This window comes from Tachypleus tridentatus, chromosome 13, assembly GCF_004210375.1.
Source record: "Tachypleus tridentatus isolate NWPU-2018 chromosome 13, ASM421037v1, whole genome shotgun sequence".
Lineage (NCBI taxonomy): Eukaryota > Metazoa > Arthropoda > Merostomata > Xiphosura > Limulidae > Tachypleus > Tachypleus tridentatus.
Window position 1 is genome coordinate 31,192,538 of NC_134837.1, and position 144,179 is coordinate 31,336,716.

General features: G+C 33.0%; 1 protein-coding gene and 1 long non-coding RNA gene across 5 annotated transcripts; one reads left to right on the top strand and one right to left on the bottom strand.

Annotated features, from left to right (window-relative positions):
* Positions 1–395: 395 nt before the first annotated feature.
* LOC143238751 (uncharacterized) lies at positions 396–4,858 on the bottom strand. The gene is made up of 3 exons (XR_013020740.1): positions 4,722–4,858; positions 3,610–3,757; positions 396–2,529 (listed from the first exon to the last, which is right to left on the bottom strand). It is a non-coding gene; the product is annotated as an uncharacterized LOC143238751 (long non-coding RNA).
* Positions 4,859–11,825: 6,967 nt separating this feature from the next.
* LOC143236419 (BOS complex subunit ncln) lies at positions 11,826–61,058 on the top strand. Of its 4 annotated transcripts, none has more exons than XR_013019552.1 (15): positions 11,827–12,125; positions 16,412–16,602; positions 17,678–17,822; positions 18,269–18,363; positions 20,013–20,096; positions 23,442–23,545; positions 24,559–24,647; positions 29,749–29,873; positions 40,571–40,761; positions 42,529–42,649; positions 45,614–45,786; positions 49,552–49,605; positions 51,524–51,602; positions 54,765–54,979; positions 60,811–61,058. XR_013019552.1 is itself a non-coding variant. In XM_076474681.1 (15 exons), exons 1-14 carry the CDS (start codon positions 11,951–11,953, stop codon positions 54,825–54,827), a joined length of 1,689 nt encoding a protein of 562 aa, XP_076330796.1. In that variant the 5' UTR covers positions 11,827–11,950; the 3' UTR covers positions 54,828–54,868; positions 60,811–61,058. The 4 variants fall into 4 exon arrangements, 3 of the variants coding, with proteins under 3 accessions (XP_076330797.1, XP_076330798.1, XP_076330796.1); XM_076474681.1 differs by having other exon boundaries at positions 54,765–54,868; XM_076474682.1 differs by lacking the exon at positions 60,811–61,058 and having other exon boundaries at positions 11,826–12,125; positions 54,765–60,415.
* The last annotated feature ends 83,121 nt before the right edge of the window (positions 61,059–144,179 follow it).

The window sequence follows — 144,179 nt, forward strand, 5'->3', positions numbered from 1 at the left end:
TTCTTAAAATGCATCCGCAGCTCCAAAGTATGAAGTACAATTTTTTGTGTGGCAATGGGATACAAAGCATGTAATCTCAGATCTACAGTCAAACACATCAACTATCATTCATATTTGTAAATTTGCAAAAGTGAACTCACTACTTAAGGTTTTGACATCTTGTTTTGCTTGAAAGACTTGTATGTGGTAACTTGACTTAACATACTGAACCACAATTAACAAAGAATTAGGGAGGAGTTGCTATTAGCGTAATTACCTGCTGCATTCTCTTTATTTACAGATACTGAAAATGAAGGCTACTCAGATTGCTCTATTTTTAATTATTTTACTTTATATGCATTTTTGATTTCTCAGATATTTGATATATCTACATAAATAGAAAACTCACAGAAAGGTATCTTGTATTTGATTTTATTTGCTTTTTTTTTCATGAGGACAGGCCCACAAACTACTGAGGACCCTGGCCCCTCTAGCATTTGCCAGGAATGCCAGATGGCCAGTCTTGACTGTGCAAGGTACAACTTCAAAAAATTGAATTTATAATCCAAGATATCCAGAACCAGAATTTTTTACATATCTAATTTATTATAATGCAAAAAAATGTCACTGTCCTTAGAAAACTTATGATATGATATGTTTGTCTACTTTACTGATATGGTCAGCTGTGTCTTCAATAAAACAACAGTTAATGGTATCCACAATAATCCAACTATTTTACTGTATAACATGCCTTCTTTTATGTCAGTTCTCTCATTTTTTTTCAGCACCTTGACAAAAGTAAACATAACACTAATTTAAAATGAGTTTTATAAAGTAATCATTCACTAACAAACAGACTAATTCTTCTTATTTCTCAGTATACATGAGTACTTCATGAATTTACAAACCTTGTTGTTACAAAGAAGTGGCACTCATTATTCTTCCAATCTAAACAACTTTCATTCAACATTGGTGAAGATCTACCTGTTAGTTGGGACATGATTAGTAACAGATCTTAACACTACTTTTTAACCTCATACATACAGGCTGAAAGTACCGTGTGACACAAATGCAGACAGTTTTACCTGAAAAAGCAAAAGTGACACACTGATTCATAGTTGAATACTGTTGTATGCACAAGACTTCTGTCAAATATTAAAAGTAGAACAATATCACTTTTGCTTTGATTAAAAACAGCCAAATAAGAGAATTAAACTAATATTACAATGATATAGCAAAATCTGGTTTTATAAGAGGCTGTACTTTGTATATGAAAATATCATTTAGAAGCAAAGGTAAACCCTTTCTAAGTCAGTTATCTTTTTTTCATTTTAAAAGAAACAAGAAAGGCTCCATTAATTTGAAAAACTTTTAACTTTTGCTAATGCACAGTTTACTTGCCTGACTGATGACCAATTGAAACTGAATCTATCAAAATTGCTGCAACCATTATATTTTGGAACAAAGAACCTACATAAGCAAAAAAAAAACTAAATTTAGAAAGAAGCCATAATTTATGCACAGTGCACGAGTTTTATGAATATTATATATACTACTAACAAAATAAGTCTGAAAAAAGTAAGAGAGTTTCACCATTTCATCAGGTTTGATTAAACATGCCCATAAATATTTTTCCATTATACAAAACTAAATAATGTAGTTGAAGATGATGAATTCATAAAGCTATTTTGTCATTTTACTTCTTTATAGTCATTTGGATTACATTATAAAAGAATGTAAATTTCAAACTGAAAACTTGTATGTTAAAAGCTTTAGACAAAACATGCTTCTAAAAAGCAAATATTCTTGGAACACTTTGGTTTCTTTTGCTTGAGAAGAATCCCATATTGGAACAACAGAGAATTATGTAACTGAAACCATTATCAGTCTTGCACTGTTTTATACTATCATGCTTTGAACATTACATATATACTCTTCAAAAAAAGAAATGCAAAAGGCAAAATATGATACAAACTGTTAACAAGTTTATTCTGGGTAGTTCTGTATGACATGTGTGAAACTTTGCACATTCACTGCTGAACATCCAAAGTCTGCCAAAGCGAAGTCCACGCTCACTAGTTGAAGTTTAACGTCACTCAACGTCAATAATGAGTATGCCCCCCGTGAGCATCAATAACTGCTTGGAATCTCCTGCCCATGGAAGCGATGAGATGACAAATCACATCCTGTGGAATGGCTGTCCACTCAGCCTGCAAAGCTGCTGCAAGCTGAGGTAGAGTCTACGGTTGAGGTTGTCGCCGTCGCAGACGTCGGTCCAACTCATCCCAAAGATGTTTGATGGGGTTTAAATCTGGTGACCCGGAGGGCCAGGGAAGAAGGTTGATGTTGTGGTGTCTCAAGAAGACAGTGGTGAGTCGGGCTGTGTGAGGACGGGCGTTGTCATGTTGAAAAACGTAGTTGACGCTCACCATGATGGGTTGCACATGGGGCCTAAGAATCTCGTCAACGTATCGTTGAGCCGTAAGATTCCCTCAGATGTGCAAAAGGTCTGTTCTGGCATTGTAGGCGATGGCAGCCCACATCATGACGCTGCCATTAATGGAAACAGTTAAGAGTTAGAGAAAGCATTATAATATATTCTACATTAAGTCTGTGAAAAAACTTTCAGGTTACTTATAAAACGATGTATTAATTCAGTAGTAGGAACAAAGCAACAACTCCTTAAGAAGTTTTCTCATAATCTATACATAAGGAAAAAAACATGAAGACTTCAGTAACAGTTTCAATGGAAGTAGATGTTCATAATTAAAACTATTAATTTCTATTACTATGATCTAAAATACCTAATAATATATTTCTTATTAAATAAGAAAAAAATGTCATAATTAACTGCTATATTTCTATAAAATAGTGCATATATTATAATTTTATTCTATACATATTTATGAGAAACATTACAAAACTCTCTTCAACTCTTTACACAAAGGAAAATGGCACAGTACATGCAAAGTTTTAAGAACAGAAACACTAAAAAATATTTTAATCTAATTGCTTGTTAAGCTAATTAAACCTCGTTTTGACTAAGATTTTATTACAGTTCCTTTCAGTTAAAGACCTGAAATGTATGATTTAGAACATGTTTTAATTTATTTGACTCTTTAAGATAGTTTTAAGATCTTATTACAATTGAATCATTTAATTGAACAGTACTGTAATAAAACCTAAGTTAAAAATAATATAGCTCAATTCAAGAGGTAAAATAGGTTTAAAGGTTTTCACTTAAAAATAAAATGGTCAAGCATTTAATGAATGGTTGGACAACATAGGACATTTAATCACTGTCCTCATTCTTCTGTTCTTTAAAAATTAATGACAAAAATACAGTGAATTTTCATTAAAAGAAGGAGGGCTAAAGGTTACACACCATTTCAGAAACAGTGTAAGGTTGAAAGTTCTCAATACTTCATCTTGTATTGAATGAATTAAATTATCTGGATTGATTATGTTATTTTGAAATAAAGCTATCAAGGCTGGCCTTTGTAAAGATATGTTTAAAGATTTACTGTTAGATTAATCTTATTTACCTGTTACTTGCAAGAAGAAAACACCAGTTCATGGAAGTGATAAAAGGAATAGTTTGACTATATAAATATAATGTATTGTACATACCATTTAATTCACTGTGAGAAATTTTTGTAATTTTTTCTTCATGCCCTTTTTCCATATATGCTGTTAGATATGGAAATTCTTCCAAAAGTTTGACACGAAATAAGAAAGCAGTTGAAGAAATATGTTCTTGCTCCATTTGTAACTAATCCTGAATAAGAATAAATTTTTTTAAGAAAATGTTTATTTCTAGATAAAATTGTAAAAGTATTTACAAAATTAACTTTAAAATATCTTACATCTACATAAAACATTTTTTGAGATAATCTTTTGTTTTATCCCAAAATATTCCTCAAATAAAAAGGCATGGGAGATTTATTCAATAATAACTTTATTTGAAATCATATAATATTGAGTTCTATATAGCATTATTGGACAAAAAGGAACCTTTTGGTCTGTTTAAATTGTCCTATCCCCTAAATTAAACTTAAAAAATAACTCAGTTAATCTTTATCATTCAAATACTTATGAAACTTCCCATTAAACACAAATTAACTGCATCTGCCACATACAAGGGCAACCTTTATCAAAAGCCAGCCACCCTGTTAGAAAATAGAACTTTGTACCTCAAGCTAAAATTGATATTTGTGTCCCCTAGTCTTACCATTCTCTTTATCAAAAAAGAAAAAAACAAAAGGTGACCCACCAACACTACCAGTTCTCTTAACAATATTAAACACCTCAACTAGATTTCTTTTGTTTAGCAAGAAAACACAAGTTCAGATGGCTTAATGTCTCCTCCTATGATAACCTTTTCATCCTAGGTATCATCCTCTTAGCTTTCCTCTGAACCCCTTCCCATAATCAATGTCCTTTCTGAGGTGGAAAGTCCATCTAAGATTAAATTCAATACTCCAGATGTGGCCTAACCAATGCTGTTATAACCTCTTTAGGCTTATATTCAATAGTTTAGTAAATTAAACCTAAACTCCTACTTAGTAATAATATATTGTTTGAATGGCTTAACAAATTATCACCCAGAACAACTGGTTCGTTTTTCCCATAACACTTTTAAGATTATTCTCAGCAAAATTATACTCACAATTCAAATTGTTATATTCCACATACATTATTTTGCATTTACTATAATTAAAAGCCATCTAACATTTACTCACCCAACTCAAAAAATGATATAAATCCTTTTGTAAAGCAGTAGCATCCTCCTCACAACTAACAACATGAAATTTTTTAATGTCATCAGAGCATTTAAATATATTTACCATTCTTTTCATCTATATTACTGATATCAATCAACAGCAAAGATCTTAAAGCTAAGCCATGAGGTATCCCACTTATATTCTTGCATCAGTGTGTATGAATTCCACATAATAAAACTGTTAAACATTTGTATCCAATTAAGTTGCCAAGGTTTATTAATTTTACAAATCCAATAAAATCTAGAACTTATAAACTAGGTTTATCCAATAGCGTTTTCTTTCACAATTTCGGTCTTATAACGATTCTTGCACAGACGTAAAAAAAATCACATGGCCTAGTTTATTTACTCCGCCACATTGGACGTCAAACGTCATTTATTTTAAGAGAAAAATGGCAAATCTGTTTTCAAATATTTAATTATCTGATGCTGTAAGTCAACCAGAAAGTGCTTATAATGAAAAACATAGCAAGAAACTGAATAACCATAGCGTTTCGGAACCCCATCTTTTCCTACAAACGATGTTTACAGTGTTACAGACACAGATCGTTACTGATTTCGAGACTGTAATGTTTGGCATTCACTATGAAAGCGTTCTCTGCTGGTACAGCGGTAAGTCTATAGATTTACAACGCCAAAATCAGGGGTTCGATTTCCCTCGATGGACACAGCAAATGACTTAATGTTACTCTGATACAAGAAAAACACACTATGAAGGCGTTGAATGCAACACAAAGTTTTGTGCCGTTACGTGCAAGACCTCTATAGGGTTATTTTCACTATTTGTTTATTTTTGAATTTCACGCAAAGTCATATGAGGGTTATCTGCGCTAGCTGTCCCTAATTTTGCAGTGTAAGGCTAGAGGGAAGACACCTAGTCATCACCCACCCCCCGCCAACTCTTGGGTTACTCTTTTACCAACTAATAGTGGGATTGATCGTCACATTATAAAGCCCTCACGGCTGAAAGGGCGAGCATGTTTGATGTGACAGCGATTCGAACCCGCGACCCTAGGATTACGAGTCAAACGCCTTAACCACCTGGCCATGCAGGGCTTATTTTCATTATTTCCTAGCTCAGTGTAACTTTAAAATTTTTACATAGTTACATACGATCTGGCAAGAGTTAACACTAAATTACTAATAAAATACAGGTATTTACGAACAGAAATTGCACAATACATAAAAACTAAGAAATAAAAACGTGCATAGTTTTATCTATTAGTTTCATCATATCGAAAAATAAATTTAAATTTACACGAAACAGACTGGTTCGTTTTGTCCCTCGGCGGTACAGTGGTAAGTCTATGGATTTACAATGCTAAAATCAGGGTTCAATTCCCCTCAGTGGACTCAGCAGCTAGCCCGATGTGGCTTTGATATAAGAAAACACACACACCTGTTCATTTTATTAGCTCAAAGTTACAACATGGCTATCTGCGATTTGTCCATGTCGAACCTCGAATTTCATTTATGTAAGTCCGTTAACTTACCGCTAATTCACCATGGGACTACATGAAATATAAATTGCTATATATAATATACAAGCGTGACATGTCTGAAATTAAACTTACCTTTATATTGTACTAATTTTAAGTTCAAATAGGTAACGTTTGCATGCACGGCTAGAAATCCATTTTTTTTTTTTAAACAGCCATTAACAAACACTTTATTCAATTAAAAATAGTGGGATTGACCGTCACATTATACACCCCACGGCTGGGAGGGCGAGCATGTTTAGCACGACGGGGCGCGAACCCGATTCCTGTGCTGTTATATACTTTTATTGTCTGTGGATACGTTCAGTTATTTTGAATGAAAATAGAAGCTATATTTTAAAGACAACACATGCTAGAAAAAGTAAACGCGTTCGAAATTGCAAACGTTTTTGTTACGCCAAAAATACAAAATACTGATAGTTTTATAATATAGCCTTGCCACATCACAGAAAAAGACGCTATATGGTTTCTACTCCAGATAGTACTTCTTACGGTTTTCAATCTATTTCAAATAGTTGGATGCCTTTTGCAAACTCATACGAAATCTGATAGTCCAACTTTTAATCAAAGTTTATCATTAAACGTTAAAATTTACTTATTTGTAATTATTTTTATTAATTCTTTAGATTTTTGTAATGAACAAATTTTGATAACAAGTTCAGAAAATTACATTGCATATCTCAAACAACCATATCAAAATAAAAATATGTTATTAAGCACAAAGCTACACAATGGGTTATCTGTTCTCTGCCTGCCACCGGTATCATAACCTCGTTATCAGCAGTTTAAGTAAGGAGATACACCACTATGCTCCTGGGAAACTGACTGCCTGTTGTGGAAATTCAAGTACAGAAGACAACGTTTCAAAATTATTGTGTCAGTTACGTGTTATAATTTATATCGGACGAGCCTCCAATTTATTATGTTATGTATTACAATTTCGTGTAGCCAGAAATTTTAAATTCAGAAGTTAATTAAATGTCAATATGTATCATATTTATGATATTTGACAAGACTGATATACAAAATTTTCTTTCTTAACACAAATACATTTTAATATACAAATAACGGTTATTACCAATAATTATTGTAAATAATGGTTTACATCCAAGAGTTTTACAAACTGTACTGAGTCTTTTATCTGGTCTAGAGCTGAATATTTTATCGACGGTCCAGGTCTACGACGAGCAAATTAATTCTGGATTGATAGTTACACCTCGCTTAAGCTAGTTAGCTATCTTTTCTTTGCTGGCCTCACGCCACTTACAAGCTTACTCTTTACCAAAAAGGATAGATATCTAATGTCCTCGTAGTAATACTAAAGTCTGAAGTTAATCCACTGAAGTTTGTAATGTTTGAAGTCTATAAACGTTCCTGGTCAAATCTTGTACCTTTCCGATTAATAAGCGTTAACCACGTAGAAAATATTAAATATATTAAATAGCTGCGCCAAACTATATAAGCATTTTTTTTTTTTCACATTACAAACCAGGAGATTCAGACCGAATCTTCCTGCATACGTGCATGTATTTAGGTTTTTTGTTTTTTTTATTATATGGTGAAAATAATACAAACTCCAGTTCAAGTGACGAAAGAGTTTATTTCCTTATTAAAATTTGATATAGACTATGCTCACTTTAAAGCAAGATGTAGGCTTAAGTTGAAAAACAAACCTTCCAACGTCGACTTTGAAATTACTATAGACCTGATAATGTCTAACAGACATTTCTTTTATTGATAACAAATGCTAACTCGCTTATTAGCTAAACGAAGCAATAATTCATACTGAACAACTTTACTCGATCAATATTTTCTCTAGCATTCACAGATTGAATACTACATACAGACCAACTCCAAACTTATATTTGTAGCTAATGTACCAATATATAGATATTAGTCAAAATTACCAGTTTCTTGACTTTCTGGATATTCTATTTTTACGAACTTACCTTAAGTTAATTTTAATGTCATGCGCTCTCTAGCGAACATCTAAATTTAAAAACGAATTGAAAATATAGCTTACATCTGTCTGATCTCATATAAATGCAATATGTCTTCGTTAGGAATAGTATGAATGCCCATTGAGATATGACGGTTGAACAAGAGATATGACTAGAACTAAAAGCCTGATCTTAGGTAACCCATTCTTTAATAGCTTACCTTCTAAATAGAGAAAATTCTTGATTATGTAAGGCACTGTTGCTTTTGGAATTTGGGTGTCATTTATCTTTGAATCTTGTTTCGTGGATCCTCACCTCTTAAAATAAGCTGCACTTTGTTTACTATAGCTAGAATGATTGATGCAAATCTCTTCTTGAAAGATCCTTAGGACAAATTTGTATATATAACGTTGTTTCCCAATGCTATTAACTTCAAGAGATGTTGCCATATTGGAACTTCTGAATCTCCGATCTGATCACATCTTTTCCTCTGAATTTTTTAATATTTTGTGTCAGAGGAATCTGTTAGATATATTATATTAAAATAATCCATTTTGGGTGGCATAACAATATTTAGAAATTTCAAAATGATTCTAATACATTCTGTCCCACTATGACTTTAAATGTGGTTGTCACTTGTTTATTTGCATATTCAAAATCGTTTTCATCTAACGTACTCAATCCACTGCATCTCACATCTCATTTTCCTGCAGAAAATGTATATGTCATAAAAATATATTTATTTATTCCAGTTCTAATTCTGAACATTGTAAATCTGGTCAAATATTTATAATAATTAAACTATAGGTTTTTACCTTCTGCAGCAGGACTCGTCAAAGGCTTCATGAGTTAAGAGTTTTATTCTATCCTACATTACCTTGCATATAAAAGACTGCTTTACGACTATCACTTTAAACAAATATGCTTCCAGATTCTAATGATCTAGTTTTGTGATTGGTTTGTTAACAGAAAATGTGAGCTGTGAAAGTAGGTTTAAAGTTTTTAACCAGGTTCGTTTCTATTTAGAAATAATCACAACTTACTATGAACTATTATTTTTGTAATTTCACTGAATTTCTGGCTTATCACGCGCACCGAAACAAATAAGTTAGTTTAACTAACAGGGGGACACGCATATCTAACATATTTTGTGAAATAAAGTCTTTATTTCACTTTTATCAGTTTCAAATGCACCATTAGACGCTCGTCACAGTTTAGTTTTGTTTTTGTATTGTAATCGTGTTTTTTAACAAGTATTTTTTGTTCAATGTCAAACTATCGATTTCGAGTCTTTCTTCTAGAAAATCCTAATTGTAAATAGGAAATATCATTAAAATTCATAGTCCAGTAGTATCTTCTGAATCTCCTGTTAGTGGACCTAGCTAACTGCTCTGTGAGAAACTCATTTTACAGAAAGTATCACTCTTCTGATAGTAATATAATTTAATTCTACTTTTATCACATATTACTGTGCACCTGTAGTTTTTATATAAGATGTAATCAAGAAAATTATTAAGAGTATATTGTTCTAACTACTTTTGTTCCTTGTAATTCTATTCTGTCTCTGGAAGAAAGGGTTTAATGCTGCACCTTGTTCGAAAATGTAGACAGCAGTGACCATTACTAGAAGATAGGTTGTATCTGGAGGCTATGGCATTTTCCATACGTGAATAAGAATGACCAATCATGTGGTAGCGTTACTTACTCTCGATAAATCTTACATTCCTGTGAAGTAAGGAATAATGAAGCTAGATAGTCTGATAGCCTCATAAAATGAAGTGAATAGTCTCAGTCCAGTTGAATATAGATTCATCAAAATACACAAAAGAAAAATAACTCCATAATTACATTAGAATTAAATTTGCAGAGAAAATAAGGAGTATTCTGAAAAAGGAACGAGCATAATATCTTTGGATAAAAGATTTGCCAGATATTTTATTACGACCAAAGTAGGTGGAATGGATGGAATTATAGAACCACTAAATGATATGTTGTATTTAATTTTAAAGTAATCTATAGTAGTATTACATAGTTACATCAGATATGATAAGAACTATGTTGAAGAATTACTAAAATAAATTAATAGAATCTAATCACATTTTCACGATTATTAATGCAGAATCATCGTACCCTAATATTGATGGGTATAGGTTAAAGAACAACAGAATATCGTTAGATAACTAAAAATATTTTATTGTGTCTAGATTCAATCAAATGTATTTCTTTAAAGGCAGGGATTTGATTTATAGGAAAAGTTATTTTTTCAGAAAAATGATATTTATCATGAACTATTAGGGTGGGACATCTGTAGAGACTAAAGTTGCTCCAAGTTACACAATATTAGTAATGGGTCATTGTGAAAATTGATTTTTTAATAGTTTGTTATATAAGTTTAGACTATGTCATTTATTTGTAAGAATAATGAAAGGATTGTTTTGTTTTGGAATTTCGCGCAAAGCTACAAGAGGGCTATCTGCGCTAGCTGTCCCTATTTTAGCAGAGTGAGACTAGAGGGAAGACACCTAGTCATTACCACCTACCGTCAACTCTTGAGTTACTCTTTTACCAACGAATAGTGGGATTGACCGTAACATTATGACGCCCCCACGACTAAAAAGGCGAAAATGTGTTTTCTTATAGCAAAGCCACATCGGGCTGTCTGATGAGCCCACCGAGGGGAATCAAAACCCTGATTTTTAGCGTTGTAAATCCGTAGACTTACCGCTGTACTAATGGGAGAGGTGGGTAGAATAATGAAAAAGACATTTGATTGATTGCTTTCTAATTTGGAATGACACTCTTAAAGAAGAAAAATTTAAGAAAGTTTTAAGTAACATAAAATACGATATACAGTTCACGATTGAGATGAGTGATTAAAATATACTCTTTCTGGATGTTTTATTTAAGGCTGAATAAAATAGAGAATTTAAATGAAATATTTATTATAAACTTACAAATTGTCATTGTTATTTAGAATTTTTAGCAATCACTCTAAGTATTGTAGTTAAATATATCAGCAGCATTTTAGCCTGGAAGATTTATACTTCACTCTCAGTTTGAGAATTAAGACTGAAAAAACATGAAATTTTGTAAATGAGTGTCGTTATCGAGATAGAGTAATTTAAAAAGGTTTGTTTTAATGCTTAAAAATAGAAATAGGAAAGGAAAGAATGCAAAACTATTATTTTTTCTTTACTTATGGTCATCACATTAATTTTGATATTGTTTGCCGGTCGTTCAGTGTTAAGTTTATGGACTTTCAAAATTGCACTCCTAAATTAGGGACGGCTAGCGCAAATAGCTCTCGAGTAGCTTTGTGCGAAATTCAAAAAACAAACAAACAAATAATCCAAAATTAAGATTCAAATTTCGATAACCCACTGCTTACAGAGCGCAGGTACCTAATTAAGTAGCCTTGCGCTAAAAACAATAACTTATAAAATCAACAATACCAAGTTTGCGTCCCAGTGGCACAACGGTATATCTGCGCTAGAAATGTGGTTTAGATACTCATGGTGGGCAGAGTGCAGCCAGCCTACTGTGTAGCTATATGGTTAACTCTAAACAAATTCCATATAATAATCACATCTCTATATTATATAGGTTATGCCTATAATCTAAACATTAGATAGATGGCGCGGTGGTAACTTTTACTGGTGGTAATATTAGGCCATTTATCGTTAAAAAACAGAAAAAAGTGGAGGAAATTTATATTCGTTAGCACCAAGATTCTATAATTCAATTTCAATATGTTTTTTGGAGAAACAGACGGATTCTTCGAAATAATAAAGGGCACCGTTCCCTTCTATACCATTGTATTTATACCATTATTCATTTTAATCTCACCAATGACGCCGGTTCTAGGAGCACATGAGTTTACAGTGTATCGCATGCAGCACTTCGACCTGCATGGTACACCTCATGGTAAGGCATAGCACTAATATTAGTATTTTAACCTCGTTTGTGGTGAGTTCTACAGTGTTTTACGCTGAGAAACATGCGAAGTAGTCTTGCACTGCAGAATTATGTAGACCAAATATATAATAACATCTAATAATCAGTGATGTCGAGAAAACCCACTTGTAGAAAAAATATATATGTAAAATCGGCCCGTTTGGGTTGAGAAAATTTTTTAACATCTGTAGCCTACAGGTTAATGATAATATTAAAGAGATTAAAAGTAGAATTTACTTGGAATATTCAAGGTAGAAAGAAACTTAAAGATTTATTTACTAATAGCAATAATATAGTAATATTATTACTATAATTAGTAAATGGTAACAAAACATTTTTATTATCATACAGATTTGAGTTATATTGTAAACTATTTAAATAAAATTGATAATAATTGCAATTCAATTGCTGAATTTGTTCATATTGTGATATACACCAATAACAATTTTCAATGAAAATTTATGTATATACAGATGGATAAAATCTAGACCACTACTAATAGTAATATGCTTTGTAATACAAATTGTATTCTAACCAGCCTGATGAATTATGGTATTAGGTAAAATTTTTACCAGCACTGGATGGGGCAGGTATAGTATGGTGATGTATTATAACATTCTCCTTTGTGTTCACTTGTTGGTTATGAAATTATGATAGTACAGACAACAAGCAGGGTTATGTTGTGTCACTGTTGTTTTGTTCTCATACTTACTTTTTAGAAAACATATATTTCTGCTTACCTCACTACATTAACTTTACATTGACATAGACATACAAGAATCTTTTCCTTCTAATCATTTTTAGTCATTAGTTCTATATGTATTCAATCTAAGGCTAAGATTTGTTATGTACTATGTAGCCCTTGTGCTTTGATATCATAAAAAGATTCTACATGCAGCGTAGTACTTCAAATAAAATCACTGAGAGGAAAGTCATGAGAGATAAAATATGAAAAAGTATTTCTAACGGTGATGGGTTATGAGTAAATATAAGTCTTTACTTTGGGACTGGCAAACAAAATCTAGAAAACCTAAGAGAGCATTGTTTGCAGGTTATAACCCTTTGAGCAATGTAGAGATCAAAGTTCAAACACTTAAAACGATTTTTCTTTGTATGTAAGCTATACTAATTTAATTTTTTTAAATTTGAGAAATTTTGATATATTTTTGAACAATGTTGAAATAAAGTAAAAATTGCTAATTTTATTTAAATGGTGAAGTTTGATTTGTATGTATGCACTCAACTCTAAAGCTGCTTTATTGTGCATAATATTGGAGATTAAACTTAATAAGAGCATTGGAACAGTAAAATTAATATATTTTTTATATTTTTGCATTCTTGAATTAAATTATCCATATGTAAATGTACCTGTATGACAATTTTTGTCTATGAACTTCAAAATCGAAATATCTATGTGAAATACTTTGTGTTCTGAGTTATTGAGAACTCTGTACATGATAAGTGTAAACATTGGTAGCTTTAATGTGCTCAAATTATTATAATTTTCATTCTGTGTTGTGTTTTTGTAGACTGAGGTGTGACTTGTATAGGAACCAAGATTTAGAATTCTTCATAGATAGTGTTTATAATAAGTTATGGGACACTAAGAGGACTTTTTGTTCATCAGTGATGTTCTGATTCTCAATCTCACTCAGCAGATAAAAGACTAATCACTAAATCCAACCATGATCTCTATATATTTAACAATAAACCTTTTTTTTCTCTTCCTAAATTACCTTTAAGTTGCAGTCTCTATCAGACTAGATAAGAATCTGTCCACAGATTTGTTAGTCTGTTGAAAAAATAAAGCACTTGTCAATGAGAACAAGACAGAAGATCTCAACCTATCAGTTCCAGGAATCATTGTACTTATTCTTCTTTGAACCTTCTCTAACGTCAAGGCCTCTTAATATAGATACCCGTAGTCATTTGTCTGCATGCATGATTGCCAAGCCGCCTAATTACTTACAAGAAGTTCCCAGTTTTAACATAAGTTTCACAAATATATATATTAATGTTTTTATCTTATTTTTAAAAAATTGTTTTACTGTGTGATGTAGATAGCTATATTTAATATCCTAACAATACATCCTTACTGTAGCCATTTGAATCTGTCTCCCCTTCCCATGCATCATGTCGCATGATATATAGTTTTACCCATCATGCATGTGAAAATTTATGTTGAGTTATTTTGGTTGCTCCATATTGGCTTGGTTACTCTTCTGAAACCTCTTTAGATTTCATCACCTATACTCCTACCTCAGTCTACATCACTCCATCATCAACTTTACTTGGACACCTTTCATCCCACCATTCCTATCCTCTGGCTTTATGCATGACTTTTGTCAAGTCCCTTGGAAGATGTCTGGGCTTGGCACTGTGTTTTGTTTCTTTTCCTTCCTGTTTGGTTTGTTCTGCTATGATATCAGTTTACCAATGCCATTGATATACTTTTTATCACTGGTCTATCTGGCAAGGATTCTGTTCTTCCTGTCCTACCATTTCTCACCTTTCCCAGTTTTTGCCTTTCTTTTTGATCAGGATCTTTCATTACTGAAAGTTTCTGGCTGAAGAGTTTCCTTGTCAAACACATTTCATTTTCATAGGTTCTGCTGGTTTTCTTCTGGATCTCCCTTGAACTGTTGGTTTCTTGTTTACTATACTATTTTCCCCAATAAGATCTACTTTCTTTTCCTGCTAGGTTGCATAGAGGTAGATCTGACTTTTTTATCATTCATGCTTCTCATACATTTATCACAACACGTATCTGCTCTATCTGGACTGTTCTTTCTTTCTCATAACCTTTGCTGCTTGAGAGTGAGAATATGGCTTCTCTCCCAACTCCCATCCCTTCTGTTTCTCATCTTCCCACATTATTCTTAATTGGTCCATTGTGGATTCACAATCAGAGGTATTAAAATAATAATTCAAATCTGTTGTTTGTTCCCCACATGAACTACCTAAGAGACCTTTTGTTTTTTCAAAACAAAAACTCCTTAATTTTTGACATTGAAATTCTAATATTTTCTCCATTTAATGAATAATAGATTAATTATTATTTGTGTGATATTCAAAGATGCTTTGGATTGGTAAGATAATACTGAACGTTATAGAGTATTTGAAACAAACTGAGCAGTGAACTAATATTAATCTGTAGACAGAGAAAATAATTTTCTGATTGGCTCTTCAATTCTTTATCTGCTTAAAGAAGTAAATAGTGTGAATATATTGAGTTTGATAAATTAGTTTTCTTGTTTTAATATGAAAAATCACCAAAACAAATGGTATAGTATATCAAAAAATTAAAATAAAATACTATCAAGCCACTAGTCACATCAGTGCCTTGTCTAAATGTATTTTTTTACTTATCCTGAGCTATTGGGGCAGTGTTAATCGAGTTCTGGAGTAATGTGTTCTGTTTTCATTCTTGTTAGTTTATTTATTTTCTGTAAAGGGTATAAGGCAGAACTTGAAAAAAAGATAAGTTACAGTAAGTAGTTTTGAGTTAAATGAGTTTCAGTTATCCACATTTTTTTTCTAAAAGCCACAGATGTATCTAAGAAAGAGTAGTGATTCCACCATAAAACAAGAAAATTAGAGCTTTGGATACTTTTACTCTGATAGTAACTTTTAGAAAAATAGCAAAGTGCAGTACAATTCAGCAGACAATTTTACAATAAGTAGCAAGTTATTTTCAATGTACACCAATGCATTCAATAAATTAACATTTTAAGTCAATATTTATGATAGGCATGGTCATGGTAGGATTATCTTTACTGTTGTTTATAGCTGATTGAGAGCAATATCTTGAAAGCCAGTTTTGATATTTTATGAGTAATTAGATTTCTAACGTTTCACACTGGTTGGAGAGTTCATAGAACTATGTTAGCATCCTTCAGTTTGCTTAATATTATGTAAAATTCATTTACGAGTTTATTCTGAAATTTGTTTACATATAGTTTGAGTATGATACTGATTTAAAAAAATATAACATAAATCAATGTAATCATTGCTTTAGTAAATAAGCAAATGTTTTGCATAAGTAGTATTCTGTTTAATTGTAATAAATTTTACAATTACATATGTTTTTAGGTAATCAGTTTTTACCATCTGCAATAACATTTTAAATCACTCTTGTAACCATGCTCATAAAAATATTTTTTAATTTATTAAATTTTCTGTAGGTTACAATATACCATTGTTTTTGCAGTTGCCCTCTTTATTTATTGGATAAATGTTGGCATGTCTTCTTCTAGGATGTCGTAGTGCTGCTGTGAACATGGAAGCACGGACCTTAGGGTCACAAACATATACTAGAAGATGTGTGATTGCTTGGCTGCGTGATCTAACTCATGCTCACTTTGAAGAAATTGTCCAACAAGGAGCTGGTGGTTTATTAGCTCTTCTACCAACAAATTTTTCCAGTTTAAAACCAGAAGAAAAACAGGTTTGTTATTTGAGGGGCTGTTTGTCAGTACATGTTGGTATATAAGTAGATTAATGTAGTTATATCATCTTCCCAATATAACACCTGCTACTGTGTGGATTTGTTTAGAATCATTAATGATCTAAATAGTAGTGTGAAAGGGTGGAAAATGGGGTCTGTACTTATAATATTTGTTAGGCTTAGTGTAGTTATATCTTAATATATTGGTATTTATGCCCAAACTTCATATTGGGAACTGGAATGCCAGTTTTAACAATAGTTTTGCTGTTTTACCCATTGATGTTTTGTATTCTAATTATTTATTTCTTATTGTAGCTTTTATTTCATTATTTTTTGTGAGCAACCATCTTACATCTGGCTGCAGACAGCAAATGGTGGTAAAGATTTGGAACATTGTGGACTAGAACACTTATATCTGCTCCTTTTTGTCTCTCATGAGCATATGAGGCTGGCAAAGTTGAGGTTAACTGAACAGCTGGTGTACACCCAACACAATTTGGGTATTACTTCCACCAGTACCTCTACAAACCAGGGTACATTACATGATGACTCATAATTTGTCATGGTGTTGGATGTTTATATTGTGGCTGCATTTTTCATATATGCATATTTTCCTCTCTCTTCATTAATTAATTTATCTCTGTATGTGTGTGTGTTAATGCATTAATGTTTTTGAGACAAGTGCATAAGTGAAGTAAATATATTTTGCATTTAAAAATAATTTACTGATAGGTTTTATGGTTCTTGTCAATCAAAGATTCCATTTTCTTTTCTGGAACTAGTTTGCAATGTCAAATAAATATTTAGAGTAAGTGAATATGAGAGGTGTAAAATTGCTATTACCTTTTAAAGTTGATCTGAATACTGATGTTTTACCATCATTACACTGCTGACTTGGATACATGGAGGAGAATGCACATAAAGGTGAAAGAAATGTTGTGTTTAACATACACAGCTTTTGTTCTCATTAAATAAAAACTTTTTTAAAACATTTAGTTTTTTTAAGGTATCATGCCTTTGTTAACATTATATCACCATGTTTTTGTACGTTAATGTATTGTGTGTTTGTTAATAGCATATTATGGAGCTTGAGAGAAGTCTGCTAGAGGAAGAAGTACAGATACCTGTATATTTTAGTTTAGAAACACCAGAATTAACAGAGATATATAGAAATGTACAAAAGTCTTCAAGTGGAAAACAAGCTGGATCAGCTGCAGAAGGTAATTCCATTTTAATGTTTGAAATTTTATGTTCAAAATATGATGAATATAGTTTAATATTAGCCTCTTTTTGTCAGTTGAGGTGAATGATCCCATGATGATGAGAAAGCCCACTTGTAGAGAAAATTATGTATTTAAAAATGGCTGGTATGGGTAGAAAGCACTAGAGGATCGAACAATGTTTCAACCTTCTTTGGTCATTGTGAACCTGACGATGACCGAAGAAGGTCAAAACGTTGTTAGCTCCTCTAGTGCTTTCTCTACCAATACCAGCCAATTTTAAATATATAATGAATGATCCCATATTTAAAATCCTAAGTTTATGGTATTTCTTTTCTTTGTATTTCTTCAGTCTTTTTTTACCATTTTGATTAACAAGTTTATGAAAATACTCTATCATAAATTTTTAAAAGTTTCTCTAATTTGATTTATTTATAACATTACAGAACTGTGGGGAACTTTATCAGCTAGTGGTTTTCAGCTGGTTGTGTCTAATAGCCAAACCAAAGCTCAGAGTGACATTCAGGTCACAAACATTCAGGTATGTATCAAATGTTCTCACTACCAGTGTTGCGTAAAATCACTGGGAATATGTCATTACATCTCTTGATTTTTGTACCAACAAATGTTTGAATATTAATATTTTTTAAGGTCTTTAGGTATGTAAACTTTATAGTATGTATTTTTCTTTCTTTTATTTTACATCATCGTGGTTTACCTTTATTGTGTATATGAAATATGTAGAATTATCAATAAAACTGACTTAAGATTCCACCTTACTTAGGTTTTATACAGTATTGTGTCAGGACAAGAGAATATATTATCATTCTTTCCATTTTATTATAGGGCTAATTTTTTGTGTCATTTTTGACAACTGAATGAGCTAAGAAGAGAATACTTATATTTAGAATTCCAATATATTTGTACAAAGGGCATATAAGAATTCTGATTGAATGAATGTACTGATATAACTGTCATGGTACCCTATGCAGTGTATTAACTGTGTAGAAAGAAGCTAGCAAGCAGCTATTTCCTTTAAGAAGTAGTTTGGCATGGTAGAATTTAGTATAGGATTAATTGTTCAACACACTTCTATCAACCTTTGTTGGCTAAGAATTTTGATATTTTAGTTGCATCAAGGTTTGCACTGATTAGGAATTTGAACCTGGTTGTGTGTGAAGAGTGTAACTTTGTGCTGATTATGTTGGTTAGTGGATGTCAAAGACTCTTATTTATTAATTCTTGAGATTATCAATGTTGAAAGCTTCTGCTAGGCTGTTGTTGCACAAAAAAGTATTCATGTTTATATTTCAGTGTTTAAAAAATTCCTAAACAATGTATTGGTGTAGTGAAATCATCCATTGATTTTTGACATATTTCTAGATGGTGTGGTTGAGGTACTGGTAGGTTCATATAGTAATTATTTTTGTTGTTCTTGTATTCGTTTCTCTTTCCAAATTATAAAATATTTTAAATCATACTAACTGTTTATTTTTGTTTGAAATTTTATGTAAATATCTTCTGGAAACATTTTCAGACTTTTTCATTTGAATTTTTCTATTAATTCCCAGTACACATATTAAAAAACAAAATCCTGACATTTTGTTAATAAAGCTATTATTACATGCATATGACTAAAATGTTCTCGAATGTGTGATCTATACATTTGTATATGTGTAGAAGTTGTTTTTAAAGGCAAAAGTGGCTTTTTTTTAGTAACTGTTTAGATTATCAATATCTGGACCTTCCTCTCAAAGATAACAGTGAACTTTGGTGTGCATGTAGAACAATTCATTACTTTGCTTGATAAAATATGTAATCTTTGTTATCTAGTCACCAATACTAACAGTATAGTGTCAAGTAATAAAATTGTTTCTGTTTATGTGTCTACAGTTTTCATGTATAATTTGAGTAATCTGAGGTAAAGCCAAAGCTGATACTTCATACAGGATATTTTGTATCTTTGTGGAAAAAAAACTTAAATTTCACTTAATACTATGGATACTTTTATTCTTTTTACATATTTCTTTATGCTTGGTTTTAATCAAAATATGGTTAATTTTTTAATATTTATCTAAAGTTAAGTCTTATAAATGTATAGACATTTAATTATTTACTTTTAGGCTTAGCTACAGTACCCAATGCAGTTACAAATTTCTGTGGTTTTGAATTTGTTAATTTGTTTTTTAGGGAAAACTGTCAGGTTTTGGAATAGAAGAGCAGTTGCCTACCATTGTTCTTGTAGCTCATTATGACACTTATGGTATTGCTCCAGTAAGTGTTTGTGGGTATATTCACTTGTATTAATGGGTTAAGACTTTAAACTTGTTTAAAGCTACAATATTTTGAGATGTAAGAACAGTTGTTTAATGTTGTAATTTATTATGATACTTATGGTATAGGCCCAGTAAGTGGTTGCAAGTATATAAACTGACATTAACTCATGGTATATGTTATTACTATAAATTTGTTTAAAACCATGAAGCTTTGGGATAGAAGATTTGTTACCTATCTTTGTTCTTTTAGTTTATTATGACATTTGAGTAGTTAGAAGTATGTTTACTGATAATGATCCATAATGTCTTATGATTTTGATCCTTTATCAACAGATCACAGGTCAAAGGTTGTGTCATTATGTTCATATTCAAAATTTTATTGGAGTACTGTTTTATAAATTTATCTCAATAAGTTTGGAACCAAGTTGTAGATTCTAATTCAACTTTTGAGTTAAGTTCGTAATTTAAAAGTAGATATAAAAAGAACATATCTAAATGTGATTTTAAATGTCATATAATTTTTAATTCTAAACACTGAAGTTTCTGTTTTTCTTTTGTGTTTTGCACCTTTAATAGTATGATATTTTGAGAAACAAATTATACCATTATAATCAATGTGAGAATACTATTTCAGGGATGGTGAATCTTTTTAGAGTTTGTGTGCCCAAATTGAGGATAACCTAAAAAATTATCTCACTTGCCCATGGTAATTGTTAGCAGCAGATTATCATTTATTATTATTCTGAATTATTTTAAATGAAACAGCTTTAGGAGTTGCATGTTACTAATAACTATAGTAATTAAGAAGAAAAAAATTAATGAATTAGTAACAATAATAATGGAGTTTTTTAAGGAAAAAAGGAGTCCTCTTGGTTATTTGCATTTATTCATTGTTTTACTATTAATAGAAAGCATTTTGTGAAATTATTTCCATTGGTTTATATTATGTAACAACAACAACAACAACAAAAAAAAACAAGAAAAGGGAAATAAACATTTTACTGTTAGTGAGATTTTTGCTGCTGCATCAGCGATGACGTATTTTATATCGGGGTTGTACTTGGTTGTTTTGAGAGCTATGCATGCAGCACTAGATTCATCAGCAAATCTATTTTTATGATTACACTTTACAAAATTTATCTCTAAAAATAATGACTTGCATAAATATGTTGATGAAAATACTGTTAATATTGACATTAACATTTTTCAGACAGTCAAAAGTTTAAGGAATAGAATTCTAGAGTTTCAGAACCCCATTTTCTCCATTATTTCAGTTAGTAACTGATCTTTAAATATTTTCTAGTTCAGCTCTTAAGTCAACAAATTTTTACATCCAAATTGAGCTGCTTTGTAAATCAATCAGTTGCATCTCAAAATTATCCAAGTCAATCCACTGCAACATTTCCAAATTCAGTTTGTTTAATGTTACACTGTCTATATACTTTATGAATTTTGCAGTTTCTTTAAATTACCTGAAATTATTAAATCTTAAAGAAAATTGTTCAGAAGTTGAATTAATGATGCTTAAAAATTGTATCTGCAAGTTCTGAATGTATATTTTCTCATGGTTTCAAGATCTGTCATGTGCTTTTTAAGGTTTGGGAAATATTTAAAAGTGCCATTAGTAATATCACATTTAAAAATTTTCAGTTCAATTTGAAAAGCTTTTATGTTATTAAACACAACATCAAGTGTTTTGCCAGGTCCCTGTAATTTTGTGTTCAAGTCATTTAAATGTAAGGAGAAATCTGTAAAAACATCAACTTACAAATCTACATAATATTGGATAATTCTTGACAATTCTTGGGCATGCATATCATAGGTTTGCCATCACTTTATATTTTATTATGATTAACTCATGAATTAATTTTTTTTTCACCCAACAGTAAAATAGAATGAGACAATTATTTTCAGAAACAAGATTATTACACATTAAAACTTCACATCAGTGAATGATGAAAAATCTTGAAATGAACATGACAGATTCTAAGCATTGTTTAATTACTATTAATTGTGACCAGAGATATTGCATTAATTAGAACTTATGATAAAGTTATTTATCTTTAATGGTGTAATGTACAATTACTATTCGTTGAAGTCAAGGCAATTTTTTAGTATAACATAATATTGTATGACAACATGGGATATATTGGCCCACCTCGACTGTTCAACACTTTAAAGCCAGCTCTTATCATTCTTATATTTAGCAAGTTTTCCTTAAACAGTACTGGTGTTTAGTGGGTTTCAGTGTAAGTATTTAAAATATTTTTTTACTTAAAAAGTTTTTATAATTGATATTTCAGCATTTTGTAACATTTATTTAATGTAATTCACAAATCAAAGTATGAAAGATTTTTAAACTTAGTTTTTTTTTATTACAATCCCTAAACATAAACATTTATTTGCTAAGGAACTGTCATTCTCTAAGAATATAATCAACCAAATTTTGTTTTTTTTATGAATTTTCCTTTATCTGAAGTTTGATTATTATAGGCATTTGTTCACATCACATGCCACAAGGTCCTAAAAGGGTGGGAACAACTAATTAATAACAGCTTTGAAAATAGTTAAAGGCAAAGTTTTAATACCACTGAATAGAGCAGATTATGATATACAAGAATGTTTACAATCAAAGTGGTGTGAGAATATTTTATGGTTTCCTGAGATAAAATCAGATGCAACTTCTGCAGGGAAAAAGAGCAGAATTTAGTGTAAAGCTTAGAAAACTTAGGAGCAAACACAGTTCTGAGAATATTTTTGTATTTTCATTTAATGTTTTTTTCATACCTAGAAATGTTTTTGTTTTAAATTATTTAAAATGTCCCTTAGCCTAAATCAAATTGACTTTTTTGAAAGCCATAGTGAGATACTATTTAGTAAATGTTTGCTAAGTTTCATGCTGTTTGTTTAAACAGTTATATTGTAAGAAGGAAAAAATGAAGGGACTACAGTGGCATTGAAGTTATTGATTTTAATTAGATAGAATGTTAAAAAAAAAAATTAGTACCAGAAGTATATGTTTTATGTCTTAAGTAACACTTGTGTCAATCTGGTTTCTGGTCTTTAGGTGGTTTTGTTACCTCTAAGAGTAACTTTATGTTTAAGTTGCTGTTTTATTTCTGAGTGCTTTTCTGTACAATTAAGATTTTATTATATTACTTTTTCTGATTATTGTCTTTCTTGGTTTTGTTATATTGGTATCTTTTAAAGATGTGAATACTTATTTTTTTCTTTTGCTGAACAAGTTAAGTGCACTTTAGTAATTTTGAAAGCATTTCATTTTTATTGAATTATAAGGAAAATGGCTTATTTTAAGGTAACTTACAAATCTGATATCTTCTAGGGTTTGGCATATGGGGCTGATTCTAATGGAAGTGGGGTGGCTGCATTATTGGAACTTGCTCGACTTTTGTCTCGTTTATACACCAGCTCAAGAACACATCCAAGGTTAATATTGTTCACTATTATCAGAAACAAAGTTAATTGTATGTAAAATATATTTAATAACTTGGTTAAGTGAAAACATGGTTGCTGATGGAAATGAGTTAACTATGAAATTATATATTACAAATGTAAGAAATAAGTGATGCTGATGATCAAATATGTACAATAATCTCAAGATATAATTTTCTGATAAGTTACAGGTTTATGGTTTTTCAAATTGATCTTAATATTAAAGAGTTGTATGTGAATATTTCATTCTGTATCTTGCTGTAAAATTTCCTTTTATGTTTTGGGCAGCAAAAATAAATTATTTTATCTAGAACTGTATTTACAAGCACATTCAAACATTATTATGGTATTCATAAAGTAAACTTCAGGGATTTTCAACTGTATTCTGTTGAAATTTAAATCTTTAATAACCTAAAACAAACATGAATCACAGTTTGTCATTTGGTTCACCACTGAATAGTATGATATAATAGGCTTCATATTTATTATCTTAAACAGCTCATTGAATAATTCAGAGGAACGAATTAGTGCCGTGCTACATATTCTACAAATCATATTTAAATATAGGTTTACTGTGGTGAGTAAAACAAAAGTACCATATATCAGAACTTCCTGTTTTGCATTGTAACCTCACATTTGTATTTCATTATTTCTCATCTCCAAGTTATTGTCTCAAGGAGACACTGCATAAACTAATGCACACCAGCATTAAAGAAATGTACAGTTAATTCGTAATTTTCTCAATTATTGGTTCATGTGTTGATAAAAAGTTTTCATAAGTTACACAAGTTAATGTTATGTGTGTGTATATATATTTTTGTTCACATTTGTGTTTTACACAGATAAAATTCTTAGATTGGATGAGTTTATTTGAATAGTAGTAAACAAAAATTTGTTTTTGTTATATTTGTGTAAGATACTAAGACTTTATTTTAAGCTGTGAATTAATCTTTTTTAATGTATTATTTCTATGTTGAGATTAAATTTTAGTTTTTTACATTCTTCAGGTTCAATTTAGTTTTTTTGCTGTCTGGAGCAGGAAAGTTTAATTTTCAAGGAACCAAAAAGTGGATAGAGGACAACATTGATAGTTCAGGTTTGGAGTTTGAAAAACATTTACACGTGAAATATTTAGTTTATCAAATAATTTCATTTTTGGTCAGATACTGAAATCAAGACAGGGTAGAATTTATAATACTATGAAGTGGGGATGCCAACACATCATTAACTGTATGTGTGTATATAATTTTTTTGTTATATTTGTATTAAATCATATTACATTGAGCATTTTTATTAGTAATTGTTTAAATTCATATAAAATGCTTTGTACAAAAATTGTGTTCCATTTCAAGGGATTTTTAAATTCCATAATCAGTTGAAACAGTAACATATGGTATAAATGTAATTACTTCAGTAAAAATATATTAAAACAGAGATTAAAACTCTGGCTGAAAATGGTGTATCATAGAGAAACATAAAGGAACAAGATTAATGAAAGTTGTTAATTTGAAAAGGGAGAATAGGGATTGTTAAAAAAATAGAGGAGGCTGATAGGAAGCTTGAAGTGAAGTTGGAATCACAAAAAAGTAAACAAATGAGATAAAGTGTTGATGTTATTTCACCAAGCCACAAATTCCTATTTTGATGCCTTATATGAAAGCTATAATATCCAGTTAAATTGGCTTCTAATTCAGCAGAGACTTTTGTAGAAATTAGAAGAAAATGATAGAAGCATGCTTTTTGTGTTTTTAAAAGAATAGATATTCATGAACAATTTCCTCCATAGTTGTTTTGATTTTTATTAAAGCTTATAAAAGTTGGCTTTGTCATTTTATACATCATCTAAATTATGTTGCTGCAGTATTTTAAAAGTAGAGGAGGTAGGCTTTGATAAACTATTTTGCACTCAACCATATCAAGTTCTGTTTCACTAGCAAAACCACTGTGTTAGGCTGTATGTTCATTAGGTTTTATTGGCCTACATAGCTGTTTGAAAGGACAAAGAAAATCACCAAAAAGAAGTGTAACAAAAATATCTAAATCAACTTAAAATTGCTTTAACACTTACTACATGTATTAAATAGAATTTTTTAATTAAAAATTTGAAGAAAATGATGTTGGGTTGCATTTTTGGTCTAGTAATAGTTATTTTTATTATATGCCAGTGACCTTAAACACAATGAAACTGTGTTATTTTTTGAATAAAAGCAAAGATAGAATTTATAATTTTATTAAATCAAATTTTTTATAGGAAAGTTTTAATATAATTCAGTAGAGCATAAGATTTAGTTATTTCTTTAAAATCTAAACAGATGTAAGCATTTTTAATTGTATCTTAAACACAGAACAATTAAATGTTTTTGTGAATTTTCAAAGCTTCTAATTCATGCAGTTATTGCATATAAATATATGATATTTGGAGAAGCTACATAATCTGTAAAAGTAGATTTGAACTTTCAAACATTTTCATCAGCTGGTTTGTTTGAGAAGTGCATTAAAATAAATTGTATAACAGATGCACTTATGTGTGAAAGAGTTAGTCAAATGATTTGCACTACAAGAAATGGGCCAAATGGTTTTACTTTTAAGTTTTATTTAACCAGATCATGTGGTAACCTTAACCAACATCTATTGTTGTCTTTTATTTTAAGAAATATTTAAGCCAAAGCAATGATGCTCATTTGTCAGTCTGTCCATTATTTACTTTGCCACCACACAGTAGGGGAAGAAAATATATTAAGAGCTTTAAATAAAATAGTTCATAAGTTCCCAACAATTCATTGCAATAACAACTAGACAGAGGAACATCTAACAATTGATGTTATAAAATATGTATAGTCACAATATTTTTGAAATTTAAATTTCATGATTCCTATGCTAGTTTTGGTAACTCAAATGCTCCAGTTGATCAGCGTACATTTTAAAATTTTAGACCAAGACTTTCAAGGATAAATTAATTTTTCAATGAGAGTATTAATATATTTTCTGTTTGCTGAGATGTTACTCATGTACTGAATTCTGAATCAAATACAGTTGGCCTGTTCACCACTTTCCATTTTTAGAAATGATCCCTTATATACATGTAATTGTGTATATGACGTGAATAACCAACTGAAAACTCTGAATGTCACACTTGTGGCTTTCTCAGACATTTTCATACGATAGGATGTTGTTTCATTCTTTTGAAACGAGATTTTGGGCTGCTTCAAATTCCATACTTCTTGCATTTAAATACAGCTTAGTTACTAAAATTGAGAAATTGCAATTAAATTCTATGATATTGAGATTGTAATTTATGACTTTTTAATTATTCTAATGTATGTATAAAAGTTTTAAATAAGTTCTTTTGTTTCACATTACATGCAAAGTCTCTTGAGGTGTAGCAAGCTACAAGAAGCAGCAACTGAGTGCATAGGTCACATCAAGGACGGATAATTGTATGCTTTACTTCATTTACTACTCTATATTTTAATAACTTATTTGTAAATAGTAATGTATATACATATATAATGTGTTATAACTGAAATGTGACTATTTCACAAAATACTAGTCCACAAAATTACAGTCATGACAGGTTACTTTATAATGACTGAAGGTCAGTATTAATTGGATATAGTAACATACATTGCATCATTGTAACTTCTGTATTGTTAGCCAGGCATGACTGGAAGGTCAGTATAATACTTTGATATTTAAGCTATTTAGACTAAGTTTTTGTGTTTTCATGTTATAATTTGTAGTCATTCTGGAACATAAGAAAACATAATTTATATTTATTTTCTAATTTGTCATGGTGGTTATGACAAATCACATACAGTTACAATAAAGAAAATAACACAATATGAAGTCATACTGAAAACAAATGTATTTAGGAGGTTTTAAAGATTACAAAAATAATTTTGAGATTGTGGGGATGAAGAATAGTTTTTTAATCATTAAATGTAAGTCACTTTGTACCTTGATTAAAAACAAAACAGACATGTTATTACCACAAACAAATCTTTAGTAAAAATACTTCCTTAAAAAATATGACTTTGTATACAAAAGACTTGGAATCATTCTTAAAAGTCTATCAGATTTTGTGAAGGTACACAGAGCATTAAAATTTATGTTAGAAATACTATTATAAATACTAATGTGCAAATGTGTACACAAACTTGTGTATTTTACACTGAGCCCATCACAAAAGGGTTAATAAGAAAACTTTCCAGTGCTAGCAGTAGTATGGAAATCTGTATCTAATATATTATTAACACTGTGTGTGTGTAAAGCATTCTTTTTTATTTTTAATGTTAAAGGTAGTGTACTGAAGGCTGTATGAATTGTGCTTTTGAAGTGTATAATTAGAATATACCTTTTTTCATGTGAATTATTCTTTATAGTAATATTCTATCCATTAAAGTAGGCATATCAGTATTTGTTTCATTATGTAATAGCATTTAAAAATAAGTTGGTGATGGTTTTACCCCTTTCATGATGAGTTTAGTATAATATACACAAGTTCGATACACATTTGCACATGTTAAGTATCTATACTACAACTTGCAATACATGTACTAGTCTGAGTGCAAAGTGATTTTCATGCTACAATTACAAATTATTCTTAATCTTATAAATCTCAAACATTATTTGTGGAATCTTTAAAACCTCCTAAATACATTTCAAATGTTTGTTTTCAGTAAGACTTTATATTGTGTTATTTTCTATATCTTGACTGTGGAGTCTGTCAATGTGACTGACCTTGTAACCCATATAAAAATTAGGTAATAAATGTAAATTGTGCTTATTTTAGTCTTAATAGCTATAAGTCTCATGATTTAAAATATATATATATTTTATTATACTGATCTTTCCAGTTTTGCCTGACTGATACCACTTGTATTGATCTAGTGCATCTGCAGTCATCTTACTGTATCCAATAATATGAAACTGATCTTTAGACTTTACAAAGTGACCCAATCTTGGCTGTGTTTTAGTGGACTAATATTCTTTAAAATAACCACATTTCAGATATAATACCTTGTTACTGTTTAGAAATAAATTATTAAACTTATTTTTCTGAAAGTATAGAACAGTAAATAAAGAAGTAAGTCAAACAACTCTTTCTTCAAGCTACAGCCTTTGTACTTGGTTGCTGCTTGAAATAGGTTGCTAAGCCTTTTAAAATTTTGGATGTGAAAGATATGAAATGAAATATTTTGTTTAAGTTTTATACATGCAGTTCAATAACAATAAAATCTTGAATTCCTATATTTATACCACAGAATTTTACTTTAATTTACCAAGCTAATTTACTAAGCTGTATTTAGGTCTTAAAAAATGAAATCTTGAACAGACTAAACACAACCTACTTCCTCAAAATTTTAGTTTGAAATAATGAAACAGCTTTTAACACATTAAAATAGCTGAGAAAACCATTAAGATGACATTCTAAGCTGCTGATTGGTTATTCACATGTCATATACTGAAGTAAGTGTATAGAAGAGATTGTTTCCAAAAATGGAAAGAGGTAAATGGGGATACCTTTTTTGATTCAGCTGTATCTCGGCAAAATGAAAAGATATCAAGTTCTTAGTTTATATTCTAGCTTGCCAGTATTGGTAATTTGAATTTTAATTTGTATGAAACTATAGACCAGTATTTTGACATTACAAACATCTAATTTGAAGCAGTTCTCCATTCATTGTATCATGTGACTCCCAGAAATCAATATTTAGGTGTGTTCTTTTAATATTTACTTTTAAATTAAATATTAACTAATGTGTAATACTAAAATTTGATTTATAATCCACAATTTTATTCCAAGCTCACTGACATAAATTCATAAAATAGTAATTGATTTAACTTTTGAATACAAGTTAAGGAACACAATGATATGGCCTTTGATCCATGGCCTGTTGCAATAGGGTTTATGTTTATATAAACAAATCTTGTACAAACTCATTACATGAAGTTATGCTCAGGTTTAAAATGTTTATGTTTAGTGGGATTCTATGTAAAAAGAAAATCTGGAAAGTGGATATAGCCCATAATATGTGATGTTATTTAGTTACAATGAATTTTAATCTGTTAAGTATATGACTCTTTAGGTTTATTTTTCAACCTTATGTGATTTGACTGACTGCATGCAGGATATTAAATTAGTTTCTTAAAATTCAAATATGTCTTTAGTTCACTAAATTTTGTATCTGACCTAGAGGGAAGTCTTTTGCCTGATGCTTTATACACACTGTGTTTGGAATCTCTTGGTTCTCAAGATGAACTGAATCTCCATGTTTCTAAACCACCAAAGGAGGATAGTCCTGGAGCTATTTTCTTCCAAGTATGTTTCTAGAGTTAGCTTTATTCTCTAATTTTAGATTACTGTTTCAGGGTTATCCTCTATAATGAACAAAATGTTATTGATGTTTTGACTTTTATTAGAATTAAATGTAATGTTTCTTTATATTCATAATCTTTGTCAGTCCTTTGAAAGACTGGTTATTTAGTGGCAACTGTAAGTGCAGTTATTAATGCCTTTGATCAAAGTAAGCTATCTGGAAATAAGTTATAAATAGAGAAACTAATTATATAAAACTGTGAGAGAGGTGTACATGTGGAAAGTGCAGGATACAAACACACAAAATATATAGTGGTCAGCAGTACATAGTTCAATACACAAGGAAACTGAAACATAATGATAAGAACACATTTAATCATCATTTAGATATCCTCACCAAAAACAACATTTTGGGCATAATATCAATAATACCTTGCAACACTTGCCCTAATTCCTTGTACTAAACCATGATTGCAAAATATTTTTCATAAGCTTAGAAATCATAACAGTGGTTATCAAATGTGTTTTAAAGATGTTAGATAGATGGCCAAATTAAGTTGTTATACTATTTTTTCCATGTATTTCAGATCAATTAGATGTTTCCAAAGAGGTGTATTCTACATGTTTAATGTTTTTGTACACTTTTCATGCTACCAATATTTTGTTTTATAATTTTTGTGAAACAGTTTGGTTTTACAGATAACTTTTCATGTAAAAACAGAGTAACTAAATGTCAGAATTTTATTCTTGGTAGTTAGTTATAAGATGGGAGTAACATTAATACAAGAAGCAATTTCTCAATGAACATTTCATCTGGCAGGGCTTTCAACTTAAAATGAAGAGGATATTTTTGATCCACCACCTCAAATTTCTTTTTCTTCAGTTGATTAGTTGGGTTTGTGATGTGTTGGTAGTCTCCAGTTGCATATGACTCTACTCCTTCCTTGGTGTCAGGAAGGATGGCAAGTGACTACTTCATTTTCCTCTTCTCGATATTACTGTTCATGCTGGTAGATTTGTCACTTTGTTATATGATGGGATAGGTATGCCTTGTCCCACACATTTATCAGAACAGCATGGTTTGGCTTATCATTGCCAGGAGGAGGTATAATTAGATACTCACTGAATGGACCCTCTATTGGATCTGTGGTTGGTCTAGATTTGAACCTGTGATCCCATTAAATAGATCACAGATTTCATGGATTTCCCTTTCTCTCATGACTATCATAAGTTATTTTTCTTTGACCCAACTTTTGCTGAAGCCTATCAACATTCATCTCATCAACTTGAGGACAGGTTGGGGATTTTGCTGACATTTATCTCAGTAAAATTCTCTTCATCATTTCTTTCTTTGGTTTGTTGGGATTTATTGGGTAGAGACACAGTGTTAGAAAATGTTCATTGACTGTCTTCTGCCTTGAGGGAGTTATGGGAGGTTTCTTTCCTCCAGTATTCAGTATTCTAAATATTGGAAGGTATTTAAATCCACAATACTATCAGATCTAATCAAACTGTTTTGTATTCTTTGGCTTTTGACCTTTTCAATTACTGAATTGGAATTTTACAGTTGTTTTACATGTGTTGTTTCATCTTCCCTTTAGTTAAGTCTTAAGGCTCATGTTCTTTGTTTCACCTTTCTCTTAAATTTTATTTTTGTTGTTATTGGTTTGTGAGCTTTGTCAGTTGGAGTTAGTTGCAATCCATGTACATTGGCCTTCGTTCTACATTTGTCCTGCTTTATCTCTAGGTATTTCCTTCACAAGACACCAGCAGCTAGGGAAGGGAAAAAATTCTCACCAATCTGTTTGCCAGCCATTTCTCACCTCTATGACTATTCCAATCACATTTGTTTGTTATGACCTATCAGGGCCCTCAAGTGTTATGTGGCTCATTTCAAATTATTTAAAATTGACTCATCTCTTGTTATCTTAATGAGGTGGCTTTGCAGATTGATTCACATGATGTATGATGGATTATTGTTACAGGAGAAGAATCTTTTACATGTCAAATCTAACCAGCTTCATCATATTTTTGTTTTTAGCTGCCCAGTTGAATGGCTCTCTGGAAGACATTGTGTTGGCTTGTATGTGGAATACTCCTAATATTTTCTTATCTCATTACTTATACGATCTCGCTGTTTCTTCTTCTGAGGGTTTAGTTATTTTGACCCATCTGTTAGATTTTAACCAGAGGTGAATATTTTCTTCAATCATGCATTTTATTTTTCAGGGTCCCTTTTATTTCTCACTGGATCTACTCTGTGGCAAAAGTTGACCAAGCAGGTGTGCTTTCTCTTTTTAATTCCACAATAACAACCACTTTTGCTATAATTACTTCAGGCTGCAATAGGCTGTCTCTAAATGGGGCATTCCATAAAACCATCTAGGTGCTTACTGAATGGTATTACCTTAATGTTATGTACTGCTACTCATGGACTATTACGAGTAAGGCAATAGGGAAAAGGGGATTCTTCTCCTCTTTGCTGCTCCTCAGGTTGAAAAAATGGTGTACAATTTGCTTTTAAAATTGTAGGGAAAATAGTTCACATATTGCACAGTTTCCAGAGCATTGTTTCTCAGGACTCCCCAAAGTGTTTTACCCTTTAGTCTCTACTTATGTAGCTTGGGATTCCTTACCATCCTTAGTTTCCAGTCACTGGGGTGGCAGACAGAAGCTTTTCCTCTAAAGTGTTTGAATGTTGTTCCGGCATGGCTAGGTGGTTAAGGCATTTGACTCGTACTCAGAGGGTTTGAATCTCCATTACTCAAAAACATGCTTGCCCTTTAAACCGTGGGAGCATTATAATGTGATGGTTAATCCAACTATTCATTGGTAAAAGAGTAGCCCAAAAGTTGGCAGTTGGTGGTGATGACTAGTTTTCTTCCCTTTAGCCTTACACTGCTAAATTATGGATGGGTAGTGCAGATAGCCCTGGTGTAGCTTTGCTTGAAATTCAAACCAAACCAACCTCCACTCTTAGAGAAGAGGATGAAGTTGAGGTCCATCCTTCTTGGGTCCCTAGATGTTTTTTCAGATGTCTGTTTGAGTTGCATGAACCTCCCTGGGAGCCTACTTGTAATTTTATTCAGATTTGATGCTAAGCTATCTGGTTGTGGTGTGTATGACTGTTCTCAATGCTCAATGTTGATTTTGTATATTGTTCATGAAGTGGTCCCATCCTGGGTCCTTGATTGAGCACAGGTGTGTTCATGTTTACAGACCAGAGGATTTCTGTTTCTTTGGTCGAGTATGACATACATGATCCTGTCATTTTGAGCCTTTTGGATTTCTTCAGGTAGAGGAGACACTTTACCCACTTAAGTTTTTCTTGCTTTCTCATTCTAATTTTGTTGGTGTGAAATGCATCACTCTATGGCTACAGGTTGGGATTCAACCAAAAATGTGTGTGTCTGTATACATAATATTGCAGTTCACTAGCTGTAGCCACTAACATAGGATATTTCGATACCACAGCCCCTTTGTTTCAACCCCAAGTTGTGGGACCTTGACTAGACTATCTGGTTGGGGCTGACCTATACTAATGATACTCATTCTATTGCACCTTTGATATAGGAACTAAATCATACCTGGAGATCAGTAACTAGCTATATTGTTAGCTGAGTATTATTGGAAATACATATTCAATTTAGGAAAATATTAAGTTTAAAAAAAAACATTTAAAATTTTTTCTAAATCAATAAAAATGCAAGATTTTTAATTGGAAGTAACTTGACTCAGAATAACTTAGTAATTGCTTTTTAGTAAATGGTTGAGTTCATTATTGTAAAAAAAATTTGAATATCAAAATCAGCAAGTCATACAATAAACACAACCCATTTTAAATTTGGGGTAAACCAGTTTGTATCTGAACTATATATTCACATTGTCATTTTCTTGAAAGGGAAACTAAAAGTTGCCTTGAGTGATGATTCTTTTTAATCACTTCCACCACTAGAAAGCAGTGTGTTGGCTATCAGTCAGTCAGTCAGTAGACACCAAAATGACATCACATAAGGGATGCTTATTGTTGCACCTTGCACCATGAATGAAATGCATGCATGCATGCCATGAATCATGGAAAGAATTATGCTTCCTTTAGGCTAAAATATTGCATGACATATGAACTTCAAAAGTAAAAATAAATATATTCGTTACTCTTAATTTTGATTTTTATTTACTCTTGAAACAACACACTGTTGGAGGTACTTCGTAAGTAGCTTGTTGACATAAAAAAACTAATCACTTTTGGGATTGGTACACAATAGCACTCTGCATTGCAAATTATCTTTATATTCAGATTATAAAGGTGAGCACAGGTTAGGAATTTAGAATTTTCAATATGGTAAATTCCTTGTATTTAATGACATTGGATAACAAAGGGACATGGATCAAATTGGAGTACCAGGACCATTCAGAAAGAGACCTTTGACAAGTCATACCCCATATATATATGTAAAATCGGCTCGTTCAGGTTGGGAAAATATCTTGCGTAGAAGAACGAACAACGTTTCGACCTTCTTCGGTAAAAACAAACAAAAGGTTACTTTGCATGGTGCTGCGTATTTTTACCTAACATCTCTGAGATCTTTAAAGCATTTTCTCTGGAAGAATAGAGATGTGAAAACGGTACATAAGCCCTAAGAAGACACGTTACTTCACAGAAGTTCGGAGAGAGAGTTATTTATGCATTTGCACTCAAGGTATTGATTGATCGACTTGGACTGTGTTTGGTCAGCTTTGGAGGATTATGATACAGTTGTCACGTCAGAAATTGTATTCTCTACATTCAATATGGAAACTATTGGATTTTCTACAACTGAGTTTGATCAGATGTGAAGGGTAGTAGCTGGGTTGTTATATCAGGAATTTCCTCTTCCAACATGTGGTCAGCTTCCGGTCAGTTACCCCTTTCTTTCTTTGTGAACCTGATAATGACCGAAGAGGGTCGAAATGTTGTTTGCTCTTCTACGTAAAATATTTTCTCAACCCAAACGAGCTGATTTTACATATATATTTCTCTACAAGTGGGTTTTCTCGACATCACTGATTATTATTTCATCATGGCGATTGTATGAGAAGTGTAAGTCTTTGTGTTTTTCTTAGTGTATTTGTACTTACCTGTTACCATTATGTCTGAACTAGCACACCTTACACCACTATTAACAGTACACGTTCATACGATTGTTAAGAAACTAAGAAATTTAAACCAAAGAATCATTAACAGAAGAAATGATATCTATTTCATTCAACAATGTAGAAAGGAACAACTAACCCTAAAGGTAAAACTTTCAAAAAATTTTAATAAATACACAAAGATTATCCAAAATTTACAGAAAAAACTACTTAAAGCCATGTTGAACACAAAATACAAATAACTACATGACTTACAAAAACAAAAAAATGAACCTAGACCATCAACTGGCATGCTGCATTAAACCAGAGATTTACGGACTTATACAACGAAACATAAACCAAATCAATACTAAGAATGACAGAGACAAAAAGATCTGCCACATCAAAAAACTAGAAAAACTAAGATGCAAGCAACAGAAAAGACATCACGACAACCCGTTGACTAACCTCATAATTAACAGATCCGACTGACAATTAAACACAGACGAGATACATCTACTTAACAAAGGACTCAACTTTGCAATAGCATCTTGGTACATTCCAACCATGGAAATCAAAACATGTTCAGAAGATCCAGCCAGGAGACTTGTGATACTTTCTACAGAAAACAAAAACAAGAAAACAGCCAACAGAAAGAAGACAACTTAGACAATTTTACTGACATTCAACAGCCAAACTTCCCAGGTAAAGTTAAAAATTTATATTTTCCAGAAACACCTAAAAACAAGATCTTAAACGATTTTTTCAAAGAATTTTCTCACAAAACCATCAATATAATTTCACAAAACAGAAAGCTAAAACATAATCTTACAAAAAGAGACATTAATTCCATTAAAAACCTAAAACAAGACAAAAACATAAAAATTCTAAAAGCAGATAAAGGTAACGCTATAGTCATAATGAACACGAATGAATACATCCAAAAAATGAATAACATCTTATCAGACACGAACAAATTTAAACCAATACACACAAATCCAACAAAGGCACATGAGACGCAACTCAATAAATTACTGCTAAAAATGAAAAAAGCCAACACAATTTCACAAACACTTTATTCCTACCTACGTAAAACCGACTCACGCTCACCGCAAATATACGGCATCCCCAAACCTCATAAACCAGATTGTCCATTACGACCAATAATGTCCATATATGAATCGTTTAATTACAATCTTGGTAAATACATAGCATGGGCATTCTCTAAATATGTAACATCAGCCAGCTCATTCATCAAAGACTCTTTTAATTTCAAGTCTAATCTAAATCAACTTAATCATAAAGCCTTAATGGCTAGTTTCGATGTTATATCCCTCTTTACAGAAGTTCCAACCAGTGAAGCCTGCAAGATAGCCTTAGAACTCTATATCCGAGACCCTAACCCATCTATAGACATTCCCAACAACCAATTAGCAACTCTCATAGAATTCACCGCAATGAAGACAAACTTCATGTTCAACAACCACAACTATATACAAACAAATGGCTTAAGCATGGGGAACCCAGTATCACCAGTTCTAGCCAATATTTTCATGACACAAGTTGAAGCACAAGCAATCAACATAGCATTACATCCACCACTATACTGGTACAGATATGTAGATGACGCGGTTGTGGGATTCAGATCTACAGAACACACACTTAATTTTCCAATAACATTAACTCTATACATCCCAACGTTAACTTCACATGTGAACAGGAAGAAAGCAATCAAATATCATTTCTTAACCTCAAAATTACAAGAACCTACACACAATTTAAAACAGAAATCCACCAAAAAATCACCCATACTGGACTATACATTCCTTGGGACTCAGCACATGAAACAAAACAAAAACTCAACATACTAAGAAACCAAATAAACACAGCCATAAAACTGTGTTCACCAGATAAAATTAACAATGAATTAGACAAAATAAAACAATATTTCATCAACATCAATAAGTTTCCTCCACAAACAGTAGAAAACATTATATGCACACACCAAGACAGAAAGCAAAATCAACCAACAAAAGTAAATATATCTCACGAATCAAAAAATCACGAAACCATGTACTGCTGCATACCATATATTCCCGATATCAACAAACAAATAACCAACATTTGGCAAAAATTAGTAACAAAATATGACATTCCAGTTAATACCAAATTTATTCAAAAACCAGGCACAAAACAGGTCTGTACTATGTAAAAACTACACTGACAAACACCAAACCAACATTATTTATAAAATACAATGTGATAACTGCCACGACTTTTATATTGAGAAACAAGTAGAAAATGGAAACCAGATTCAAAGAACATAAAAAGTCACCTTCACACGTTTTCGAACGCTGCAAGTCAAATAAACACAACATAACCGTAGAAAACACTCAAATACTAAAGAAAGAAACAAACATAAACAAATGCAAAATTAAAGAAGCCTTTCTTATACAACAACTTAAACCTAAAATAAACCAATACAAAGGAACACCTTTATATCTATATTGCATATAATAAAATAAATATAAAATTATATATTCAAACATCTAACGCTGCTCTCTACATTCCAACACTAAGTTACACAACCCCTTCCAAACATGTGGTCAGCTTCTGGTCAGTTACCTCTTTCTTTCTTTGTGAACCTGACGATGACCAAAGAAGGTCAAAAAGTTGTTTGCTCCTCTACGTAAAATATATTCTCAACCCAAACGAGCCGATTTTACATATGTATTTCTCTGCAACTGGGTTTTCTCAACATCACTGACTATTAAGTCATGCCCCAGCTGTGGTAAGCAAAGTGCATCATTTTGTAATAGGTGAAGATCCATAAATGAAAAGCTGAGTTATAAAAGCTTTACATTTATCCTAAGCAGTATCATCTAACATAATCAACAAGGATCTCTATCTGGAAATGAGGCTAGAGTGAATTCACTAGAAGACATCTTCTCATACCTCTTGTTCTGTACCTCAAGCAGCTGGAGTATAAAGTGGGTATTCATGCTGTTACATAGGAAGGCATGTCAGTCAAGATGCCTGATACAGCAGCTGTTTTATATCTGCAAAATTGGATTTTTGAAACAAATAGTGTTTGGCATCATACACACTAGATGGCAAGCAGGTACAGAAGAATGATGTTCTTTTGACATGAAACCTTATGATGGCACCTTTTTAACAGTGAAAACTATCATGTAGGGCTATTGTTAGTTGGCATGGTCATGACACAGATCATGACCAGATATGTTGACATGGACTGTAACATGGACTGAAGCTACAAAATCATTTTAATATAGCTTACTCAAAATATTACATTTTTATTTAATAACTTTACATTTTAGGATTTATCAAAGATACCATAGCAGTTCAACACTTTAAACAAAATTTGTTTGGCTTTATATGAAATTTCAAATTTACAAATTTTTAAAATTTTGTTTTTGAAATATAGCCTATTTAAAAACCAGTGTGAATCATATCATTCTTGATTTCTTGAAGTAGACGGAGTCATAAAACCAAAATGCATTTATCTAGATAGAATAGTTGGATTAATGTCTACCTATAAAGATTTTACTGACAGGGGTACTAGAAACCAGAAGTGTAGTGAGTGTTGGTATAATAATTCTTAGGTAATGGTGTCGTGTGAGATCACCTAAGCTAGAGCCAAGTCCATTCAGTGTATTATGGAAGTAAAAATATTGATTCAATTTTAAGTTATATCATCTGTGAATTTAGATATTTTCTGTTATGTCCCCAACATTTTAAATAAAAAATACAACTCTTTTAATCAACAGGGCCTCTAAATTAAGCAGTCAACAAATATTTTTTCCATATTTGTCACCTGTGCATTCCATTTTATACTTTCAGTACATAGACTAACTACAGTATTAGTTTATACTTTTGTTGCTAAACAATAAACATGACATATATGTAAAAAAAACAAACATTGTTGGAATGTAGTGTTATTTAAACACACTGGCTTTCATGTATATTAGAACTTATTGATGTTACTGATTTTTATCAATAATTCTATGAATGAATTTGCTTTATGAATGACTAATTTTGATGAACTTGTTTAACTGTTTTCACTGCATTTTGCTCATTAAGCTTGATTTCACAAAATTTATTTCAGTTATGAAATGCGAGATTGGGGTATGTTGTGTGGTGGGGTGGTAGTACTTGCCCTATTATTTTTGGTGGGTTGTACAGTAATTAAATGATATAGCTTACATCAAATAATGTTTTGATGAAAACAGATCACAATTTGTGTCTTAACATGCAATATATTAAACAAAAATTTATTGTTTGTGTGGGGCTTTAATATATGTGTAGTTATCAAACAAACAGTTGCTATTTCTGCTTCTTATATTTTACAGTATGAACCATAAAGCACTACAAAACCAAATTTTTTTTTTTTTTACAAGGGATTTGTTATTTATTTTGTATTATTTGTAAGAAACAATTTGATTTTTCAGTCGTGATTCTTGAATATCTTTGTGAAATGTATGTTTAAATGCACTAATTTGTTTACTTGGCTGTTTTGGAACTGCATAACTTAAATGCCACATTATCATGTTGGTTTTAAAATCTTTAATATTGAATTGAGACTTTCTGCTTGGTGAACTATTTTCGTTCATTTTCATTTGTAAAAATGTATTTTTTTACATTAGTAATCTTTAATTCTTGTGTACATTAGACTTAACTTACCAATATTAAAATCAGTCAGGTTCAAGGATATCCTTAATATATAAATAGTAAAACATGCATGTTAAATAGTGGCTATTAGAGTATATACATTATTTTGCATTTTAAATGCATATGCCATGCTGTATGAAAAATGCAATATCTCTATCATCCACAGATTTCAGGAAAAGTGCTTTCCCTTTATATTTGCTAGTTGTTTCAGTTTACAGTATCACTGTAAGATGTTTTGACTAGGAAGTATCACAATTTTGGATTCTAAACTTACAATGGAAAGGTTGGGAATAATAGTATTTTCTTTTGTGAAATATTTTGAAAAATATTGTGATATTTTCTGATATCAGTTATATATGATATCAGTTTAAATCCAAAACTGTCAGTGATTGAAGTTACCACACTTGCTTTTTGGCACTTTTATACATCACATGAGCATCTTTTGCTTCTTAGAGCTGTGAAACATAGTTATGAAGTTTGTTGAAGTTATACTTATTGTTTTGAAATCTGTTGGCCATGGCCTAGTTATTAATGCATCAAATTGTGGATCTGAGAATCTTGTTCGGTATATTGTTCGTGTTAAACACACACACACACACACACACACACACACACACACAGGGTATTTGGAAAGTCACTGTGCAGTTTTGTAATCATATTTTATTCAGTCTATTTCAAGCCAGCAACTGATAGCTGTGTTTAGAAACAAAATAAGAAGGATCCAGGCCTGTATTGATGCCAACGGGGGTCACTTTCAACATTGTTTATAATTGTCATTCAAATTTACCTCCTGTATTCTATATTGAAACATGTCTGTTAATAAATATATAAGTGCACAGTGACTTTTCTAACACCCTGTATAATTAATTTCCTTTGGAAATATGTACATACATTTTCAGGAACTACAGCGTGTTGGAAAAATGCTTTACCCAGAACTGAATATTAGTATGGTTCACAAGAAGATCAATTTGGCTGAAGAACTATTATCTTGGGAACATGAAAGATTCAGCATTCGCCGTTTACAAGCATTCACACTCTCTCATTTTAGATCTCCTAAGGTCCTTGGTCGAAGCTCAATCATGGATCGGAGGTGAGTGTTTGTAGCTGTCTCGTAAGATCAGAATTTTCAACAGGTTGTTATAAAACAATCTCTAAAGAGATTTTACATGTTGTTACAAAAATCTTCCAATATTTTAAGGAAACATCAATTCAGGAAAATCTATAATGGACTAAATGAGGAATGTTATGCTTAAAATTTTAACAGGCCTAACACTAATGTCTTATGACAAGTATAATTATAACATTAGAAATGTTTGAAAATCATGCTCTGGCTAACTGGAATGTTGAACTTATGTTCACTAGCCTACCATTCAATAAAACTATGAGATATTTGTGTAGTTTGTTATAGTGCCTAAATATATTTTTTATATCTAGTAGCATTTTCCATCAGTGAATAATATTTGTCATTAAAAATGAAGGAAGATCAAATAGTGCCATTATCATTGCTAACAACTAAATTGGTTTATTGTGTTTGTGATTTCTTTAAATATACAAGTATCTGAGGCACATCTCTAGCATTTAATGATATTTTGTTTGAAATAAAACAAAGCACCTTTGCAATATAAAACTGTTTTCCTTTTAAATTTGAGAAAATAATTCACATTTATCTTGGGAATTAATGACCAATTTTTAGCTTTAACTTACTCTGAATGTAACTGTTGATGAGCAGCAGAGGTTTGTTTAGATGTTGCTATTGGCAAGAGCTTTATATACCTAAAGTAAACTTTAATCTCCTAGGAAGAAATGTACTAAATTTATTTGTGTTTTGGATACATGAAAATATTTGGGAAGTTTAAGTTGTTTGGACCCAAGAAAAAAGGGTACAAGTTTGAAAATATTGTGGAAAACTCTACAGAATTATCATGGCTGAAAATATCATTAACAGTAATGAAACAGTGCATTCAAATCTTTTTAAGTTGAACATAAGAAAAGTATAATTATTTAACTGTAGTGTGATGACCAGGTTGATTTTTTATTAATTTTTTTAGTTTTTTTCTTAGTACATAGCTTACTCTGATTGGAAGTTATTATTGTACATAAAAATATAAACTCCACAGTGGCTTAGTTATGAAAATATAATGACTTAAGATCAATTGTGGTTAACTAGATTTTAGAGTAAATTTTATTGGCATTTCTAATTATGAACCCTGTAAAAATTATTTCAATAAATTAAGAAATGATTAGTTTGTTTTGTTTTGTTTTGAATTTTGCACAAAGCTATATGAGGGCTATCTGTGCTAGCCATCTCTAATTTAGCAGTGTGAGATTAGAGAGAAGGCAGCTAGTCATCACCACCTACCACCAACTTATGGGCTACTCTTTTCAGCAACGAAGAGTGGGATTGATAATCACATTATAATGTCGCCACTGCTGAAAGGATGAGCAGGTTTTGTGTGACAGGCATTCGAACCCATGATCCTCAGATTATGAGTTGAGTGCCTTAACCACCTGGCCGTGCTGGGCTGAAATGATTAGTTACGTATAAAAGAACTTGTGTCTTTGATACTGATCTTTAATTTAGACCGTTGTTTTTAAATAAATTTTTTTGTGAAATATTAACTTTAACTTTTTTTTTAAAGTAAAGTATTTTTCCCACAATTTTACTTGTTCCCCAGGTTTCTTTTGTGGATTGCTTGTGCATATAAATAAATTTACTGGGATATATAAGATGAATATTTACATGTTTGTAGTGATGCCTATTATATGTTGTTTTTTTTTTTTGCTTTTCTAAGTACGTGTTCTTAAAAACAAGACTAATAGTTGTTGTGTCTTTTTGATTATTTCTTCATTATTACAGAGAAAAAGTGGACCTTGAAAAACTTGCTAGAAACGTTAGAGTTATAGGTGAAGCACTCGCTCATTATATTTATAATTTGACGTCAGAAGAACAACAAGCAGAAATCATTACTGAGGGAATGGTAAGTTTACCTCTTTATAAAACATTTACTTTTTTTGAGAAGTTTATTACAAGTATAATGAAAAGTTCATAGCAATTAAATTGAAGTATTATTAAAGAAATTGTTTTGCAGATTAATGCAATAAGCTAAATAAGCTTTGATTAATTATTTTCTAAAAGAAAAAAGGACACAGTTGCTATTTTTTAAAATTTCATCAGAAACAGATGATGTTGGAATATTTTGAAATGCAGGTTATTGGAAGTCAATCTGTTCAACATATTTTTAAAATAATATGCCTTATTAATTGTGGCCTGGCATGGCCAGGTGGTTAAGGCACTCAACTATTAATCTGAGGGTTGCCAGTTCAAATCTCTGTCACATTAAACATGCTCACCCTTTCAGTTGTGGAGGTGTTATAATATGATGGTCATTCCCACTATTCATTGGTAAAAGAGTAGCCCAAGAGTTGATGGTGGATGGTGATGACTAGCTGCCTTTCCTCTAGTCTTACACTGATAAATTTGGGACAGCTGGTGCATATAGCCCTCGTGTAGCTTTGCACGAAATCCAAAAACAAACCAAACCTTATTAATAAGTTAATAAAGATAAACTTTCACACATACAATTTAATGTAGCTATAATTTTATAATATCATTGATTTGTATCTGTTAAGGCTATTTCACTCAAATGTGTACATGTTTATGATGCAACTTTCAGTTAAATATTTGTGTATGATGTTGATAATGGTTATTATATTCTGGATTTGCAGTTGAAACAGGATACTTGTTTACAAAACAAGAATATCTCTGCAGTAGTTTTCATAACTCAGATAAACATGTATTATAAAATATGATGAATAAGTTTAGACAAAACTGGAAGTTTAACACAGTATTAAATATTTTGTTTTGAGTGATTGCATACATTATTGGACTGAACACAAAATATTAGTTTGGTTTGCAGCAAACTTTGATATTGAATTATATGTACAGTGAGGAATTACTATGAATTTTAATATACCAGAGTAGTATACTGATTAATAGTGCAGTATAGTTCTGCACTATGGATCTTATTATCCAAGGTCTGAACTGTAGTGTAAAACAAAACATCCTGTGCACTTTCAGCTGTGGGCAATGTGACCGTGACATCCACTTTTACATATTTTGGTCAAGAGTAGTTGTTTAGATGACTAGTGCTTTTTACTGATGCCCTTTCTTATGCTACCTTCTCTAAATTAATGATAGCTAAATCTGAACCTTGAGGTTTTTGATCTGGCCATTTAATCCATGTATTGAGTAAGGTGTTCAGATCCAAAATTTTAATAGTTTAGAATTCTTTTAAATGCTAAGATTATTATCACAATTTTACTATTTTTAAAGTTTCTTGTTGTAATTTCTGATAGAATTTATCAAACATTTGTAGTGTTAGATATATGATGGATTGATTTTCAATTATTTCATGTTTGCTCATAATAATAGACACAATGAGTTTTTGGCACCTTGTGTTCTTAACTGTTGGTTTATATTAATAATAAGTTTTCTAATTGAAGAATGTGAAATTACATCAAATAAAATATAGCTTCTATAAAAGTCTGTGTGTGTATGTGAGACCACCATAGTTCCAAAATGAAAGAACCTAGAGATCCAAACTTTATATGCATACTGTTTTTTAGATGTGGCTCAAAAATGTTTTTGCAAATTTTTTTGCTCTATACCAATTAAGCCTCATAATTTTACTTCCTGAAGGTGTAGAGAAAAGTATCATTTTATTTTTAATTCTCAATATATGGAAGTTTTATGCCAAATTTTGTTGTAAAAAAACAAAATGGTAAAATAATTTGCTATCTCATTTGCCACCTCAATTCAAGTGGTTTCAGTTCAGAGTTCAACACAGTTTTTCCATGAACATCAACAGAGTGAAGGGGTAATCAGTCAAAGTTGTTGGTCTCAACCTACAAAGCCTAAACTTTTTTTTGTGGCAAACTTTATGTTGGTTTCTCCAGGGTTGGTGATAGCAAAAACCTTTTGACACTAAATGGGAAAACAACCAACACTCTCTTTCCTCAGGCACTGCAAACATGAAAAAAATTGCAAAACACTGTGATAGAAATATGTGGTATAAAATGTAATGTGAAATTTTCAGTGCAATGATAAAGTATTAAGCTGTAAATAAACAATTCATAACTTACAGGAAGGATAAAATTGATGACATCTATAGGTTTCTGGGAAAACAAAATCTTTAAAAGAATTTTGGCTCTATCTCCTATCTAAGATAGGTTCAGAATACACAGACATAATTCACCAGTAAAATATCAGTCTAATAACCTGGGGAAAGCCAGGTACTTTGGTTAGTATTCAATAAACCCATGTTATTTCCTTTTTATATGTTTTTGTGGATAAGTTCATGAATAAATATTTCCACAAAATAAAGCAGTGGTATACATTAAAACAATAAAGTTTGTACTGTTATCAGTGTCAAATTTTATTAGCCAACATGCATTATTAATATGAGTTAGTGCTTACTGGTGTCAAATATGCTTCTAGATATGGTGGAGAGATCTCTTTCTATATCCTCAATAAAAACATTTCATAACAAAAATTTTGAGGCTGTGTATTTGTCACTTGGTTTACTGTTAGTTAAATCTGTAGGATTCCTAATTTAAAATGCTCTATGGGCACAAAAAGATTAATTCTACCAACTTGAAAATAATTTTATGAACATTTCTTTGTTTTAATGTTTTAATTTCTAAAATTATATTTATAACAAGCATTTATACCCATTATTTGTTATTTTTCCTTGTTTCTTTTTACTATATATTGAGATTGTATCTTCTGTTGTAAACCCTAAGACTGTACATCAGTGTTTATCATTTTGATTCCATTCAGGCTAGAAAGTAATGCTGAAAACTTTTACATATTTCAGTCAGTAGATTCTTCAGAATGTTTTTTTTTTCTGTAGAAATTGAGTGTAATTTCTCTATCTTTCTAGTCAGTTCAGAAAGAATTTCTAGCAGCCTGGTTAGATCATCTCACATCTCAACCTCGTAGTGCCCAACTCTTATCAGCCAGCTCGCCTTCTCGTTCTTTGGTTTTGACGCTAGAACAAGCAATGGCCCGCTATCTGAAGGAGGTAAAAGCCACAACCTTCCATCCTGACAAGAGGTATAATGATACTGTTTTTCAAGTCAACTTGGTGCTCTTCCGTTTTATGTTTTGATGTGTAATTTTGTCATGAGATTCTTTAAGTGCAGTAACATTTTTTATTAGGTTGAGGAATAATTCGTGAGTGTTTTTAAATAATTTCATTCAAGCATTACATGCAAGACTATACAATACTTCAATGCATGAACACATTACACCCAAAACATTTATTATGATACTTTATTTCATGTAATACCTAGGTATATAGTATGCATTGTTGTAAACGAAATTGCAAGAAATTAAATGCGAAAAGCAGATGGTGTCGAAAATGCTCGATTTTGTCCACTTGACATTCCATTTAATGAGCTGAAAATGAAAGCAAAAATTAAAGACATATGAAAATCAAACACACCATCTATTAGAGCAAAAAATTATCTACCAAATGACATGAAATATTTTGCGAAACGTTTCATTTATGAATATATTTTTTTAACTTGAAAAAATGCTCACGAATTATTCCTCAACCCAATAGCTACTATGTTTTGTGTCTCAGTTTTAATATTCAGAAATGAATTTATCTGTGAAAAAAAGTTTGAAATTAATACTGTATTAAATTAAATTGTACATACAAATATTTTAATAAAATATTTTAAGAATTTATGGTTTATGAGATTTTCTAACAGGGTATCTTGTTAAGTTTGCTGTAATGCTAGCCCAGCACCAAATAAATATTTACATAAGGTGCTTGATTATATAATAACTTTGTTAACCTAATCAGTTTACTACAGGGCCACAGTCATGGAGAACTGAATTTTGACACACTGTAAGCCTATCTCATAAACCTGAAATTCTTGAAATAAAACAAAAACTCATTTTGTTTTTTATTTATTTTATAAGGCTACATGGTAACAAAATATGTGCTATTTGACTTTATTTAGCATGAGACTTAAAAATTGTTTATAGAAAAAAATTAGTCATTTAATTATATATATCTACAAAGGTTTTGAAGACTTTTAAAATGTCTTGATTGTAATTCTATTCCACACTATCATCGGATTATGCTAAATAAATATGTGTGTGTGGCATTTATGATTTTAAGGACAATAAGAGACATTTAGGCTAACCTAGTACATTTCATTCATGAATTTATCAAGCTTTATCTTAAACATTTTTAAATTAATTGTATCTAGCATATCTGAAAGCGACCCATTCCAAAGACCAACCATCCTGTTAGAAAAGTAATCTAAAGAAGACTTCTACCCTGCTAAAGTTTATATAATTGTGTCCTCTAGTCTTACCATTCTTACAACTAATTATGAAAAAAGATGATGTATCAACACTATCAGTTCTCTTTATTATCTTAAACACTTCAATTAGATCATCTCTAACTCTCTCTTTCTTTTACAAGATAAAACAATTTCATAGATCTTAAGTTATCCTCATATGGCAATGTTTCCATCACAAGCTTCATCCTTGTTGTCCTTTCTCAACTCTTTCCAACAATTCAATGTCCTTTCTTGGGTTCCTTACCAAAGTACTCCAAATGTAATTTAATCAGTGCCCTTATAATGACATCATGACCTCTTTAGATTTGTATTTGTAGATACAACATAAGTTTTATTTGTTCTACCACTAGCCAACAGCTCACTATCTGGATGGTTCAAAAGGATGATCAACCAAAATAGCAAGATATTTTTCATACATAAAATTTTTAATGTTAGTCCTATGAAAATTATGCTCATAATTCAAACTCTGATATCCTACATGCATTCCCTTATATTTATTATAATTAAAAGCTATCTGTCATTTATAAGTCCAACTTGTTAGTTAATCAAAATCCTTTTGTAAATCAGTAGAATACTTCTTACAGCTAATGGCACTCATAACTTTTAATATCATGAACAAGTTTAAATAATTTAGTAAGAGTAAATGTCTTAATGCTTAGCTCTGAGGTACCCATTTATGACATGAATCCAGTCTGATTGAACACCATTTATAACAACCTCTTGCTTTTCTCCATCCACGCAGTTTTCTATCCAGTGAGCCAATCTATTCCACACACATGCAGAGATAAGTTTTTTGACAACCCTATTTTAGCTAACTTATCCCCCCCCCCATACCTATAAATATAATGTTTCTTAAAACCCTTTTATGTAGTACTTTGTCAGATCTTTTTTGAAAATTCAGATACATCAAATTCATACCTGTAACCCTATATACATTAGTAAACTTTTCCAACAATCTCAAATGGTTATAAGGTAAGATTTTCCCATGGATATACATATAATGTAACCCTGATCTGTTACTTTTTTTATATTAAAAATTATTTCTACTGTGAAACTTTGTTCAGGTTTGTTGTTTTTTTTCTGATAGTGACTCTGGGCAAGTTTTCAGATCAAAATGTTTTGGATTAAACTATAATCCACAAGTTCTTCAATCTATCAACTGAAACTGGCTAGTGCAAACATGTTCCCCCTAGAAAACTTAATTTAAGTTATTGTTTATGCTGATTTTCTTCACTATTCATTTTTCAGTTTCATTTTTCTTTCAGTTTTTTATAGCAGGTTCCTACATATTTATAGTTTTTTGTTAGTAATTAAGAAGATAAGGTTAACCCTTCATCAGAATAAATAGTATTGTTTGTTCAATGAAAAATTCTTATAACAATGTAAAAATAACAGTTTTAGGAAAGAGTAGGTGTTGTTTACTGTATTGTTTTATAAATTCAGTTGTCATTTGCTTGAAATTATAAAATCATAGCATATCTAGTTGAACATCTAATAAAGCAAAAAACTGAAATACATGAGATTAGCCTATGTTAATTTTTTTAATGATTTATCAGGACTGTTACAGATGAACTAGTATAATAGCATTTTAAACCATTTTTGTTAACAGCAGAGTAGAGGTGTAATGTACACACATGTGGATGACGACAGCTTGATTACAATGTTATGATGTATTTAACTGAAATGTATCACTGTGATTACAATGTTATGATGTATTTAACTGAAATGTATCGCTGTGATTACAATGTTATGATGTATTTAACTGAAATGTATCGCTGTGATTACAATGTTATGATGTATTTAACTGAAATGTATCGCTGTGATTACAATGTTATGATGTATTTAACTGAAATGTATCGCTGTGATTACAATGTTATGATGTATTTAACTGAAATGTATCGCTGTGATTACAATGTTATGATGTATTTAACTGAAATGTATCTCTGTGATTACAATGTTATGATGTATTTAACTGAAATGTATCGCTGTGATTACAATGTTATGATGTATTTAACTGAAATGTATCGCTGTTTTCAAGTACTTTATTAACTTGTGATTTTTATTGTTCTTACTCTTTAACTTCTTGTGATTATTTGTTGTTCTTGCTGTGGTCAAAATATTTCATTATTGTAAATGTGACAATCAAGCCTAAGGTCAAAAAGGTTATTTTTTTGTTTTGATCCACAAGAATCATTCTTGAATTGAGGGTGAGCATAATTGGACTGATACTGTTTTATATTCACTTAGTGTGAATTCAAAACCAAACTATGGATTTTGTGTACGATGTTTCAGCTTGCTTACTTAAATAAAAGCACTGAAACGAAACAAGTTGAAAAAGTAGATATTTAAGCTTTAAGAACTTTATAGTTCTTGTCCATTTAAGGGGTAAGAAAACTGAAACTTGTTTTATTTCATGTATATCTTTCTCTGTTCACAATCAGAATAAATATAGATAGAAAAATAGAAAATATATTGTTTTAAAACTGTTTTTCTATTACAGAGATCCAGAGTTTGTATTCTATGAACCAATGATGACAGCGATGAATGCATACAGGTAAATACTTATTTTATACACAAGGATGTATAACAGGTTAGAAAATGACCTTTTCATTTACAGACCTATGAAATATTGTATTCACCATTGTATTAAACTGTAGAAACAATTAAAAGATATTAGTGCTGTTGATGTAAATATCTATGTTTTATCATTTATTTAAAGTGTAATTGTTTTAATAATTAAATGTAAACACTTGTAGAATTTTCATGTTGTAAAACACTACTTGAAATTTTATTTTTCCAGTTACTTGTTTTGTTCACAGGTTACTCTCAATTATGAAATATTACTCACGTAAACATCAGTTTTTTTTTCTACATAACATAGTGTAACTTTCACACCTGGTTTTCATAAAATTACAACTGCTTTACACTTAGTGTTTGTTGTAATTAAGAAAAACATGAAATAAAGTGTTTCGAAAAGTTGTAGAAATTAAGAGAAGTCAGAATATGTATTGCAAACACAAATCTACACTGGTGACTGACAAATGAGTTAATATGATACTGACAGATGAGTTATCAATATAATCTGCTATTTTTGCTTTTAATTTTTTATTTTCTTATGGAGATGAATTTATAAGTAATAGCTTGTTACTTTGTACTTTAAAATGTTTGGTTGCAGAACGGAGGCCAAGAAAAATTCATTTAATGGTTTTGTCCACAAAACTAATTCCCTTTTGGTGCAGTGATAAGTCTGTGGATTTACAATGCTAAAATGAGGGGTTTGATTCTTCTCAATAGACTCAGCAGATAGCCCAATGTGGCTTTGCTATAAGAAAACACACAGACTCTAAAACTAATGGTTTTGAGTAAAGAAGTGGATTATGAGCTTGACCATGAATTATATTACATTGTATTTAGTTCTGAAATAGACCATAGACACAAAGTTAGTGGGTATGGGCATTGCAACAAAACTGCACAATTCTGCCCTTTTATATTTTTACTCTGTTATAAAATTTGTATTTTGTGCAGTCTAATAATTTTGTATCTTTGTAATTGGCAAATTGTTTTTTTGTGTTGATTGTAGCATATGACCCACCTTCCTGTCATAGGATGTTCAGCTTTTGGCTGTGAAAATATGTAATTCTTGTCCTTCTTTTGTGATACACAGAGATAAAAGGGGTAAATTTAATTTTTCTTCATTGCACTATGAGTGTAAAACAAACAGACAAACTAAATTATATAAAACATGATAAAATATACTTTGTCTAAAGTACATCTGCTTGAAATACTGCTTAACATTATAACAATTGTAGGTTTTGTATACATATGTGTACTTAGTTTCCACAATACTCTTGAAGAGGAACAAGCACTGCCCACCAAATTAAGCAATGTTACATCAGGCTCTTTGGTATAGTTGTGAATACTAAAATAAAGGGAAAACTGAGTTAAATCGGACATTTAATTCAAGAAATCTCTGGAAGCATCATCATTGAATTATTTTTCAACTTTACATGAATGAGCTTTAGAAAAATATTTAGCTGTATGTATAATTAATTGTGTTTGGAAGGCTTACAGAAATGAATGAGTTAAGTTGACAGTATATGTTTAGATAGGTACTTAAGCTGTACTTGACAATCAGGATTGTAAAGAACTCTAGAAAGACTGGAGTCAAAAGTGGTAGGTACAACTGTTTTAGTGTTGTTTACAGAAAGGCACATTCTTTTTTAATCACCATTGTAACCGTGAACTAAATTATGATAGTTGTTTCATTTGAAAACATATTTTGTACAAACAGGCACAAGTTTAAGTTATTATAAATTAATTTTTATAGAACATCAACAGTGCAGTTAGGGTTGATGTGTCATAAAATGATGGTTTAAATACTCTTAACAAATGTATGGAAAGAAAAAATAATTTTTTTTTTGAGACAGTGTTCATTATTGTGTGCCAATTTTAATGACTTTTGTTTCTTCTAGTGTGAAACCTGCTGTGTTCGATATCTTCTTAGCTATTGTTATTTCTGGGTACTTGTGTATAGTGTACCTTATTGTCACGGTTAGTATGAAATTTTTATATTAGTTTAAGTAACACCTTTATCACGCTCTTCTCTCTCTCCTTTTTTTTTCCAAGTAGTTTTTACTGTAAATATTTTTCATGTTTCTTTTTTGAGTTACTGAATAAATTCTTATAATTTTTGTAGTTGTCATTTCTTTAATTGTTTGTCTGTAAGTGCTAAGTTTGTGGTCATTTAATTTAATAACACAACATATATTCTGTCAGTGAGATTTGTTTAAGCCTTCTCAAATAAGAGTGGTGTCATTGATTTTTCTTTATTTTTTATTTTTTCCTCTCACACTGAAACTAAAACAAATTGCATGAAACTTAAAAATAAATACTAATTAGTCTATAGTTTCAGATTAAAAATGCATATAATTTAATTTATTATTATTATTATTTTTAGGTTGAGAAACTTAAATTTTAAATTAAGATACTATCATTGTCAGGCTAGTCATAATGATTTTTATGCAATATATTTGGTAAAGATCAAAATACCCCCACTGGTATAACAGTAAGTCTGAAGGCTAATAACACTAAAAATTATTTTGATATTTGAGGCAGGTGTATTACTGTTATACCATTGTGTAGGTTAATGATTGGCTGCAAACAAACATTGAGATCAATTATATCTAACAAGTATAGCTTTTAATAAATTATAGACATTCTATTTCTGTGCATTGGTTGAATGTGATAATTTAAACAATAATATTCAATAAATAAAGGTTTAAGTTATTAGAATATTTTTCTGTTAACTACCACTCTTACTAAGCCTAAGTAAAATACCTTATTATCATGGAAGAAAATTTATTTAGCTTCAAACAGGTATAATTTAACAAAAACATTTTTAATTTAAGTTGGCCAACCCTAAATTAATGCTCAAACTACCATATTTAGTTCACATTGATTTAAATAGATCATAATATGCTCTATTTAATTTTATTTTAATGTTGCTTATATCCATTTACAAGACTAAGCTTTATTAGCACTTACTTAAACTACATGATGTGACATCAGAGTGACAATGAAGAGATCTCTTTGATAGTAGTTTGTCAGACTGTGCTGAGACATTGGTGTGGCAGTGAAGGGTTCTTTGATAGTAGTTTGTCAGACTGTGCTGAGACATTGGTGTGGCAGTGAAGGGTTCTTTGATAGTAGTTTGTCAGACTATGTGCTGTGACATCAGTGTGGCAGCACAGGGAGCTTCACCAGTAGCTTGTCAGACTGTGTACTGACATCAATGTGGCAATGAAGAGACCTTCATTAACTAATTCAGACTAAATGTGTGACATCAGTGTGGCAGTGAAACCACTAGCAGAGAAGGAAAATATTGTGAGAAACAAAATTGATAATTATATTCCCAAGAAATAGTTTCTTAGCAAACATAACCCTGTGGGCAGAAAAATATTAATATATATATATATATGTAAGCAAGCAAGACTCCATGGAGATATAGAAATGAGAGCTGGAACTACAGATATTTTTACTTAAGTTTCAAAATGTTATATACAGGTGTGCACTCAACATGCTCTCCAGTCATGTTAGGGTTAATTATAAAAATTGAGTGCACCCAAACATACGTCACCAGAAGCAAAGTTGCCAATTTTGTAATTGTTTGATATTTTGTGCTATTTAGTACAAATCATGTATAGAAGTAATAAATGCTGAAGTACGTTATTGATTGTCACTTGTGTTGTTTTTATGTGTAATTATTTTAGTCAGAATCTTTTGTGTTATTTTTCAGTTTTTAAGTCTTCTTTCTCCTATAAATGTTTTTTGTTTTTATATTCTTTGTATTTCATCATTTGATGGTCATGGCATCTTATTGATGCTAATACATTGTTTCTGACTTGATTACTTCTAATGCGTCAAGTGTCATTTATCAGTTTTCATATGACCATGTAGAAATGTGCACACCATTACCTTTTACTGTGTTACATTCAAAATTAATTTAAACAATTTTATAATCAATATAGTTTAATAAACAAGTCCAAATGTAATTCTTTATTCCAAGTTTTAACTTATTAATTTAAAAGTTAGATATTAAATAAACCTCAATTTTAATTTTTCCATTGTAACATCTGATCTGTACTTCAGAATTTTCTAACTCCTAAAAGTGGTTGCTTCAATTTCCAATCAATTTGAAATATAAACTATACATAATTGCAAGCAGGAATCTAAAGTACAAACCTTCATTTTCTTTCTGATTTTAAGGTTGTTTGATGATAAGATATACATGGCACTAAAAGTCATATTTATAACCAATAGAAAGAGCAGTTTCTCCTCTGCACAACAATTACATTTCTGAATTTAATTTTGCTCTCATAAGCTAATAGTTGAGTAATATTGCTCAGAATAAACATTTGTCATAGTTCATTGTATTCTCTCTTATTTGATTATTCTTTTATGGTAGTAATGTAAAACTGAAATGGATACTAACTTAAGTTATTTGTCTAATCACATATCCATTTAAAAATGACTTTTGAGAGGTGGGACAGTCTGTTCAAGTTTCTTTGCTAAATTTTATCAAAATTGATTCATTTTTCAAAAACTTGTTACCAGATGATAGAATAAAAACTTTTTTTTATGTATATGTGAGCGTTAAAAGTTGTTCTCAAAAAGTGCAATTACATTTAACACTATGAGAAGAGTCTTTCACTGAAAAACAATGTTAAAGCTGTCATAGCCACACCTACTAATCAAAATGTTGAATATAAATGAAAACAAATGATAATTTAAATCTTGTAATACTTGAAATATTTATATATCAGTTTGCATGAGAAGATGACACCCACACAAAAATAATATATAACAGCTGTTTTTGCCAGTTGAACTTTTATATGCTCATATTTATATAGTATACTTGGTTTATGCCATTTCAGTTGCTGAATCTTGTATGTCTTTTTTTTTTTTTTTATCTTGGAGAAAATTATCTTTCATTCTTTATTTTCAAATATATTGATAAATTTTTGTTTAATTCCTAAAGATTAGTCTACAAGAAAAAGATTCACACTCAGAACTTTAGCAGTACATTTCTTTAATTTCAAACTGCTGTAGGTAAATGTATAAATGCATTTGTAATTATGTTACTCGTACTTTTCTTTATTAAAGTTTTATGAGACATGTACTTACTAACCTTTTTAATGATTTTGTTTCTTGTAGAACTTCCATCGAATAGAGGGGACAATGAAACAAATGTCCTGCCAAAAGTTTAAACAAACATAACCAGCTCTCATTTTCCCAGCCTTAGAAATAATGAATGTTGTGTAAGTAGGTTGTTTGTTGAAGAAATGCGAGAACCATCGTAGTTGTAAAACATTTTCCTTCTGTTTATGTGGAAGAAGATGATTTTAAGACATTTTGCTTTTCCCTGCCATGTAAGATAAAGAATTTTTTCTGTTAGCAATGATATTTAGTACAATTGTGTTTGTAGACTGTCAGAATTCTGTAGAAACTGATTAGTTTTAATTCATACTATTCTATTTGTACAGTTATTGTTCAACTATCAGGTTAAGATACTCAACTGGTAAAATTGTCTTTCTCTTGGAAAACCTTATAAATGCAACTTTTGATTCCTACACATGACAGTTTTTGATATTGGCTTTATGATTAACAGTTGTCTTTCATTTCACATCATGGTGACAAAAAAAAAAAAAAAATGTTGATGTTTAATATATATAAATTTTTTTCCAAACTGGTAAAGTAAATTTATTAGTTCATTTCATATGAAATGTCCAACTGTAAAGTTAAAATTTAAAATGATATATTTTTAACAAACATCAATTTTATCGATCAAAATATATTCCATTTGCTTCAATGGTTTTCTCCCTATGGAATACTAATGAAAATATTCTGGTTCTATAAATCTCCATTGTTTTGGAGACAATAAACTCTTCAAAGGTTTTGATAATAGTATCTTGATTCTTAAATGCTTTGTTTCAGAGAAACAGGTCCAAGTGCTGAAAAAGGTTACAATTAGTTGGAGATAGGTCAATTGAGTATGGTACTCCAAAGTGTCATATTTCAATTTTCTCATTTTTGAAATAGTGAGATTTGTTGGGGTATGGGGTATGGCATTATCTTGCAACAGAATCAGGATGGCTGTTTGGTGGTTAATTTTTGATGCATTTTATCATTTTATTGGATGTAAATCATGCTGTACTTGTTTTGGCTGATTGCAGAAAGGAGTAATGGATAAATTCCACCTGTAGAGCACCATACTGTCACCATAACCTTTTTTTGGGTGAAAAGGCAGTTTCAGCACATGTCTTTTGAGATTCACTTGCATCTGACCATTGTCCTTGATCTCTTCCAGTTGTTGTATAGGATCCACTTCTCTTCATAGGTAATGATTCACTTCAAAAATGACTCCCTCTTTTTTCCTAACCAGTTTCTGCTTTTCTGCCAGTTCATGCAGTATCCATTTGTACAATTTTTTAACCTTTCTGATTGCAGCCAGGTGACAAGAAACAGTTGCATTGGAAACTTTTAGGTCTGTTGCAAGGGCCTGAACTGTTATTTGTTGGTAAGTTTCCACAACAGCTCTTAATCTTTCTTCATTCACAATAGATTGAGGCCTTCCTTGTGGGTCATTTTCGAGGTTCATGTCACCAGAACAAAATTTGTGCAACCAATGTAGAATAGTCCATTGAGAAATAATTCCTTGTCCAAATGCCAAATTAATGTTTTTGGTGGCCTTAGCTGCATTTTTTTTCTCAATTTGAACTTGTACAAATAAGTAGTCTCAATGCTTTTGAAGATGTCTTCTGTGGGGTTTCAAAGAAACACAAAAGCAATTATAATACAACTTGGCATGACAGACAAATGAAAAGCACAGCACTCTTGTCAATACTGAATATCATACAGCCAAATTACTGTATCAACTTATCCTAATCACAATCACTCTTGAACTAAGTGAAAGTTGGCCAATTCATATGGAATGACCTAATATGTACACAAGTGCTCCTAATGTTTATTAAAAATTCAATATTTTGGCCTTGGTTTTCATGTCTTAAATTTTATGATTTTTTATAATTTCTACAAATTAATAAAGTATCACATTTGTGGATCCAAAGTGAACATGCTCCTAATTAAATTAATTAATGCATCATTGGGTTATATTTAGATATTTTAAATAATGATGGATGTTGTTATCAGAATAGGTTTTATTTATTGGAATGTTTCTGGCCACTTTGGTGAATGTAAATGAGAAAAGTAATTTTTAAAAATTGTAAAGTAATCAAACTAGAGACTTAGATGATATGAATAATCACCCTAGTTTTAATTGTGCAGTTTAACTTAGTTTGTTACATATGTTTATTTTCAGTAGAATAAGTTTGATAAGGGCTTCTATTATGTTTTAAGTTTTCTCTGTTCAGTTGTCTGTGTATATAATCTGGCATTTCTCCTTTTTTTGAATAACAAAAACTATAAATATAACTTGGGATTATCACAGACATGAAATCAGATTATAGAGTTAAACTCTTGCTTTGTTAATCAGTACATTTTAACAGTTTTGGACTGGACTATGTTTGGACTTGTATAAGAATATCTTAAATCAAATACCAAACAATACTCATATATGAATAAATCACTTCAGTTTAGGACTTGTTAGTCTTGAATTAATCATTGGCATTTAAAGCACTGACATGTTTTGATTTTAACTGAGATAGCTCCAAGATTACATTCCTCAAATCGCATCTATATCCTGTTAAATACCTATTGATATTAGAGTTACATTTGCAGTTTTGAACTCTCTAAGTGATGCATTCTCCAGAAACTAATTTTGTGCTTGTACTTGTTAAAGTCTCTACATATTTGTTTTACTTTGCTCTACTGAACTGTATTTTAATATAGACTTTTTAAATTTCAAGACTCTGAGTAATGTGTTATTGCTTAACATTCTTTTGTCTTTTATTTTGTTAAACTTTTCAAGACATATTTTACACTTAAATCATTATATTTTCTGGTTCCAAACACATCTTATATTGTCCACTTTTGATTTTCCTAAAGGTATGTTAGCATACATACTGTTCTTGAACTCTAATATCATAATCATATTGGAATTGATCATGGGTTATATTAATAAGAGTTTATGTAGGTAAAACCATATGGTAAATTTTATTGTCCTCTGAACTTTCAGAAATGGTAAAGCATAGAACATTATTGCCTAGTTTATGCTGGCGGTAAACAGATACTTGCAAGAAGCAATACTAGAAAAACTGTCCTAATAATTAATAATTGGAAGAGCTTAATGTTACCATGATGTGTCATACAACAGTTACTTATTTAGTGTAATGTACCTTTATTTAGTGTACTCTACCTGTATTAAGCCTACAAGATGTGGAAAAACAACAGGTAATACATGTAATAGAAAAGATAGTGAAACATTGTTTTGGTAGACACTGGGAATGATGCAGCTGTGCAGTTTACAACTTTAAAGCAATAAGTGGTTTTCATTAGGAGAACAATTTGTTTTCACAGTAGATAAGAAGTTTTAACTATGAACTCTCTTGTTGCCAAGTTACCAAATAGATGTATATAGCACACAACTTTTTGATTGTTTCAAGTGTATATGTTGTGAAGAAAGTAATGATGATTTTGTAATTATTATAAGGCATTGAATCGAAATGCACTCATGCTTGTGAAACATTTGGCCTAAGATTGTGTATTGATGCTGTACCCATGTTAGTAAACAAAGGGTTAAAAATATTCCACAAGATTTACATGTGATTTATATTTGTTTTCGTACACTGTGTATAGATGGAGTGTTGGTAGGGAATGATTAGTTTAACAATTGGTAACTTATGGTGTTATTATATACAATATTACAAAAAAAAAGCAAACAGAAAAGGATAAATAGAACCCCTGCAATGATGTTTTTTTCTTTGAACCTTTAATCTAAGTGTTAGAAACGAATTGTTTTCTTCGATGCATAATGTTTTAGAATTAGAATGTTATTTCTTCTCTGTGTTACATTAGGTTATTTTTTTTACCTTTAAATTTAGCTATGTAATAGTTTGTAATGTAAATTAGCTTGATATTATAATTATGGGAAATAGTTTGATTGAATGAAAAAAATTGTATTGAAACAGCAGGTTTACATTTTATTGGAAAGTGGAATGTTTATTTACACTTGTATTTGTTTACTGGTTTTGTATACCAATCTATTAGTTTTTTCTCTTGTAAGCTTCAAATAGTTTGCTTTATTTCTAAACCAAATCTTTCTTTTAATAGAGAGATGTGGTGGTTTAACTTTATATCATCACACCATTCCTCAAAGTGCTACACTAGTTTTTTTTCTAAATTGTAATATAAGAAAATAAAAAACTTGAACTATTTCCAAGTTGTTTTAAAATTAGAATTGTCTTTTTTTTTACATTGAAGTATAGCAATTAAACTAATTCACTCGTAGCAACCAAGTTAATCTGATTTTTAAAAAATGTTTTACTCTAACAGTCTCACTTAGACTTTAGAATTTTACACATGCAAGAAAACTTTTGCAAAAAAAAAGTTGGGTATTGCCAATTTACTTTAGCAAGAATTTCTATTATTACTGTTATTAAATATAATGTCATTATTTGAAAGTAATGAAAACCATAATTTTTTTTTATTACTATGAGTGTCAAATTCATATTTTAAAAGTGTATTGAGTTTTCCCATTCTGTTAAAAAAATGATGCTTTGAGTTTACTTGGCATTTCTTTGATACTGAACAGTTTCTAAACTATTTCTATGCAATTGTTCAATTTTTTAAAATTAAAGTATGCCTTTTTAAAATATGTTAACTTTGTACGGCTGGTTCATATCATATCATTGCCATCATGCATGAATATTGTACCTAATAAAAAAAAAAAGAAAAAAGAATTGATCTAAACCTTATTGGCTGAATATTTGGTTGTTACTTATTTTGTTTGCTATGATTGTGAAACTGTTCTGTTTTGTAAAAACCTGCTCTAACCTATACAAGTGTTTTTGTTTGTAGTATGGTTGTAATTTACTGAATATCAGGAACAGACATTTACAGGTTCTGTAAATGTTTTAGTAGTCATTTGAAATTGACAAAGCAACACACAAAATTTAATTATCTAACATATTTGAACAGACATTCATTGTGTAAAGTTTAATAGAAATCTGTTTGATAACATTCAAGATAGTGCATAGAGATTTATCATTTAAGGAACTAGATAAAACCTTGGTTTTAGCTGTAAAACTTATGTGCAGAGTTAGGCTCATGCTAAAGTGTTTTTTTTTTAAAGTGATGAATTCTCAGTAATGGCATGGATAAAATAGTTATTTGGGATATAAGTAGGTGAATATTACCAAAAGTGGCATTCTTTGTAGTGCAGTTATAAAAACTAAAAATGTTTTGATTGTTCTTATGGTTTAAAAAAACAAATAAATTGTAATTGCTTTAATTCTTCAATTAGATTTGTAGTATACTATAAAATATCTGAAGATTTATTAAATTAGAGATAACGTTTGCTTTAATTAAGTAAACTTTGTATGTTATTCAGTAAGTTGACATTTTGGAATGATTTAATGAAGAAAGAGCAAGTGTTAACTAATTAGTTTTGGAAAATAAGATGATCTACATAGTAAAAAAAAAATCACTGTATATAGCATAAAAATGTTGTCCTCCAGTAGCTTTTGTTATTATGAAATGATCATAACAAAAATTTGCAATTAAGGATATTAGTTGGAATAAAATGTAAAACTTTGTGACTTGTTTTTTATTTGAAAGAGAATGGAAATTACAAAGTGATTACTTTTATTTATGCTTCTTTGGTTAATAAACAAAAAAACAGTCATGAATTTGAATGCTGTCTCCCTCAAACATACACTGCAATAAAATATATCAAAGGACTTATAAAAAGTATCTTAACACATTGTGGACACATCATGAGTTTACTTGTGTTTTGTGTATATTATCTTTGTGTGTCATTTATTAAAACATTGAGTTTGAAAAGAGTCAAACAAATTTTATTTTGTTCATAACTCCAACTATATTTATTATTTATTTGAAACTTACAGGGTACGTACATGAAGACATCTAGTAAATTTTTAAAGTGTGATTGATGTTTTGTAAAACATTTTTCTGTACTGAGTGGAATTGCACAAAACTTGCATATGTATTGTGTTTCATTTCTTTTACCATGGGCAGTACAAACTGTGTAGGCTCTGGTATGAAATATCTCTTTTTCCTGTAGATCCAATGAACACAGGAATATGCTGCTTCATGTCACCAGACAGTCTTCCTGGGGGAACCTTATGTGGGGCTCTCCTTGTACCTTCAGATGATGGACCATGTTCGTTTCTCTCAAGTTTCAGTCAGCCTTCTTTCTCTTTGTCAGTAATCCATTCTCTTGGAACAGAGAGGAGGAACTGTTTGTATTTTATTTTTCTGTTCATTGAGGGATTTGTAGTTTATATAAATTGAAAAGGCCAAAATCTACTAAATAAAACAGTGTTTTTTTTTGTCCGTTTCACTGTTTTACTGAGAATGCTGTAGTATGAGAGGTACTAACTTTTATGATCCACACCTTTCATGTGGGGATTGTATTGGAGAACACATGCACGCACACAGAAGTGTTTTTTTCCCCAGTTATTCCATTTTTCTTTCTTGTTGTCTTTCCATTGTTAGGCCTGGCATGGTCAGGTGGGTTAAGGTGTTCAACTCATAATCTGAGGGTTGCAGGTTCAAATCCCTGTCGTACCAAACATGCTCGCCCTTTCAACCATGGGGGCGTTAAATGTGATGGTCAATCCCACTATTTGTTGGTAAAAGAGTAGCCCAAGATTTGACAGGGGTGTGTGTGTGTGATGACTAGCTGCATTCCCTCTAGTCTTATGCTATTAAATTTGGGACGGCTAGTGCAGATAGCCCTCGTGTAGCTTTGTGCAAAATTCAAAAGAAACAAACTTTCCATGTTAAAACAAGAACATCACCTTTTACACAGAAAGCTATTTCACCTTTTTTCATGCCACCCAGTGGCTCAGAGGTATGTCTGTGGACTTGCAATGCTAAAAACCAGGTTTTGATACCTGTGGTGGGCAGAGCACAGATAGCCCATTGTGTAGCTTTGTGCTTAATTCAAAACAAAAACAACAACCACCTTTTTTCATTGTGTAAACATCAGACTTAACTGCATCCCTGTATTCATCCTGATGTTTTTTCAGACTCTTGTTTTATGCTCTAAGAACAGGTTTGCAAGTGATAATTCTCATGGTATAGTGGTGCCACATTACAAGGGTGGGAACAAGAATTGAAGTAATAGTTTTCTCCAATTTTCCTCCTGACTGGTATAAATCTCGTTGTAAACATAACCTGCGCAACTCTCACACACAATTCTCACCAGCAGGCCATATTTTACAGTTTTTGCAGGGTTGTATGTTTGGAATCATAGACGTCCTTTCCGTGGAACCATGCCTTCATCCAAAGACAACTGTCACTTTGGTTTATATAGTGTCCTGAATTTATTTGAGAAAGTTATCCAGTATTGGTAGAATTTTGAAGAACCTACTTGAAGACTCATCCATTTTCTGATTATCATTGAAATTCCAAACTGTACAAATCTGTTGAGGCTCATTGTTTGTGAAAATTTTGGGTTAATTGAAAGAGGATCTGTTCACAAATAATCTTTCCAGTTATGTTTCCTTGTCTGCCCCATTATTAGAATAAGACTTAGGAATTTTCTCATGTCTGTCGGTGTAACGTCACACCATCGAAGTCCTCTAGATGAAATTTTGTTTATCTGTAATTTTATTATCGTAGGTACACATTTTCTGACAAAACGTTTCAAATAAATTGTCACCAAACATTAGACTTGTCACTGTAGCAATAGTTTCGGGTTCAGATGGAATTATTGTGACTTCGGGATTTCCTTCCAACATTTACAAGTTCGTGGAATAATTTGTTATCACAACGGGAAAAACAACTCACTAGCAGGAACATTTGTAGAATCATCATTTCTGATCCATTATTGGTTGAGATCATAACAACTGTACGTATCTTTGTAGGACTAACAACAACAATGTAGCGAGAGAGACTGCCAGAATGATCCACATCAGAATCTTCTCATTCACTTGGAAGATCTGAAAAATTATCATCAGATAGTCCGATAATTATCTTATCCTCACTCAACACGTTGCATTTTCTGCGAAAAGCCATTTATAAAAATATGGGCATTATTAGCAAAAACCACAAAAATAACCGTCTGAAACAAAACTTGTGACCCGTTCACAATGTGTTAACTGTAAAATATATAGTTAAAGTATGAAACTTTGATTTGATTACTTGTGCTACGTATTAAAACAATAAAAGGTCCACCAGTTCTGCATGGGACCTTAAATCATCTTTTTTTAGTGGCTTGTGTGTGTGGATGGGTGGGGGGTATTTTGTGTAGCTGGGATATGGTTAAAGGTATTTTATCAGAAAGAGAAACGGGTTTTATCGTTGAAGTAGTATGAGGACATGATCACTGAAAATTACGCGTATGATCTACATTCTATATCATCATCCACATTACCATGGTGTTAATGCTGTGTCGCTGTTAACTGGATACGAAATCATGCAACATTTAAATGATGATAAAATTTCAAGATTTTAAATTTAGTTCATCCCATCTACGTATGCTCCAGAGTTGTGCTTACTTTGAAGCATGCTATTACTGAGGACTTCGATAAAATATTTTAATCTAGGTATGTCCCAAAGTTTTATTCCTTTTGAAGCATGCTATTATTTGGAATTTCTATAAAATATTTCCATCCAGGCATGCTATAAAGTTTTATTCACTTTGACGCATGTTAAATATTGGAACTACGTCATTATTGTTTTAGAATATTGAGCAAACTTTAATTTCCAGTTATTTAACAGATCAACTTTAGTACTTATTGCAGTCTGTAAACCATTAGCTTAAAAAACGAAATAGGGGTTTTACATACAGGAATGGGCTGTACCCCAGAATAAACTTATTAAGCAACGAACATACTTCGCATGAATTATAAGCATTTTAGGCATCTAGAAAGTACACCATGTTTAAAGTCCCACACTTAGTTTCAAGAACATGGCAGCATTTTCTCATATGACATTAAACGAAAACCACAGTGTTCAATTTTCTTTTTTTTTTACTTTCAAACAATTCTTCAGAGTAGAGAGCGATAAGTAACACGTACGTAAGCTATTGTCCCTGGAAAATAATTAATTGTTATTTACTTTTTATCATCAGACCTGCACTTGGCGTAGACGTCTGCCTTGAAAGTTTTGAACGATATTTCGACCTGTACGTGTGATTCAGGTTTCCAGTTACAAATGTAGGAAATTCGCAAAGTCGTGGTTCAATTTTTAATGGAATGAAAATCGTGTCTATAAAAAAAATATATTTAACAGCTTAGGGGATAAAAAGTGACCGAAGTAATAAAATATAATGAAAAGGATGTTCGTGACATCTTAACTTTAAAATAATTTCCCATCAATTCAACTTGAAAATGCAGCATATTACAAAGTCTTTCGCTTCTAGCATTTTATGTTTAAACAAAAATTGTGTCTACGTTATTAAATCAATAACAGTCATGACCTTATATAATGAGGAATATTATTGATAAATGAAATTTAAAGTAAGCGATTTCCGGTTATGAATGGTTGAAATGTAATCCAAGCGTTTTTTTTTTTTTAAGTCGATTTACAGGCTTCATATATAACTTACTTTGTGTAAATACAGAACGAGCAAAATTCAGTTTTGTTTTTCTTACCATTTTTGAAATTTGAATTTTGTTGAATATTAATGAAAGCCTGAACTTTAAACAACGTTTTGTAGAAGTTTACGGAATCTTAAGCCTAGAATGAGCTGATGGTTAGAGCATTCCACATGGAAGCTGCCAATGGGGAGTTCGAATCCACATTCACGAAAGATGCTGGCCCTTTCAGCCATGGGAGTGTTATAATATGACGATCAGTCCCACTATTCGTTGGTAAAAGAGTAGCTCAAGAGCTGGCGGTGGGTGGTGATGACTAGCTGCCTTCCTTTTAGTCTTACACTGCTAAATTAGGGACGGCTATCGCAGATAGCTCTCGTGTAGCTTTGCGCGAAATTCCAAACAAACAATTCCACTAATTGTTGGTAAGCCTCAAAGTTGGCGGTGCGTGGTGTTGACTAGCTACATTCCTTCTAATCTATCAATGCTAAATTAGAGATGGCCAGCGTAGCTAGCCCTCGAGTAGCTTTATGCGAAATTCAAAGCAAAACTTATCGAAGCTTATGAACACTTGAATGATTATGAAAAATACCACAATTGCCAACAGCTATACGAGACTTTATATAACTCTTCTAGTTTTATCACTTTAAAAATATGAGACTTTTAATGCTTTTAAAGTTTGACTAACCCTAAAATAGCGCACACAACACCGTTTTGGTTTTAGCCTTTTAAAGTTGTTATTTTGTAAAATTCACAGCATTTTTAAGGGTAGAACCACACCATATGGAAAAAAAATTGAACTAAATTCCAAAAGCAGCATATATTAAAAAAATATTTATTTAGACACTTTCAGTCTTTTATCCTAAATTACCATTTTCTTTTATTGTACTTATACTTTAATATAACTCTACAAAAATAACCATAAAGCTAAAAATAAAAATTAATAATTTCTCACATTTTACTGTTTTTGACAAGCCTAAATGTTGTGGTATCGATTTGATTGTTTTGTAGTTATGCACAAAGCGCTACCTATGCTTTTTCTACCAAGGGTATCGAAATCCGGTTTCTAGCAATATTAAGTCCGCAGATATACCATTATGCCACTGGAATATCGATGCAACGAATTTTCAAAAACTTCAACAGCATGATGGTATATGACGCATTTTCTCGTAGAGTTGTACTCTCAATGGTTATTTACCACTGTTCGTCATGCAAGAGTAGTCAAAGAGCTGGTGGCCAGGTGGTTAAGGCACTCAACTCGTAATGCGAGGTTCGCGAGTTTCAAATCTTCGTCATACCAAACATACTCGTCCTTTCAGCCGTGGGGTTGTATTAATGTCACGGTCAATCCTACTATTCGTTGGTAAAAGAGTAGCTCAAGAGCTGGCGGCGGGTGGTGATGACTAGCTGCTTTTCCTGTAGTCTTACACTTCTAAATTAGGGACGGCTAGCGCAGATAGCCCTCGTGTACTTTTGCCTGAAATGTAAACCAAACCAAAGGTTTGGTGATGGGTAGTGATCCTATTTCAACTAATTGTGAAAAATAGCCCGTGTAGATGGCTAAATGGCATTTCTAAATATATTTTAACATGTATTCAGTATAAAATGTTTATAATTTGATCAATATAAACATGGCCAAAACATATAACAAAACCGACCCCTATCTTCAGACCCAGAATTAGTAGCCTTAGCATTAATTAGTACCCTGGTGGATCAAGCAGTAACTTTACGGACTTACAACGGTAAAATACGGGAGTTCGATTTTCCCTGTGGTGAACCCAACAGATATCCCAGTGTGGCTTTGCTGTAAATAGAAGCAAGGAAGAATTGTCGATGTTGTTTTATCATATAACCTACAAAGGACTTTGAGAGCTTATTCGTAAATTGGATCTATAGTAGGTCAGTAAGTTTACAGACTTACAGTTAAAATTAAGGGTTTTATTCTGTGTGATTATAAAAGAGTGGTTAACCTGTTGCTTAGCTTTGTGTCAAACCTCAATGCAATAAATAACAAAAAAAAATTACCAACTGTTTTGTCATATTTTAAATACGTCTGAAAATGACATAGCAGGCATTATAATTCCAAATATTTTAAAAGATTTTACACGAGTAAGCAGTCATTTTGATTACAATGTATAAATGTGGAAGTGCTTTGATAAGCACGTAAAGTAGCTTTCGATCATCGTCTTGTTAAATCGCTTACATCATTTTGACACAACCTGAATAATGTCGAGATACACCTAAGACCATGCGGAACTCGTTAAAATCGGTCAACATTTCATTTCATCCTTAACTGTGTGCAGTCACAGTATACGTTCTAATCTTTGTGAACACCTTGCGATTTGAAGTAGATACCGTTACGTAAATCCTAACGACCTCGTAACGTTTATGGCCTTCTAATGTAACTGTATGCTAAGTTATAAATCAAACGATTCCAAACTCACAAAATTCATGAAGCAACGCTTATACACAATTAGGCCCAATAAAGTGGGCATTCAAATTTCATGACATCACTCGATTTATTCGCTGTTTCTCGCACACATACAAAAGTTATGCACTTTTCGCTACTTCAAGAGAGAAGCTGGTATTTTATTTAGCAAGTGACTACAAGATAACTAAGTCTGATGCTAAGAAGCGTGTACGAATACATAAATTCAGTAAAAGCTCGATGTGGCGCTGCAGATGTTTTTAATAATGCTTCTAATCAGTAGGACTTAATGAACCACGAATTACATAAATAAAATCACCTTTTAAAGCCAGGCCTTTCTCATGAACGGTTGTTGTGAGTATGTCAAATGGAAGTAGTGGATGGCTAGATTTAATATGTCGGAATTGAAACAACGTGTGAGAAATAACTTTATTTATCAATTGAATTATATCTTTTTTGTGGGCTGAAAAATATCATATTTGTAGAGCAAATAATTTCGCGTCCAATCAACTTGCACTTTTGTGGTTTAATGATAAACGCCCACAGAAAAGCAACATTAATCAATCTCTTAAAATTAGGAGAAAGCAGCTGAGCTTAGTTTAAGTGAAAATAAGTTATTTGAAACTCCTTAAATTCATAGGATATATTACAATAAACGAGGAATATGAAAGATGCCGTTTTAAATACGCTAAATTTTTTTTCAACTGATAATCTACGAACAAGTAGACGACAGTATTTACCTACATGGCTTATGTTATACTTCATTGAAAGCTCGTGGAATACGAACGTAAATTCTAGAAGGAAAATTTCGTTTGTAAGATTTATACGTTAGACAAAAGTATTTTGAATTTACACAAATCACTTTTGTTGGAACACAAATTTGTGTTTCAGTAGACTTTTTGATGAAGATGGGGTGAGTGTTGTGATCACCAAACTAATCTTTCAGTTTATAGTTAGCATAAATAATCATTCCATTGTTCATATTCCGCGATCTTATCTTTCCTGTTAATTTACTTGAAGCTAATTCAAATAACAAATTTCTGGTTTGGCCCAACACAGATAGCATACTATCTAGTGTAAGTGAAAAGGTACGCATCTATATACGTACATACACATTCTATATAATATTTTTTTATATTTTCCAAGTCTTGATTGATTATTTGCAAATAAGCACAAAGTTACACAATGAGATATCTGTGCTTTGCCCACCACGGGTATCGAAATCCGGTTTCTAGCGAAGTGAGTCTGCAGATATACTGCTGTGCCACTTGTGGGCATTTTCAAAGTCAGGTAAGTACTATCTATATGTCTTGTTCTCATTTGTAGTAGACGTTTCAACACTATGTTTGTTTTTTTGAAATTCGCACAAAGCTACTCGAGGGATATCTGTGCTAGCCGTCCCTAATTTAGAAGTATAAGACTAGAGGGAAGGCAGCTAGTCATCACCACCCACCGCCAACTCTTGGGCTACTCTTTTACCAACGAATAGTGGGATTGACCGTCACATTATAACGCCCCCACGGCTGGGAGGGCGAGCATGTTTGGCGCGACTCGGGCGCGAACCCGCGACCCTCAGATTACGAAGCGCACGCCTTAACGCGCTAGGATTCAACACTATGAACTGAATGGAAAAGAGTTTATGGAATATACAGGGTGTTCGGAAAGTCACTGTGCAGTTTTGTAATCATATGTTTATTCAGTCTATTTCAGTCCAGCAATTGATAAAAACAAAATAAGAAGGATCCAGGCCTGTATTGATGCAAATGGGGGGTCACTTTCAACATTGTTTATAATTGTCATTCATATTTACCTCCTGTATTCTATATAGAAACATGACTGTTAATAACTATGTAGGTGCACATTGACTTTCCGAACACCCTGTATTAATATCCTTCTGATTAGGATTACATAAGAGTGTTAGTTTAAAATAATTTTGTGAAAGTAAAACATTTTAAATAGAAATGTCTTGTTATTTTCGTTTTTCTCATTTTAAAATATAGAGCAGGTATTAGAACTTCATTTTCTTTAAACATATCAGCACTCTTTTTACACGTAGTAAAGCATAAAACTACACAAAAACTACTTGGAAGTGACTTACCACCGGTCTCGAAACCCGGTTTCTAGGTTCAAAAGTCCTCAGACATACGGCTATACTACTGGGAGCACATAGTGTCATTTTTTATTTTCGTATTCTTACATCCTTGAAAAAATATTGTGTAGGTGAAGGTTTGGAGTCCATGTAGATGATTTTGTATATCTTTTTATTATATGTCTCACATGTGTCTGGCCTGGCATGGCCAGATGGTTAAGGCACTCGACTCGTAATCTGAGGGTCGCGGGTCCGAATCCCCATCATATCAAACATGCTCGCTCTTTTAGCCGTGGGGGCGTCATAATGTTACGGTCAATCCCACTATTCGTTGGTAAATGAGTAGCCCCTCCCAAGAGTTGGCGATGGGTGGTGATGGATAGCTGCTTTCCATCTGGTCTTACACTGCTAAATTAAGGACGGCTAGCGCAAATAGCCCTCAAGTAGCTTTGCGCGAAATTCAAAACAAACCAAAACCAAACCACATATATTTATGTTGTTTCTATAGAAACAAACAGATATAATATAAGGGGCTTTGAATAGAATCTTTAGTAATTCAGAAGAAAAGTATATTCAAAATACCAACAAATTATACAGAACGAAGTCTAAACTAGACAACTGAAAGCTTGTATCTCCGTTCATGTTGTTTAGTATGAAACTAGAATTCAATATATAGTTAAAACTTTTTTCCATTTGTTTATGTATACGCTATTTTTGCTTTTTATTTTTTATGTAATTATTAATAAAACTTCTGGTGTGTTAGATATCATGTCTGCCTTTAAGAATATTAATTATTAACAATCTACACTTATACACATCTCGTGAAGAAATGGTTAATTAACATAAGACTAACTTGTATGTAACTATTTACACAATGGCACAAATACATTTCAAAAACATTTGAGCGTTTTAAAATGACAAGGAAATATTTTAAATTTCACTCTCTTTATGAAACTTAAACTAGTATGATGCAACTGAAAAACAGAAAATTCGTAAGAAAAACTTATTTTATTTTTTTACAATTTTGGTCGTAAATAAAGTTTTATTAAATTGATATAAAAACTCCCTCAATAAAATATATTTTTTTTTCTGCTCATTGAATATATAGAAAAGTGTTAAAGGTTAAGACTGTTTGTTTTTTGAATTTCGCGCAAAGCTACACGAGGGCTATCTGCGCTAGCCATCCCTAATTAAGCAGTGTAAGGCAACTAATCATCACCACCCACCGCCAACTCTCGGGCACTCTTTTACCAACGAATAGTGGGATTGACCATAACATTATAACGCCTCCACGGCTGGGAGGGCGAGCATGTTTGGCGCGACGCGGGCTCGAACCCGCAATATTCAGATTACGAGTCGAACGCCTTAACCAACCTGGCCATGCCGAGTGTAAAGGTTAAGAACTTTTAAGTATTTGACGTTCCACTGCTAAATGTCCAAGTGACACGTTTTTCGTATATAACTTCTTTAAGTGAATTCCTATCGGTCAGTTTAAGCTGTTGTATTTCGGTTGAGCCCCAAGTAAGTCTAATATGCGTGATGTTTTATGCATTTTTATATGTATGCATCCTTAGCAGCTAATAGTAAAGGTTTTAAAGTGTTGCTTAAACGGAATCTTTACTGTGTAATTCCTTGGCTCGGGATGAAAGACAAATTATATTAAATCGATTATTTAAACCTTACACGATTTAAATATCCACTCCCTCTACTCCCGGATATAAACAACAAATATTTGAACCGATGCCATGGTTAGTAGTCTATATTACCACATGAGACTAATTATTAATTTCTTTTTTAATTATATTAATATTATTTGATTGTTCAATTTTATTTATTTTTTTGTCCTTTTAATAAAGGAATAATTATATAAAAAATGTAGTCAATAGAATATGTTTAGTCATCGCAATCTTACCGTAACTTCTTAAATATCGGAATGCGAAGAAGTAGTAAGTATTTAATAACAAAACAGTGTCTGTGTTTGTGGATATTATAATAAATGAAAGTCGTAGGACTAGCGTAAGTTCTTCTTTATTAAATCCAAAAAGGCTTGATTTAGTACATAAATTAAATAATAGGGTGTACAATCGCTATTTTATTTTTAGATTTATATTTGAAGAAGAATGACGTTTTGAGCTACGTCAGAACTTACTATATACTTCTGGTTTGCTTTGTATATGCATATTGTTGAGTATAAAATTAGTTTACGAGCACGTATTTGTAAGCTTTCGTAGCGGAAGACAAAGCTATTTTAGTTTTCCAGCTGTATTTCCTTGTCATGTTTGGTAGGAGAGGGAACGGAAATTCAAATTCCCTGCGAAGTGCCCTAACAATTTGGCCATACCAGGTCTTCATAATAAAATATAACTATTACTGTGAGTTGAACAATTTTAGGCACTGTAATTTATTCGATCCTGATTTGGGGGGTGGGTGTTGTTTTGAATGCACAATAGAACAAGAAAAACTACACATTGCATTTGTTCGCTATTATCAACGAACACAGACCATTTTTGGCAGGACAATGAGGAATAATATTCTAGACATGTCCACCAAGATTTATTAAATTCGATTATTTTTTACTGAGTTACAGAGCAAAAATAATGTGAAAAATCGATCCCCATGTTAACAAGTATGGATTTTTTTTTGTTTTTCGAGACCATTACCTTTAATCTTTACCATCCAAAGACCTATCACTCTAAGTTCGGCCATAGTCTAAATGTATACCAATTTTTGTTCAAATCCATTCAGCCGTTTCAGAAAAACCTTGCTAAAAACACACACACACATACATAGGGATGAAAACATAACCTGCAGGGATAATGATATAAAACATGCAATTTAGTTTGAACGTTGTCCATAAGTCACTGGTAACGGGGATAGAGGATATAAAACCGCAAAGACGAATAACAATGAACAGTATCAGTTATGAGGAATGAAAGCTCATATTTCACTGTAATGTTCGTTGATGATTGGATAATGTGTTTATTACATATCTGTAGATGCAATAAAAACAAAACATTTCTTGGCGAAACAAACAAAAGGTATGGATAAAATATTATTTATTGGAAACTGAAAAAAAAACCCAACAAACTCTTCATACGTATTAGAATGTTCAATGTAACAGTATAAAGACGAACAGAGTTAATATAATTATCCAAGAAAGTAAGATTGTGTTTATCACTTTTATTACATATTGAATAGTTATAGTTTGTTTTTCTTTTTTGCGCAAAGCTACTCGAGGGCTATCTGCGCTAGCCGTCCCTATTTTAGCAGTGTAAGACTAGAGGGAAGGCAGCTAGTCATCACTACCCACCGCCAACTCTTGGGCTACTCTTTTACCAACGAATAGTGGGATTGGCCGTTACATTATAACCCCCCCTACGGCTGAGAGGGCGAGCATGTTTGGTGCGACCGGGATTCGAACCCGCGAACCTCGGATTACAAGTCGAGCGCCTTAACACGCTTGGCCATGCCGGACCCTGAATAGTTTTATATATATATGTATATAAAACTATTAAGAAAAAGAGGTTTTGGTTTGAATTTCGCGAAAAGCTATATGCGCTAGCCGTCCCTAGTTTTCAATGTAAGACTAGAGGGAAGGCAGCTAGTCATCATCACCCACCGCTAACTCTTGGGCTACTCTTTCACCAACGAATAGTGGGAGTGACCGTCACATTATAACGCCCCTTCGGATGAAAGGGCGAGCATGTTTGGTGCGACGAGGATTTGAACATGCACCCTCAGATTACGAGTCGAGTGCCTTAACCACCTGGCCATGCTGGGTTGAAAAAAAGAAAAAAAAAAGAGATAGAGAAAGAACCAATCCAGACGACGAAACATACTAGTATTAGTTACTCGTGTTATTATTGGTATATGATGCGTTAATTGCTTCCCACACCAGAGATGTCAACAAAAATGTATAATTTGTATGGACACCAACGTTTTGGAACAATTGTGACTAATTAAATGTCTTCACAAAAGCGAAACGAAACTTTATTTTACTAAGTTATCATGTAGCTATCCATATACCTGATGTTACGTTACCTAAGGTGTGAGGCATGCTCTCCAGGGGATCACAAATGATATCTTAGGTGTGGGGCAAGCGATTAGGGTAGAGTTGATAGAGTAATAGTGTTGAACTAAGGGTTTTGATATATTTTTTGTTCGTGAAAATAGTAAGAAATGACTACAACATATAAAGCATTTTAGTGCGTATCCGTGAGTTACATTTCGTAACTTTAACCCATTCTTTCATTCATTTAGAAAAGAAGGGTGTGAGGGAACAAGCAACCATGTTTATTGAAGACTGGCATGAAACAAAACAGTTTGGGAAACCCCAAAAACCCCAATCTGTTCATTGTCGTCCATATAACCACTAGAATTACACCCATTTTCTTTCATGGTTCTAATCTTGATAAAATTATTTTTTGTTTTCTTTGAAATCGAGCTAAGAATAGGAAAAAAAAAACAGCAACCAAGTTTCAGAGTCTACTATATTCAGACGTGTTACATAATAACGAGATAATCATTATTAACTTTCCTAAATTAGAATTCAAGATATTTTAGCATATTGGAGATCAATTAGGAGATGAATAGAATTGTGCTAGTTTATAAGTTTGCCTTGAATTGTTATTATTTTTACCATAACTATTTTGCTTTAACTTCGAAAACAACTGTACAAAAAAATGAAAGTTAGAATGGTCTGAAAAATTTCCCTTGTAAGTTTTTAGAACCCCCACTTCAGGAGAATGAACGAGCTTGAATTAGCGTGCACTGTCTGTGAATTGTTGCTACCGAAACGTGCAATGCACTTTAATTCATGGACGCGTTGTACAGGTGACAGTCAGATACCACTATTCATTTATATAGAGTCTGAAGTGTTATATTAAAAAAAGAGTGTGATAAAAAGAGTAGTTACGGTCCATGTCACCAGTTGTGACAATTGTGTATTTTGACAATAGCTCTGCTTTCCTTAATCCAATTTGTATGAAGACAACGTTTTTACCTTACAACGGTTCAATGGCAGACAAGTCCATAGATGCTGTATCCGACCACTTGACCGGTTTGTCTTCTTATCCATAACGGCTTGAATAACTATTTCATTCTCTAGTTGCATACTATTGGGTGGCCCACATTGACTGGATTTACCTATGGCTTTTATGTTAGTTGATCCTTTTTTTTTTTGCATAACATGGGTGGAGTACGACTTGTTGAAAGTCTTTTTCTGGATGGTTCGGGCCTCTAAGTTGATTCATATTTCTTTTTTTTTTTTCTCTTTCCATTGCAACTAAGTATAAGGGCTAATTCTATTTTCTGAATTTTACGTTTGAACACAACTCCATGGTCTGAGTGTAATAACATTTTGCGTCAGAAAATGTTGTTACAAATCATTCCAAAAAACACTTAAATTTCGGTAATGTTTCATAACCCAAGAAACGTCAGACAATGTCAAAATGTAAATTTTAATACATTTTTTTCCAAAGAAACTTTATACCCACAGCGTTTGTTACGTGACTTTCTGATTTGAATATTTATAACTGGTTTAGTATAATGTACTCAACTCTCTGTGCAAGAGTATGCCAATAACTGGCAGTAGATACCGTTGATTAGCTGCTTTTCATGTAATCTATCAGTTGAACTTGTGAAGTTTTTACAGCTTTACTTGAAAATCTGAAACAAACAATGTTCAGGCGTTTGGTATTAGAATTTGTAAAATAAATGAGCCAGAAATCAATAAGGAAAATACATTTTTTAAGTATAATAATCGGATAACATTTAAAGCAACGTTTAAGAATTATGTATAATGGAAACCTATTATTTTTCTGTGTTTGTTTCAGAATTTTTGCTCAAAGGTACATAAAATTTGGCCTGTTTGTTTCCAATTTTGAGCAAAACTATACGAGGGCTATCGGTGATATCTATCTGTGATTTAGCAGTGAAAGACTAGTAGGTTTGTTTATTTGTTTGTTTTAGAATTAAACACAAAGATAAACAATGGGCTATTGAAACCCGGATTTTAGTGGTGTGAGTCCGCAGACACACTGTGCCACTAGGGGGCAGATTAGGAGGAAGGCAGCTAGTCATCACTGTCCATCGCCAACCCTTGGGATTCTCTTTTACTAACGAATTGAGACTAACTGGCACATTATGACGTTCCCACGGCTGAAAGGGCGAGTACGTTTGGTGAGACAGAGATTCGAGCATGTGATTCTCACATTGCAAGTCAAGCGCCCTAACCGCCTAGCTATGTTAGACCAGAAACACAATGACGTATCTATCTGCACATACCGTACCAAATTTTGAATCGCCAGACTGGAGAAAGGCAGATAGTCAATAGCATTTACCACTAACTGTTACTTTTATCTGATTTATAGAGAGATTGTACCCGCAATATAAAAGTGAAGATTTACACCAGGACACCCTAACAAGTAGGCTGAGCCCCGCCCATTTTAAATATAAAAACGCTGACTGTTTTAAGGTGGGAAATATATATCATAAAAATTGTTTCGTTAAATGTTTCTTTGTTTTGTTGTGAATCAAAGCTAAACATTGAGCTGTCTGCAGTATTCCTACGGTACGGATTGAAAACGTAATTTTAGTGTTGTAAGTCCTGGAGCTTACAGCTGAGGCAGGAGATTTCTTGCTTTGATTAAATAGCATTTACGTGTAACCTCACCAAGCGCATTGTTTATATTTTCTTTTAAAGAAAAATTTTCTCATCCATAACAAGGATTTATGTCGTTTCATACAGTTCTTTGCTTGGATGTTCCGCTACCATAGCAATAAAAACACATTATTTGGAACTTTTATAGCACCCTATTTCTCCAATTGAATTTCCTTTTGGTAAAGGTGGCAATGAAAGAACTTAATTTAAAACAGTCATAAACTAAAAAAACAAAGTTTGAATTTTCTCTTCTACCCTCTTCAGTTTTGGCTCTATTTTCTATTGTCTGGAGAAATAAATGCTCAAGAATTGGTGTTAACCCAACTGATATGGATGTGCGCTTTTATTCTGATGAAGAAAAAATAATATAAAAAGAATAGGAAAGAACAAATAATGACATTTAGATGAAAGAAATATAAATGAAACAAATGGTGGAAAATATGTGTTGTGGTTTATTAGGTGATTGAGTTTTACATCATTTTGTTTCTAATATAATTTAGAAATTTTATTTAATCAACTTGAATGTTAACATTTGAGCTAACGTTGTATAATAAAATATATATATGTGTGTGTGTGTGCAACTGAGACAAACATTTAATTCTAACCTATACAAAAGCCAGTGAGTGTCACGTCACATTTGATTTGTTTTTTTTTCAATTAGGAGTTGTCATTAAAGCCAAATTGCATTTATCTAAATTGAATAGTTCGATTACTCTCTGTTTATTATGATTTTAGTAAAGGGGTGCAAGGGGGCCGTGAGACGTGAAACCTTATAAGGTTTACTGAGTACTGATATAATAAGTCTAAAGTTTAGTTTGTTTTGAATTTTCGCACAAAGCTTCACGAAGGCTATCTGCGCTAGCCGTCTCTAATTTAGTAGTTTAAGAAAGGAAGCTAGTCATCACCACCCACCGCCAAGTGTTGGGCTACTCTTTTACCAACGAATAGCGGGATTGACCGTCACATTATAACAATAGAATCGCTGAAATCATTCGTATTATCGTAGAATTACATAAACTGGCGAAAAGAAAGAACGAAAACAGAGAAATGTCACCATTGCATTTCTTGTAACGGAGAATGATGTTCCCAAATCCAACGATTTCTTCTGTGAGGTTAGATATGTAAATTCCAGTTTCTCATCCACAGTTGTTAAGCTTTCCATATTTGATATACTACAATGTCACTATACTTCTAACTCTCCCATTTTTTCTTGTCTCTTTCTCCCATATATATATATATATATTTTTTTTTGTCTGACCATCCACACGTCACTAAAATTTACTATAGTGTGTATTCTTCATCTTGTTGAAAAGAGGTTAAAGCCCTTGTTCCCCCCCAGTTTCCTCATTTGGACTGGACTAAAAGAAGTGACGACCGCATACAAAGCAGAAACTATGAGTCAATCTAGCACTAATACTGCATTAAAATGCAGTAATAGTGTAAACTAGATAGAAACTCGTATTGAAAACTAATGAGATCCTGCTACAGAAACTAACTCTTAGTGCTAAATTAGCACATGTCCCCTGATTAGGGTTTTGGTGTTCTAAACACGAATCTGAAATGATGTATATGTATTTGTGTGGTGTCTTTAGGCTAACAGATTCCCTGCGAGCAGTAGAGAAGAATCTGTAGAAATAACTAAATAATCAACAGAAAATGTCTTCCAGAGCAAAGTCTGAGTTGTTTTTTAATAGAGTGAGGTGAAGCAAAAAAAAAAAAGATTTTGAAAAGAATGAAAGACAATAAAACATTATTTATCCAAGACTCACGAACATGGCAAGAACTTCAAGGTAAGTGCACTTTGACATCTTTACTGTGTTTAAAACAAAGCAATATATATTTTAATCATCAGCATCATTCTTTACTAGGTCTAATGGTTTAGGAGCTCGACTCGCAACGTGAAGGTCACGGGTTCGAATGCCCGTTACCGAATATGCTAGCCCGTTTAGCAATGAAGGTGTTACAACATTACGGTCAATCCCAATATTCGCGCAATCCTGCAATCGTGGCACCAGATTTACTCCTTCCTACCTATTTTGTGATATATTTAAGTTCTCTGACTTCCCTGTGGGTAGTTAGGTTGAAAGAAACTTAAGTGTCTCCTTTGACCGACTATCTGTATTAAGAACACATATTCAATATACCAAGAAGCCCCCCACCCACTGACACAGCGGTATGTCTGCGGATTTACAACCCTAGAAACCGGGTTTTGATACCCGTGGTAGGCAGAGCACAGATAGCCCATTGTCTAGTTTTGTAGTTAACTTCAAAGAAACAAACAAAATACACAAAGAAATTTTCTGAGGCATAGAAGACGTACCACACTAAAGGAAAGTAAGACGTGGTATTTACATATTGTCAATATCAGCAATTCAAAGATATTTAGCAAACGATAACATTAGGGCTAGTGGCTAGTAATCTTATGTTGAAGCTTACTATAATTCATTAAACACTTTGTAAGTAAGTAGAAAGTAGTAATAAAATCTAGCTGAAGTGTTAAGCTTGAATTGTAATAATTATGTTACTGTGTAAACACCATAAGTTACCATTAAAATACTTATATAAACATTTTAATAATGAAGCTATATTGTAAGTACACAGAAAATACAAAATAATTATTAATAGGACTAACTTCTAAAACGTCTTATTTTTGTGGTATTATTTACACATCACAAAATAAGAATATGTATATATATGTAAACGTTCCACAAGTTACATTAGTTAAAGAACGTAAACTGATATTCCAAAAATGAAATCTTGAAACAGAATGATTGAAGACATGTTTTTTCTTGTAAAAAAAATCTCACGAGAATACATACAGACAATTTAATATACGTATACTCTTATTAATATTAAAAGATATGGACTGAAAATACAATTATTTAATCACTAGGGAGTATATAAGATTAAAATAGTAAAGCGTTTACTTTGTGTAAAAATTTACAGAAAGGGCTGACTATTTTCTGCTCAGCGCCAACATAGAAACCCGAATTTTAGCGTTAAGCCTTCATACTAACCTCAGAGTACAATAAAAACATTTTAAAATATTTTAAAAGAATAATTATATATAGTAATATATTTACTGTTGTATATTTATTATAGTGCCAACGTTTCTTTCTCTATTGTTTTCTTTTTTGCCTGTAACGTATATTCTTGACTGTATTGCGCAAGTCCCTCCTGTTCTCGAAATTTGTAGAACGTTCTTGAGTGTAGAAATCGAAAATAATTATTTTACGAAAACGCTGATGTGCTCGATCATTCTTGAAGTTCCAGAGTTTCGCGTGATTGGAAAATAAAAACCGAAGCACCGAAAGATAATAGAAATTATTACTGGGCAGCTACAGTTAGTGTGCTCTAGGCCTAAAAAGCTATAATTGTGATTAATCTCTATTAATCGGAAGACTATAGAATTGTACCAGGAACGTTTATATATTTCGAACATTACAAACCATTTAACTTCAGTTAAAAGTTTCGATTAGTTTGACTCATGTCTATTTAGACATGAATAGACTCATGTCTATTTGCATTTTGTGGATTTTATCGAGTTAAACCAATTTTGACAGATTTACTAATGTATATTTATTTCATGACGGCTAAAGGAAAACAAACAAATGAAAGTGTGCTCCGAAACACAAAATCCTTTACTAACAACGCACTGTTGTGGGTTGAAGGTAAGAAATGCAAAGCAAGAGGCGAAATCTTAGAACAAAATCAAGAGAGGTAAGACTAAATACCTAAGTTATATACCCTGGAAAAACAAAGTCTAAGTAAGGTATCCCATAAGTCCATAGGTTACATGCTTCAAACCATACTGAGCTATTCCGGACCAACTTGTACAGGCTTGTGTATTTTATGTATGAACAGGCTACCTTTCAAGAGGTTTGTACAGAAATACAAAGTAGTTTCAGAGACAAGAACAAATGTTTCATGGTGGTTAATCTTTACCTGAGAAATATTACTATTATATGTTTACGATCTAGAGATATAAGATCAACTAAAATGATACAACTATACTCAGAAACTTCATAGAAATGAGAAAGATGTTACATGAATATACCTGAAAAATTAATTTGATTCTTTAAAACAAAGTTGAAAAACCAAGAAAAAAAAATCCCTGAGGAACTTCCGAATTTTTACAAATACGGTTGACATAAGTCACTTCATCCAAGCCTGAACCAGGATTTTGATTTTGTTATTACTCAGTCCGCAGAACAATTCAGACTTTTAACTTGATGATAAGGGCATGGAACCTACAATCTGCGGGTCGGGGAATCCTATTCAGTCAGCAGACTTTCTTGCATTATTAACCCTGGGGTCATTACATTATGATTGTCAATCTCAATATTCGCGGTTGATGAAATTGTCTACCTACCTTCTCTTTAGTCAGTCTCTTCAAAAGTAGGAACAACTAACGCAAATAGACCTCAAATAGGTTTGCGCGAAATTCAAGAAACAAACAAATTATAAAAGTATACGTTGGTTTTAGGTTCAGAAGATCCTTCGTCACATTTTTACTATAATTGTTATTAAATGGAAACCCTATTGTTTAGTGTACTAGGCTGCGGATCGGAAAGTTCAAGATTCAATATGTAATATGTTGCTGAACGCGGTCTGCATTTACAGCTGTGATGGTTAATCATACTATTAGGTTAAAGGTGAGAGATGGGCGCTGCTAATTGATTTACCTCCAACTAGTTAGCACCTCCAAACTAGAAACTTTTGTGTATCAGTCTCAGGGATATAATAATGTGTTTCTTTAATACATGCTTTCGACAGTGGTTCTTATGTTGTAAATGCCATATATTAAGTATTAACCAGAATAAACTGAAGTCACGTTGAAACATAATACTACGCACTACTATCTATTGTTGTAAGATGAATTACAAAAGAGATAGTCATATTTAATAACACCTACAACTATCTGATTAATTGTGTCTGCAAGCAGATCGGTCAGTCAGAACAGTTACTTTATTGTACAGACCAGTGCAATATAAAATACATTTATGTTGTTTTAAAATATTTTTTCATCCAGTAGTATGTTTTGTGAGTTTTATTCACTTTGAAATCGTTTTGTTCGAAAAATTTTGCTGTAAAAGCACTTAACACCAGATCTGTGGTCAATTACACGATTACTTTATTGTTTCCCTCGTGTCTTATATTCTAGTCACACAAAATCATCTGTCTCTGCTTTATGATTTGAGTAGCACATCACTGTTTCTGATCAGATTCTCAAGACCGTACACATCTACATTTCACGTATGCAATGTGACATGAGCAAAATTACAGAGAGAGTAAGAATCGAGCGAGGTTTAATGGTTAATGTGTCCAGACTATGAATTCGAGGTTTCATCATTAGTTCTACTGTCACAAAAAAATTGCGCTTTGTACTTTAGGGGAGTGGGTGAGAGACTATCGAATCCCGCTACTCCTTCAGACAGGAGTAGTACAAAAGGGAGTGGGTGAGAGACTATCGAATCCCGCTACTCCTTCAGACAGGAGTAGTACAAAAGGGAGTGGGTGAGAGACTATGGAATCCCGCTACTCCTTCAGACAGGAGTAGTCCAAGAGTTGGCCATGGGTGCTTTAGACTAAATGTCTTACCTCTAGTATTAGTAGATTGCTCTAGTGTTGCTCTGCTTAAATATTATAACTACAACTTCACAGGTAGTAAAAGTCACGTGCTGTGGTTTATTCAATCAAGTAAATGTTTTCTTTTGTCTTCATATTCTATTTGGAACAAGTCAGATAAAACTATTTTATTTAGAAATTTAAAGCAAGCTGTGCTCAACTGATACTCTTGAGATTATATTTAAAATATATTTTGTGTAACTGCTAGATTGTTCTATTTATTAAAATTGTTATTTTTAACTGATAATGTTATGTTACTATGAAAGACGTATTGAACTGGGACTGTTATTTTACTTTAACAGATGCTGTATTGACTTGGTACTGTTGTTTTACTATTTAACACATACTGTGTTGAACTGATTCTGTTGTTTTACTATTTAACACATACTGTGTTGAACTGATTCTGTTGTTTTACTATTTAACACATACTGACGTACATAAATAATAAAGAAACACCATCTATATATTTATCATATTGTCATCTGTGAAAAGCTTATTTTGATTTTATGTATTACGTTTCTTGAGATGTGGATCTGAAATAAAAATGTTTTTTTCAGTTATGATAAATTATATTCTACATATTTAGTCAATATAAACGTGTAAAATTAAGTTTTTTAATCTATCCATTCGTTCTTTGTTCTCCCGATTTTTGAACCGTCAGACAGACGACGGTAAGCTTTGTTGGTCTCTGTTTATTTTTTCCTATTTATAATTTAAGATAAAGTGTATAGAGAAAGTACTGTATTTTCCGCAATGTACATTTAAACACACATTTGTTATGACATCGTATGATTATGACTAGCTTTCGGTTTGGAGAGAACTTAAGAATCTTTCTCATATATATGTCGTGTATAAATTATGGAATACTCGCTTCTATTTACCCACATAACTCCATACTCGAGATGCACTCTCAGAGGTTCATTATTGAAGAATTATAAATTTAATTGAAATTTCTGCCAGTCAAAATACATTCCTTTGCTGCATGGAGTATTTGTTGGCGGATGAATATTTTTATGTGACACGTCAGAATGATGGATGTGTTTGTTATAACACTGAACATTTTCATACTTATTCTAACAATAACTAACATGAACGTCACAAAGAACTCTGCAACTAAAGCCTACAGTGTTTAAAACTGAAGTGAAAACAAACACTTCTGTAATCAGGTGTGGTCAGTAAACTAATAAATCATTTGAGCAATATGGAACAACACGTTTCATTTCAGTAATACAGAGTAGCACGCGCTTTGACACGTACCAACTTACTGTGTTCCTAGAAGCTTACATATTGTTACAACAATTCTTGAAATGTAATTACTTAATTAGTAATTACTTAATTAATAGCTCCTTGGAATCTGATTTATTAAAATGTCATAAAAATCATGATCGTGCTGTTTAATTCGTAAACAGAGTTTTTAGGACATAGATTTCGATAAATATTTGAACATTTAATAAACACATAATTCTAATTATTATGGTAATTAACGTCTTATGCCGGGGAAGCGTGATCTATTGGCTAATGGTATGTGTGACATCGCAAAAAAAAGTTGATAATAATGTACTTGTCTCGGCCTGGCATGGCCAAGTGATTAGTGTGCTCAACTCGTAATGTGAGGGTCGCGGATTCGAATTCCCGTTACACCAAACATGCTCACCTTTTTCAGCTATAGGGGCATTATTATGTGACGGTCATTCCCATTATTCGTTGGTAAAAGAGTAGCCTAAGAGTTGGAGATGGGTGGTGATGACTAGTTGCCTTCCTCTAGCCTTATACTGCTAAGTTAAATATGGCTAGCGCAGATAACCCTCGTGTAGCTTTGCGCGACAAACAATTTACAGGTCAGATGTTTAAAACTAATAAATTACTAATTATATAATTATTGGAATACACCGATACTCAAATCCCAAGTAGAGGTTTCAAATAATTTCGGATTTTAAATAGGTCACAAGATTTTCATTGATTGGCCTCTTCGAATATTTATTATTTTATTTTTCGGTTTCTCAATAGGGAAAACTTTCTTATTCATGCTTTAGTGAAGCTCGACAAAAATAGTAACAAAATATTGTCTTTTAATCTTTTCTCACGGGTGTTTCCTGTTGGGTTTGCAAAGAAGTTTGGGCTAGACTACTAAAAATACAGGAGCCAAGTAAGTGTAGCAGATTTTTTGTACTTTAGTTTACTTAGTAGTTTCTGCAGGTGAAGTTCATATACAAAGGTTGTGCACGTTCTATTGAAACAAATTTGGAGCGACATCCGTCTCATCATGTCGCAAGGCTCTTTCTTGATCTATCTGACGACAGTGCATCTTGATAACTGTTTTGCAGTATACTTTCTCTATCGCAAAGGGTTCCGCCATAAACAAGGCACACAACTCCTACCTGCATAATTTCCATATTCCATCTAGTGTACGAGGATGAAAATTTTCTCGCGATGGTTTCAACATTTTTATCACATATAAATTCGTAAGCACTGCATCCAGTGACTTGATTGGCATGTTTTGTATGGAATATACTTTTTTTTTAATTTCGCGCAAAGCTACACGAAGACTATCTGCGCTAGCCGTCCCTAAGTTAGCAATGTAAGACTAGAGGGAAAGCAGCTAGTCATCACCGCCCACCACCTACTTTTGGGATACTCTTTTACCAACGAATAGTGGGATTGACCGTCACATACAATGTAATAGCGCCCCCACGGGTGAAAGGGCGAACAAGTTTGGTGCGACGGAGATTCGAATCCGCGACCCTCGGATTACGAGTCAAACGCCTTAACCCACTTGGCCATGCCGGGCCTTGTATAGAATAATATGAATACCTGTTTAATTCTACAGCTAAAGAAACACTCTAGTGATATTTATTTCCAGCTAGAGAAGATGCACTTTTTGAAACGTGCTCTCCGTGTCTCCTTTTCATGTACTAGATTCATTGTGCTCAGAATTATTAATTATTTGCAACATAATATACCGTATTTTTCGGTGTAGAAGACGCACCCCTATTTTCAAGGCTATCTTCAGGAGAAGAAAATATTTTTTTCACAATTATCATTTATTTATTTGTTTAACATCAGCATAATATTTTATTATACTTTAGAATACTTCAAAAGTAGAGTCCATAATAAAATAAAATATGATTATTTCATTCACTTACACACAAAAACGTTCATTCATTATGAAAACTTTCAAAATTTTATTTTGAATAACTGAGAACAAGTTCTGAAAGTTCACTCTCGACCGGCAGCCATCTTGGTGTTTATACTCTTCTCATATTTTGAACTCACGTTAGCTGTTCGTAAAGAGTCTCGTGCTCACAATTACTATCAATTTCTAAACTTATATGTTCTTATTGTGTTTTTTATGGATATTATTCTAGTACTGTTCGTACAATGTCTAATTTAAGTTAAAGAAAGGTTTCCCTAACGGAACACTGTTCTACAGTCGTTTCCCATAATAACCCATTTTTTTAGCCTATGAGAAAAAGAAAACCAGCCTAGAAAAGTCTAAAGGTTGATTGCGCTAGTTTCTAGTCCTTGCTGTACAAGGTACGGTATACCTAGGGGGACATACAATGTTTAACTTTCGGTGTATAGCACGGAGGGGGGTTTTGAGATCCTTTTTTTTTTTTGGAAAAAAAGCGAGTCCTATACACCGAAAAATACGGAACTATATTGTAACACAAAATGGTATAACTTGCTCTTTTCAGTGCGATAACAGAATATAACTGGTGGTTTATTGCTTTAGATAGGTTTATTATCAACAGTATATGACTTAACACCTGGGTGGTGACAAGCTGCCTTCCCTCTAGTCTTATACTGTTAAATTAGGGACGGCTAGCGCAGATAGCCCTTGTGTAGCTTTGAGCAAAACAAACAAACTAACCTCACGACCTATCGTTTTCACTAATATCCCACTCATGTTCTGTTCAAATAGAATAAATTGTATTTGTTAACAAAGGGCTAACTTACTATTCAACCATTCGCCGAATTGTTGTTACCTTGTGGACTTTATGAACAATTGCTCTAATATATCGCTTGACTAATCCTAATAAATTTCTTGGAGTCTACCTATAACAATACAAAGTTCAATTATGATTTAAGATTGTTTTTCATTCTCTTTTGCTTATTTGTTTCTTTATTGTTAGTCCCAGAGTAAGAACAATAAAAACGAAAACCTAGGTCTGGTAATATACAGTAAATAATAATTTTTTTTACATTTGGTCCAAAGTACAGCTTACAGATAAGTCTTAATTTTTTTTTGAAGCATTATCAACTCTCAATTGCGAGTGGCTTTGATAAACAGTCAAATATATATAAAAAAATCGAACTTCTTTTAACTAACCAAAGAACAAAAACACAGATGAAACTAACAAAAAAATGTTAAATTTTCTAAAGTAACTTTTTTCTGACAAGTCGTGAAAAACAAATTTAATACACTTTCATGGTGGTTTTTATTTATTCTTGCTAAACGAATATACAAGACAAAGCTTACAGTTTATCTGAACCCGAAGCTGTTTTCCTTTGGCAGTAAATAAAAACAAAAATTTTTATGATAATTTCTCTCACAAATTGCCTGCATCCATTCAATTCCTGAGTTTTCAAAAACTTTCTTTGAAACAGTTTCGTCTAGATTACACACACACGATGAAAAGGATAAGTTAAATTACGAAAAATTGATTTCTTTAGTTTTGCACATCATTAGATTTTTTTAAACGCAGAAATTATAAACAGTTGAGTATATATCATTTTCTCTAATTCTTTAAGCGCGCCCGGCATGGCCAGATGGTTAAGGCATTCGACTCATAATCTGAGGGTCGCGGGTTCGAATCCCCATCACATCAAACATGCTCACCCCTTTCAGCCGTGGGAGCGTTATAATGTGACAGCTAATTCTACTATTTGTTGGTAAAAAAGTAGTCTAAGCGTTGGCGGAGGATGGTGATGACTAGCTGCCTTCCTTCGAGTCTTACACTGCTAAATTAAGGATGGCTAGCGCAGATAGCCCTCGTGTATATTTTAGCGAAATTTAAAAACAAAACAAACTAATTTGAGGGTCCCGGGTTCGAATCTCCGTCACACCAAACATACTCGTTTTTTAAGCCGTGATGGCGTTCTAATGTGATGGTCAATCCCACTATTCGTTAGTAAAAGAGTAGTCCAAGAGTTGGCGGCGGATAGTGATGACTAGTTGCCTTCCCTCTCGTCTTACAATGTTAAACTAGGGACGCAATTCAAAACAAACAAACAATTTTTCTTTCATTTTTAAAACGTATCCCGATGGGTCAGTTGTACTTTAAAGGACTTACAACATTGGAAATTGGCGGACAGAAAGCAGATAGCCCATCATACTTTTGACATAAAACAAACAAACTGTGTTCCAAGTTTAATCAAATAACGCTATTACTGAGAGTACTTTAAAGAGACTAACAAAAGACACTTTTTATAACTCAAAGTTTCCCATCTAGAGATGAAATAACTACTTTTAGATTGTCCATAAAAATACCTAGGTGAAAATCTGTAAATTCATACAGTTTCTGCTTTACGAGCAAGTAAACTCTACAATAAAGTTCTGACGCATCCAGTAGATCTTGAAACGCATAAGACCATTCTTTAGTCATGGGCTCAAGTTCGTGGTTTTTGGCAGTTTTATGCTTTCCATCCCAACATTTTCCGTCAAAAATACCTGCTTTATTTGTTTATACGTCTTTTTTTAGTGTTCAGTCATGCAACGTTCCACAAAAAATAGCCACACACGTAAGTGCACACTGAATGAGATTTCATATCATATTTTTAGCCCTCTAGTGACACACCGCTATATCTGAAGACTTGCAACAGATGACGCATTGTATGACTTTGTGCTTAACTACGAACAAGCGTATTTTTATTTACTAATTACTGTTTTGCATATCGACCTTTGGTAATGCTATTGGTCTTTCTAGCTACGTTCTTAGAGCTTTAGCTTGTAGACCACTCTCCTCTAGGTCAACGATAAGTTTGAGATCTTACAATGCTAAAATCCAAGGTTCAATTCCCCGTGGTGAACACAGCATTGTGGCTTTCCTTAAAACAACAACAACAATCACAATTATTTGTAAAATATAGAATTATTTTTTTCTTCTTTCAATAACGTCAAGTCATGTTGTTGTGGTGCAATAATATCAGTTATTTCAAAACAGATAAAATCTTAAAATGCGATTGTTTTAGGTGATACCAAATCGTAGTTTTATGTTTAAAGCTACAATAATTATCCGTTAACAACAACATTTTGCATTTTTTTAAAATATGTGTTGCAATAAAATCCGTACCTAATTTTTTTATTCCGAAATTGAATATATTGTAAGAGAAAACTATTTTACAATAACCACTGGTGGAAATTACCTGAAGATATTAACACCTGTTTTTTTTTTGAATAGTTATTTTTCCCTTAGTGCTTGTTTGGTTAAGAATGTCACGAAAAGCTACTGCACCATGGCTACGTGTATCCTTAATTTTGAATTTTTTTTTCGAACCCGCGACCCTCAAGTTAGGAGTTGAATGCCTTAACCACCTGGCCATGCCGGGCCCCGTGAGAAATGAAACAGTTGATTTCACGAAAATAGAAATTTATTTTGAGACACGAGTTTCACAATAATATTGGGTATCTACTTAAATTTTATTGTTAAAACGGATTTAGTTAAATAAAAAATGTGATTTATTCGGTCAAAGTTATTACTTACGTTTCATTAATAAAAGTATAAATTTCTTTAAATAACAAAATTGTGAAATAGGAATGGGAACACCAAAAGGTAATAAAACAAAGTAGAAATGCATGGGATAACATTACAATACTTGGTGGTTTTTGACACTATGCAACCTCAAAGTAGATGTGGCCATCGTTCCTAGTTTGTGTTTTATTTTGAAGTTTGATCCACTTAAAACCTTAAATTAAGTTTTTTCAGTAGCTAATCCTTTCTAAATACTCAATAAATTTTAAAATTTCAGAAATTAGATAGGTATAATGTCTCCCATAAGCAAAGTTTGACTATTGAAGCTTCCTATCTCACTTGCGGCATCAACTCTCCCCCTTAAGATGTCATGCATTTCGTTAGAGTCACGTAATTTGGTTACATACCTTAAGATGTCATGCATTTCGTTAGAGTCACGTAATTTGGTTACATACATGTACTTGGTTGCTGAAACAAAGTTTTAGATACAGAAATTTAGCTACACACATTTTGTTTGAATAAATACTAAGTTACAAAAAACAAAACACAGCAAGTAGGAATGTGCTTCGGGTTGCACTTTGTCGAAAATCACCAAGTGTTGTAATATTTTCTCTCTCATTCCTACCTTGTTTTGTTACTTTTCGGTGCTCTCATTTGTACCACCTAATCTTTTTATTTAAAAGTTTTGTACTCTTGTCTGAAGACAGTTTTTGATATTAAATCTTGAGAGTGATTGGGCTCCAGACTCATTCTTTCTGTCGTTCTTCTCAGAACTATCTCTCAAGATTTTCTGGCTTTTTCTCATATTTTTGCTACAGCTTTTCTTTTATCTAGCCAAGGTCACAACCTTTTCTTTGGCTGGATTAATGATTAATACTTGTTTCAGCATTACTGTTTCTAGCCTTATCTCTATTCTTACATTATTCTTTCTTCATTGGGACAAAGACTTTTGAAGGCTATAGGAAAATATTTTCTTATTTTCTCTCATTTTGTTTGCTTGAAAGACATATTTTAAACATTGTATTCTTTCAGATACAATCTTACATGTCAATAGGTTACACATAGCTTGAAAACAATGCATAGGTGAATTATTCAATTTATCCACCCTGTTTTCAATCCAGAACACTCTAGCAAAGCCGTTTCAGCTTTCGGCAGTGGTAGCGTTCGTTCTGGCCTGGCATGGCCAAGCGTGTTAAGGCGTGCGATTCGTGATGTGAGGGTCGCGGGTTCGCATCCCGGTCGCGCCAAACATGCTCGCCCTCCCAGCCGTGGGGGCGTTATAATGTGACGTTCAATCTCACTATTCGTTGGTAAAAGAGTAGCCTAAGAGTTGGCGGTGGGTGGTGATGACTAGCTGCCTTCCTTCTAGTCTTACACTGCTAAATTAGGGACGGCTAGCACAGATAGCCCTCGAGTAGCTTTGTGCGAAATTCCAAAACAAACAAACAAACAAAGCGTTCGTTCTCACGTCTTAAGTACCGACTGCTGTGATAGAATTGCTTTGTTCAATATAAAACACTTGATTCAGATGTATAGAACTAAAAACATTGATTTGAAAGGTCAGATTGTTGTTAGAACCTAGACTTATAAGATCTAGGTATTCTACGTTTTTTATCTAGGCGATATAGTTTTAGACTGATCACGTAGTGCGTGCACTTAAACAATTGCGCATTGTTACGGGTTATGAGGGCTAGTCGTTCTTTGAAAACTCAGAGAGCGTGTTTGTAATAATAGAATATGGCGACTAGTGTATTGTGATCTTGTTATTAGTGTTGCAAAATAGTTATTGTTATAACGTTTTATTACCAAGGTAATTCAGTCTTGTACATTTTGATTTCATAAATTCATAGAATTTTAAAGGCATAAATACGAGTTTTTTATCCCATAAGGGATGTCTCTATAACTATAACCACCCCTTCTTACTCGTGGGTTCATCGAATCTTTTCTTGAACTCAGCTAAATTTTCTACCTCCTCAACACTTAACGGCATCTCAATCTAAAAGCCACCACCTTGTTTGAAACGTAATACTGTCTAAACTACAGACGAATCCTATGCTGCCAAAATTTGAATTAATTGTTTTCAATGTTAAACACAAAAAAGTTTGATGTATCTATATTATCAATACTCTTAATAATCTTAAACACCTTAATTAAATCCTTTCTGAACTTTTTTCTCTTCAGAGAAAACAAGTTTAGATATTTTAGGCTCTCCTCAACTGACACTTTCACCGTCCAATATATCATCCTAGTGCCTCTTTTTTGAACTTTTTCCACAATTCATTGTCCTTCATGAGGAAGGGACCTCAAAACTGTATGCAGTACTCTAAACGAGGTCTAACAAGTGATCTATACAATGAAACAATAATATTCTTTGTATCGTATTCAATATTTCTATAGGTTCCCATTTAAACTGTAATAATAATTATGGATAGCTAAACATCACTTGCCACATATTGGATCAATGCATCAAATGATCTAAATCTCCACATAAATCTTCAACATCTTTGATACAGCGAGCCATCCTCAAAATCTTAGTGTCCTCTGCAAACTTCAAAATTTTGCTTGTCGTTCAAGATCCCATGTAATTAATATAAATCGCAATCATCAGAGGACCCAGTATAGAGCTCTGAAGCACACCGCTTGTAACTGAACTGTGATCCAGTCAAATCTAACTCCATTTATTACTACTCATCCCCGTCTATCCTCCAACGAATATTCCATCAAATTCAGTAACATTTCTCCCACATCCACAGATTTAATTTTTGTAACAAGTATTTTGTGAGGCACCTTATCAAAGACTTTCTGAAAATCAAGGTGAACCAAATCCACGGTATTTCCTTGCAATAACATCCTCAATGAATGCTAGAAGATTAGTTAAACAGAAATTTCACTTAGTGAAGCCATGCTATTTTTTGACACTGTATCAAACTGCTTTAAGTGAATCTGTAATGTATCTTCAAACACAGTCTCAAAAACCTTTCGATAACATCATGAAGGCAGGAGAAAGCTAAGCCTTTCCAACAACGTCAGTCAGTCATATTGACAAATTTGTGATTTTGTATTCACTCCACTGACTTTTCTAAGTACTGTGGTGACTCATTACTCTGAAATTTGTTTGTTTATTACTCAACAATGTTTGTAAAGTATTTTTAAAGTTTTGCTTACATGTTGTTTAAGATTTTAATTTATATTTTACATCTGGCCCATGACTACTGTACTGCTGTATTTATGATATACCAACAGATAAGGACGGTATAGTTTTTTTCTAACCCCAAATTTAATAAGGAATAATGTGAATAAACAAGGATTAAGTTGAACTAACAAATACGAATTAAGAATTTACATCTATAACTTGCAGTCGAAGTTGCGACTTTTATTCTTGTTTGTAGGTGGAATGTGTGTGTGTGTTTCTTATAGCAAAGCCACATCGGGCTATCTGCTCAGCCCACCGAGCGGAATCGAACCGCTGATTTTAGCGTTGTAAATCCGGAGACATACCGCTGTACTAGCGGGGACTTCTACCAGTAAGTAAAATACGGTGCATATAGAATAACTCTACTGAAATAACTTTATTTTTGTAGAAATCACGGTAATATGAACATAGTTCTTGAAATCATTTTCGTGTCAGGTAAGTTAAATTTCAAAAGAAAAATAACATGGAGATTTAAGAAATAAGCCCTTGTTATTCCGAATAGTGAAATATTCTAACTATTGCACAAGAAAAGGAAACAGAAATGATAAAAATTAAACAGAGCTCAATTTTTCAATTCGAGCAGAAAAAGAATAATAATAATTTGGTTTAGTTAACTATTAAAACATTATGGTTTTGGCAGACCTAAATTTCCATCAAGTTAATATTTGGCCTGGTGGGTTAAGGCGTAATCTGAGGGTCGCGGGTTCGCATTCCTGTCGCACTAAACCTGCTCGCCTTTTCAGCCATGGAGACGTCATAATGTCACGGTCAAACCCACTATTCGTGGATAAAAGAGTAGTCCAACAGTTGGCGGTGGGTGGTGATGACTACGTGCCTTCCCTCTAGTCTTACACTGCTAAATTATAGACGACTAGCGCAGATAGCCCTCGAGTAGCTTTGCGCGAAATTCAAAAACAAACAAATTAATATTACTCTTTTTACCTTTACTAGAGGGCGTACAATTCTAGTTATTTCACTAAAACCTTCAAAATTGTCACTTTAAGAAATCATGAACATTATATGCTCGTCACAGCATATATTACGATATATTTTCATGCTATTTCACAACTACTTTTTTATTCTCTCTTTATTTAGGTTATTACCTGAGTTACATAGGTTATATACCTATTCAGTATTCGGATCTTAACACAGTTCCTATTAGTGCTTTATAAATGTTCCTTATAATCTAGAATCTTATCTTTCACACATGGCGACTAAAGTCGTTATATATTTTATTTTCCTCAATGATTTATACACAAATAAAAAAATATATGGCCCTGAGAAACGCCATTCTTTTTCTACTCTAATTTTACTTTAAAAGTGATGTGCCTTTTGTGTTCTTTCAAGTTTCTGAATGAATATGATTTTTTACATTTTTTTGCTTATGCGTTATGTAAGCTGACATATTTTGTTATGTTTTTTTTTTAAATCAGAACTTCTTAATTTATTTCACTTGCTGCTTAAAAGCTTGTTTTGTATTTTTGTTTTTGGGAAATCATGTTTACATCCATTTACTTGAAAACGTTTCTAAAAATGAATCAATTTCTCTCTTCCCTCTGTGCATTATCATCAATGTCAATGGATGATTCCATTAAACATTTCCTTAACATAACAAACCAAAAGACATGGGTTACATATTTCATTATTCTAACATTTCAAATGACTTGAATAATTACCGTTTCTTGAAGCTTTTGAGGCGATCTTAATACGTTAAGTTTAAAAAATTATGCCATTTAGACCATAATGACTCTAAAGAAATTAGCGCTGTTGTCTTCTATATGTTACACTTTTGACTTTATTAATAGCATTTGAACTTTCGCTAGTGTAAGTGCACGAGACTTTTGGCTGACGTGAAATTCACATTAACTAACAAAAACCTATATTTTAGTTTCTGTCCTGCATTTCTTTCGATAATCCATAAAAGCGAAATGAGCGAGTGCAAATCGGCGCTGAAACGTTGTACAGCTAAGAAAATATCTGTTTTGAAACGTTATTTGTAAGTAGATTTTTATACAATAATATTTAGCTAAACATATTTTTTTCAGCAAATATTTCTAGTAAATATTAGAAAGTATCCTTTTTTGTTTTACCGAAAAGACGAACCTTTTCGTGCTGTGAGCAGCTTAACCTCTTGAGGTAACTCAGACCTGAAGGAAATTGGATTTTCAGTTCTGTCGAGACCAAACATGTACAAGTTATCATTACTGATTTATTTGCTTTTCAGCTACTAGACTTCACAGCAGTATCTCGACCCGCTACACGCAATTTCTTTCCTTTTCTATATTTTATGAGACTGTTCACATTAATAATTTACCTCGTGTATCACAACTTAAGGCACGCTCTTCTCTCGTGTTTCGCAAGGTGAATTGGGGCGGTTCTTGTCTTTATAATTCGTTTTATATGCATTAAGAAAAAATAATGTTTTTTAAAAGAGAATGTAAAAACTTCAATGAGACGAATAGGCTTAACGTATTTACACTCGCTGGGTCCGACATTAGCCTAATTGTAGAACTACTTACATTAATGTGATATTAATAACCTAATTTGCCCATTTCATAATTATATAGATGTATATATTAGCAGTTTAAGCACATGCAGATTTCTTAACTACTTGGGGCAACGTTCGAGATAAGGGATAATCAGTCATTATCAACTGTTCTACAGATCGGCTGTCTATCTGATCACCGATTTAGTGTTCTAGTTCATAAGCTTAGTGCACATTCTAATAAATATTTTAATTTTCATGCAATGAGACGATGACTATCACATAGATTATCCGTACTTATACAAAATAGTTCATAAGTAGAAAAATTTACATTTCCCGATTTTATTAATTCTTAATGAGCTACAAACAAGCATTTATTTCACATTTTGCTAGTCAGGCATGGGTTAGTTTTTTAATTTCGCGCAAAGCTACAAGAGGGCTACCTGCTTTAGCCGTAGCTAATTTAGCAGTGTAAGACTAGAGGGAAGGGAGCTAGTCATCACCACCCACCGTCAACTCTTGGGCCACTCTTTTACCAATGAATACTGGGATTGACTGTAACATTATAACACCTCCACGGCTGAAAGGGCAAGCATGTTTCGTGCGACGGAGAGTCGAACCTGGCATCCTCAAATTATGAGTCGAGCGCCCTAACCACTTGGCCGTGTACATGCTTTGGATTGCTGTTGCTACATAATGGAATATCTAGGCTGTACTCACCAGGTGTATCGAGAGAGGATTTTTAGCGTTATAAGCCGTTTAGTCATTTGAGAAGGGACATACTTTGGAAAATTGCGTTACCCAAAACTAACTTAATCTTTTAATCAGACTTGATACATGTCTTACAATATGCTATAACTTTCTGTTGTGTTCGTATTTATATTTTTAAATTAGAAGTAGGAAAACTAAAACTTAAGTCGAGGTTAATATGAAAAATACGTAATTCGGTAGAAGGTACGTTAGGAATTTGTTTACAGCACTCGTATAAGCCTCCCGCTAGTACAGCGGTAAGTATACGGATTTACAACCCTAAAATCAGGGGCTTGATTCCCATTGGTAGGCTAAGCAGAGAGCTCGATGTGGCTTTGCTATAAGAAAAATACCCACACACCCCTATGAATACTTTAAGCAGCGTTATTAATTTATGCCTGGCTGCTTTTTTAAAATAATCGCATGAGCAGTAAAATCACTTTGATTGAACGCGATAGATAAATAAACAATGCTAGCAATGAATAAGCCACACCAAGAAAAATGTCAAAGTTTCTGCTGTAACTTAAAGTTGGGCGTTCTCAAGAACAAAGTTTGGTAATTTCTCGATGGTTATCCTTCGTTTACGAATAATGACAAGTCAGGACACACACTCCTTCTTAGCCTTTCTGCTTTTTGTGTGAAAACAAAAAAAAATTAGTATTGCGTATTTGTTTCTCTTGTCGATGCTTTATCGAAATCCAATGTTAACGCTACTAGACAACAAGAACAAGAAATATCATCTTCGTAATCAGTTCTTTACAGATGATGACCACGATTATACTCAAACAACAGCAAAAACAGAAATATTCATTTGAGTTTTTTTAGCGTGTAGTATTTTTCTCAATCCTTTAAACATCATATTATAAAACATATATATTTAAATTAGCACGTAAAGAAAACAAAATTTTTCATTTCCAGGAAAAGTGTTTTCAACTTTAACTTCATCAGTATTGTTCTCACTTTCATTCAAATGTTCTTATTACGCCTAAGCTATTATTTTAACCAAATAATTGCTTTCAGAAGCGAATGTCAACCTCTTTTAATTAATTACAAACAACCACCTTGCAAAAGAAAATTGATGTATAATTTTCTTTTTAAAATCTGTCTCAATTCTATATTTTATATATAGGAGAAAAACCAATCAAAATCGTCCTCGCGGTGGGCCAGCGGTAAGTTTACGAACTTACAACGCTAAAATTTCAATAACTAGTTAAATACAAGTAAATATATTTATCATCGCTGAGGGAAGAGGAGGTATGATGACATCATTTATCACAGAAAAACTAAACGTATTAAATTGTTTAGGTATCTCTTTATCCATATATTTCAACAATAAATTATACATAAACCAGTATCATTATCATCTCTGAGGGAAGAGATGATATAATGATGTCATTTATCACAGAAAAACTAAACGTATTAAATTGTTTAGGTATCTCTTTATCCATATATTTCAACAATAAATTATACATAAACCAGTATCATTATCATTCTAAGGGAAGAGATGATATAATGATGTCATTTATCACAAAAGGAAAAGTAAGCCTACTCATAAAGTTAAAACTTTGGATTAGATTACCAGAGGTACACAAAGCAGAAACACCAAAGTGACATTTCTCAAAACCCCCAAAAAACAACGGAAAACTCTATAATAGTGTGTAAAGATTTAGATACAATTTGTTATTAATTTAAAACGCTATGTTAAATATCGCAGGTATACCATGAAAATATAATACTGTTTTAAAGAAAATATCATAGTAACAATGATTATATCTTTAATATAAACTTCCATTAAAGGCACATCAAAAGTTATAAGTTTTAGGTAGAGACATTTTTCTTGTTTCAGCAATACGGAGTTGATAATTTTAGTAAAATATGTGTCAGTGTGTAGGATATTGCAAAGGTCAACGAACACCGTCCGGAACAGATGATTCCCGAAGGTGATAAGATTGATATATCGATCTTGTATTACGGGTTATCTATTGAACATCTTCTGTACCATGTCCAAGCTTTCTTGCTTGATGGACCTCTGCGAAAATTTAGTACCCCTAGAACAATTAGTGAGTGTGTGTGTTTTTCTTATAGCAAAGCCATATCGGGCTATCTGCTGAGTCCACCGAGGGCAATCGAACCCCTGATTTTAAGCAAGTAGTCTATAAGATAGTATTATTTTATATTATTATGGAGAGGTACGACATGGCCAGGTGGTTAAGGCACTCGACTTGTAATCTGATTTTGCGGGTTCGAATCACCGACACACCAAACATGCTCGTCCCTTCAGCCGTGGAGGCGTTATAATGTGCAGTCAACCCCACTATTTGTTGGTAAAAAAAGTAACCCAAGTGTTGGCGGTGGGTGATCATGACTAGATGCTCTCCCTCTAGTCTTACATTGCTAACTTCCGGACAGCCAGCGCGGGTAACTCTCGTGTGGTTTTGCGCGAAACTCAAAAACAACGAATGAAACTGTCCATTGCGAATTTTAGCGTTATAAGTTCCAAGCCTTACGGCTCAGCTCCCGGGAGGTGTGGATTTTATGTTATATTAGCCCAGTTACAGAAGTTGTACGGAAGTTATTTGAACCAAATTATTTACATAGTATCAGAGACTTGTTAAAATAGTTTTCGAATGCTCTGTTGTATACCAGCTATTTGCATAAAAGTAATGTATTCACAACAACAAAACTTAGAAATAAGTTCGAAGCTTACCAAAACACAGTTAATAAAAAAATTGCATGGCCAGGACTTTACACCAATATTGATAAACAATTTATCATAAATGTTATTAAATCAATAATAATGATATCACGAAAAAAAACCAGAAAGAAAAAAAAACTAATTAAAAATCCAACAAATACAATATTCTAACGCTACCTTTTAATATAAATAACCTTATCGAGTGATACACATAAATAACCATATCCTTCAATAACTGTCTCGTGACTTTCTCTGTTAATGAAGCTCCTGGGAGGGTATATATTCATAGGGTAGTTCACAAGGTTACAGCCTCCTTTAATCATAAGTTCACATTTTCTTCTGCTACATTAATAGTATCTGTACTTCACCGCTAGGGAAGCTGGTGTCAGTTTCATCATACTTTCATATAGTTACTCAAAATACAAATACTTAACTAGAAGACGAATTTGCGTTTAATTGCAACTAAAAATTCGCAGATAAATTAAACGATAAAAGGAAATAATGAGTGAACGATAAACACAACCAGAATAATGAAGAAATAGAATTTGCGATCTCGCAAGTCGTAAATTTTATAGTCGTAAACTGTATCGTATAATCTGAAATGTGATTCAAATCGATAAAAATGTATATTAAATTTACATTCATATTCAATAAAGGTTTAGAAATGGCTAAGATAAAACTGGTAGTCAAGCTACGGCCTCGGTATTTGCAGTGCAAAATAGCATATTGGTTTAGTTTTTGAATTTCGCGCAAAGCTACACGAGGGCTATCTGCGCTAACAGTCCATGATTTAGCAGTGTAAGACTAGAGGGAAGGCAGCTATTCATCACCACTCACCGCCAACTCCTGAGCTACTCTTTTACCAACGAATAGTAGGATTGACCCTCACATTATAACGCCCTCACGGCTGAAAGGGTGAGAATGTTTGGTGTGACGGGGATCCGAACCTGCGACTCTCAGATTACGAGTCGAGCGGCCTACCTGGTCATGCCGGGCCAAATAGCTCTTATTACTATGGAGAGAATTTGTTTGTTGTAAAGCACGAAGCAGCGCAATTGACTACCTGTGCTGTGCCCATCACGAGTATCGAAATGCAGTTTTTAGAGGTTTGAACTCTGGGGCAGAGTTGGAGGAATAATATGAAGAGAATGCCAACAAGTGTAACTTCTCAAGAGCTACGAATTCTATAAGCATTCATGTTATGAAACTATTGAAGATTAAGGAATTGTTGTTTGTTCGCTGTTAAACACAAAGATGCATAATATGAATAGTTGTTCTTTGTCCACTACAGGAATCGAACTTCAGACTTTTAGCATTATAAGCCCTCATCAAGCTTACTGTCGAGCCTCATAATACCAGAATGTGAAAGGACATAACCAATATGTTTGTTATGAATATAAATATAAAATAAAAAAGTGTTTCTAATTCATTAACAGTTTGTATAAAAACACTCCCCCACCTATACATGTGTTACTAAAAGTTAATTTTCACGTTATGAACAACGTGTCCCAAAAGTTTTTTTTTTTTCTTTTTTGACTAAAGCACAAAGCTATAAAATGGGCCATCTGTGCTCCGTCCACCACGGGTATCGAAACCCAGTTTCTAGTGGTATGAGTCGCAGACATTCCGCTGTGTTACCGCTGTTCTGTTCAACCTAAAACGTCTGAAACCATAGGCACTTCACAAAAAAGTTAAACGAATGTGTTCTACGTGTTGGCCTTGTAATTCAAAACAAATCTATAGTAACTCTATCTTCTAATGTTTTGACAACGCCGTTATCAGTCGCGTATTTGAAGTTAAGAAAAGCTGTAAACCACAGCAGTATTGAAACTAATATAAAACATCTTCCAGCAATAAATAAATAACTAAAGTGGCGAGTCAGTTACTCTGTTCATAAAGTGGTGGTTCATAAAAAAACAGAATCATTATTCTAAGAAGCAACATTTAAATTACTGATGAACCCACGTGCTCTCCAGAATTTATTACCCTAGAAGGCAACAATTGTGGCTGACGTTGCTAGGTCTCGCGCTGTGATGGTTCTCATTTATAGATAATATATACACCAGGTTGTTTGATTAAATTTAGCGTAAAGATGAAAATTAAATTCTTTATTGTCGATAAAAATGTTTTTAAATCGGCGATCATTAAAAGTATTATAATATTCTAAAGTTTTATAGAGTAACCTGATTATGGTCTCTATATGTTGGTTTTAAGTTTTGGGAAATACTATCAAAGTTTTCGTAGATATTTTTCTGTATATATAAAACCTGACTGTATTTTGTAGAAAAATACTGCCTTTTAAGATTTGGATTCTCGTATTTTTATTCTCAGTATATATAATATGTGATTGTTTTTTTAAACCTGTGTATAAAAACTTTTCTATAGTTGTTCGCTATTTCTAAAACTTTGACCAGGATTGGCCAGGTGGTTTGGGCGTTCGACTCGCAATTTGTGATTCGCAGGTTCGAATCCCCATTACACTACACATGCTCGCCCTTTCAGCAGTGGGAGCATTATAATGTTACGGTCCCTCCCACTATTCGTTGGTAAAAGAGTAGCCCAAGAGTTGTCGATGGGTGATGATGACTAGCTGGCTTTCCTCTAGTCTTACATTGCTATATTAGGGACGACTACCGCAGATAGTCCTCATGTAGCTTTGCACAAAATAAGAAAAAACAAATTAAAACGCTCTAAGTTTAGGAGTATGTTGATAGAAATCTGTATTTTGTATCGAAACAATAAAATACCGTGATTAAACTTTGTAGAATGAACGGCAACTGCCTATTGTGGAAACACAAGTGTAGAGGACGACATTTCGAAAGTCTTCAGCCTTTCGTCTTCAGGTCAGTGTGTGTATAGGTGTTGTCGGTCTTTTATAGTGTCCTGGTGGAATAAAATACCGATTTTTTTTTTGTTCGTACACACACACACATATATATATAGATAAGTTAAATAGGCAGAGACAATAGAAGATGCGTTATTATTTTTTTACATTACGCTAGACAGCCTTAAATACAGGAAGCCGTTTGTTTCTTTTGAAACTACATCTTGTTACGTATTAACATTTTTTGGATGGAAGGTAATTCGTGACGTACGTTCCATTAAATATGAGTGCACAGTTATAACACGTTATGAACTCGACTTATGTCGCAAAATATCCTGAAAAACTTTGTTATATTTGTTTTTTCGAAAGACATTAGCCATAATATGAACATTTCAGCAAAAGAAATTGGGGTTTTTAGAACATCACTTGTATATGAAGAACAAACAAAAGTTTAAACAGCGTGTGTGTAAGTTATTGCTCTTTGGAGATAATATATGAAACTGAATATGATAGATATAAAGTTGAGAAAACGACAAACTTTCAAATGGAGTTCCCTAAAGAACAAGTTTTTTTTTTTGGTATATCAAATAGCTTATTTTATGTTTTCATGCAGAAATACTTTTGACATTGCATGCTATTAATAACAGTTAATCTTTCTCACAGTACGTTTGTTCCAACTACTGATGGTATCTAAATTTCTTTAGATGGTTTTAAATAACAGGTGCTTGTCAGATGAAACGTCACTGGACTCTACAAAAACGTTTTGGTTTTTACAAGCTACGTTTAAATTCAATCCGTTACGACGTTTGTGGTCTATCGACTGAGGACAAAAAAGAAGTGACAACAACAAAAGAAGAATGTATTTGTCTTGGAAACACAGATAAAGTATATTAAACGAAATACTTCACATTTCTTGGTTCAAAAAAATATTAATGCGATTTTTTTTTTCATATTTAAAATCAATCTCCTGTTTTCTTTTCGTTTGTACTATACAAAGTTTGGTGGTGTATATATAAAACCATATTGATGAGGCATAATACAGTGGAAAACAACTGAGATTAAACTTTACTAATATGATAAAAATATATACTCGAAAATAATGCCAACAGTCGAGAGAGAACGAAGACCCGCGCTGGTACAGTGGTAAGTCGTCTGATTTACAAGGCTAAAACCAGAGGTTCGATTTTCCTGAGGAAACTTAGCAGATTGTCCAATGTGGCTTTGCCCTCTAAAATTCATTATTTTTCTTTCAAACACCAGATGGCGAATGATTTAAGAGTTTGTGGCTTTATACTATTTAGACCGGTTAAGATAGGCTGGTTGATTGCTTCAAAGAATCTTATGTTTATTTGTTTTGTTTAATTTCGCGCAAAGCTACACAAGGACTATCTGCGCTAGACATTCCTAATTTAGCAGCGTAAAACTAGAGGAAAGGTAGCTGATCATCACCACCCTACGACAACCCTTGGGCTACTCGTTTACTAACGAATAGTGAGAGGGACCCTAACAATATAACGCCCCTACAGTTGAAAGGACAAGCATGTTTCTTGTGACGGGGATTCGAACCCGCGGCCCTCCGATTAGGAGTCGAGTGTCCTAACCATTTGACCATGCCGGACCGGCATTTTATGTAGATGTTAAGAGAACTGTTTTAGTCTGTGAATGCAATATATCTGTTGTTACCTGCTTATAGATGTTTTAAGAGGGTTAGATGGAAAAAATAGAGAAATTATTGAAAGTTGCACAAAATATGTTGATTTTTATAAAACAAATGACTAACAACAGATCAGTAATTCGTTTTCTCATTTTGATCCTAGTAATGTTTATTCTGGAAAAAAGTGAAGCGAAACGTTGTTTTTCATGCCTGCTAAAAAAAAGAGTTATTCGAACCGCTGACAACGAAAACTAGTGTTAATTGGTGTAAACATGGAAAATCATAAAAATGTTTATGGAACCGAAAATGTCCACCTCCCGATAGCCCAGCGGCCAATCTGTGGGCTTATAATATTAAAAATCGTTTTTCGATACCCGTGATGGACGAAACGCAGTTAGGCCTTTATGTAGTTTTGTGCTTAAAAATAAACAAGCAAACACATAAGAAACTTTTAGAAGCTTTTCGGTCAATATGCGTATTATTCTACTTCGTATATAAATATCAGTGTTACCAAAATTATTGAAGAAAGTTGAGTTGATAAATACTATAAAAACGTATTTAGTTAAATTTAAAACAATACTAGCTCTTCTATGTGCAAAATAATGATTTTAACAATCACATCAAGCGTTTTCAACACTTCCAAACACATGCATAAAAAGTCAGTTATGCAGTTGAGATAATTTTATGCAACGTTAGAGAGATTGCAAATAATATTTAATTAATTTTCCTTAAATATTGGTTCTTATTTGGCTGAATATACTTGTTTGATTTTCACACACACACACATATATATAAACATATATTGAAACAGCAGAATACTTATGAATAATAATCAATATTAAAGATTAAAAGGAATGCAGAGTATATTTTATACAGTAGCATATACTGCTGTGGACATTTCTGAATTAATTACTGTAAGGGCTGGATTTCCAGCTTTAGATAATAAGGTTTACTGCACTGAAGAACCGTGTTTGTTATTATTGGTTAAATTTTAATTAATTCTCTCTCTAAAATTTAATAAATAATTTAGATCAACGTTTGATATTTACACAATTTTAAAACTCACTTTAAGCCGTCAACGGCTAATTATTTATTGAATTACAGACAACACACGAGTGACGTTCATTCATATTTAGCTTTTGACAACTGACTACAGAAACTTATATAATTATTGAAATAAAACATTTTTAACACAACACTTACCCAAGATTTTCATCCTTTGTCCGTTTCACACATTTGCCTCATATTTATGTTTGAAGTTTAAGGAACTGCTTATTTTGGAGTGTCAGGTGTGGTCGAAGGCACCGATCGGAGAGTCCAACGGTGCTGTTAAACATGTTTCTAATTTTCGGAATTAGGCACATTATAGTAGTAACTGTGAACCAGATTATAAGAGTTAGACACAACTTTTGTGGGAGAGGGCTGCTGACTTATTGACGTCGAAATTTCTAGAGAAAAGTTAAAGATGTTTGCAGATCCGTAATGAAATTTGTTAAACCTAATGTCTGTGACAACTACATGTGATCCCATTTACAGATGCGATTACATGTTAAGTACATATTAAAAATTACAGTATTTAAATCCATTCTTAACTTTATTTTTAGCTCAATGAACATAGCTGAATCTTCAATCCGAAACTTAACCAAAATTTCGTTTTTCTTAATATGTAAACATGAAATACGAAACAGTTTGTTATCAGTTTGGACAAAAGTGTTACAATGCTCCCTTGTTTCATCTATAATAGCTGTTTAACATTGGAAATGAACCGGATACACTCGTCCTTGGCTTAAGAGATAACTGTTTTTCGTTTCGTAGAATACAAGGCTATTTAAAACTGAATATTAAAATATTTCAGTGCTTTCAAAAAAGTAATTATGTGGAAAATTCCCAGAACTTATTGTAATATAAGCAAGTACATAAACATAGTCTGATTAATATTCCATTTTAAGTCTGTGGGCTCAAAATGAATGTGACCTCTGAAAACCTCTTTTTATTAACTTATTGTATTAAGTTGGAAGTGGTATTCGAATTATAAGCAATGTAAACAAGTGATATTTGTTAGGCTGCTTCTGATTCATTTTCGGTTGTTTATAAGTTGTTAGCTGTTTCAATTCTTTGGCCATTGTTGACTGTTTTAATTGTTCGGCTATTGTTGACTGCTTTTATTGTTTAACAATTGTTGTCTGTTTTTATTGTTCGGTTTTTGTTGGTTATTTTTATTGTTTGGCTGTTGTTAACTGTTTGTCTTTTTTTGTTCTGATATTAATGGCTATTGAAATGCAATCATGGCCATGTTTTTTTGGTGCCCACTTCCTTCTGTTACAAACATATATGAGATTAGAGCTTAAACATCTCAAGATTTAAGACTCAGTCACTCATCCACGAATTCGTCATCAATCTAAATGTTATTGTGAGTTCTTGTTTTGGAATCTTTGTTTTGTTGAAAACAGCTAAAACCGATACATCAATCAATGTTTTAGTAGTAGATCAATCACATAATGCTGAAAAGTGAGAGGTATTCTCGAACCATGGCACCATTAGAATCACTTTTTTGGATTTTAAGCTTATAAGAAAAATGAATAAAAAAGACATTTATCACTTTAATTTTCAAAGCATCTTGCACCAAGAAAAATGTGTAGTTTAACTCAGGAAGGTTTGTGTCATTGTGATCGTGTGGGGTCTTCACTAAGATCTCAGAGTCTTAAACTGTTACTTGAGAAAATTTACATAATGAATGAACTATTTTGTTCTAATTTCTAGTACAAAACCCGTGGAGTTTTTTATATTTTTAAAAACTAATTCAGACATGTTTACATCATTTATTTATTGTTAATATTTCATCCACATTATAAACAAGCCCCACAATTAAACCCTCAGTAAAATCACGAACCACAAACTTATTAACTACCAGATGATAGTTGACACCCTTTGCTTGTCACATTCATCTTTTCATTTATTCAACAAACTGAATGTACGTGAGTGTTTTTGAGAACTTGACAGGTGCTCACAAGTGTTATAGAGGCCCTTATATGTGTTGAGTGTGCAGATGTGTTATAAATACCTTGAGAGGTATTTAGTACACATGCATGTCATAGATACCTTGAAAAGTATTGAGTGAATACGAGTGTTATATAGAGAACTTTAGAAATGTTAAGATACTACAGAGTAATGATCAGTTAAACACGAATGGGCTTTAAGGAGTGTATGTTTTCTAGCCTTTAGCCATAGGAAGGAATACATGGAATATTCCCATTTGGACATTGGACACAACAGTACTGTTATTTTTCTTTGTTGTACATTGGGCATAGAAGTACTGTTATTTTTTGTTGTACACTGGATTCCATAGTACTGTTATTTTTCTTTGTTATACATTGGACACAACAGTACTGTTATTTTTCTTTGTTGTACATTGGGCATAGAAGTACTGTTATTTTTTGTTGTACACTGGATTCCATAGTACTGTTATTTTTCTTTGTTATACATTGGACACAACAGTACTGTTATTTTTCTTTGTTGTGCATTGGAATACCACAGTACTGTTATATTTCTTTGTTATGCATTGGATACTACAGTACTGTTATTTTTCATTGTTTGAGATTGGACACCGCATTACTGTATTTTGTTTGTTGGATTGGGTGCCGTAATATTGCAATGTTTTTTGTTGAATTGGACACCGCAGTATTGCAATGGTTTTTGTTGGACATTGGACACCACAATATTTTTATTTCTCTTTGTAAGACATTGGACACCACAGTACTGTTACTTTCTTCCTACAACAACACGTCGTAATCAATAAGGAAAATATTATTTACAACAACCCTAACTCTACTTTAACACATTGTACCCTTGTTTCTTATTATTATATTAAAACAATAACATTTATCATTAACAGAATGTTTTGTATCATCCATAAAATACAGGATTATCCCCCAGTCATATTTAGCTTTCTCTACAGTCACTCAAGTACAGGTATTATCAAGGGGGGTATTCTTTAGAGCGCAAACCTTTGTCACTCCGTTTTGATCATATTTGGCCGTCAGACAAATACAAAAAATGTGTCTGTTTGTCCGTCATTATTAAAGGACACAGATTATTTATGGAGAACGATGAGGAATAATATTCTACATAAGTCCACCCTACCAAGTTTCATCAAAAGCCGATCATTTTTGATTGAGTTATAGAACAAAAATAGCGAAAACAATCGGTCTTCAGGTCAATAGATAAGGATTGTTTTTTGTAACCTTGACTCTTGAACTTGAACTTCCTAAAACTAAAAACTTCTAAGTTAAATCACAGTACAAATGTCACTTTTGTTGATGTTTTGTAGAAACCTTGTTGACAAACACACACAGTGGTGAACATCCGCCCCCCGAGTGATGGAAGTAGCTGATATTTACTATACCTAAATACTAATTAATAAGCAGTTTTATCCTACATTTTGCTGTATTTAGGGAAGTTACGATGCTTATATTTTACCACACATTCACAAGCAAGACACCCTAACCCTTGGTATGCTATGAATACTCAAAAACCAACATCTTAAAAATGATATAATTTTTAGGAATCGCATCCAAATGACGATCTATTCAGTAACAAAATTCACAACTTTTTCTGTTAAAACAGCTTATGCATAACTGGAAGATAAATATTACCAACAAAGAAGGCCCAGCTGTAGGAACACAATTAACATAAACATTCAGTAACATGTAAATGGAATGTTTCGAAGTTAACGTCTTCGAAACAACCAGCCGCCCGCTAGTACAGCGGTATGTCTTCGGATTTACAACGCAAAATCAGGGGTTCGATTCCCCTCGGTGGGCTCAGCAGATAGCCCGACGTGGCTTTGCTATAAGAAAACATACACACACACACTCGAAACAACCACACTACATTAGCTCAGACATGTCAACATGATGTTTAATGCGAATAAACATGTTATAGGTGAGACGGAGAGGGTAAAACACTTAAAAAGAACAAACAACAATAACAAAAATGCGTCTAATGTGTCTTAATGTGTTTAAATTCGAAACGTCTACACACAATCATTGTACACTGATTGCAAGAGAGGCGCTTCCCAGTAATATATACAAAAGAATGATTATTTTCAGTGAAGAAAACAAAATAAAAATTATTTTAATTTGTACATGTATACTAATATACAGAAGATACGCAGACAACATGAATTCAGAACAGTATTCAGGAGCCGTAATACAATACGGTCGCAATTAGTATAGACCAAACCAGCTACAGATGCAATGGGAAAGGAAAGTATCATTTACAGTGTACCTTTCGAATGTGAATTTCAGTCAGTATCACACTGGGCCTAGTGGTTAGCATGCTAGGATGTGAATAAGGTTCGAGTCGCGATATGCTCTTAAACATACTCTACAATTTCAACTGTGGGGACGTTTATAATGTTTCAGTCACTCTATTCTGTTTAGAGTAGCTTCAGAAACGGCAGGAATTGCTGGTTGATTGCTTTACACATGGAAAGCACGTTAAGAATGACTATGTCTGAGCTGGATAGTTTCTCGTGTAGCTGTTTAGCCCATTTGTCATCGAGGGATGGAAATGCCAAATACCAGCATCCTAAACTTGTCCCAAAAAATGTATACATACTTTGAATGATTATATCTCACTCAAACTTTCTTTTTTTAGAGGTGAAACTGATTTGAAGTAATGGCAGAAGGAAGAGTAAGATTTGAGAAAAGGAAATTTATCTTAAAGTGCTACTAGGTGTGCTAGAACATAGCTGAAGTGCAAAGACGGTTTAGAAGGGAGTTTCAAACAGATCCACCAACGAGACTTACCATTACTCGCGTCAGAGATAAGTTTGAAACAAATGAAACTGTTCAAGACTTTCATAAAGGGCGTTCTGGAAGACCGCGGTCGTCAACCAGTCCCACACAAGAAGCAGAGCTGTTGGAAAGTCTCCACCGATCTCCAACAAAATCAGTTCGGCAAACAGTCCGTGAGACAGGAATCCCAAAATCGAGCGTCCATCGCATGTTGAAGCGCGTTTGTTGGAAAAGCTTTATTCCGGCATTAGTCCACGCCCTCAACGAAGATGATTCTGACCGGAGAGTTGAATTTTGTGAATGGTACCTGGTAAAATCTGCAAAGGATGCACAATTTCCAAACAAGAATATCTGGAGCAATGAAGCCAGATTTAAGTTAAATGGCTCAGTTAATCGCCACAATTTCACCTACTGGGCACCTCAGAACCCGCATGTTACAGCTGAACTCCACGTAAACTTACCAGGGGTTACAGTGTGGTGTGGATTATCAGCGTTGGGCGTAATTGGACCATTCTTTTTCGAAAACACAGTCACTGGTCTCGTTTATCTGAACTTGCTGTAAGAATCTGTTGTGCAGCGCATTCGAAAGCAATTTGGAGATGAGGAGTTTTACTTCCAGCAAAATGGAGCATCTCTCCACTACCATCGTAATGTGAGGACCTATCTTGACAAAAATTTGTCGAACAAATGAATTGGGCGAAGTAGTAGCACTAAAGTTTTCCCACGTTCACCATACCCCACACCTCTGGACTTTTTTTTTTTTATGGAGATACGTCAAAGATAAGGTTTATAGAACAAACCTGCAACAATCAGTGAGCTTAGAGCAGCAGTTGAAAGAGAATGCATCCAAATACCAAATGAAATGATTCGTGAAGTTTGCAATTCCATCTGTCCGCGTTATCAGCAGTGCCTGGATCAGAACAGTCATCAGTTCTAACACCTGTGATAACTCAAAAGATTCTACAGTTGTCTTCTTAAACTTGGATTATAAAACCTAGATATATCTTAATAAATATTGTATTCATAATCATTCAAATTGTGTGTACATTTTTGGGACAACCTGTACAAATACGAAACCTATTAAAATAACAAAACAGGCCTAAAAGCCTCAAATGGTATCGTTTTCTCTTAGCTCTTAAGCACTTAAAGCGGGATTGTATGATAGTTTAAACAGAAATTTTTGAACTGTCACAACTGTTACAAGCTTATCAGAAACGAATTGCTTGTATAAAAACTAGAGATGACTGACTAGACAAATAAAAAGCCCATAATGTAGCATATCTAGTAAACGCTGATATAGATGTTATTGTTTCATAAGGCAGAATAATGTATAAACTTCCCAATTCGCAACAACATGATTGGTTATTGAAAACCCAAAGTGTGGTTGTTCGAAAGGAGCCGTCACACACTGACTCTCTTATAAGTTATTTTCAGGTTAACTGGTTGAATAGCTGATCTAGGGTAGGAATGGTTGATAAGAATAATATAATTTGAAAGGCTTATACACTTACTGAATGGTAGTGTATTCCACCGTTATTTTATAATCTAACTATTTAACCAACAGTCCATACACTCAGAATAAGATTTGTTTATTTTAAGTTAAGCACAAAGCTACACAATGAGCTATCTCTTTTCTGCCCACCACAGGTATCGAAATCCTGTTTCTAGCGTTGTAAGCTCGCAGATATGTCGCTGTGCTATGGTGGACACAGAATAAGGTTGTAGTAATAATTTGCACGGGATTGAAGAATAACCACATAAGAACCAGTCCCAAGTGCACATAATAAAATTGTAGTAACATATTACCCATTAGTGATGTAGAAATACCACATCAGTGCACCAAAGCGCATAGAATGAGATCTAGGATTCCGTGTCTGTTTTAAGGTTTTCACAACTTGGTTGGTATAAAATGTGACAGAGTAAAAGCGATTCGCCAATTAATCCATAGCATACTTGGCACGTGAGGTGACCAACACTATGCAGGACATAAGATGAAGGTGTCTTCAAAAGATAATTGCATAGTGACCCGCTAAAATTTTACTATCTCAAACAACACATCATATCATATCAAGTTTATTTATTTTAAATTCTGAGCAAAGTTACACAAAGGCTCTTTACTCCCTATCACAGTTTAGTAGTAATAGACTAAAGGTAGTCAACACCGCCAACTCTTGGGCTACTCTTTTACTAACGAATAGTGGAATGGACCGTTCCAATATAACATTTCCACGATTGCGAGCATATTCGGTAAAGAAGGTTCGAACCCGCGACCCTCAAATTATGAGATTGAGCGCCTTAATCACCAGGCCATGCCAGGTCTCGTATTTGGTAAAACACTGAGGATTTTTTAAACCCAGGACGACTGAAGAGTGGCAAGTTATTTATTAAAGGTATCATAATCGGTCATTTTCTTATGACTATCACAGTTTCTGATGTACAAACAAGTTAAAATGATGCGTACGTGTGTTTTCTTAGAGCAAAGCCATATTGGGCTGTCTGCTGTGCCCACCAAGGGGAGTCGAATAAATGATTTTAGCGTTGTAACTTTGTAGACTTACCGCTGTACTAGCAGGGGACTGAAGTAATATGGCCACTAGGATAAAGTTGTTGAAATATACTCTTCAAAAAAAGAAAATGCAAAAGGAATATTTTTGTTATTTTAAAGAGAAATATATATAATAACGTTACAAGCTCAGAGTATGTGATGTTACACGTGTTAAGGCACTGATTGTCAGACCTAAATGACAATAAAAGTTGTGCACTTTGAAAACGGAGGAAAACATCGGATTTTTCGCCAAAACGCATGCGTATCCAATAAATTTGTTTGAGAGATCTGCATGTTCTGCAAGTGCAACATGTACAAAATCCCTATAAAAGTGACGGGTTCTCGGTTTCCATAGCTCAGTGTTTAGCCACCGACACGCAATACAGTTACGCCAAGACTGACTGAAGCACAACGCAACAACGCTATTGGTCCCTTGGAAGCAGGCGAATCTCGATCAGATGTTACCAGAGCTGGGAATGTCCACCCCAGTACCGTCACAAAGCTATGGAATCGCCATCAACAACATGGATCAACTCGTGACCGTCCACGATCTGGCAGACCTCGTGTGACCACGCCCGCACAAGATCGCAACATCCGGTTACGTCACCTTCGGGATAGGACCACCACTGCGACGTCTACTGCCTCAACCATACCAGGGCTGCGTAGGATTTTCGATCAGACCGTACGCAACCGTCGACGAGATTCTTAGGCCCCATGTGCAACCCATCATGGTGAACGTCAACGACGTTTTTCAACATGACAACGCCCGTCCTCACACAGCCCGACTCACCACTGTCTTCTTGAGACACCACAATATCAACGTTCTTCCTTGGCCCTCCAGATCACCAGATTTAAACCCCATCAAACATCTTTGGGACGAGTTAGACCGACGTCTGCGACGGCGACAATCTCAACCGCAGACTCTACCTCAGCTTGCAGCAGCTTTGCAGGCTGAGTGGACAGCCATTCTACAGGATGTGATTCGTCATCTCATCGCTTCCATGGGCAGGAGATGCCAAGCAGTTATTAATGCTCACGGGGTGGACTTCGCCTTTGCACACTTTGGATGTTCAGTTATTTTGCGTTTCTTTTTTATTTTGCCTTTTGCGTTTCTTTTTTTGAAGAGTATATTAAGCGATTCTTATATGAACATAACACGAACACATAGGAGAGCTTTGCTAACTATTTTTATTGGTGATCAGGTGACAATGTATTATGTTTTAAAACACGACCTGTGACGCAAATAAAACTATTTCTATCTGTGCATCGGGATTTTTTGACAAATAATACAATAGCATTTATATCCAGTTTTAAAATTACCGGTAATTTGTCAGGAGAATAGTAGCTGAGGATGTAGTGTGTATTTTGAGGATTGATTCTATATAATGTTGAAAAACTAATAGTTTAATTTAGATTTTACTAACTGACTACAACGATTATTTCACAAATTACAAGTTGCAGCTTTTATTGTAAGGAAGAATATTTTTAAATTATCGAAACGTCGAAAATATTTTTCCTTACTGTAAAAACTATAACTTTTAATAGAATAATAACAGTATAAAAATATCTTAGAAGTTGCAGAGTGTACGTACACGTTAAGTAGCAACATGCAAATATACACTTACCACCACCTTTCATAGTTGCTCAAAATACAGCTTTATTATGATAAAAGAGAGGGCATTCAGTAAACCTCAGCCCAGTCCATTCTGAACTTTCATGATGAAATAGAGAGTAAGGTTATATTAGTGGTCATACAAAACGTGTAACTCTTGAACCATTGACCTGGATGAGGAAATTGTACTTTTACTTCTCATACGAAATCACGATTTTTATCACAACCAAACAGTATCTTCTAAGACATTGTTTTATTCATTGTTAATAGTCTCAGCCAATGGGCAGTCTACAACAACCGAAGCTATATGTTGTCGTTTATACGATCAGTTAGCATTACAGTGAGTTCTTATATTACACGTCATTGTATGCTTGTTTTCGTTTTATTTTTATCTTTAACGACTCCCGAAAAAAAAACCCTTCAAAAACGACGTTTTTGTGTCTACCGTCATTTATTTCTTGAAATCTTTTATAGAAAAAACATAGATATAAAATGGAGAATGGGATGTTCTTGTTGGACCAACCACCGGTATGTATTGAAACTCAGTTTTAGCGTTTTAAACATACAAATTCACCGCTGAACCGTTGGGAGAGGAATCAGGGAGGAAAGAGATTTCCTACGACACGATTAAAAGCTGAGAAGCCTCACAGCCATTAAGTAAAACAAAAGGCTTTAACGCCTTATGAAAATATTGCCATCAACTGGGTGTTTGTCTCTGAGCGACGCAATAAAATAATATTGAAACGCAGCGAAAGTACATAAATCGCTTGTAGAGCCACGTTAAACTGAGACTGTTTAGTCGTTCTGTCGCATGGTTAAAACTCTCCCCGGAACACAAATAACTTTTGGGTCGAAGTATAAAAGGTTAATGGCGCATAGCGTGTGTTTTGAGAGTTATATGGATGCTTGGATTTTACGCATTAAGCGTGTGTCTAGCATCTAAACGCGTTGGTTTTGAAACTGTTGTTATAACTATTACTTGGTGTATACAGAGCTTACTAAAACTATCTACTCCATGAGTCTCACAACATATATCATACGTAGTACACTTGATTCCTTTCACAGATGAATTACCGAGTTTTTTCGGATACTTTTTTAAGTTAAGAAACCGAGAAATATTTAGTAACCATCAAATTGCAAGCATACTGAGAGAGACAGTAAACCACATACTCTGGATACTCCAATACTTCTGCATAAAGTTGTTTGTGGGTCCCTGTTTGCAACTTTCGTTTGAAGGGCAATACTGGACTATTTACGTTGTAAGAAAAATATTGTACGGCAAATTAACATAAACAGTATTTTATTTCGTAATAACACAATTTATGTTTCACAAACACAAACCAATGTGGACTGTAACAGAGTTTACGGTTGTCGTTACAACAGAAACAACACGTAGTTTCTAAATCACAACCATATTTAATTACGTTGTTGTGTTATATGATATCGATAGAGCTAAGCGCCTCTCTCCATTAAATGTCGACGTTAGAAATACAATCATTTGCACTAGACAGTGAAATTATTTCACCACGAGCATTTAATTACCATCGTTGTCTTTAAAAAAGGGTATTGATGTGTGAATACATACTGGTGAATATATCTTGTGAACTAGTGAAACTTAATCATCGTTGTGTTTAAAAAAGGGTATTGATGTGTGAATACATACTGGTGAATATATCTTGTGAACTAGTGTAACTTAACCATCCTTGTGTTTAAAAAAGGGTATTGATGTGTGAATACACACTGGTGAATATATCTTGTGAACTAGTGTAACTTAATCATCGTTATGTTTAAAAAAGGGTATTGATGTGTGAATACACTGGTGAATATGTCTTGTGAACTAGTGTAACTTAACCATCGTTGTGTTTAAAAAAGGGTATTGATGTGTGAATACACACTGGTGAATATTTCTTGTTAACTAGTGTAACTTAACCATCGTTGTGTTTAAAAAAGGGTATTGATGTGTGAATACACTGGTGAATATGTCTTGTTAACTAGCGTAACTTAACTTCAGAAATGTTTGTGATCATACACAATCTGATTAAGCGAAATGCTACAGTACGAACTGTTTGTAAATGTTTGTATTTTAAGTTACATTAAATGATTCTAGTATTATATTCAAGGACACAACCCTAAAAAGACGAAGAAGTGAATTATTGTTTCGTGTTAGAATACTGTCAGTTGGAAGGAAAAGTTCTAACAAATGCACCTGACCCTTTCAGGTTTTTCAACGACCTAAAAACCTGGTGCTGAAACATGATTGTTATGAAGTCACATCTTTATGCACATTGCTCAAACATGATTACTGTGAAGTCATTTTTTATGTATATTATTCAAACACGAATGTTGTTAAGTAATATACTTATGTATATTGTTCAAACATGATTATTTGAAGTCACATTCTTATGTATATTTTCCAAACATGATTACTGTGAAGTCATATTTTTATGTATATTATTCAAACACGAATGTTGTTAAGTAATATACTTATGTATATTGTTCAAACATGATTATCTGAAGTCACATCCTTACGTATATTTTCCAAACATGATTACTGTGAAGTCATTTTTTATGTATATTATTCAAACACGAATGTTGTTAAGTAATATACTTATGTATATTGTTCAAACATGATTATTTGAAGTCACATTCTTATGTATATTTTCCAAACATGATTACTGTGAAGTCATTTTTTATGTATATTATTCAAACACGAATGTTGTTAAGTAATATACTTATGTAAATTGTTCAAACATGATTATTTGAAGTCACATTCTTATGTATATTTTCCAAACATGATTACTGTGAAGTCATATTTTTATGTATATTATTCAAACACGAATGTTGTTAAGTAATATACTTATGTATATTGTTCAAACATGATTATTTGAAGTCACATTCTTACGTATATTGTTCAAATATGATTGTTGTGAAGTCATATTTTTATGTATATTGTATAAACTTCAACACACAGATTGTGCATCATCTAACATGTTTGTGATCTGTTTTATTCGCCCGTAATAAACGTATTCTTTTAAACTTGAACTTGCGTCGTAACCATTAAAACAACAGGCTTCTGTTACACATAATTTAAACTGAAGTGTTTTTGTTTCTTCTTTTCACAGTAACTTCGTGGAATAGTTGTTGTAAACTTATGGACCAAAACCACAAACCTTTTTATTATGATGTGTACGTTTTTTACATCTATTACATCTTAAAACACTACAGTGTGGTATCCCAGCTGGTCTGAAGAGCTCTGGATTGAGCGAAACGCGTCTTCGGTAATGGATTTGACAAATATGATATAGTTGGAATACTGTCATCTTTGCCTACAAAGCGCACTTCTTTCCTCTTAGTACTTCCCGAAAAATTGACTGCGCAATGTATTCATACACGTTCACTTTTTGTTGTTGTTATTGATATTTTAATAGAAATTACTTCCGAAAATCATTACAACATCCTAAGAGGTTTCAATAAATATTGCATATCCAACATAATGGATTAGATAGATGATGACATGATATGGGAATCAGAGGAAGATGAAGTACAGGCTCAAGGAAGTAACTCCGACGTAGCGACAATTCTAAATAGACGAAGATTTATATGAAGGTGAATGATTAGCAAATGTGTTACCAGGTGTAAACTTTTCAATACCTTTTCTAAAATTAACCCGTAAAAATTTCAATGAAAGTTTGCCAGATATGTTTAGCACATCAATAGTTGTTTATTGTATTAACAAAATTATTCGATACATTTTGTACAACTGGTACGTAGAAAAAAACAAATTTTATTAAACTTAACCTTTCAAAATTGGATGCGCGTTACATTCGAGAAAATACAGTATTATTATACATTATTTTAGATAAATAATGTAGTGTTTAAATGAGTAATAGACGTAATACTAATGTCTTGTTTGTTTTTTGTTTTTGAATTTCGCGCAAAGCTACTCAAAGGCTATCTGCGCTAGCCGTCCCTAATTTAGCAATGTAAGACTAGAGGGAAGGCAGCTAGTCATCACCACCCACCGCCAGCATTAGGCTATTATTTTACCAACGAATAGTGGGATTGACCGTCACATTTTAATGCCCCCACGGTTGAAAGGGCGAGCATGTTTGGTACGACTGGGATACTAATGTCTTAAGATAGGTAAAAATATGAATTTATTATACTGAGCAATGAGCGACTGCTTATTAAATTAAGAGGGAATCCTCAATAGCCGCAACACGTGAATTTCTTTTAGGCACGGTTAGAGTAATTTAAGCTATGATACCTTTTTATCTTTTTATTAGTTGTATTTTCTGTACGCCAACAATACTAAATGTGAGGCGCGCGTGTAACCACTCAATTTTATTACTCATTAGGATCTCAACCAGCTTACTCTAAAATCGAAATTACTTTAGGCAGGATTAGAGTATATTAATCTATGTGACTTTGGGCATGATCAAATATATCAATCAAAACTGCAATTAGTAGGTTAAGAGATGACGGAACCATGAGCTAAAAAGTTTATATTTGGTAAAAAAAAAAAGCAACTCGGAGCCAATCAATTATCCGGTTTGTTGCGTCTAAAATGTTTTAATTATTTGTTCCGTTTAATTATAACAAAAATTGCTTGCATGAAAATATTTAAATAATCAGGAAACGAGACTCACTGTTGGAAGTTTTCTTAATTTCAATAAAGTAATTTATTTACATTAGAGCACATGTTTTCACATTGTTTACATATTTTAATTTTTCACTTTAGTTTTTACCTAGATCGCCATTATGAATAGAACTGTACGAGCTGAAAAAATTCTGGGTGGTGCATTTGAAAAATAATTATTGTGAATCATTTTGTCTCTTCTCTTTATTTGAGGGTGAATTAATATTACATGCAGAACTGTGCCAGCTGAAAGATTTGCGTGTTTTTATAATTAATAACTTTAAACACGTAGTTATTTGATTTTATTTTTTATTGTGGCGTTTGCTGTTTAGTGTTTGGGGTTTCTCCGTTCAGCGAATTAATTTGATTGCCAAGTAGTAAGTGACGTCCATTACGTGTAAGGTTTAAAATACACTTAGGGTTCAAGTAGTTCATATCTTTTCTTTCAAAGCGGAGTAAAGCGGTTTAATCAGCACATGCAATGACTAAACGAGACTTCTCGTGCTGTTTCTCTTGGTTTCAAGTTCCATGCTGAGTCCTTTATTAGGTATTGTATTTGGTGAAAAGTGGAGAAAAAGTAAAATGGTGAAGGTCGTGCTAAGTTACACAAGGGGTATCTACACACAGCTAACCCTAATGACATGTACTGCCAACTTTTGGATTTATTCTCTTGTGTGGCCAACTAATCAGGTTATTTTTTTCATAAACAAAAACGCGAGGCAAGAATTTTTGGATTCACAGTACAGGATCGTTAATCTCTAGGCCATTCCCAGACCTACGTGTTGGAACTTATGACGTTAATCAAAGTAATTGAAAATATAAAACCAATCGGCAAAGGATATCTATCGATAATGTGTTCTTCCACTACCTGGAGCTTAATAAAGATGTGTGTTTTTAATAGAGAGAGAACTCACCATTTCTAGACTTTCAAATAAATTAAATTGAAACAGTCGGTGAAACTGTTTGTTCGAACAAATTATTGAACTTGCAGTATATTTTAGATTCAGACTGAATGTTACATTCGATTTTATAGACATTTGTTTTTATATTGTTGAATAACAATCCTGTTATTCGGTGATTGCATGCGCATACTTTACCCACACCCCTTTGGTCAGGACTGCATGGCTAGGTGGTTAAGGCACTCGATTCGTAATCTGAGGGTCGCGGGTTCGAATCCCAGTCACACAATTATATTAGTCCTTTCAGCCGTGGAGGAGTATACAGAATGACGGTCAATCCCACTATTCGTTGATAAAAGAGTAGCCCAAGAGTTGGCGGTGGGGGGTCATCAGTTGCCTTCCCTCTAGTCTTACACTGCTAAATTAGGGACGGCTAGCGCAGACAGCTCTCTTGCAGCTTTGCGCGAAAATTCAAAACAAACAAAATCCTTTGGTCAGCATTTCTAAATAAGGAATAGCAGTTAATTTTGTTCAGTGGCAGCCACGATATGAAGATGTTGTCCGAAATTTCCTCCCCCGCCACGCTATTTAAGTTATAATAAACCTTGTGCAGGATAGTGAAATCAATCTGAGACTATACATCTTGGCAAGTTTTAGAGCATTCTGTGTTGTAAGAGGAGGTCAAATTCCAAAAAATGAAAGAAAAAAATAACGTTTGGACAGCAGCTAAAGGCATGAAAGTCTGTAGATAGGATTGGTGAACTTGACAAATGGGTTTGTTGAATGAGACTTGTGTGATATCAGTTCTTCTCTGAGCCAATCGTTCTTATGAAAACAACCGTAAATTTCGAAGCGTTACTGGAAGCTAGTGAAATTATTTGCTATATTGATATCAGTATCAGGAGGTGCACAAAGCTTCATTCCAATGACAACTTGGATCGAAGTTTGTTTTGTGTGTGTAACAATAACTCCACTTTGTGGATTCCCCTCGGTGGGGTGAGCAGATAGCCTTTGTGGCTTTGAATCATCCCATTGTTATCCTAAACGTTCTTCCGTATGAGGTTTTTCACTCTCACAGGGAAAACTGAAGACTTGCATATTAGAAACTTATTTTCCGGTAACTACACTAAATTTAACAATTCGAGTATACGGCTATCCTACTTCTGAAATTATTATGGCGTATTCTTCCAGCCATAAATCTATCGGTGGCGATACTACACTGCCAAAAACAGTGGCATGTATAGCGAAACGTCACTACATTAATATATTTAACTTGTTATTATGAAAATCTTACGTACCACTCATATATTAAGTTTTGTCATAATTACTTGTCTTCTCATAATAAAACACTTGTGTATCAGGGAGGCATTTAAATCTATGAGTTACTAAATTTTTTTTATTCCTAATTCATATGTTTGCAACTAAACGGGTATATTTGTATAGAATTAAGAAAAGTATTGCTAGATCTGTATCATTTTTTGGATATTACATTTTATAGAAACAAAAAAAACGAAGACTAAATATCTCAGTGACTGCCAATTTCAAGGACATTTAATAAGTAAGTAAGTAAAGTTTGTTTTCCTTAGAGTAAAGTCACATATTTTTAGAGACAGGCGGCGGAACAAATTTTAACTGTGGACGATTTGAACCATCTTCTGTGTAGACAAATAAACAAACAAACAAACAAACGACTCTTCCTGATAGTTATACACAAGTCTACAGTTTCTCTTTCAAACGTGTACTGATCACTGTCGCCCGTTTTTTAGAAGATGGCTGCTACAAGGAGTGAATCGTGTATCGGATAAAGCACATGGGATTTTCCACATACTTCTGCTATGTTCTTATATTAGTTTTCATTTTTTATTTCTCCTCAGACTTTAATTCAAGACTTATTGTATGCTACAAGCTACTTTACCAATACAGCTGAAGTTTTACCTACTAGTGCTTCCTAATAGAGGATTTTTAACTAATCAACCTACCACATTTTTTAACTTAGTTAACTATACGAGTAAGGAAAACTTCTAATCTTAACCTAGTTTTTCCATAGTGACGTAGGCCTGGCATGGCCAGGTGGTTAGGGAGCTGGACTCGCAATCAGACGGTCGCGGGATAGAATCTTTGTCGCACCAAACATGCTCGTTTTATCAGCTGTGAGGGCGTTATATTGTTACGGTTAATCCCACTATTCATAGGTAAAAGATTAGTCAAAGAGTTGGCGGTGGGTGGTGATGACTAGCTGCTTTCCCTCTAGTTTTACGCTTCTAAATTAGGGACGGCCAGCGCAGATAGACCTCGTGTAGCTTTGTGCGAAATTCAGAACAAACCAATCTGACTTTTCAATATGTTTTTAGGTATGGACAAAAATGTGCCCCCTTGGAAATGTTGTTGGCCCGGCATGGCCAGGTGGGTTAAGGCATTCGACTTGATGTAATCTGAGGGTCGTGTGCTAAAGGGTTCGAATTCCTGTCAGCACCAAAAAAAAACATTCCCGCAGGTTTGTAGTAGATTGATGTTGGTATGGTTACGATTTGAGACTGTTTACGTCACCACCCAAGATTAATATGTTTTGATGGTGATATTAACGATTTTGGATATACGTTTGATGGCGTTATAATGTTACTGTCTTCTGTGAATCCACAATATTTATTGGATTCAGCAGATATGGGACCGTAACCTTAGGCGTTTACAGTAATCTGAGGGTGGTGATGACTATGCTGCCCTTCAGCTCTAGTCTTACACTGCTAAATTAGGCGAGTTGGCGGGTGGTGAGATATCCTTCTCTAGTCTTACACTGCTAAATTAGGCGGCTGGCGCAGATATCCCTCGTGTAGCTCTGCGCCAAATTCCAAAAACAAAACAAACAAACAGAAACAAATATGTAAAACTATATGTTTTTAGAACTCACACGACGAGATTTGTTGAAATATGATCTCAAATCCTAATGTTATCACTGGCTTTCTTAAATACCTAAACTTTTCATGATTTTAATTAAATGTTCTCATAAAAAGTGTTGTGCACGTGCTGTAGTTTCTCAGATCTTATTTCATTTAGCTACAAAATGGTCAAACAAATTTTTCTGCAAGTGTGGAGTCATTAAAAGGTGTCTTAGTAATAAGAGAATTGACGTTATAGAATGGTCAAGTCAATCACCTAATATCAAAGTGATTGAAAATATATAGGCTGAGTTAAACCGCTTAAGAAAAGATCGCAACTCAAACACGGAAGGTGAACTTTTTGAAGTACTTAAAGAAGGATGACAGCCAATCACTCAGGAACATCTGCACAAACTCATTGAAAGCATGTCACGTTGATGTGAAGCAGTACTGAAAACCAAGGGAGTGATGACTAAATATTAACTTGTGAAACTGGTTTGTAATGTTTTGACTTTCACTTTTACGTTCAGTTACTGCAGAAAACGAACATGATTATTTTTTAGGCTAACTGGAATAAGAAAATCTTAGAAACTACAGCAGATGCACAACACGTTTTATGAGAAAATATAACTGAAATTATGAAAAGTTCAGGTGTTTACGAATGCCAATGATAACATTAGGATTTGAGATCACATTTGAGCATATCTCGTCGAGTGAGTTATAAAAACATATAGTTTTATGTATTTTTCTGTTGTCTGATAAATAAATAACAAATGAACAACATTTTGAAGGGGGCCCACATTTTTTGTCCACTCCTGTACATTATTATACATTTCATATATTTGCTTTGTTACTCTAATACGTAAGTTGATTCGCAGTTTACACATTTTACGTTCTGTCTTTTTAATAAAGTACAAAATAAATTAAAATTCTGGTTAACTGAGAGGAACATGATATTTTCTTACAGTTTCATGTACATATCTTGACTATACACGAACCTTAACATTAAAGCATTACCCTATGGATTTTTCTAAGCCAATCACAACACGTGTTAAAAGTTGCATTAAAAGTGAAACATCATGCAAACAGATTGCCACGACTCTGCTTTGGTTAGTTTCTTGTTGTTTAATGTATGACATACGGCTCAAAACTGACGTTTCCGATTGCGCATTTTTGAATAATCCGTAAGAGAAGTTTACTTTTAGATCCTTATAGAAATACTGTTCTCTTCACTAACATTATACTTTAGTGTTACTATCTGCACAAGAAATTTTCCAGAGATTCTTTGAAAAACAAGGAATATATACCATCTTGAGAAATTAGGAACACTCATAAAAAGACTTTCGCCAAGGCATACCTCAGCCGTGGTAAGTAAAATACAGCGTTTTGTAACAAGTTAGAACCCATTGCTACAAAGACGAGTGGCAAAATATCTCCGCGTGATCTGTGCAATAATACAAAATATATTCAAGAAAGATCTTCATATGGAAAAGTGCATATTCCTTCAGCCAAGCATATTTTAAGCAACTGGAGAATAAAACAGGTATGTTCAAGCTATTTGATAAGACATATCCATCGGCTCGCCGGATACAGCGCCTATGTATTTCTGTACAATAGGACTGTTGAAATAAGCGCTAGAAAAATAACGTCGTCATTCACTAGATGGCTTATGGAGAGTAACCAGGGTGTGTGCTTGGGATGTGGGAACCTTACGATGGAGTTCTTCGCAATGACTGTATGCTTGTTAAGCCACAAAGTTGCACAGTCTATTGTCTGTGCTGTGCCCATCACGTGTGTCGATACCTGATTTTTAGTAAAGTAGAGCACGACAGGACACGACGACAAGTGCTTTAACACGTGGTAAGGCTCCACATTCGTTTTAATATAACGTACTCAACCCCTATATTCCTTTCTAAGTAAAATGTTTATGGGTTTCAAGAACACAATTTTTTTATTAAATAAGAAAGTAGAGACTCTGTTGGAAATTAACAGTTTTTCATTTATAAAGTAAATGAATGTGACTTGCTTTAGCTCAAAGCCTTAAAAGATTATTTGAGGGGAATCAAAACCACATTTTTTAAAGTTACAAGTCTGTACATGTGTTATTACTTCATTGGATGACTTTTAGTGATACAATGCTGACGACTAATTCAACTTAAGTTTTCTTAACGATGAGTTAAGAGTGAATTGTATTTCTTCTTTTTAAAGTAGATTGTTTTATCATCTCTCAGCTGACATATCTCACGAATGATGGGTTTATTTTTCTAATAGTTTGAGAGTTTTTCTTCTTAAATCTTTACTCGTGGTCTTTTCACTAATAAAAGATAAAATACATTTGAAAGTCGTCCCAGATAAATCATGAAAAACGTACTTTGAAGAACTATTTTCACTGTAGAAACATTACTCAAGCACCTGCAGTTAACAAAGAGTTAACTCTCGTGTAACACCATCTTCAAATTCTAAATCTGTTCCTTTGCCACCTCTCTTTTAAAGTTTAGAAATTGTTTTTTTTTTTTAAATTTTGCACAAAGCTACTCGAGGGCTATTTGTGCAAGCCGTCCCTAATTTAGTAGTGTTAGACTAGAGGGAAGGCAGCTAGTCATCACCACCCACCGCCAACTCTTGGGATACTCTTTTACCAACGAATAGTGGGATTGACCGTCACATTATAACGCCCCCACGGCTGAAAGGGCGAGCATGTTTGACGCGACGGGATGCGAACCTGCGACTCTCAGATTACGAGTCGCACGCCTTGACACGCTTGGCCATGCCGGCCACGTTTAGAAATAGATAAATATATTTGTAAATATTCATTGTTTTGAAGATAGTATTATTTTATTATTGACATTATTGTTATTATTATTTATGTTTAAAATTGTTTTACTGAAGGGATAGTTCAGGTTTAAGCTTAATAAAGATAGACCGTTGGTTCTAGTCATGATGATATATCAAAATAATATATTTAATACATTAAATGAGATAACTTGGATCTTCGCAATTGCACAGAAACTGTTTTTAGCGATGAATGTCTAAAAAGTATTAGAAATTTCAACTACGTAATCGAATAGTCTAAAAGTTTAAAATATGTAGGTTTATGGAATCTGATAATATGCTTACACATGTAAAAGTGTGTAAGAAAATATTAAGCTTTTGTTTTATTTTAAATATTTAATTAACACACTTATTTATGTTACGAAAACTGCTACAACGATGGACGAAAGGTGATACTAAACACAGGTCAACGTTGAGGGAGAATAATAAAATGGCCAAAATAATATAATGGTGAGGGGAATATCAGTTTGAAGGTAACAAGTTAATCGTGTGAGAGGATATTAAGTTGATAAAACTTAAAACATGTATGTAAGCAAATACGACAAGGAGAGGCACAAAATTCATGAAATAATATGAAAAAGTAGGTTTTATATGCAAGAACGAGAATACTGAACAAAAATAGACAAGCGTTTATTTACCATAGTCAGTTAGATGGCGCTGCTAAAGTAGTATCACTTTGATATTTCATGACTCATAAATATTTTATTGCACCAAAATGAATTAAAACAAGACACTATTAGCTAAACGGTGCATTCTGTATTATTACGCGTTTCAATGACACTAGCATAAAATACTCTTGAAGCAGAGGGGTTACAAAGTCTCCTCCATAATTTACAGGGGGCTTCAATATATAGGTTCAATATATGGGTTAAGGCGTTCGACTCGTAATCTGAGGGTCGCAGGTTCGAGTCTTCGTCGCCATGCTCGCCCTTTCAGCCATGTGGGCGTTATAATGTGACGGTCAATCCCACTATTCGTTAGCAAAAGAGTAGCCCAAGAGTTGGCGGTGGGTGGTGATGACTAGCTGCCTTCCCTCTAGTCTTACACTGCTAAATTAAGGACGGCTAGCGCAGATAGCCCTCGTGTAGCTTTGCGCGAAATTCAAAAAACAAACAAACAATTTAATATACAGATGTGGTTCTTTTCACATGAAAGACCAAACCATGGTTCTTGAGCATGTGTGCGACGTTTTGTGCAGCTAGCTTGAAGTAGGGGGTTATGAACACAGCTTCATAACTTGACTTGAGCCAGGTTCACAAAATCTGATGCTATATTCAGTTCCGTAACCATAGAAATCCATGAAAATTAATTTATTAACACCAAATTATGTAATATTTTATCTCTAAACGAGATATCTTCAAGTGTGAACATAAACAATAAACATAATCCTTCAGTTATAACAAATAGTTCCCCCCTCCAACACAGTGCCTTAGAGCGTTAAAAAAGTTCCATCTGCATAGCAAAGAGGAAACTCAGGTACGCTTTGTTTGTTCTTAAACGCAAAGCTACATAACAGACTATCTTTGCTGTTGCTGTGCTCACCACAAGCATCAAAACCAAGTTTTGGCTTTACAAGCCGTAAGACTACGCCACCTGGAGGAGTGATCCCAGACATGCGTTAATTGTTGATTGCAGATGTTTGGTTAACAAAGTTCCATTTACAACGCAGGGAATCACTTCCCCTAGTTGGCCTCAGCAGATAGCCCGATGTGGCTTTGCTATAAGAAAACACATTCATTTTATTAAGTTAGTGTCATACGTTTTGCTATACGAAACAGGTTGGCTTAGAAAACTTAAATGGCGATTCGGTTTAAGATTTATTTTATAAAATCGTGTATAACTTGAGTTTAATAACGAGTTCGATTTTTTTTCCGAATGAGAAATGTAAAGTCCATATTGGACTAGTTACACATTTTCAGAAAAGCAAAAATTTCAGCTTATATCTGCGATGGCAAGAGCTTTTTGTTTTCACATTTAGAGAAAAAAAGAAAATAATCATTGTAGCTACGTTTGCAAACGTAACCAAAAATCCCTTAAACGGAAAAAAAAAAATCGACTATATTTTGCAGTCGGAACGTAGAATTTAATTTCTAGTCATCTGGCAATAATTCAGTGTTTTAAATTTTTTTATCGGTTATTTTTACAGCTTTTCCTTCGTACGGAAGTCACCGATCTTTGGCATGACTTATTAAACTAGATAAGAATGCTAGTGTTCTGTTAAAGTTTCCTTTACCAGATATTAGGTTTTTGCTTTTTTTTAAGGCCGAGAACAGTGACAGTGATTAATATCCTTGAAGTAATAACTCTACCTTTCAACAAGAAAGAAAACTCAAATACGAACTGATTAGTAACAAAGAGAACTTAAAGAGCACGTGCAGTTCAGTTTCTTGTTTCTTTGTCTACAAAGCTTTGATATCATGAACAAAGTTTATATAAATATACATCGTTGTAATGTTTGTTTTTCAAGATTTGTTTTTTCATTGATAAATATAGATAACATTTCTTTCCGCTTACTTATGGGTGCCGCCAAATTAGTGGACAGAAATTAATGACAACAACAAAAACAAACAAGCGAATATTAGTTCACAACTGTATTTCAGGAAGCACTGTCTTTCCTTTGTTATAAAAACACTAAAAACACCTTAGTTTGTACAAATAGCTAAGGTTTTAAGATAGGTGAAACGTACTTTATTCGCCGTGATTCAGTTTTAGGAGTAGACATCTGAGCTGGTTTTGAAAACATAAAAGACAACACCCGAAATCTCAAAACAGTTTCATCATTTTTAAATTTTATTAAATCACAAATTCAAACTTTTGCCACCAGGACTATCCTACAGATAAAATGGATCGAATGCTTTGAGCTTGATTTATAAACATGATATTCACGAATAAAGTTTCGGGATATATGTTATGTTTCTGCTTCTTACTTTAAAAGAAGGTTTTTGTAATATTGAACATCTATTACAATACTTTCAACCTATCGAAAAGATACCCTCTTTGGCTGACATTTTTTTTCTATCTTTGCACGTTTTCGAAACATAACTGGCTGAGACGCATTAAACGGGTACTTGGATTTGCTATGTTTACTAAGCTTCTTGTCTGCTTGGCTTGTATTACTGCGTGATTTCGTTTCGAAGCTTTAGTCGAACTGTGATGATCATGATAACAAGTCTAAACTGCCAGTGGCAGTTTGAAACATTTTTCTAAAGGAAATAAACTTATTCAGGATTAGCTTCAAAATATTTACGGAGAGTTACTTAAATTAGGAAAGAAGTCCTTAAATAGCATTTTCCGTTCATAGCTAATTAACTATGCTTTGATATCTATACGCGTTATACACTACGGTCTCATTTGTTTGTTTTTGAATTTCACGCAAAGCTACAAGAGGGATATCCGTCCCCAATTTAGCAGTGTAAGACAAGAAGGAAGGAAGCTAGTCATCACCACCCACCGCCAACTCTTAGGCTACTCTTTTACCAACGAATAGTGGGATTGACCGTTACATTATAATGCCCCCACAGCTGAAAGAAGGCACACGTACAAAGTATTCTAATCAAAATGAGAGTAAACTGTTCTGAAAACAAAAGATTCAACTGTTCATTTGGATAAATTTTTATCATATCAAAATATTCTTAATTCATTAGAGTTTAAAGTAATAATACGATGAAAATTAAATGTTAAATAACTTATTGATTTGTTATAGCCACTTATAGGTTTAGGTGCGCTTACCACTTACTTAAAAAGGTTTTAGAGCTTTAATTTCAAACCTGAAACAAGCATGTCGACCCGTCAATTCGGAGGTCCATTTGTTCGAACCCCATTACTGCAATATCATGCTTCATATTCTGGATGCGTTATAAGAGTGTCAGTCGAAGTATACTATCCAATCAGATATAGACCTGGCGTGGCCAGGTGGGTTAAGGCTCTCGACTCGTAATCTAAGAGTCGCTGGTTCGAATCCCCGTCTGACCAAACATGTTCCCCCTTTCAGCCGTGGGGGCGCTATTATGTGAGCCCAAGAGCTGGCTGTGGGTGTCGGAAACTCCCAAATTATACATGAAAGTACAATGAAAAAGAACTGATCATTTTTATCTTGCATATCAATTGGATGAACATCAAGATAGTAAGGAGATAATGGAATACAGCAGATCAACACTGGTTTTAATTAAAATATAGTTTTTAAAGCGTAACGATAAAAATAAAATATTTTTAAACATGAAAAATCCATGAATAGAATCGTTCATTACGTGATCGGAACGCACATTTACAGAGCAGCCAAGAACTTATTATTTCCAAGTCATTAAAATTTAATGAACTTACAAATTAAAATATATATATATATATGTTTCTACGTCCTAGTAATAAATGCTTTATGGCTCACTTGAATGTAGCTTCTTTATCCGCAAACATTCCACTGGATGAAGCCATCAACAGCTGCTTAGAAAAGTTCTTTCGAAAGGATTCTTCGGGTTTGATAAAACACAATTTAGTTTCTTAATTACCCACCCATCCCGTCCCCCAAAAAATGTTCGCCCTTTCAGCCGTGGGGGCATTATAATGTGACTGTCAATCCCACTATTCATTGGTAAAAGAGTAGCCCAAGAGTTAGCAATGGGTGGTGTTGACTAGCTGCCTTCCCTCTAGTTTTACACTGCTAAATTAGGGACGGCTAGCACAGATACCCTCGAGCAGCTTTGCGCGAAATTCAAATCTTCTTTATGACTAGTGTTTTGTCTTAGTTCTAATCAATTTGTAACTTACGCTGAGTCTTGGGTGTTACAGTTTTTCCAATGTTCTTTTTTTATTTACGTTCGTATACGTTTTTGTTGTTGTTGTTTTTACTCTCCAGATCGACCTTTCACTGAAGTATGCATTTAGGTGTTAAAATGTTTTGACACTAATTACGTTGCTGAGGAGGTAACCTAAATGTAGCCAGAAAATGTTTTCAGATTAAGTAAATATGCTAGTCACTCCATAGTACTTTTCAGTTTCAGTTTTTATTGTTGTTGAAAAATCTAAGCAGTCAGTTTAAGTGGTGTAAATATACTATGGCGCCACTTAAGTGTTTAAACATGAAGTTCGTTTGTGCAAACTGTCGCTGTCTGTTGACTTTGTATCCTTGTTGCTGTTTCAGCCCAAAGTTACCCAGTAAGCTATTTCCGCTTGTACACCGCGAGGAGTCGAACCACAGAGTTCGGAAACTCATCTTTAGCCCACCAGGGAACATTGACTTTATAAAGTATAATTAGTATAAATGAGCTGCATATTGATAGTAGATTGTGTTTACTTTTCGTACTTTATTCGAACAGTTCTAGTATAAAGTCTGGTTTATGTGAATTGCTAATTTTTCTAATCTTAAACATTATCTCAAAAGCATTTATTTATTAATTTTGTGGTAAATTAGCAACGCCCTTTCTCGAGCGTGTTCGTTCATGAATTCTTTGATAATTTGCAAAATAACACCAGACGGCTATCTTTTAAAGTGTTGCGTTTTCTTATAAAAATTGCCTTAAATAAGTTTGTGGCTTTTATTCTATAACCCCGTTGGTACAGCGGTAAGTTTAAGGATTTACAATATAAATATTCGGGGTTAATTTCATCATGGTGAGCGCAGCAGATAGCCCATTGTGAGTTTGCTCTAAAACAAACAGACTGTTCTCAAGTTATCTGCCTGAACACTATATCAGTAGAGTGGAGTTATGTTATAATTAATCTGTCACACAATGGGTAGGAGGAAGAAACGTTTCGATTTTCCCAGAGTAATGATTGTTTGTATTTATTTATTAGTGGAATAGTTATCAAAAGCAATTGACTATGAAAACTTCTGCACTTAGAAAAACTGTGGTCACTAACTGCTAGTGACAAATAAAGAGAAAAGAAAATTGAACAGATTTGTGAAGCGTAACAGACGACAGACTTATTCTTTTAATGTTATTGGGGAAGTTACTGCACTTATAACAATAATATGCGAGAGATGTTAAAAGATTATCATATGCAGCCAACAATGAATTAAAGAACAAAGAGAAGAAAACAGAGATTTGATGAGGTTTAGAAAGTAAACTGTGGATAGTGTATGATTAGAAGAGAGTGGTATGTTATAATGAGACACCTTATAGCCTTCACTGAGGATTAAACTTCGTATAGTTGATAATATCCTCTTTACAACGATCCGTTTCCACATCTAGGATTCTTTTGCATCTTTTGTGATGAATCTGAGCGCAGTATTTGTTATTCACAGAAATCCTTTGCAGTAACATGTAAAATAACACTTAAAATAGTTTGCTTTGGTTATTGTTAAGTACAGGGCTAAACAATGGACTATCTGTACTGTGCCCATCACGGGTATTGAAATCCGAATCTTAGCGTCGTAAATCTCAGAGGTACTACTTAGCCACTGGGACGAGTGGAGGCTTTTTCGAATGAGACACAGTCGAACAAGATACCTTCTTGGTATCTTGCCGAGGATTTATTATTCTGTTTCTAGACTAGTGTAACGGTGAAATATCCAGTATGACGTGGATGTACTAATATAGTGACCACTCAAGACCTAATAAATAAGTGTCATGCTTTTAAAATGAAACACGCATAAAATATTAAATAGTTCGATTAAGTTTTGTTAAATAATATAGTTTATAAAGAAAAACTTTTTGCAAAGGAAACATTTTGAAATAAATAACACTTTTGTAACCACTCCTAGGTAAACTGATGAGAAATACTGATTAGTTGCTCAGATATATATATTAATCTTTTTCATATTTGAGACAGTTTAATTTAATTAGTTAAATTATCTTCCTTGAAGACTATTTTAAAATTTTGTGTACATGCATGAGTTATAATATTTATCTAGGATTAAAAAAACTGGGATTAGAACACCCACAGATAAATATTCCCTCTAATTCATATAATAAATGCATTAAATTTCCTGTGCTTTTAAATCATAGGAGGTCGAGCACTGAATAAATCCCATCATCCTTAGCCACAATCAGTAAAACTTTGATTGGTACTCGTAAAACTTGCTGTTCTCAATTATTAGAAAAACAAAGAAATGCACACTCTGAATAATCAAAAGGGTCTTGAAAACTTCATTGCAGGTCATTTGGTAACACAATTAGAATGGATTTAAGTAACATTTAACTTCAATCCTTTTAATGCTATTTTTGATCGTGAAATTGAAAGCATATCTTGTTTCGTGCATGGCTTATATGTCGGCTTACAAAACAAACCTCTTCTTTTAAAGAAATATTAAATCTTGCAACTTGGAAAAAGAAACGGAAAGAACACTTTATAGGTTTTGTTTTCTTATAATAATAAGTTTAAATATCTTTGGAGTGATGTGAGCATATGTTTGAATTATGAAGATTATTTGTTTAAATCTGGATGTAGCATAAGTATGTAATAAACCTTATAGAGTAAACCCTGTTGGCTAAGCCTAACATTAATGTTTTCATGGCATGTGGATTGAGCAATAATTTTAGATAATTTGATAGGCCCGGCATGGTCAGGTGGGTTAAGGAGTTCGACTCTTAATCTGAGGGTCGTGGGTTCGAATTCCGATCGCACCAAACATGCTCGCCCTTTCAGCCGTGGAGGCGTTATAATGTTACGGTCAATCCCACTATTCGTTGGTAAAAGTGTAGCTCAAGAGTTGGCGGTGGGTGGTGATGAATAGTTGCCTTTCCTTTAGTCTTACAATGCTAAATTAGGGACGGCTATCGCAGATAGCCCTTGTGTAGCTTTGCGTGAAATTCAAAACAAGCAAACAAGATAATTTGGAATTTTGAAACAACAGTTTTTAGTAGAGGTTGATATCACTTTTAATGAACATACTAAGCACAGAAATGATATTAGTTTCAGAATATAATCGAGTATTTAAAACAGAGTAAAATTTAATGAATTTTTTATTTGTAAATTTAGACTACACTCCTGAATGACATTGGGTTACGTACGTTAAACTTTGCAGACACTACGCCAAAAATAAATAGGTTGTGTATTCCAAACAGCTCCGATTGGCAATAAAACACCAACATGTATTCAAGTTTACTCTTAATATACACTAATCTGAACTAGAGACAACTTAATAACGAGAAATATTAGTTTCGTTCAAAACAATCGTGTCAAGACACCGTTCTCACTTATAGAAGAACTACCATTGTAAAAAGTATGATTAACCAGAAGGATCAGGGCGTGGCCTTGTCGTGAGTGAGCTCAAACCGTGAATTCGAGGATTTGTAGCCCGTTGGAGAAAAAATGCATTCCTTACCATGGGGTTGTGGGTGCGTTATAAGAGTGACGGTGAATAAAAAAACATTTCGTCATAGAAAAGTAATCCAGAAGTTGACGGTAGGTGTTGTGGATTAACAGCCTTTACTGCAATCAATCGGTTATATACTAAGGCCAGTTAACTCGGGATAGCCCTCTGTGTAGCGTTGCTCGAACAATCGAAAAACAAACAATATCTAGAAATTACAATTATGTTGTGTTCAGGGGTTAACAAAACAAAGTAGGGGGTGTTAAACGAAACACAAGATTAAATGATGGTGATATAGGGTTTATATCTAACTTAGATCAGTGTAATTATACTTCTGAACAGCATACATTGTTTATGAGATGCATACAAATGTCATACGTTTACTTTGTACAGTTACGTTATTATTTTGTGTTATGAACGGATTTTGAACGAATTCCATTTCACAACTTTATATTAAAATGTTTTCAACGCTTTGTTCCTGAAAACCTTTTCCCTTTTAAAAATCAGTTATTATTTCAACGCTTTGTGCCTGAAAACCTTTTCCCTTTTAAAAATCAGTTATTATCTACGTCTTCCCGAAACCATTTCTATTTTAGAGAAATTTCAGGCTATATGAACCTGAGAATCATGTTGTGAAAAAGAAATACAGAAATCAATCATTCTAACGTTGAAGTTTGGCGCAGTTAATCAAAAACGAATGTTTTAAATATCCGAGTGTTTTTAATGACAAGCAAAGACAAAGTCGTTTTCTTGAAGCGCAAGTTTTAAAAATATTTACATTTTTGCTTCTCATGCATTATCGAATTTCAACTTGCATTCTCAGCTATGCTGAGGAGAAGTGTCAAGTCTGACTGACATATCTGTGTAATGACATGAGTCTAATGTCGTTCATATTTAAAATCTGTAGCAAACCTTGCTATTTTGAAATTATTCAGATTTATCTTAAGATAGCTTTCGACCAAAAATATTGGAGTCTTTATGTTTTTCTTAAATGTGAAGTTTCTCACTTTGTTTATTTACCATATATTTCTATAGCCATCAAGCTTTTCATCTTGATTGGTAAGTTTAGAGTGTACTACTAGCTGAGTGCTATTCAAAACGCGTATTTACAAACTATCATACCTTTAATACTGGAATATATATATATTATACTAAATTTTGAAGGTAGGTATTGTTGTATTTCAACCTGAACGTGACCTTATTCGACAAGTGGGCCAAGTAAAAGAACCATACAATAAGGTAAGGCCACCCATACCTTAGAACTATTGACAATAGAAAGAATAAGAAGTTATCTGTATCTGCCGCCTATCTGAATACTCTTAATCGAACAAAGCAATAGACTATTAGATCTTTAACCTTCACATGGCTGAAAACATAGAGCGTGCTCAGTGATATATCGAGACTTGAGCCTGAGAACTTCATTCCACAGCCAAGCAAGAAATCAGCCCTTAACAGGCAGGACTTTGTAGTTCTATATAAGTGTTGATTTAAACGTAGATGCCTCACCTCCAGTGAGATAGCGGAATTTCGGAGGACTTACAACCATAGAAACTAGGCTTCGATATCCGTGGTGAACAGAGCACAGATAGTCCATTGTTAAGCTTTATGCTTAACTTCAAACAAACAATTAGCAAAAAATTTTTCTAGCTGAAATATAAAAAAACTCGAAAAATTCTTCGAGATACTGGTTTTGTTAACGTTATGTTGCTTTATATATGCAAAAACGGCTCATTTGGGTTGAGAAAATATTTTACATAGAAGAGCGAACGAACCTGACGATGACCGAAGAAGGTCGAAACGTTGTTCGCTCTTCTATGTAAAATATTTTCTCAACCCAAACGAGCCGTTTTTGCATATATATTTCTCTACAAGTGGGTTTTCTCGTCATCACTGGTTATGTTGCTTTGTTTTTCTCCTTCCTTTTACATTAAAAAATCTGGTATTAGAACCATAATGACTCTGTTTTTTATTGTTTATGTTACCCTGATAACGGAGTTCCTCTGAACTTTTTCCTAATCTTTATGTGCTGTATATGGTACTTCAAGCAGTTCTGTTTATAACAGTAAACATGGTTGGTTCCAAAATCCATGTTGCCCCATGAAATCATCTCATTAAATGAGTAAAATAGTCAGTGTAATTTTTTATCTCTAATTTTTCTCAGTACCAAAACACGTTTCTTAAAGACTAAAATTTATTCAAATAAAATAACTTTTAGTTTTATGTATTATGTTGACATGAAAACCTGACAGTTAATACCTTACAGAAAAACAAACTAAACCTTTTTCCCAGTACGTTGCTCAGAAAAGCTCAGGAAAACGAGTTGCGCCTGAAAAATTGATTACAAATTTCTGAATTTTGTCAAGATATTTCTGTGGCTAATCAACAAAAGGAACAAAATGTTTAACAATTCGTTTATACAAAAGTTTGCCTGAAGTTATATAAATTTCACGCGTAGTTCTAAGTTTCGAAAAATTCAGCCAAGAACATTTTCAGTTATTTACTGTATTATCTTTAAATAATAAACGGTTTGAAGTATTTATCTGAAAATCACTTGACTCTAAAACAGTTCAAAAGTTATGTAATGAAAAGGGTAATTTTTAACATTTGTGTACAATATCAAACCCTTTGTCAAATAAGGTATCAAATATAACATTAAACATTTAATGCTAACAGGTTACAGGAACCAGTTAACAAATTATTTAACATCAGCCCTTAAATTCTAAAATATATTTAATTAGGATAACATCTAATTACTACTTACTGCAAGACGCGTTCTTATCTTAATTAACATATCAGTTCTTAGCTTAATATATAAATTTACAACTTAGAGATAAGCAGTCTAATTTCATGGCTTATCTTAACGACTATTCACTATGTAATTAATTATAAATATAATAATCACGATAATTGATTAGAATAGTATAATTATATTACCTGTATTTTAGATAAATTATTTATATTGTAGGCCTGGCATGGCCTAGCGCATAAGTCGTGCGACTCGTAATCCGAGGGTCGCGTTTTCGCGCCCGCGTCGCGCCAAACACGCTCGCCCTCCCAGCAGTGGGGGCGTTATAATGTGACGGTCAATCCTACTATTCGTTGGTAAAAGAGTAGCCCAAGAGTTGGCGGTGGGTGGTGATGACTAATTATCTACCCTCTAGTCTTACACTGCTAAATTAGGAACGGCTCGGTGCAGTGGGCTAACAACCTACTCACTTAAATACTTGTTGAAGAATCCGCAAGCGATTGCGGCCATATGTTCCTAGATGGAATCTAATGGTGATAACTAAAACTAACTACCTAACTACTGTATTATAAAAATTTACTTGAGTTAATAATTAAATTAAAACCACAACCAGGAGGTGGTATATCGTAACTTCGTCTGACGGATATTAACATATTCTTTTTGGAGTAATAATTCACTACAAAAATAACCCTGCATAACCAGGTGGTTAAGGCATTCCCCTCGTAATTCGAGGGTCGCGGGTTTGAATCCCCGTCACACCAAACATGCTCGTTCTTTCAGCCGTGGGGGCGTTATAATATTGATGTCAACCTCACTATTCGTTGATTAAAGAGTAGCACAAGAATTGGCGGTGGGTGGTGATGACTAGTTACCTTCTCTATAGTCTTGCACTGCTAAATTAGGGAAGTCTTGCGCTGATAGCCCTCATATAGCTTTGCGCGAATTTCATAAAACAAACAAAAACAAATCATTACAAAAATAAAATCGTGATCAACTTTTAAATCTATATATTGTAATTCCTTCGACTTCAAAATCTTTTAAAAATAGTTACAGCCATAAGTAATATGAACACGTGTAGATGTAAATGTAACAGTTTTAATTTTTTAAAGCTGTTTGCTGAAAATGTTTTTTTTCTCTTTTAGAATTAATGAAAGTAACAACTGGTACGAAATATTGCGACTCTAAAATTAATAATTTTAACTGCACAATGTACGATCTTCTAACACTGAAATAAGATTACACAAAGGAACAGAGAGATACTAGTATATTTCCGTAGTAGAAGAAGCCCTTAATTAACTAGTAAAAAAAAGTATTTTATACTAAACAATAAATTGTCGGGTATATTACAGACTATAAACAATTTAATGACCTAAGGTGAGGAAAGGAAGATGCCGAAGTTTTATTAAACGTCAGATTGGAATTTCACCCATGTCGGAGTCGTTAAACACAAGTGGTTGTATAAACCATTCATAATAATTGGCTTATACCATTAAAATCTAAAATTACCGCCATTTAGTGTCACTGTTGGTACGTTATTATTACTTTAAGCATTTTACAGCAGAACTGGCCTAAAATAAACATGTAGTTTGCGCTTAAAACTGCTAAGGAAAAGAGTTATGATTTTTGGTCCATTAAAGCACCTAAAGTAATATCTAATTACATTTCGAAAATTCCTTATGGGTCATCCAGTATAGCAAAAACCAAGTTAGTATGGTAATTTATTTTGACTTAGTAATGAGTTGTCAGCTTTCACACTGTCGATAAATTTTATAATTGTTTTTGGTCACTAACATTTTTGTTTAATAACAATGAAAATTATAAAATTTTTGTTTGCCATATTAAGAGGGTTAAAATGTTTGAATGAATAACCAAACGTTGTTTTGCTTCAGTTAAGTTACCAACAAACCAGTTTATTATTATATAGTATTGAGAGTTAAAAACAACAACAACAAAGGCTATTGTATGTTTTATAAGTACTTCGTTTATTAACAACTATGGTTTCGACAACTTTACTGGCGAAAATGTCTTTACTTTTTTCCTCAATTCTATAATTAGGGAGTTTCAAAGCCGACAGTTTCAAGTATCAGTTATATAGGTTATTATTATTAGCAAGCCACTTTTGACCGTTTAATTATAATTTGTTATTGATCGTTGCTGACATGTGGTAAAACTCCGAATTTCATTTAATGGCTATAAATTGTTTTCAGGATTATAATTGCTTTTATAGGGTTGTTATGATGAAACTACGCATTTAAGATGATTATATCTTAAAACCTATCAACACTAGTGAATCTAGGTTCAACGGAGATACGTTAAGAAACATAAGTTGTATTCAGAAACGTTTGGACGTAACACACAGTGTTTCAGCGTTTCACAAACTGTCAGGGTTTTAATGTGCTTCCCACTATTTTGAAACAACACGTGAAGTTTGTCCTCAGATGAAACTACTGAGAGCATTCTATCTTTTGAATGGTGTTTATTAAACGTTCCAATCTTATTATAGATCACCAATACCTATATTATAAAAATTGTGACTTTCATTGGACACAGTGTATTAACCAACGCAGTTTCATTCTACATCCACAAGGCCTGTTATTGGACAGAGTGTTTTTACTATCGCAATTTCATTCTATATCCGCAAGGCTTGTGATTGAACAGAGTTAATTTAACCAACTCAGGCTCATTCTACATCCACAAAGCCAAGATCTGGAGCATTTTAAATATATAACTTAAATGACATTAAATGATACATTTAAAATGTTCCAAAACCTAGCTATAAGCAGTGATTTAGAAGCACTTTAGATGTTTAGATACGTAAAATCCCTATCGGAAGATGTATGTCAAACAACCACAGAAGCTCATGGCGTACTGATTATAAGAATTTCAGAGTTTCGAGTTTCGTTCACAGAATGCTGAACCGCTTCTAATCCAAACAAACAGTCGACTGAACCTCATTGTGCCGGGTAAAATTTGGATCTAGATTTAATTCTTACGTGACAAAAGAATGTTCCATATATGATGGTAAAGTGAGAACATGAACTGAAAGAAATAAGCACTGTATTGTAAACCGACTTCAAAAACCTGCGGAATATTATTATTAATATGACCTTAACAGGGACCACAACCTACAAATTTGTGCTGCCTCATGAATGGTTATTATTAATTCCACACTTAATAAGAACCACATGCTAAAAACTGTGCTCTCATATGGATCTAAGATTAATCTAATGCAGGATAATTTTTACCCTCAGTGTACGAAACCAGTCATCATATTTCTTGATTAAGAGGTGTTTGATTAAATGTTCTTGTACGTTTATAGGAAATCACTACATAGATGCTTTTTGGAAATACGTTGGATCCAATCATGTGACTCACGTTCTTAAGGACGAGATCAGAGTAGAGATCCAGGATGTCTTATCAACATTGATGTAAATAGCACACAACATTGATATTCTTTGTTTCTGTGGTGTCTATACTCTATATTCAATTGAGGCCCCTAGTGGCTCAGTGGTATGTCTGCGGACTTACAATGCTAAAAACCAGGTTTCGATACCCGTGGTGGGCAGAGCACAGATAGCCTATTGAGTAGCTTTGTGCTTAATTCAAAACAACAACCACAGAGCTCCAAAATTACTGAAACCTCTTCTACCAGATTTTAGTTTATGAAAGTAGATTGAATGATCATACATTTGATATTCAGGTCACATCATGAATCATGATAGTCAATGTTTATAGAAATAAAATAGGAAAAGGTGATGATTGACATCATTAGGTAGTAATGGTTTATACGTTCTCATATAAAATATCATACTGCATTGTACTTATTCCTGTTTTCTACAGTATACATGGACACTTGAAGCATAAGAAAGGTACTTGATTATCTATCACAAACATAATTATTTTGCGTTAATGCTGTTAAGTGTGTAAAATATCACGATTTTAACCTATTTAAAAGAAACGTTATTTGTCATCTTGTACTGTACCTGAAAACATAAACCCTCTTATAGGAGCTTCATCTGGATAGGGAATTTTATCGTGCTAGTGCAAACTTTAATCAAGACATAACTTCACGTATTGAAACTTTGTATCCATCTCATAGGAGATTGATTTGGACAAATGAATATTACTTTGTCTTACTATTAAATCCTATAAAGAGTAAATTCAGTTTCAGAGTTTATAAATGATATTTAATATTGTAGTTTCTCTATAATTTTTACATCACAAGAATTAATTGTTAAACCTGATCAGAAAACCTTCAAGCGAGATAATGATATTTTCAACATACTAGGGCCTAGTAACAATTACAACGTATTTGTGTTCTTTGTCTAGGGTTACTTTAATGATACGTTGTTGTCAGATAGAAATCTACTTGGGAATGACTCGTGTTTATTGATCAAACTAATATACACAAGGAACTAATTCCACTCATTATATTTATTTGTTTATTTTTTAATTTTGCGCAAAGCTACACGAGGGTATCTGCACTAGCTATCCATAACTTAGCATTGTAAGACTAGAGGAAAAGCAGCTAGTCATTACCACCCACGGCTGATGAAAGGGCGAGCATCTTTAGTGTGACGGGGATTCGAACCCGCGACCCTCAGAGTACGAGTCGAGTGCTTTAACCACTTGGCCATGTCGGGCCTACATTGTTGTACAGAGTTGCTTAAATTAGTAATATTTAACAATTAACAACTACTATACATGAGAAGATATTCATTGAGCTACCTTTCCTCATATTATATTCATTAAGGCTGAGCTTTGGCTCAAATACTGGGATAATACTGAAGAATAAACAACCTTACTTGCATTATTTGAATATATTCTTTACTGCATTTCACAGTTGTGTGTTATAGATTAGAGAATAAAAATATAAGATATAAAAACGAGGGTGTAGACAGTTATATTAAATACTTCTGTAAACGTTGTAAATGGTCTCAAATCGTGCTGGCCCGGCATGGTTAGGTGGTTGAGGCACTCGACTCATAACCTGACGGTCGCGGGTTCGAATCCCTGTCATACCAAACATGTTCCCCCTTTCAGCCGTAGAAGCGTTATAATGCGATGGCAAATCCCACTATTCGTTGATGAAAGAGTAGCCCTAGCGTTGATAGTGGTTGGTGATAACTAGCTGCCTTCCCTCTAGTCTTTCACTGCTAAATTAGGGACGGCTAGCGCAGATAGCCCTCGTGTAGCTTTGCGCGAAATTCAAACAGTCAAATCGTACTAATTCAAGATCTCTATACCTTTTGGGTATAGAGAGAGTAATATACAATCATCAGGATATTGGTTTTCGGAGTATGAAGTCCATTTATTTATTATCAGTATATACGTTAAAGAGTGCCACTTTTTTCACCCATCTACCTACCCACACATGTGATAATAGTATTATGTAATACAAATTTTGTTCCTGAATAGCATGTGTTATTTCTTAATTGCTTATGCTGTAAAAGTACAGAAAATGGCCATTATTCTCATCAAATTTGTGACCTCGATAATTAAATTTAGAAACTAACCTATTTTCCATGTAAAAATGGGTAAATTTGCACATTTTCATTTACATAAGGTCTGAATAAAACAACATATGAATCAAGATTTACATGTATTTATACTAATGTTATACAAAAATATTTAGAAGTGAGTAGTTATCCTTGAATTTATCAAGATGAGCGTCAAGGATATGAACTTTCAGGGACATCCTGCAGCCCGTTTTGGCGTAGTTCTTCATCAGAGCCTCAACCCATTTCACGTAATTTTTGGTCTTGTGATTGCCCAAAAAGTCCCGAACCACTGCGACACAGCTGCTTCAAGCTTTTTTTCCTTCCTACTGAGCTTCTTGGGGAATTCTGTGCACTCCAGGATCTTCTTTATTTGTGATCCAACCAAGACACAAGCTTTGACCTTTGCCTCAGACAGCCTAGGGAAGAAATCTCGAAGGTACTTGAAGGCTGCAGACTCCTTATCAAGAGCTTTGACAAATTATTTCATAAGACCCAGTTTTATGAGCAATGGTGGGAACAACACCTTCTGGAGGTTCACTAGTGGGTCACACTTGACATTGTACCTCCCCACAGAGAATTCGATCCGTTGTGGCCAGTGCTTCCTGTTGTACTGCGCTGCGGTGTCCCTGGTGTCTCAAAAACAAAGATAACAGGGAAACTTGGTAAATCCTCCTTGGAAACCCATCAGGAATGCCACCATTTTGAAGTTTGAAGTCTATGATGACCTCCCAGCCATACTCATCATACTTCAAGAATTATAGCAAGGTCTTGATGCTGTTCTAGAACATTTTCGTAAGTTCTACAACATTCTTGAAAATTCTTTTAAGTTCGAGAAAATTTCCTGTCAGCTACTCAGCACTGAATCTACCTGGAATGTTCTGGAAAATGGGTAAATTTGAAAATTTCATTACCTAGGCCATAAAAGTAAAGTTTGAAGAGAAATATAGGTCTTTTCCATTTACTTTAGGCGTAAGCAATTGGAAAATAACACTTTTTACCCAGGAACAAGAAAACGTAAAAATTTGTTACAAAGTGTAATTTAATGAGAGCGGACATAGATTGATAAATTCACATATGTAGTAAGACTGGGCTACACTAAACTAAACAAGGTTTATTAAAAAGTCTTGCAAACGTACATTTGCATTAAGATTCACTGCATGAGCAGTAATATTTGACTTATTTTACACAGACTTCGAGTAAGATAAGTCACTCAATACAAATGCTTAAAAGAGCCGAAAACTTTTGTATGATTTGAGAGATATTTATTTTCTCTAATTTTTACATAATAATTACTCTAATTTCTCTAATAATTACATAATTTGCATTCTAAGTAGGGAGTTACTAATAATTAATTTGGTACTTCACTATTTACGATGACATTAAAAAAACGTTTTATTTATAATATACGCCTTTGAGTAGCACAGCAGCATGTCTACGGGCTCACACCGTTATAACACGGGTTTCGATACCCGTGGTAAGCAGAGCATAGATAGCCTATTATGTAGCTTTGTGCTTTATTCCAAACAAGTAAATTTATTATATATCTACTGCTAGGCTCTCAAAGATAACTAACTAACTTATGGTTAGTTTGTAAAATAACTGTTCACTTCAAAAGATTTTTATCAATACTTTTAGTTCCAGGAAGACATTTCTATCAATTCCAGTGAAAAGAAACGGTGTGATCGTATTTCACAAACTGGGTTTAGTTTTATAACGTCACAAAAACTTTACCACTAGCCATAACAAAGGAGGCTAGCATTGATGTAGTTTTTGCTGCGCTCGTATGGATTAATGAGAAGGTAGGTCAGAGGAGCAAGTTGATGAGTACAAGGGGTTGATAATAGCATTTAACGAAAGGGCTCATAACATAATTGTGTCAGGGATACTACCAAGAATTAATTGTGGGAATGAAATGATAAGTAGGTCACTAGGGCTGAATGCTAGGCTTAATTTAATTTGTAAGGATAAGCAGATTGGCTGGTTGGACTGGTGGGATTAATTCAGTGGGAGAAGGGAGTTTCTTTTTGGAATGGATGGTTTACATTTAAATAGGGTAGGGGCTGACTTGTTTGCAAGGGCAATCAACACAGCTGTAAGGGAAGTTTTAAACTGATTAGATAGTGATGAGGGCCAGGAACAACTAAATGCAAAACAAACAAGATGTAGAGAAATGTTTAGCATAGGAAATGAGTATAGAAGTGTACTTCTAAAGATAGATTTAATTATTGTAGTTATAATGCTAGAAATATAAGAACTAAAATAGAAGACTTTAGGAAAAACGGATTTTGATGCAATGGGAATAACTGAAACATGGTTAAACATAGATCATTTTGAGGACAGAAAGTACTTTGAAATATAGAGTTATAGGTTATTTAATAGAGTTATAAAGAGGGAGGAAGGAGTGGCTCTATATGTGTAAAATGTCAGATATATCCTGTTGAAGTTGAGGATGGATTTCTTCACCAATTGGACAAGAAAATTACTAGAAACAATACTATTTTAGATTTATTGTTAACTTCTATTATATAAAAAATGAAAATTCGGTGACATCTGGTGCAATTGATCATTTCTTTGTTTGGTTCGATGTTTTGCTGAACATGGAAATCAGAAATAATTATGTTTTGGTTACAAATATAAAAAAACAACAAATTTTGGAGGGATGTTACAAGAATTATCTGTTGTGAATTGGGCATCTGAGGTATTTGGAAGCATTGATTATATGTGAAAACTTTTTAAAGATAAATTGTTAAATATTTAAGATAAAAATATTCCTTATATAAAGAAAATGGTGGCTGCAAGTAAAACTCATGTTGGCTCACAGAATGTATAAGAGATAAAATTACTAAAAACATCACAAGTTGAAGAAATTTTAATTATCTTGTATAATGGGATATTCAAAAGATTATAAAAGATCAAAAAGTTGGTCAAACTGGAAATTAGGACATTAAATAGGAAAAGGTTGACCTAAAATGTAGAAATTTACAGTAAGGATTTCTTTAATACATTAATGGTATACAAAATACTTCGAGGAATGATAAAAACTCATACCTGATAATTATGTGATAGCTGAGCTATTAATTTTGTTTTACTTTAGTTATTACTTATGAAGATTTGAACAGTATTCCTCATCTTGAACAGTTGATAGATGGAAACAAGATCATACAAGGTCATCACATTAATTTTCAGTTTGATAAAAGGGAAGTTTAGAAAACAATGAAGGTCCTGGGCCAGAGAATGTTTTCCCAATGATTTTGTAGGAGATGAATGATAGGATATGTCAGCTACTTGTTATTATTTTTGGTAAGTCCTTGAATAATGGGTGGATGGCAGAGAATTGGAAATTAGCTAATGTAACTCCTCTTTTTAAGGAAAGAGATAAAATTATCTCAAGTATTATAGGTTTATTAGTTTTACATTAGTTTGAAAAGTTTGATAAACGATGCTTAAAAATTTTTAGAATTTTATTCGGTAGTCAACATGGTTTCACTGAGGGAACGTTTTACCTTACAAATATTTTTACATTCTTTGAAAAGGTTACTATTTATGTAGATGAGGGTAAGGGTGTAGATTTGATATATCAGGATTTTTAGAAAGCATTTAACAATGTGCCACTTAAAAGGCTTGTAAGAAACACTAACTCTATAGATGCTAGGGATGCGTTAGCAAATTGGATAGAAGTGGCTGGATGTAAGAAAGCAGAGGGTTGATATGAAAGGAGTTCAGTCAAACAAAATTAATGTTACAAGTGGAGTACCTCAGAGCTCTGTCTTAGGACTTTTGCTTTATTTAATTTACATTAATGACATATTTGAAGGATTGGTCTATAAATTACTTAAATTTCCTGGTGATATTAAGGTTTTGATGGTCGTGTGTAGAAGGATGCTAATTTATAAAAGGATTTAGCTCATTTAGCCAGTTGGGTGAATAAATGTTAGGTGGCTTTTAATTATAATAAATGCAAAATAATGCATGTGGGTTATCATAATTTGAATTGTAATTATAATTTGGATGGGAATAACCTTAACAGAGTCATGAAAGAAAGGTATCTTGGCGAATTAGTTGATCAGATTCTAAAACTAGTGGTAGGGCAAATACAATTTTAAGTTGTTTTGAAGACAAGTCTAAAGAGGTTATAATTGCATTGTACAGATAAGTTATTGTGCCACATTTGGAATATTGTGTTCATTCTTTGACTCTTTATCTTAGAAAGGACATTGCATTGTTGGAAAGGGTTTTGTGGAGAGTTATTAGAATGTTACCTGGGATGGAAGGGTTGTCATAGGAGAAGAAGCTGAAATCTCTCAAACTGTTTTATCTTATGAAAAGAGAGATAGAGAGTTAGAGGGAATATGATTGAGGAATCCAAGGTTGTAAGTAGAATTGACGGTGATGAGTTGATGCATCATTTTTTCATACTTAATGATGCAAATATTAGAATTAGGGGACAAAAACGTAAATTTTAGCTTCAATTTTAGCAAAGGCAATTTTAACAGGGTGATTGGCCTTTGGAAGGGGTTGTCTTCAGAGATAGTAAAGAGTATAAGAGAAAACTTGATCACCTACACGACTGATAAGAGCTGAATTTGAGGTTTTTAAATTTTATTTAATAGTTCTTGGTTTAGTTTAGGGAATAGGGCAGCCTAAATGGACCAGTAGATCCCTTGTTGCCCCTAAACATTATGTTATGCCGTTATATTTTTTATTTAGCCCCATAGGGATTGTCAAGAATTAAAAGAATGTTTAATAATATAATTTCAATCAAATTATATTCGCAACATCCAACATCGATGACGGATTTAGCTCAATTTAGAGATCTACAAATACAGTAGTGGTCGAAACATTATTTGCAAAAGCCATTTTTTAAACTTGCAGTTGTTATGCTAAACTACGAGATTCGATTCCCCACCAGAACTGAATGATGATAACTCATTGTGTAATTTTCCACATTAAGAAAACTAAAACTACAAAATTTGTATTATCTCACAAAAGTTATGCATAATTTGTGGATAGGAAGAACAAAGTGAACATTTTGACACATTTAAGTCGTTAGCATTCATCTGTGAAAACAAAACTAGAGTAACAATGTGAAAATT

Bases quoted from the DNA above. Each gene is read 5' to 3' on its own strand.
- LOC143236419 (XM_076474682.1), top strand. From the start codon at position 11,951: ATGTTTTTTGGAGAAACAGACGGATTCTTCGAAATAATAAAGGGCACC. The intron at 24,648-29,748 runs GTTTGGAGTTTG...TATCTGACCTAG, and splicing joins GGACAACATTGATAGTTCAG to AGGGAAGTCTTTTGCCTGAT. The intron at 45,787-49,551 runs GTATAATGATAC...TTTCTATTACAG, and splicing joins ACCTTCCATCCTGACAAGAG to AGATCCAGAGTTTGTATTCT.